Here is a 103,364-nt window from a genome sequence, read left to right as displayed (position 1 = left end):
ATCCTATTGGGTATAAGCAGGGCAGCGAAAGAAGGAGAATGGAGGGAAATAACGGAAAAAGGAACAGGAAGAAACAACGAGAAACAATGAAGAATAACAATAGGACACACATGAGGAAAACCAGGAAGATAGGAGAAACAAAAGTAAATGACATGCTCAAAAGTAAAGCATTAACTTAGTTTCAAGTTTTTGTTTTTTTTAAATAGAAAGATTGGGTGAATATTGTAAATTTAGCCAAATATTGCTTTGATGGGAAGAGCCATACTCAAAATGAGTAAAGTAACACTGGTTGGGGAAATTGTGAGCAACAGACCAAAAACAGAATGAAAAAAAAGTGAATGAACAGTGGCTCTTTAGAGAAGCTCATGCTCCTGAAACCCTGATCTTATGTTCCCACAATGCACAGGATGCATAACTTTATTCGACCCTCATGCCTTTCTAAAGCCAACTCTAGAGTTACAAAGTTATAACATAATTCAAAAGTATATATGATACTTTATACAACTGTTTTCACAGGCTCAGCAGTACTGTGAATAGTGAGTAAACTGATCCTCGTGTACATTTGGTGGAGTGTCCTTTAATTGTTGACATATGGTGACCCACAGGAGGCCATCAGTGTAAATGTGGTATCCAACATCTACACACCCTCCTGATCTGAGCCCGCTAACTTACATTCATTATTAATAAATCATCTTACGATCTTAAAAAGGAAAACAACCGCTGCTACAGAATAACCTCCTTCTGTTTTACATAAAAGGCAACAACAATAAGAACTGATAACAAAGAGGAATATTCCAGCAATTTATTTCACCAGGAGAACAACACCATGGACACAACAACACACAATTTTGATGTATCAATGTCCAGTATAACTCTTCTTCTTCTTCACACTTCTTGAGATTGAGGTAGATTTCAGGTACACCATCATCTTTCATCCGATGATGATTTCCTTGTGCTTTCTCTTGTTTTGTGACTGGAGCTAGGCTCGTATTTGCTCACTTGTGTGTCTTCTTCTTCCTAAAAATGAACCACAGTTAATCGTCACTTTTTTAAAAACATTTCGTCACATGACTTTAAAGCACTGGTTATCTGATGAAAACACAAACAGAAATAATAAATGAGTTTATGAATCAAATGTGAAGAAAGGATTAAAACAGACCTTCAACGCAGCTTGCAGCAGGTCCTGTGAGGGCAGCAAACAGGCAGCTTCACCCAGGAAAGTGATGGGGATCTGAAGGACATCGGTCCAGTCTCCCACAGTCAGCATAAGCACCAGTAAGGCTCCCAGCCGCATCACTACAGTGTGCAGCACGGACTCTGAACCAGCGTTACGATTCTGATCCTCTATGCAACAGTACAAAAAAATTACAATGTAAAAAAGTAACTGTTGAATGACATGATACCTGCTTTTTTCCTGAGACGTGGGAATTGTTTTTGATTGATCATTTCAAACCTTTATTTAATGTGTTGTTAGTGTATTATAATTATAAAAGGGGGCCTTGTTTCATTTTCTATTTCATTGTTCCTCTGTTAAGGTGGGGGTGGGCAAACTTTAAGATTTGTTTTAATCAGTGGTGAGGTGATCCTGAGCTACACTAAAGTCCTATTAAAATATGTGTTATTTAATTTGACTTGAATGGCTCGCATCCCTTTTGCCATTTTTCCCTTTGTAGGTGTAAACAAACTAACTTCCATTCTGTGCTTTAATACATTTATCTGATCTAATCTAAAACTGTTTCTTTCTACAAAAAGGTTTTTAAAACGCAGCACTTCAACCCTCACCTTGAATATAGACCAACAACATGGTGTAGCAGAGTGTCAGTGGAGTCCAGAACTTCAGAGCATCCTTCTGGGACAGGAAGTGGTCATACACTGTAGCGGTGGAGGCCACAGTGGCCAGAGCGAAGAACAAAACGACCACTCTTTGCAGTGTAGTCAGGATGGTGTGTCCAGAGGTCAGCAGGCTGATGCATTTCCCACAGTACCGCTCTGTGCTGTGTAGAGGGTACAGTCTGGCCACATGAAGCCACAGACTGTGGCTGACACCTGCCAGTGCCCAACTGAGAACAGCTGCCAGGAACAAGCTGAGAGAGCTGTGTGGGGCCCCCTGATGGAGAAAGGCCATAGTGCAGGAGAGGCCACAGCCCAGGGAGAACTGACTCTGGATCAGGAGCATGTCCAGGTCTCTGACATTGGCATCCTGAGTTCAGGTGGATGCAGGAGGGTGGGTGAGATGATTTGATAGAAATTAGGAATAATAGGAAATGTGGATGTGAAACAAGCCTCAATCAGTGTGTTTTTAGCTTTTACTGTGTTTGAAGAGCTCACCCGTCCTGCTGATGCCCAAGCTGAGACAGATCTGAGAGAAAACTCCAGAACCACCAGGGAGGAGACCCTCGAGCCCACCAGGGGCAGGAGGACTGCCAGAGACCAGAACTGGAGAGCTGATCTCCAGTCCCAGCTCAGATTATTACCAGGTGAGGGTGAGCTTTGTGTGCTCTCAGTTTCAGAATCACTGTTAGAGAAGAAATGGAGATAACAAATACTGCTGCAATGGGAATCTCTATCATTTTTCTTAACTTAGGATGCATGATACTCACCTGCATGTTTGAACAAAGTAGTAAACTCTCATCAAATTGCAGACCACTGATATTGCACACGCACCAACAAGGCCTTTGTTAAAAGTACAAACACAAGTGAACTAGTACAAAAAGTCAGTAAAGAAACTTGACACAGAAGTATAGACAATATTAAACTCACCTTGAAAAAGGCTATCCATTGGGTTTGAATAAAAAGGTGTCCATTCAGACGTTCCCAGGATCCACGGTAATAGGAGAAACATTTTTATGTTGTTCTTTTTTCAAGAAGGGAACACAAAAAAAGGCCACTAACACTTGCTCATACCACTAATGGTCCAAGAACATGATTAGAAACTACAAGTGCTGAATCCCTGCGAGCCAAACCTTTTCTTTGACTTTATTTCTCCTGATCAGGTCTGAGTGTCCTTCATGTTTAAGTTTCAAAGGTCAGAGGTGATTTGGGTGAGTTTGCCTGCTCAATCATTTCCTGATGAAAGCGATTGAAAGTACACTCAGACAGATGATTACACTGAGGGGAGCAATCAGAACTTATCACAAGTCCCACTTTGCCAACAGTGGTTCTTAGATATCAGGTATTTCAAAGATGCAGCAAATGGGGCGCAGATGGCCTCGTGGTTGGGTTTCTTCCCAAGTGCCGAGGCTGTAGTCCTTCAAGTGGGCAGTCCAACCTGCGCCTTCTCTCCCGATTTTCCTACTTTATCCAATGTCATATCTTAATAAAGGCAAAAAGCCCTTAAAAAGATCTTCAAAAAAAGATGCAGCACTTCAATCTAATACAATTCAAAAACACATTTATTTACAGGTCATACAAAAATGTCTTTCATATTCTCATTTAGTGCTGTTCAAAGGCTCGATCTGTTCAAATGCTGTACATAAAAACATCACATTAAATCGTATTCTGTGCTTAAGGTACCAGTAGTTCATGTGTTAGTTATTAAAGGCATTTTCATCAGAAGTCTTAGTTTTACACCTAGCAGATAAGGCACGTAGAATAATGCATTTAACTTAAAATGATAAAATATCAGCAGACAAACAGACCCAGCATGATATACAGAGATGATTCTTTCAGGTTATCTGCAGTCCATTGATACCAGACTGTGAGACGTGGCTTGTGTGTTTGAGGTACTAAGGCAATATCAGATAGCTTATTAACAACTTCAAAGGCTTGAGTACTCCATAGGAACCCCTGAAAATGTTTGTAGTCTCTGCAGCAAGTGTTGATCTTCCTCAAGTACTTCAACGCTCATCAGTCTGACCCTCTTCAGACAGAAATAAGCTGATCCACTTGATTGGCAGAGAAGACAGTAAATACCACCCTTGTTTTTGTAAAGTAAATATGAAGCTAGAGCCAGCAGCTGCCAGCCTAACATAAAGACTGTAAACATCAAGAAGTACCTAGCCTGACTCTGTTGTATCAAATTCCACTTCAAGGTCTTCCCAGTGTTACGTGTCATATCTTGTTTAATCTGTACAAAATAGGTCACAATGACAATTTGCCATTTCCTATCGAGTAGACTGCCACGATAAGCAACCAGCTGAGACTCCAGGATGTTAGCATTATAGCCAAAAAACAGTCTCGGTCATTTAAAAAAAAAAAAACATGAATGAACCTTTTTAACACATAAGATTTAACCTTTTGGATAGCAACTGTAAATACGCTTTTGAAAGATGATACATTTTGACAGAATCAAGATAACAACTTCCTTGTTTCCAGTCCTATTGCTAAGCTTACAACTCTATTAGGTCTACCTTCATTTAAGAAATGAAAGTCGCATTAATATTTTCATTTAACTCTCGGTAAGAAAGCAAATATGAGCATTAACCCAAATGCAACTTTTGCTTTCAATTCAGTGTTTCATTAATTGATGGACCACTTCAATATCTCTGAGTCCAGCCAGTCATACACCAGTGGTTTAGGGTAGTTCAGCTCCTTCACTGGCTCTGGTTGTCCTTCACTGTCTGTTGTCTCATCATGTCCCAGAACAGCATGCTAAGGACGGTGTGTGGGGCCAAGCGCAGGAAGACCGGGCCCATGCCTTTATATAACCCCAGCAGGCCCTCAGCTTGGCACACCTTCAGCATACAGTCGGAAAATCCATGATACAGACGCCCCTGAAAAGTAAGCAGAAAAACATGAAGCTAAAATACCTCATCCTGCAAGAGTCTTTTGTGGCATTACTCAGTGCAAGAGCACATTTTAGAGGATATTTAGACTCACCCTATGAGACTCATCTAGTGGCTGGTTGTAAAGACGTGTACTTATAACATCAAATGGTGTCATTGTGATTGCCACTGCAACCCCACTAACCATGGCAGCTAACAACGCTGTGAGCCAGCTGTTTGGACTAAACCACTGATAGGATAGACAGAAACAGATAATGAACTGAGGCTCGACCACATTGCTGAAACTGTTTTCATACATGTGCTGTAAAAAAAATGTCAGCTGTTTAGCACGTCTACCTGGGAATGTGCCACCCAGTTCTTTGCCGAGGTGAAGGTTGCCAGTTGAGCAGCTGATCCCACCATGACACGAGGCACGGCCCCGTTCACACCCCTCCAAAGGCCAATCACTCCTTCTCTTCTATAGATGGTAGCAAAGGCATCAGACGCCCCCTGAAAAGGAAGAAGACAATGGCATTGGTGTCGGACACATTAGATCAGTGGTTCTCAAACTTTTTAGACTTCGTACCACCTCCGAAAATACCATTATGTTAAAATACACTGTAGGCCTATTTCAACACACATTTCATGCAGGAGGCAAATTAATTCATAAAAAGAATATTATTTATTATTGACTGCTGGCAGCCACACTGTAGGCCTACTAAGGGCTAGTGCTAGAACTTGCACACACAAAAGTGCAGAACAATAAAAATGACAACTTTATACCAACAACCTGTTTAGAAATATTTAGTCTCCAGTGTTTCCCACACAAACAAGATACCTGGGCCCAAGTATATATCCGACCTGTTCTCATTTAATTTTCCATTTATTCATAAAATTGCTGCGTGCCTGAGAGAGCGAGAGCACATGAGAGTGCAGGCGTGCGCTCCGCAGGCTCGGTGCAAACAGCGGCGCTTTATTATAAGTCTCTGCGTTCAACATAACAAAACTGCCTTTTTAAAAAAAATCCCTCTTGACTCCTATGGAGTGTTAAGACATCAAAAGAGAGCAGAATCACATCAGCTTCAGAGCTACAGAGAGAGAGAGATAGAGGGAGGGGGAGCGATAAGGTCCGCTGTCCGTACACGCATCAAAACTGAAGCTTCTCCTGGCTCTGTTTTAAAAATGTTAATGTACAGCTGCTTGCTGCGGATTGTGTGCTGAACTCCAATAAATAACAGAATATCTGTTAATGTAGGTCTACAGCTGCTTGCTGTTGATTCAGTACTGAACTATAACGGAATATCGAGTGGAACTTTTCAAAATGTGAGGTGTACTCCTGTTGTTGTTCATGTCTGTGCGCGAGCATAAATTGAGATTAAAGAGATTAAGATTAAAGTTGTTTGTTGCAAAAAGTAGATTAATTTAGAGGGGAAAACACATTTGATATAAATACAACTCAATAGATACAAGACAAATAAGATAAGAGTACGACAAAAAAAAATTGACGTTTTATGCTGAACGGGTTTCTTTTTTATATTGTGGAGATTTCTTTGCGTACCACCACAGGGAGCCCACGTACCACCGGTGGTACGCGTACCATAGTTTGAGAACCACTGTATTAGATAATAGTAACTAGTGACACTGTGGACATTTATCATGTAGAAGTAGACATTAACAGTGATGTGTTTCCTCTTTTAAAGAATTTATTTATAGGTAAAAGCCTGATTTATGCATACAACTTTGAGTGAAACCATAACAAAGTGGCCTGTTTATAGACATTTAGGTGGTGTGTCTCAATGTGTATTGACTTGTATATACTCTGTAATTCTCCATTTTTTTATTGTAAATCTCTACAATTTGATAAGTAATATTAAACTAAATCAATTTAATATTTTAACACAGTTTCCATCAGTAGTGAATTCTCACCAGGTACATTTATTTGAGTTTACTATGTTAAAGTTGTACTGCTCAGTATTTTAATTATTTCCACTTTTTCATTGCATTTGAGAGAAAGTCATTTATTGATTTGTACTTTTACATTATTGTTTCTGTTTGCAAATAAAAGACACTGCACAAACAGGTGTTTTTAATACCTGTGACCTGTTGTCAGATGAAGGTTGGATGAAGCTATGCTGTGAATGACGTGCCCAAACTGTGTATGTTGATTATAAGAACAATAGGATGTTCTGCTTTACAGGTTTAAGAAAAGCCAAAGAAAGGTGAGGCAGCTTTCAATCAAGCACAGTTAATACACACACTTAAAGTCCTGAGTGTTGCCGCCCAAGCTTAAGCAATGACTTTTTATACCTTTTCATACTTTTAGGGTCATTTACACTGAGCTGACATTTGGTTTAGAGGTCAGCATGTGTGATAATACCAATGTGGATGGACTACAGGAGAAGATTTTCAATATAAAGTATATGATAGCTATTGATAATATGATGTCACATCATCATTATTAAACTGCCAGAGAGTATAATAAGTAGGTAGAGCTTGCATCCTTACCATTAACATTCTGCTTATACTTAATGTATCAATAATATTAACAAACATAACACTTTGTAGGGTTCACCTTTTAGAACCAGGTCTTTAAATTTGAATCCTTAATGTAAATTTCTCTGCCAATACTTACATTTTGAATGAACACATATCCCTTCTATTGAATGTTTACACTGTGGTATTCTTTCAGTGAATCATCTGAATACATACATGAAATAAAACAGATGAATGTATTCATGTGTCTTATTTGAATCATCTTACCAGATGGTTATGCTGGTGGCCTACAGCTATGGCTTCCACACTCTGAGCCTGCAGATGGGTCTTCACCTATGAACAAAACATGGAACACAAATGTATCTTACACCAAAAAAATCAGGATTGACACTCGTATATGGGTCACAAATCACATAAGTCACATGACACATACTCTGTCAGGAACTTCTTTGACTCATTTCCTATGTGATTCATTTGAACTGGGTAAGGCCCAGTTGATGTAACAGTTGCACAATACATCGCATACGCACAATCCAGATGCCTGTCTTGAGGCGTCAATAAATAAACCTTTTCCCACCTTCACTCTCTGCCAGCAGCACAAAGCGAGGAGCCACAGGACACACTGTATATATTTTAGGCAGCAGGGTGGAGGTGTGAGCAACGTGCAGGGTATATTTAGTGACCTCCTGTAGATCTACACAAGTATGTCGAACAATATTGTCTTTCCATGAGAGGCAAGAGATCAGATGATTTGACACATATTGACTGACAGCCAAGAGGAATAAACAACATGACTCCTCCTGTGGTGCATTAGAGAGGACACTCAGAGGTCAGTCATATACAGTGTAGTAAAATAAGAGACAGTGAAATGTGACTGGTGTTAATATCAAAACACAATAATAAACTTTATGACATGCACATTCATCTTTTGAAAACGATGTATCACTAATCCATCTGGACAGGATAGGGTTAATCAGTGTATGATCATATTGTTTATCTTGTACTCTTTTATATTAGATGTAATTAATTAGGTGTGAACGCACATAAACCTGTTTCTGCTGTACACACCCATGTAATGTAACTTTGACTCACGCCTTCCTGCTCGATAAAACCAGACGGAGGAAACTTTAGCCTCCTTTGAAACTGAGCTGCTGTGTTTTCCATGTCACTGTTTGTGTTCAGGCCAAGTGCTGATGGCTTTAAATGTCCAGTTTTCATGTAGGCTTCTCAATGTGCTTTCGTCGTTTTCTCCACACCATTAAAATCGCGACAGACTTCAGAATGGAGTCAGTTCTTTTAAATCCTCATTGTTATTAGATCATAGATTTCCTTTATTTCAAGTCTATCTTTCAGAAATACCCCACATGATTTCATGTGTCCCTATGTTTATGCTGCCTTTGAATTTGTTTTCTGTACTGGAGCTTAATTAAATAAAGTAAGCATGATCCATTTTCATCGTGTTTTAGGGCAAAAAGTCCTCTTTGTGTTTCTACAGTGGTACAGTAGGGAATTAACACAAAATGATGGTATGTTTTTAATAAAAAAAAGACCATAACTGCAGGAAACCATAACCTGATTAAATGAACTCAGTTAATGTGAGCTTTGGTTGAGCTTAAAAATGAATTCTAAACAGAATGTGATTCTACACCCCATCCTTTAATTGGAAATGTCAGGACTGGATCTCTTCATGACCTGCATAGAGAGTATCTGTTTTAAAGAGCTGACACACCGTTTGAGAATGTCGGCCCCACCAGGTAAATTGTCCGATTGTCCGATTTCTGATCCTGGATATGTCAGCTGACCTAAAGAAGCAAACAACACCCTGCTGGAACCTTTTGAATAATGTATGTGATGTTTCTACATTTGTTTTCTTGTCTTTTAGCTCTTGTCAATCGCCACTAATTCACTTATTTGGTTTCCTTAACACGTCTGTGTCCTGTTGAGTGTAACTTCATATGAACTGTCTAAATGGTACATGCGGATTCAAATGTCCTGTAACTGTATGACCTTTGGGGCTCACACACACACACACACACACACACACACACACACACACACACACACACACACACACACACACACACACACACACACACACACACACACACACACACACACACACACACACACACACACACACACACACACACACACACACACACACACACACACACACACACACACACACACACACACACACACACACACACACACACACACACACACACACACACACACACACACACACACACACACACACACACACACACACACACACACACACACACACACACACACACACACACACACACACACACACACACACACACACACACACACACACACACACACACACACACACACACACACACACACACACACACACACACACACACACACACACACACACACACACACACACACACACACACACACACACACACACACACACACACACACACACACACACACACAAATACAAAGAGTGACACAATGGCTGACATCTCATTCTACATTTCAGAGACATATTACTACTTAAGCATAAACTTGATGCATTCTGTAGTTATGACAATACATATTGTAGTTTGAACTGCAGTTTCTTTGAACAAACTAAATCTTTGTTAAACACAGCAGGCTTGTGGCCACATGTAGGATTAACCTACATATGGCCTGTAACACCTACTGATCTCTAGTCTCTTTAAAACCTATTGAGGTGAGCTATAACGAAACAATGTTTACAGCCTGGAAACCCTACAAGTTACAATACAAATTGTTATTTTATTAAACGTCACCTTTTTCCTTGTTAATGACTGTATATTTTTGCATCTAAAAAACATTTCAATTCATCAGTCTGAGCTGATAAAAACCATGCTGCAGATGATCTACTCCAAACTCCCATGCATGCGTTATGTGATGAGAGTGTGCAACTAGAAAATACTTTATAATACGGGGTCACAAGCAACAACAACAACAAAAAATACATCTCAGCCATTTGAGGATGACATCTACTTAAATCAAGAACAGAGATGTGTAGAACAGAAACTGAACTTACCAGGTAGGCAGGAGAGGCGATGAATGCACCCAGAGCCCCAGCTGCTGCCCCTGACAGTAGACTCCCCCCGTGGAACGAGGTGAGTCCCAGAGCTTCACAGTAGGAATAGGAGCCCAGCCTCACTCCGTTCATCACACCCTGGTACATCAGCCCCACTGAGAGTCCCTTCTGCAGGCCTCGCAGGCCATCTGTGCGGCCCACCACCCAAAGGGCCTGCAGGACTCCTCTGTAGTGTCTCTGGTAGGACCCCCGAGCAAGCAGCTCTCCCTGAAGCTGCAGGCGGGTCTTCACAACCTCCAGAGGGTTGGTGAACACACAGGCAGCGCAGCAGGCGACAGCACCTAGGGCGAAGTCCAGAGGAGGCCAGACAGCCGTAGGGGGCGGCGAGGGGCCGAAGACACCACGGGGGACGGCAGACACAGTGGATGCCATCCTGTGGGAAGGTTGGGCTCCAAAAACAGACTCTTCTGGTGAAGTCTTCAGCAGCGAGCACTGGTCATCCCTGAGAGGTGTTCTACAGTGTTTTCTCTAAGTCCTTGAGATGAATCTTCTGGGTGTGTTAGGAAACAGGGATAGTGTGTTGTACTTGGTACTGAAGTCAGAAACAAATAAGCTTAGGTGATGATAACTAATTTAATATCTGTTTCTCAGGAGCTATTGCAGCCCAGTTTGCCCTTTTGGTGTCTGTCAGAGGCTTTTTGTTAGCTTCCTTTACTGCATGTCTGCTCAGGAAAGGCACCATCTACAAGAGAAGTATCATGACATGTTTCAATTTACTTTTTTACTTTTATTTTAAGGTGCAAATGTACACATAGACTCTGATCTGCTAACAGGACACTGAGGACAGATAGTCAATCAGGAAAAAGACTGAAATGACTCATGCTGGAATGGAAACCTTCAGGTTTGAGCTCCTCACATGACAGGAGTTTTAAGAAAATGTCAAAAAAAAAACGTTCCCTGACTCTACACTCGCAGAAATGTTACAGTATGTGCAGCAGTACACCTGCAGACGCAAGAGGGGAAAAAAACTCGCTGCATTTAAAACTAAATCAAATGTTATATGGTGCAAAAACATCAAACACACACACAGATCACCTGACATGAACAAGTCCCACTCAACTTCATTCAGATTCATTCAAACATATTTACAACTGAATAAACAAACACGGAACAAGTTCAGGAGACAAAAAAAAAAACCCTCATACAAAATTTATCTCTCCGGCCTTATAAAATAATTCTGTAATTTGGTTGCTTCATTCAAAACTCACAGTGTTGAGTGGTCCTCCTGTGCAGCTCCATTCTTCCTCTCTCCCATCACTGTAAACATGTGTCCTCAGCACATTCATTGTACAAGTCTCGTCCCCCTGTCTCATGGCACAGCCAATGGGTTTCATACCTGTCTGCCACATCACCACATCCCCTAATGAGCACCAATCGCAAGATTCTGCTCAAAACGGCCCCTGCTCCTGTCCAATAGGAGCTCTCTGGGTAAAAGGTTATAGTTGGTCAAAGAGGGGGTGGAGTCTCTACAGGACAGGAGGGTTAAGGATCAAAACCGACTGAGTCAGGGAGTGAAACAAGGTCAATCCGTCCAACATACTGTAGTAAGGATAATCTCAGAAGCAAAACAAATAAACAAACCTAGCCCCTGTTTTATTTTTGCACCATGTCATCTATGTTTTCCTCACAGGAACGATTGTTTCAAAGACGCTTCAAGCATTAGGCCTGTAATGTAGTATGTAGTGGATCCGTTTAAAATCAAGAAATGCAAAAAAAAAAAAATTCTTGGGAAATCTGTTATTATAGTCTGAAAAAAATGATGCTTCTTAAAAGTGAGAGGATTTATGTGTCTCTGACGCAGTTTCTTATTTAGTACGCCGAGAATCCACACGAGGGCGCTCCTGCACAACTTCCTCTTATCTAACTCTCAGTGCATCTAGATGAAAAATCTGATTCTTTTTCTTGGAAACACCAAAGTCCATCCAACCACAGATTTTGTTCCTCAGCAAATGAAGATGATGTCAAGTTGTTGCCACTGAGTTGTCAATTAGTCTTAACAGAATTCTTATGGAAGGGGAAACTTTGTAAAATGATCAAACTTGTAATACATAAGGCACCAAATCCTTAAATGTAACCACTTTTTAACTTTCTAACTATTTTATATTAATAACAATGGATTTGAGTAATTACCATTAACATGAAAAACTAATGTTGGTATTTAGACTATTGATTGATTTTTCCTCTTGGAATTTGTCAGGTCATGACAAGCTAAATACCTTTACAAGTTTAATTACTAATAATGAATTCTTATTGGACTCATGTAGGATGGATAATGGATACAGGAAAGATAATTAATGACTTCCAAAAAGTAATTTATAGTATTAATGTATTGTCAGAATAATGACAAAATTGAGTTCTGAATGGAAAAATGTGATCAGATACACTTAAATGTCACCAGGGGGAAATTTGCCTTGGGCCAAAAAACAGAGAAAACCCACCACTGTGCAGCCTGTATAATATTATGTAGGTTTTTATGTAGATTATTGTTATTACTGAGCCAGCCTGACATTAAAGTTAGGAACATTGGCAGACCAGTTCAGATTAATGTTCATAAATATGCCACGATAAGTCTATGAATAGATCTGCTTAATCGCAGTTTTTGATCATTAGAGGATCGTGGGCTCTCACTTCTCTGGGTTTGAATATGAAGTTGTTGGTTTTGTTTGCCTTGTTGCAAAAAAATTGTATTCAATTAATCATTTTGAATTTTTCCCAAGATGGATAATAGACGATGTGATCGCTCTATTTTAGATTAAACTATGCAATATGTTATTTTGACAAGAAAACAGTCAAATTAGTTGTCTTTGTTAAATCTTTAAAGGGGTTTGCACAGTGGTGCAGTAGTTAGCGCTAAAGGTTCCTGGTTTGAATCCCTGTCAGACGGGGCCTTTCTGTGTGGAGTTTGCGTGTTCTCCCCCTGCATGCTTGGGTTATCTCCGGGTACTCCAGCTCACTTAGACAGACTACAGACATGGTCGTTAGGTTGATTTGTGAAAAAATAAATGTGAAAATAAAACATGAATTTTAATAACTTTGGAGAAGATCGAATGATATGATCAAAAGCCCCAGTTAGTGTGTGAAACAAACACACACATATATACAAGGATGACAGAGGGGACATGGAGGCCTTTATTGTTCAAACCATGTTTATAGTACAGTGCCACATCCCTCACCCACCATGGCCCCTGACCTACATAAGTCGACAACTTTTAACCACCACCGTGCACACATAACATACACTCACACACACACACTCACAGTCGTCAATGTAAACATTGCAGGCTTAAAGAGTGATACAAAAAGCAAGGTAGTCTTCAACTGCTCCTGTTTCTAGGCCCTGTTCTTCACGGGTTCCTCTCTCAAAAGTTCAGAGGAGGCTGACACAGAAAAACAGAAATGTTCTTGTTTGGTCGATCACCTTTTGCAGAACAATAAAGAATTGTCCTGTTCTTTTTAACCACTGCACTCACGAAAACACACACAAAAACACACACACACACACACACACACACAGTCAGGATTCTCATTCAATCAAACATTTTTATCAAAGTGTAGTTAAAGTGTTTTATTTCGAAAGCTTGCAGTAGGCTGAAGAGAGAATAGTGAATTTCTGAAGTGGAACATCTAACAATGATTATGTTCTTTTCCCATAATCCTCTGTATAGGAAAAAGGCCTTGTGTGTCAAATCCCTTGTGTGGTCACAGGGTGGAGCATCTGTCTCCCCCATTCTGCCTGGAGCTGCATTACCTTTTGGCGCGTACAAAGTACAAGGCGTTGGTTTTAGGGTAATACTTCACATTCTGTTTTTTGTCCATGAGTCCCCCAAAAATGATGAGCTCTCCGCGGCCCTGTACCACAGTGTGAAGGCTGGTCTCTGGTGGCCCTGTGACTGCAGCAGGAGTCCCGTTTCCATAAACTCTCCAAGACACCACCCTTGCAGATTTGGCCCGGGACACATCCAGCACATACATCTGCATGGGTTTGCAGTTAAGGGACTGGTACAGAGGTTTCCCAACGTTTAGGCTCTGAGGCGGGTGATGGCCAAGACGCCTTGCAATAGGTGGGATAGCATGTCCATCAGCTCCTGCAGCCTGCGGAGGACTGGAGGATGATGAAGGAGGGGTTCCAGGAGGTCCTGCTCCTCCACCACCACTGCTGCTTCCTCCTCCAGGGGAAGCCCCCTGTGTCTGAAAGGAAGATGATGAAGATGGTAATGATAATGATGATTTGTTTTTTACTGCCTCCAGACCTCGTCGTAAGGCAGCAGGGGATACCGCTCCTGGAGGAGTGCAAGGAGAGCCTGAAGGAGGAGTGTGCAGGCCGTTAGTGCTGGGTACCTCTGGTTGGTGAGCAGCAGTAGGAGGGGACTCCCAGCCATAGTCTGTGGAGGCAGGCGGTTGAGGGCGGGAGGGAGGAGACGCAGCCTGAGCCGGACTGGTCCTTGGTGAAGGGGAGGAGCCGTTTAATAATGGGGGAAGTGGAGGAAGAGGAGGGCTGTCTGGGCCTTGTAGAGGAGACTGCTGTTGTGATGAAGATGGACTTCCATCTCTTGCATTTCCTCTGGCTGAGGGTCGAGGTCTCAACGTGCCCCACCGACCATTTACGCACGGAGCCTCTTCAACGGCTCCCAAGACAACACCAGCAGCTCCACTCCGAACTGGAGAATGAGAGCGCAAGGAAGGCGGTTCAGGGCCCAGAGGGGCAGGTGTGGCACTTATGGGGGAGGGCCTCGAGTTAAGACTTGGGCTGAGAGGTGCGCGACCAGATGGAGCCTGTGAGAAAACCACCACACAGTGGCCCACCTTGAGGTAAAATAACAAGATGAGGGGAAAAAGACACATAATTAATGAAAAGTGATGAGGATCCAATGACATAATGTTATATCTGGAATCCTGTCACGTCTTTTAAATCAAATAACTGGTGCACAAACATATCAATTTAAGATTTTATTTTTGATTTCCAGCCAATGAGCACAATCAGCAGAGTGATTCAAATGACAGCAAAGTGCAGGACCTTTGACCGTCTTCAGTAGAAAGTACTCTGTCGACACCTCTCACATCTAAAGACATGTCAGCAACTCACAGAAAAAGATTTTGCAAAGACTTGGGATCTTGCAGGGCAACTAACTGCAAGACTATAACTAAATTCCTTCAGAGATTATTTCCCATAATGCAACTATAACTTTTGAGCAGAAATACATTCAGGTTATTTGGGGAGGAACTTCAAAGCTGGATTTGGGATAAAAATATAACTATCCAACCTTGATTTACAACACTATTTACAACTATAACAGTTTTGGTTTTGTAATGGAGGACAGATAGTTAGAGTTTTATGTAATAACTTGATCATACGTGCCAAGTATTTTTTGCAAAAATTAAATTCTTAAGTTTTTCCCAACAATTTTTATCTTTCATTTTTTAGTTTAATAAGTCTTTGAAACATATAAGATCTAAGAGCACCCTATAACTTCATGAATGTCTTTCTAGTATTTCACTTAATCAGACTCCTACTAGCAGTAATTATTGAGTTTCATTCTTTTAAAAAAAATCTTTGTTTATTAAAATGTCATTTCTTTTTTTTTGGCATTCTTGTCCCTTTATCTGTTATTGTTTTTTTGGGTCAATTTGCCTTGTTGATTACTTCTTGTTGTTGAAGTAGCTGGGCCGGCAAATTTACTTCTAGGCAAAGGTATAAAAAAAGCATCATGATGTGTTCAAATGTAATGTCAAGAAAAATGTAGACATTGAATAAATATAGTTGATTGGAGGAGAAATGTGTTTGTTTTTTCTAGCAATTCTAAATGGATATACCAGATCTGTTTAACATGTATCATTGTCTCGTCTTTCCATCAAATAATAGGAAAGTATTGATAGTGGTATGGATAAAGACTTGGATCGTTGAGGAGTCTTGATAATGGAATCAATATCATTAAAAATTAATCATCTCCATCTCTAAAAAACGAATTTACAGATAACACACAGACGTGCACAATTAGACAGACAGCTAAGACAAACACTTACTCGACAAGCCGGGTGACACCACAGCTCCGGGGCCCCATGGTCCTCGTTTTCCACCTGCAGCTGCTGCCACCTCCACGGAGGTGTTTCCATGTGGAGGAGCCAGGCATCTTTAAGAAGCTTTAACGCACAAGACATCAGGGTAAGTCGACTATCACTTGTAGTAACATGAAACATTTGCTGGATTACACACACCTCCATACAGATGTGAAAAATGAACAACAACAAAGAACTTACTGCATTAGGGCCACCACAACCTCCCAAGATGAGCAAAGTCTGATCATCAATCACAATCTAAAGGAAAAACATGAAAAACATGATTTAATTTGAGATAAAACTATTTCTGATCTGTCTGAAATTCATAAAGATGCCAAGTACCTGGAAATGGACAGCTTTGTTAAAGAGTCACAATACATGCAACACTACTGACATGACTTCTTATCGTCAGACTTATTCAGACTAGGTAATAAAAAGTATTACATTTTTTATTATCTCTTTTTACAGGTTGTACATCAAAAGGCAGAATCTGTAATGGGGGGGCTGGATTTTCAGCATGGGAAGTAGAGCTGGGTGATGTCCACAAACTCACAATTCAATTCGATTTCAATTCTTTGGGTATTCGATTTGATATTGATCAATATGCTTCAATATCGATTTAATAATATATAGAGATGACAGGAATACCCAGATAACTCATCACAGTACCTTCTGATATTTGTTAAATAATTATGTGTGCATTTTTTGTATGGGTTTAGAACAAACTGATCGTTGCATTATTCTTTAATAAACAAAGAATAAAACATTAAAGTACAATGTAATCTGAAGTGCACATTTGTGCCTGAACTTAATTTGCAGCAAAATCATAATAAACATAAGAGTGCTGTTGGCATGGACAATAACTATACGTAAAGTGCACAATTATGCCTGACCTGAAAAAAGAAAAAAAATCAATCTCAGGATTTCCCTGAATCGATATTGAATTTGGAAAATAATAATTGAAATGCATTGATGAACTGATATTTTTAACCAGCCCTGATGGGAAGTGTTCATGTTTCTGTTAGAAGAGCATTTGTAGTTCAAGGTGTAATGACTAATCACATATCAGCAGACTTTGGTGTGAGCAGGAAAAAAAACAAAAAGGAAGGGTATCTACGCTAATGACGTACTGGCTCCTATTGGCAGCATTGTGATTATGATTTATTCGTCTCTTCAAACAAATGTCTACATTTAAGTGTAGTTAACAATCCATTATAGATCAAACATTTAAACTTGAGCCATGAATCTGCTCGACTCTGTGTGGATAACATTAGCATTTAGATTCTCCGACTACCTGAAACGCATCAGAAATTATCAATCCCACCTCTGACCTCTATTAAAATTGTTTCCTTCTTTGGGACAGACCTTAAAAAGCTTGACTTGTTACTTCTCACAGATATATATGATGATGATTTAATTTCTGAATTCCCATTAATTGCAGGTAAATCAAATGTAAATCTGTTCCTTTTCTGAGCGCACACCGCTGAAATGAGCCTGAGTGACTCTGCTGTATAAGTAATACTCTACCGTGGGACTGACACTCAACAGATAAACAGACGCCTATCAGAGAATGTTTCAGTTTATTGTGAGAAAATTATTTTTTTCCCCAGCTTGTATACTAAAGCTCTCTTACTTGAGATTGGCCTCCACGCGGGTGTGGTGATGGGCCTGATATAGATGGTTTGGACCAAGACCACTGCTCCAGATCCAGAACCCAGACTTCATTACTCCTGTTAAGAACCATCAGAGGGGACAACAACATGTTGGGATGTGACTGCAAATATCCTACAACAAGATTTAATGATCAAACTTAAAAAGTTACACAAATATGTCATAACATCCATGTTGATGAGGAAGTGTTGGTTGTGGACTCTATTACTTTTGTTTAACCAATGTGTTGCAGATTTGTATGATGAGATGTGTCAAGGTCTTCTCCCAGCTTGTCACATATGTTTAAGACATCAAGTTTATTTTCTTCTGTTTCACATGGGTAATTTTAGTGAATGTGCAGTAATGTATTTACCTTAATCACCTGACACCCAAGTTACATTTTTACTGTCTAAGTGCACCAACCTATTCTGAAACTAAATGCCCTGATATCTTTGTTGTATTTAAAAAAAAAAGGGTTTTATTTTTTTCTGCCTTAGTCTAGATAGAACAGCGGACAGAGCAGGAAATCAGTTGACATGCAGAAGAAACCACAGGTCAGACTCTTACCCAGACCGCCTGTCTGGAGGACCACAGCCTCTGCACATGGGGTGCCTTGTACTAGTCCATCAGCACCCTAACCACTAGGTCATCAATGTCCATTCTTTGTTGTATTTTTCATGAGCAAGTAATACATTTTACTTAAATATATGCACCTCAGTTGGATTACGTGGATTTTAATAAATGTAATATGAACTTACATTTGACGTGCTCCTAGTGATCCCCCAAACACCACCATGGTGTTTCCAATGACAGAGGAGGAGTGACCAGCCATAGGAGGAGGCCCATGTGTTGTTACGATACAATTCCACCTGAGACAACAGAAGACATTTTTTTTTTTTACAAAAAGGGATAAATAGATTTTAAAGGGTAAAATTACACACGTTTCAAGATGTCATGAAATACATCCTTTGGCTTCTGGTAATTTAGTGCCTCTCACCAGTTTTTTGAAGGTGAGTAAGTGTGGATTTCATCGAAAAACCTTTCTGGTTGGTGCAGTGGATATGGGCTGGGGCGAGTCCATCCCCCAAAAAGCACTAACAGGTCTTTGTGCATCACTAGAGTCGCTCCAGCTTTAGGAGATGGATAAGAGCCTGTAAAAGAGAAGAGCGCATGTGACTCAGGTTAAGCTTAATAAGCTAATGAATAAATCAACACTCTCTAAACATACAGAAAAACACATTTTAGTAAAGAAATAAATGTTTTTGATAGATCACTTTGAAGCTGACTCCCACTGATGTGAAAAAGGCTCAACAGAACAGAAAATCATTGCTCACAGTAAGACTATACAACACATTAAAGGTGGTGGTGACAGTAAAGAGAGCAGCGTATTAAACTGGATCACTAACATCCTGAAATACACCTGGAAGTGATCGGAATAATTCTGCAGCTCCTTTATTGACAGGTGAAATTTGTTTTTCGCTCTTGTCTTGTTTTCAGTGGTTTTCAAGGAGTGAAAGAACCAGAAAATCATCTTCACAGCTTAACATTTTTTTCGGACCAGGATCCAAAAAGATGCATCAAAAAAAACAAAAACAGAAAAACAGACTCAGTGTGCAAACTAAAGGCCTGAACTCTCCTCACACACACGTGACAAATAGACCTGCTACAATTTTCAATCTGTGGACTATTTAAATAAAAATAACATTTTAATACCAACTATTCTGGTAGACCATTTATCAGTTCAGACACTTCAACCCAAAAAACAAGATCTATCATAAGGTCTTTGTAGTCTTTCATTGTCAAATATATTTTTGAATAATTGATACTAAAAATTACCATTAGCTGCAGTCATTAAAAAAACATAAAACATGAAAATAAAATGTGTGATACAGACTCTTCACACAAGGGATAAACATTGAGTTCTCCGTGTTAATCCTTAGCATGCAAGGTCATGTGGGAAGAATAACATAAAAAGTTTTAAGCAATAAAATGCAGGTCCCCTTGTTAAACCAAATCACTACTACGGCCTTTCAACAGTGCTACAAGTCTTGAATACTTTGAACTCAGCTGCTGCTGCTGAGCATCTGACTACCATATTCACTACTGTAGTTCACCCTCCCACAGTTACATAAGGCTCATGTGGAGTGACTTTTTTTTTATACCAGAGCTCCATATCACAAAGAAAGATCTGATTCCTGTTTCCTGTGTGCCTTTACTGACGGTCGCTGAACCCTACCTGAGGCTAAGGGTCGGATCCACTCCTTGCTGTTGAGGTCAAGTCTCCACAAATCATTGAAGGCAGCGTTGCAGCTACTCTGAGTGCAACCCCCGAACACATACATGGACTGGTTTGAGTCATAATAACATGCACCTGCAACCGGAAAAATCAACAATTAACCACAACAGATTTTCTGATCAAGAATGGTATTAAAATCAGTGCATAATGTTTAAAGCGAAAGACAACTCTAAATGTTGGGTCATAGGTCTCAATAGTACAGTTGCATTAAGATTATGTCATTATCTAAATAACCATTTTGCAAAAAGGCAAAGATTTCTCCAAAACTGTGACCCACGAAAAGGAATACATCTGTTACATTTTAATTAATTTCCAAATCAACATTTAAAAAAAAGGTACATTTTTCTGTTCCAAATGTAAAGCTTCACATGCCAGAAGCCGTTCTATGGAATGCACACTGGACTCACATTCTTAACAACATCTAAAACTGCATTTAGATAATATCATGTCGAATACATAACACAACATTACATGTTTTGTAAACTCAAGACATGTTATGCAATTCATTTTGTCATAATTGAAGCCGAATATACTGACTGTGTGAGAAGCGCTGAGTGATGGGGGTTCCTGGATATGGGTATGTTCGGCTTTCCCACTGGATATTTCCCTCCTGAACAGCTCTCAAGAAACCGTGGTAGCACTGATAAGCAACACCTAGTTCCAATAGAGTACAAGTAAATGACCAGAACACAAAACTTCAATCAATTCCTTTAAATTAGCATAACTTAAGTACCCCTCAATCTCATTACATTGCTCTACTTAAAGCATTCTTCACACTGACATGAGTCCATCTTAGATCAAGTTTTTATACTGCATGATGTAAAAGACAATTGAAAATTTGAGCCATACCTTTAATTAAGCGATACCATTGCTTACAAACTAGAGCAGCAGTCTTGTGCTCCTGGTAAGGTGAGAGAAAGGACAGAATATATTCAAGAACTTCCTCTGGCAACTCCACCATTGTTCTCCCTTCGCCATTTGTACAACTGTCCATGTTCCCTTCTTCATGACAGGACCCCATCTTTGACTCTACTTCGTCTGAAATCCCAGCAGGCTCTGCACTGTCCTCCTCTGTATCCATGGCAACAAAGCATCCATCTTCATTGTCAGGGGAGCGGGACATAATTGTCTGTAGGGACATAGATGAAGAAGATATGCTAATAAAGAATAATCTGATGTTTATGATGTCCAGGAGCATGTTGACCAATAACTATGATTCACTACAATGAAGCTAATGATTTCTAATACACTTCATCCATTTTACACTTGCTCTATATTTCCTTGAGTGATCTGTGCAACTCGAAACAAGCGTGACGCCTTTAAACAGAACCAGAGCAAAACTTGTCCCATGAAATAACAAAAACAATGACACTGCAAAATACAATCGTAGCTGCAGGTACCGCTCTCCAGTTTTAAATTGTAACATGCATTGTTCTGTCTTTAGACGTAGCAGTCGGCCCCTCCATGCACCATCACAGGCTACACCTCACAGGCTGTGAGCTACATCTCTGGACATCACATAGTACATGAAATGCCGGATTGCTAATGCTAACTAAACCGAAAGCTAACTACCCGGGACACCACAAATAAGACAGTTGTAGTTTTGTCTTACGGCTTGTGCTATAAACCACTATTTCACCGACAATCTGGCGTTTAAAAGCTGCATGTTTCTAAATGTAATGTTTGCACTTTCGAGAATATTTAGGCTAGTACCGGCTAGCGCTAACTAAGTGTTCACAAGCGTTCTTGCTACCGCTAGCTAACATCAATAGATATTTAGCTAGCGGGACATTACGGGTGATTATGCGCTGCTTGACGAATAAATAAACCCCAGGCTTCTTATGTGTCTAAATGACACGGCATCATCCGTGGACAACAGTGCCAGCTACATCCCATTACTAGCTAGCTGACATCTTCATCTGTCCACTGCTTGATAATCTCTGCTAGCGTTAGCTTGAGGCTACATGCAGTGATTAAACAGCTGCTACACTTCCACACACACGTTGTCAGCGACCATATTAAACACTTGCGATGTTTGTAATACCGTTGTTTTTGGACGTGGTCTTTACAGGCTCTGAGTTTGTATATTTCCTCTCCTTCCCCCCCGGTATCAGCTCCGGAGGTTTCTCTGCAGGCTCCATTCAGTCGCCATCTTCCGCTCTGTGAATACCGCACTCCGCAGCGCAGCGACGCTGTAGCAGCCGCGGACTGTCGCTGGTACCAGGGTGGGTCCTCTGTACCAAACACTGCCCCCCCCCCCCCAGCTGATGATGTGGGGAGGATTTAACTGATGTAAATATGTTTGATTTGATTTTAACTTCTATTTTTATTTTTAATAATTATATTCCCGTCCCCTGTTTTCTGGAGCTGCTGTAATGCACAAATTTCCCCCACGGGGGATCAATAAAGTTTATCTTTATCTTTATCTTTATCTTTATCTTTATCTTAATCTCTTTTGACTGGATCTTTTGACTGATTCACTAAGCCTAACAGGCTTGACACATCTTGGTTTGGTGATGTAGGCTGACAGCCCCCTGTAAATCTTATGGAAACACAATTTTCTGTAAAAGGTGGACAACTTAACACTTCCATGCAGCCTAATCTGAAATAATCATGTTGTGGTTGTGGAATTTGTTATTTTTATTTTTTACGTTTTTATTTATTTACATATATTTTATTCGTCCTGCTTTGTTCCTGCATTTCATTTAACTTAATTATAATTTTTGTTTGTCAGGTCTGTTTTTTTTTGTTGTCTTGCATTGATAATGTTACCCTTGTTGGGTATGGTTCTATATCATTTGTTGTCTGGTATTGTACTGTTGTAAAAAATTTGAAAACAATAAAAATGTTGGTCATAAAAAAAATAAAATTAAAACACACACACACACACTATTTATTATTAGTGCATTTTTTTATGATTTTATTCAAAAGTTTTTATTTCAAACATGTTAAGAAAGTCAAATGAAAAAAATCAAAAATATAGAAACAATCAGTAGGCCTAATGACAAACAATACAAAACGTGCACACATTATTTTTCAAATACTTTTGTCAATTCAGTTGTCCTAAAAGAAGTGTGATGAAGAATAAACATATGAAATCCCACCCCTTGTTAATAAGCGATCATCCGGTCAGCTTTCCTGTTTATTCAGGCTAGGCCTATATGATTTGTACAATAATATATGAATTTTCTTGTATACATGTTTTTACCACTATTACTAATTATGTTTGTCCTAAAATATTATTTTTAGATATAGATATAGATCGTATAGTCAAAACACCAGATAGCTCAAATTTACGTGTGTGATTATCATATAACACACAATGATGATAATACTTAAACAATTATGAATCTACATATGTTTGTATGTAGACTACCGACATACCCATAAACAAATATAAATTTAAATATGAATACATTGCTATTAACAGAAAAAAAGAATATGCACTAAAAAAAGGATCAAAGAAAAGACAACATAGAGAGAAAATCTAAACAACAAAAAGTAAAAAGTGATCCCTTTCAATATTATTATCAAAGCCAAAGCCTTCTTCTACCCTATACCCTGAGAAAATGTTGTCTATATAACTATTTTGACACTAGTTCTTGTTTGGACATTGCTTTATCTCAACATATAAACTGTTTGATATTTTCGCACATACTGAAATACAGAAACATTTCATGGTTGTACGTTCCCTAAAAATTCTTAACTGGAATTTTCCTCTTAACTTATTGAAGTTCTTGATCACTGGATACTTTCTGAATAGTAGAATATTATTTTTTGCTTTAACATATTTTGCGCTGTTTGAAATTCAACAAGATCATTGAATTTTAATAATTTGGCCCCCTGAAATTTAATTTAACAAACTTTTGTGTGTTTATTCAAGTTACCAAATAACATTATTTTTGTTTTTTTCAAATGTTATTATGATAAATCCTTTCTGTCAAACCACAATTTCTCCATCAGTAATTGCTTAAACTCTCTCCAGTTCGGAAAATGTTTGTGTCTTCAGCAAACAATGCCTCTTTTCAATATACATATAGACTACTTAACATGGCATTGATGTAAAGCAGGGGTGGGCAACTGGTGGCCCGGGGGCCACATGCGATCCCCATCAACCCTCAATGTGGCCCTCAGTTCAATTTTGACATATCAATTAATTGGAATCATGAAGAAAACATGGCTAAATTTGCCATGAAATCATGAAAACCAGAAGTATGTCCATAATAATATTTGATCACTAGTTGAGATAAATTTGAGACATAATTGATTTCAATCGTTTTTGGAAACTACAATTTGGCCCCCTGGCAGTGAGAATTAAATGAATGTGGCCCTTGCTGTGACCAAAGTTGCCCATCCCTGATGTAAAGAATAAACAATTCAGGGCTCAACACTGACCTCTGGGGGACGCCACAAGCAACACTCAAAAATGATAGAAACCAAGCAAACTTCACGAAGTTGTTGTTGCCTGTTGTTGCTATTCATTTATTTATTCGTATAGCCCAGATGTGCCACACCGTTCCAGTTTATGTCAAAGTTGTTGTTTTTGTAAACAGAGGCTAGAAGGATTTGATCCCGTATTTTATAGACACTTTCCACTCTTTCCCTTTCTCAATTGTATTTTTGTTTCCAGTCCAGTTACTGACATAAAACAAATTTCAATGTTTTTTTCTCCGTCGGTTTGGTGGAGTTAATTGGTCTCGCTTGTACTTGGCAAAACGACGTGTTATGTACAAATTAACCTTATACAGTCTGCTGTTCAGTCATTACTTCCTGTTGTCTGAAACTTGACGCTAACCTGAGCTAACGTCAACGTGACGTCATTTCCTTTGCTGCTTTAACCCAAGGAAACCAAACAGTTAAACGAGAAACAGCCAAAGTGTGAAACTGTGGCTACTACATCATTTTAGACTAACCCAATAATTGTGCAGTGTTTTGAGGTTAGTGGCATTTGGACGAGACCAATTGGTAAAATGATAGGGACGTGTCGCTAAATTTAAAGTAGCAGCCTGGGGGGATTGCCCTCAAAAGTGTAGCTTTAAGCTAGCGAGCTAACACGCGGCCAGGACAGCGTTTAACATCGTTTTTCATTCAGTCTACATTTTGTCTGCATAAAGACGAGAGATTTAGATTTCTTCGGGACCGTGTGAAGGCCCCACCACCATAAGCCTCTGTGTGGATGGGGAAATAGCTAGTTAGTGTAGCCGAAGAGGTTACCAGCTAGCAGTCCTATTCAACATGGAGGATGAAGAGGTTGCAGAAAGCTGGGAAGAGGCAGCGGACAGCGGGGTGAGAAACACTAATGTTGTTCTAATATTGTGCTAAACGATGTTGTTAACTGAATAACATTTGACAGACAGCCAACCTAAAAGCAGATTCTGATACATAGTGGTATTTACCGGTGCTTGACTATATCTAAACTATGAATTTCAGCTTGTTATCTGGTCAGAGTAAGTAGCCGGGCTTCCTGGCCTCAGTGTAAAACCGCACCGAGCCTGGCTTCAAATCTTTTTTTCATTAGCACACAGGTTCAGCATGTGCCTGGGAAGCCCGAGTTACATCCACAGAGGCAACCTTATTTTCTCAAAGTCGGCTATTTACTATAAAACTCCATTGTTTAGATCCGCCCATTGCGGAAATGACAGGCTGCACTGTGGGGAATACTTACAATACAATAACAGCACACCAAGTTCATGCATTTTGAAAAAGAATAACAGGAGAATAGGCAAATAGAGCTAGCTTTAAGATTGAACAAGTCTGGTGTGGTTGCCCGCTTGTGGCAAACTGTAAGATGACCTGTTTGCATAAGAGGCAGTGCAACTACTGTCAACATACTTTAATAGTCTAACCCTTTAAATCCAACTTATGTAACATATCGCACATGTGTGGCTATGCATAATGTCATAATTGAAATAAATAACATTTTATGGTTGAGTTGCATTTCTTTACCCTCTCATTCTGAGTAAGAGAAAGTTCAAATCCAATATCTTGATACTGTGGTTATTCCTATAGCAAAGTCACTATCTTGAAATGCTATGCTTTGCTGTATAAGTGAATGACATGGATAATGGACCCATTGGACTGTAATACAAATGTGATAAATATGTTTGTTTTCCCTCAGGAAATTGAGAGGAGACTTGAGGCAAAGTTGAAAATAAATCAGGAGGCCAAGTAAGCAAAGAGAAAATGTATCATTACTATTGAATTCATGGTAAGAATTCATACAAGAATTTCCAGTGATTTAATTATTCTCATTGTTTATTCTGGAACAGGAAATCTAGCTTGGGTTCAGCTGGCTCACCTGTTCGAACTGCTATTGTAATCCAGGATGACTCTTTGCCTGCAGCCCCTCCACCACAAATCAGAATTTTGAAACGCCCCTCAAACAACGGTCTTGCAGGAAACTCCGCATCCTCAAATCGTCCCTCTCAGCAGATGAAATCTTTGGCCCAACGCGAGGCAGAGTATGCAGAAGCCCGGAGAAGGATTTTGGGTAGTGCTTCTTCGGATGAGACGCCTCAGGACAATCCAAGTCAGGACAGGTACAACATAACAGACTGGAAGATCATTATTGAATTTACAAAGCCTCTGAAAGGAGGGTAACCCCGTTCTATTTCACCCTTCATAACTGCCAAAACAAGAGCAACTTGGCTAACTGTGAGAACATGAGGCAAAGTTAGTCGTATCAACAACTGTGAGAGGGGAGTGAGAGCACTCTCTTACTCACCGACGCTTTAATTAGTATTAGCCGACACCGAGCGAATAGCTCTTGTTAGCACACAATCAGTTAGCTCAAGCGAGAGCACTAGGGCTAACTGTGTGAATGTGAGGTTAACTAGTCATCATACTACAGCATAAGGAAAGCAAGAGCACTCCCTTCACCAACAACTTAATTACAATTAGCTGGCACTGAGTGAAAACACTTTCGTTAGCGCACCACTAGTTAGCTCCAGCAAAAGCACTATGCAAACTGTGTATAGAGTATTCACAGCAATATATTCAGCGAAAACTTCTTTGCTGAATACTTTGTTTGTGTTATTACAATTTGTCGTACCAATAATGCTGAAGGCTGAAGGCGAGTCCACAGCTCCCCCTCGGAAAGGGCGCTCTTGTGGCAGTCTTTGGAGGGCAAACCGTCTGCAGCTCCAGCTACTGGCGCCAACTTTTAAGTTATTTGATGCTGCTCGGTCAACTCGATGATACTACAGCTGTGACCTGCGTTAGCAAGAAGATGATTGGGAATGAGTGCTCAGATATCACTGGTAGTTAAACCTGTCTGGGGGGGGGGGTCATCAGAGGTCACACATGTTTTTGTTGATATGGATACTTGACGTGCACGTGGGTGAGATGGAGATATCCAGGGAGAAGAACTACCTATTGCTCTGGCAGTCAGAAAGGGTGAAATAGAACTGAGGAGAAACAACGTTAAAGTGGAAAATAATAATGTTATTTATTCTCATTTTTCCAATAATCCTTAGGCCAGCTCGCATGAGTGCTCAACAACCATCTGAACCAGTTCGTCCAAACAATCATGTGATCCGCCAGCCCACCGGGCCAGATGGCACCTCAGGCTTCCGACTCGGCAGATAAACAGGAGCTACCTTAAGCGAGAAATCCACTGTCTCCCTGAGAAGACATAGAAGGGAATGTGTGTGGTATGAAGAGAAGAGTGGCAGTGACACAAATGTTGAACAGACATTAGAAACATGAAGACGTAGCATGAACTGAAGAACTTCTCGAAACCCTCTCTCTACTCTGCTTACTGACATGGTCTTTGCCTTTCACCCAGTCTTTTTCCTGTTGTGGAACTTTACAAGGGGCTGGCAGAGATCAGCCAAAAGATCTGAAACCCCAGCTGTTCCACAATGTGAACAGGCTTTGGCCTCACATCCCTACACACTGTGATACTTTGATGTACCATGAGGTGCCCTATGATTTTTAGTATGATTGGCCAGCCAGGTGCCGGGGCGTCAGGTGTCTGTCTCTTCTACGAGACTAAGGAGAGTTTGTGAACCTGCGGGATTTCCGCAGACACAGCAAACTTGATGAGTGAGCCATTCCATGGCTAGAGCGAGGATCAGGGCTGGGTGTCCAGCAGGCCACAGTTTGTCATGTTCAGTGGAAACTAAGTGCTTGACAGTGCAGAGAGTTACTGTATGTTCACCCGCTTCAGTGCAAAGTGTTAGGGGGTCAAACTGATCCAACCCTTGAGGAGAATTGCACTGTGCTTCAAAGTGTGTTTTAATACTGTGGAGGCACAGACCAGCTAGTTCCGCTCATAGCAAATGCCTGGTGGGCACACAGCCTTTGGCCAAAGAATACAGAAAGCAAGGAGAGAATGTCACAAAATCTAAGTTTATTCAAGCAATAATAATGAATTTACTCCCTGGATTATTTTATATGCATCGCCTAAATACTTGTGCTGTTTCAAATTAGTTTTAGTTTTAAAGTTTACATTGTTTTCATATTTGTGATTTATTTTTTTTCTGTATTTGAGTCAGAAGATCAGTAGTGAACCAGACATTAGATCATGTAGCCTGCATAGCTTTTGGTAGTGTTATATGAAATTTTATCAAATTGAAAAGAGTACAACCTATTCAGGAATTGAAAATCTAAAGTTGTCGGTCAAGTTTGTCCCTGTGTGTTTTTGATCTGAATAGCTAAGAAGAAACTTCTCGTAGAGCCAGCTGCACTGCATAAGGCTAAAAAAAAGACTGAGCTGTTATTTTGGATGCGATGCAGTTGCTTTGTGAATAGTGCTATTAAAAATATGATATTGAGTATCTCAAAAATAAACCTCAGATTCCCAACATGGAGGATGATTTAGCCACAAGATAACTACTTCATTTTGTTGGGGGTGGGGGATAAGTCAGGAGAATTTGTGGCAGTACAACAATGATAGAACTGATTAACACTCACATCTATATCCACTTAAGAAGGAAGCCAAATTCTTCTGCCTGGATTTAGTGAATGTGATGTTTTCAAATAAAATGATTTTACACCATTAGTTTATCTGCCACCAGATGTGAAAGTAAATGTTTGCAAAACACAAAGTCATTGATCTCATAAAATACTGATGGGGTAACCATGCAGACATGTTCACAGTAAATGAACCTTTACAACTTCTGAACCTTTTAACACTTGAATGCCTTAAATTACAAATGATCCACAGTTTCATATGTGCACTTTCAAATGTTTAGTGCTCATTAATCTTGTAAAAGGTTTTTAACTCCATAAAATAAATATCACGTCATGGAGGCATTGTTTGTATCTGCGATTAGCAAAGGTTTTAGGGTGATAAGAATCAACGGTCATGTATGGTGCAATTGTGCTTTTCTTACAAAGGAGCTCCATGAGACTGTGTTTGATCACAAATATGTCCAAATAAAGATCCAGCATCAGTTTACTATCGCTTGTAGAACTCAGTGAATTAAATGATGTATAACAGTAAATTAAACAATTCTCTTCTACACAGCAACCAAGTAATCATTGTGGCTCAAATGTCTTCATTTCTATCACTAATTCCAACCTCACTCAACCAATGTCTGGCAGTTGAAGTTACCTTTTATTGTTGTTTCATGACATAACTGTAAGTTGTCTATTTCCGCCAAAAAACAACATCAATATTTCTGGATTTCTAAGATAGTACATTGCAGCATTCAAGATTTTTGGCCTTAATACACTGTTCACAGGGATCAGGTTCAACTCTTGAAATAAAAGAGATTTGTAATCATTTTAAATTGATAATTGTAATCAAATAGCCATTCAGTGATCTATCAAGTTTTGTTTCAGTCATTCACACTAATCTGTCCAGTTTTGCTGTCAGTGTTATATTGAAACTTGAAGAAGTCAAATGACATTTGAATACCCTTTAATAAACACACTTCAAAAAGAGAACTGGGTGTTTGTTTGGTGTCCTTAAAATGTGCTTTGTCATCAGAAAATTAGATGAATTCAAATATATATTATGATGGAAATATAATGATTACAGCATATATGAAAACATTTCAACTCTGGTTTGTTTTAAAATAGACGTGAAAATGAACATCTGTGCTCAACATCTGTTAATTACTTACAGTAGTTTGGTGGTTGGATTATATTCATTCAACCATTGCACCGTTGACTTTGTGACAGTGTCTTTAAAAAAACTGCACATTGGTGTGCCATAGCCTACTTAAATTACATGACAAATCACCACTTTTCAATGATCGTGTTTTCTGAATTTACAGATTTAGGCCTGTAGAAAGTATGGAGATAGAATTGTCTCAAAAAGATTTATACATGATGTTATAAATGATATTTATAAATATGCATACATTTATAAATATACAAATACAAATATACAAATATAAAAATGTGACATACAAATAAATAAACTAATTTGTATAAATAAACGTGCATTTGTAAATATATTTTCGAGATTTGAAAATGAATATGCCTGACTGTGTGTGGATTCTGCATTTGTGGATCGCTTTGGGCTTTTCTCTCGATGACATGTCTCCTTCAATAACAACATTGAGAACATATGTGTCTTGTGTCATACTGTGTAGCAGGATATTTTGTGTAAAGATTTGTTTCAAGAAGGCAAATACATTTATATTTTTCACTGGAGTGAAACTAAAATGAATATTGGTAGCAAATTAGAAGTACTCCACTAAAAGTACAAGGCCTTGTTTCTAAATTTTACATAAGGATAGTGCAGCCATTTTGGCACTTAAATAATACTTAAAGTATTAAAAAATAAAACTTATGGCAGCACATAGGCCATGCTAGAAGCTGCTATTGCACCTAGTACCATCAGGTACTATAGTACTTTTTTTGTATTTCACTATATTCTGCCTGGTGTGTCACAATTGCTTTTCAGAGTGATCTACACTGGTGCTGCCACGGCACCCTCCAATGTACTCTGGTGTGGACTAAGGCACCTCAGGTATTACCAAGCTGCTACCATGGGACCTAAGTGATAAAATTATTTGTTGAACCATGGTGATATCTGGGGTACTGCAGTTAGGTAATGTTGTATGTACCACAGTAACATGCTATGGTATGTACCATGGTATACCATATTATTGTGTAAGGTACTATGGTATGTTACGTGGTATACCATAATAATATGGGAGTTACTATGGTATGTACCATGGTAATATGTAAGGTACTATAGTAATATATCATGGTACGTACCATGGTATGTGCTATGGTATGTACTATAGTAGTGGTTCTCAACTGGTGGGTTGGGACCCAAAAGTGGGTCGCATAGCTAATTTCTGTGGGTCATGAACATTTGACTGGGGGGAAAAAAGTGTCAAAAAGTCTATGAAGCGCTCTTAAAACATGTTGGTTTTGTTCCATCCCTTTGTACTGTCACAAGTTTCGTACCATCTGAGGTCCAAACTACACTATTTTTCATTCAACATTCGTAAAAATATCAGAAATTTTGGTCACTATTTTCATGAAGGAGTTGGTGGTGGGTCCTTAGGCTAGACCGGTTGAGAACCACTGTACTATAGTACCATAGTACCTAACATATTACCATGGTCCATACATAGTAACTCCCATATTACTATGAATAGAATAGAATAGAATAGAATAGAATTACTTTATTAATATGAAAGATTAAATGTAAATGTGCAAAAACAGAGTAGTAAATGGACAGTATTGACATAAGTTAAAGTGCATGAGTGTAGACATATTATAAGCAGAAACTATACAATATAACAGCGAGTAGACAGACAAATGAAGTGAACATGAGTGCAGGGATAATTTGTAAATTTAACATGTGCAGAATAGATTACAGTATGGAGAGACAGATATTATCATTATGACAGTTCTCTGCTCGTATGAGGTGAGCTGTTGTACAGAGTTATGGCCTTCGGTAACGTAAATTGTATCTGTCCTTGTGACAGCAGAGTTGTATCAGTCTGTTAGAGAAGCTGCTCCGCTGTTTGTCCAGTAGGGTGTGCAGAGGATGATCAGGATTATCCATAATGGATAACAGTTTGTTCAGAGTCTAACATGGTATACCACGTTACATACCATAGGCTACCTCACATAATATTATGGTACATATGTAGTACCATGGTATGTACAATGTACTATGGTATATACCATGGTATACATACACTGGCATGTACATGTACTATGGTTTACCATGGTAAACTTTATTATGGGGGTCGGCAGGGCGTTTCAAAATGTCTCAAAATATCTACTGTTCACCTTTTTTCCAACATAAAACAGATATAGCAGTATGATATAACGATATAGCAGTATGGACACAACTATGTGTGACTCAATCTGCTGTCGAGAATTCATTTCCTTTCCCATTTAATCACACAACAACTGTCCCTGAAGTCATTGAGGTGTAAGTGACGTACAGTACAGGCCTACGCTTGTGACGCTTGGACCATCCGGACCATACGCGGCGCTGTTCATATTGTGAACCGCAGCTTTTCGGGAATCTCATCGTCGGGTTCAATTCAACTCCAGCCGAGGTGTCTAAAGACGGAAGTTGTTTTGATAGTTCAGTAAAAGTTGACAAAATGGCAGAAGACAACAGTTATGAGTCAATGCTCTGCGTGAAGCCCGAGGTCCATGTCTACCGGATCCCACCGCGAGCGTCTAACCGTGGATATCGGTAAGATGACATCAGCAAGGAGAAACGATAGTAACCGACCAGTCTCACTTTCTGCGAGACAAGTGTAGCTCACCAAGCTAAGTTAACGAAATACAAACAATATCGGACAGCCACTTGATAAAGTGGATATTTACTTTTCTCTGTTTCGGGTGGTTGCAGCCCACAGGCAGATATCCTGGCGATAGTTTACTCACACATGAGTTAGCGGAGACTAATGCGAGTGGCTGCACTGCAAAACACGCCATTGTAACTTTATCTGCTCACAGAAATGGGACATTATGTACCAACTTTGTCCACAAACATTTAACATTTACCTGCAGTAAATACACCTGTTGCCTATAGAAAGTGGTTAAAGCACGAAAAAAGTCTTACAACGCTGACAAGCCTGGAAAAGTTTAAAATAGTTCTTGTGTCCACTAATGGACGAGAGAGGTCAGAGTCAGTGGAGTGGCCTATGCTCAATGATTCATTCTTGAAGTGAATTGACTACTTTTAAGTGTTTAATGTGTATAGTATAGTATATATATATATATATATATGTATAATATAGTGTTTAACGTGTTCAATGTGTTTTGTGCTGGCCTTGTAGAATACAATTGTATTTATCAGATGAGTTACAATACAGTCTTGAGAAGTGACATAAGAAGTTCACTCTTGATTCTTGAAAACACTGAACAGTAGGCTAGTTGAAAAAAAAAAAGCCAGTGTAAGCTTTCACTAGAGCTTTAACTTATTGCACAGTTTCATTGTATTGCAACTCTGCTGACTGAATTTTGCTCAGAATTTATGGAGAACAGAAAACTTGGATTGAAAAAAACCCAGACAAAGATACTCTGTGGATGAGACAAGATTTTTTTCTTGTAATATTATTTTATGAATATATTTGTTTTTTTTGGTGAATTTAATATATGTATTTCTTTTAACATAAACATTTTATTTCAGTGTTTTCTATACATATTATAAGTAGGTCTTGTTAAAAAAAAAAAAAAGATACCTCCTCAGTTGTGCTCCTTAAACTCAAACATTTTCCCCTGTTCAATAGTTTATCTTAATGGAAATGTACATTAGTATATCCCTCTAAAGGTAAATTTGCTGTTTGTGATACTGGAATTTAATGCATGAATTTGAGTCTACCTTACGTATGTGGGACTGCCTCTTTTGGGATTATGTTTTTTATTCTAATGCTCAAGGTGAATTCTCTGAAATGTTAAGATCCCAGTGGTAACTTTAAAGGGTCCACATGCGTGCTATTGTATTTACATTTCGAAACAATCTAGTCTACTTTTTAAGTATTAAGAGGAGCTGATAGATATGTCAAAGTGATTCACAATATAGAATCTCCAAAGTTGTTTTTGGCTGTCCTTTAAAGGATTCTTCTTCAAAGTGCAGGAGAACAAAAGAGATAAATGTTAACATCAGTTTCACATTGTGGTCTTCCTGAAATTTTTTATTTCACTTCCTCATGCTGTGGAAAGTGACAGCTGCCAGTGTAAAAACAGCGACCTTATTCAGTGAATGATGAGTAGACGAAACCCCTCTCTCCTAATCACATGTGTGTTTCCTGTTTTTCTAGCGCCGCTGACTGGAAGCTGGACGAGCCTGCCTGGAGTGGGAGGATGAAAATCACTGCAAAAGGCAAAATGGCCTTCATTAAGTTAGAGGACAAAAACACAGGTAACACAAAAACAACTTACTGATTTGAGTGCAGGAGTTCCTTTTAACATGAATCCCTGTTTGCAAAAAAAAAAATCCAGTATCACAAAAGTGTGATCGAAGCGTCGGTCTCCTTGCCGCCTATCTTTGTCCTTTTCAACCAATGGATTTACTTGATATAAAAAACGATGCTTAAACTGTTTGTTGTTAATTTGTTCTGTGCAGGAGAGTTGTTTGCCAAAGCTCAGGTGGAACAGTACCCAGGCAGTGTTGTTGAAGCTGTCACAGACTCAAGCCGATATTTTGTGATCCGGATAGAAGACGACAATGGTAAGTCCCTTTCATCAGACGCTAATTTCAGCTATTAAACTTTTTTTTTTTCTGAAGACACATTGGTGCCTTCTATACTGTAGCCAGCTTATTTTCTAAATGTTTTACATGTTCCTATAACAAGAGAATAAGTCTCTGTTTTCCCATAACTTGACATCAATGTGACTCAGGACTCGGTATGGCCTTGTATTCAGCTCCTGTGATAATTAGCCAGATTATTAAATCATCACCCAATGCTGTTTTTACCACTCTTTATGTCAGAGGGAATGCTGTAAGTTAAAAAAAAAAAAAGGATAAATACGCCACATTGCTAGCAGCTGTATAGAGCATTCATTTGGTCCATACATTTTTTATTGTTTAAAGGTGATGTGTAAGGTTTCCTAATGTGTTTTGTCTTTAATAATTCATCTGATTAAGGACGCCATGCTTTCATCGGTCTGGGTTTTGCTGATCGCGGAGACTCATTTGACTTCAACGTAGCTTTACAAGACCATTTTAAGTAAGTGTGCTTCTCTGAATAAGACATTTTGAACATCTTGCCTCTGTTTAAGCATATAATGTGTGATGTTTATATGTGCTGGTACACTTGCATGAATATGTTTGCATGTGATATTTTGAAGCACATTCATGCTCTGAAGACAATGGTGAACCTTTTTGTCAATCATTTATAGAGTTTATTTATTTTCTTGGCCAAGGCATTAAACTTTTAATGTTGCTCATAGTGTTGTGTAGCATTATGAATATACTTACCTATAAAATGTGTTTAAGTTGATGCTTTCTATTTCTAAAGGTGGGTGAAGCAAGAAGGTGAGCTGGCAAAACTGGAAGCTACTCAGAGCGAAGCACCTAAGCTGGACCTTAGCTTCAAGGAGGGACAGACCATCAAGATCAGCATTGGGGTGAGTAATCATCCCCAACATCACAAAAGCACACATGTAACAAAAGGTACTCAAAGGATGAAGAAATAACGGAGAATCTAATTTCTGACTTGAGACTGACATGACTGTGTCTATTACAGAATGTCAAGAAGAGGGATGCAGGAGGTGCCAAAGCACGGCCCATGGCTGGGGGTCTGCTGCCACCTCCACCAGGCGCAAAGGCAGGAGGGGTCTTACCACTTCCTGTTGTACAACAAACAGTCCCAGCTGCACAGACGAACCCTGGTGATCACTTTGCTGTTGCATAACATTGTTTTTTAAACTTCTTTCACATGATTGAATCAGAATTCATGTTGTATTAAACCCTATTTCTCCAAATCCAGACCCTCTTTTAGACTTCGGGTCCCCCGTCCCTGTAGCCCAGCCCAGCTCGGACTTATGGGGGGATTTCACATCTGCTGGTTCCAAGTAAGTAATTCAGAAGTTGTCTGAAGCGTTTTCATCTTTTTAGTTCTTCACCTTATCATGTCCATCTGTCACACAAGTGTTCATGATCAAATTTTACCTACTGACTTCATCATCATCATCATCATCATCGTCATCATCATCCCTCTCCTCCTCCACAGCTCCAGTAATGACGCATCGAAATCAGGATGGGTGCAGTTTAGTTGAGTTATGGGGAAGCATGCACACACTCAGGTTGCATACATTCCACGGACAGGACGATTTGGGGTGAGAAAAAACAAGTGAGAGGAATTGTTAGCAAACTTGACTGGCTAATTCACTGCACCGATTCTGAAAGAGACTGTTCATATACAACAACAGCCGGTTGACCAACAAACTCAGTAAAATGTTCCTATTTTTACAATCATATTGTATTTCGAGACTCTGCTATGCAACCATTTTTTTTTTTTTTTCCAATCCATTTCTCCTCGTCTTTACAACATCATGCACACATTCTTGGTTATCGTTTTAACACCAGCAACACTCATCTCAATATTGTTTTTACCATTTGGGAAAATAAAAGGTTTACCTATTGAAGTATCCATGTTTTATTTAGCTGTAGCCCAGTATGTGTTTTTTTCCCCCCCTTGTATTTTAGTCATTCTTTTAGGAGATTTTTCAAATTCAGATTGAGATTTGATTAGCTTTATTTAAAACCTCTTACGCCTTCATTAAAATATAGCCAGACTTTTTTTAATCTTTATGTTTTGAAAAAAAAAGTCCTATTTGTCATTTTGTCAACATTTTACAACTTGAACATGTTTCTGTTCATGTGTCTTTTTGTGTAGACTCTATGTTTGTCTCTGCCTTGTGTATTGTTACTTTTTTTTTAATGTGTCTTTTACCAAATTGAAACTTCATGAATCTTTGATGCTGATATAAACTGAGTATTTGATCAAGTGCCTTCCTGGAAAAGAACGATCTAAATTGTATAAATGTTTTTCTTCTTGTAAATAAAACAATATATTTCACTGGCTCTTGTTTTATTTATGCGTAACATAGTCTTATTTCTTTTTAAAAAAAATAGGGGATTCACTCATCCTGCTGTATCTACACAAATCTATTGCCATCTAAAACTTATTTGAAATCCAAGCCAGATAATGTCTCCCAGTTATTTTACTGTTTGATGATAATGTAAAAGTATTGAAAATAAAAGATTCCTCAACAAACATTTACATCATGTTATGTGACCTTGTGTCCTAGAATAATAATAATAATGATAACCAGGCTTTAAAAAGCGCGTATGTGTCTTATGATGAGGTAGTGATCTCATTGTTACAAATATACGCTATACAAATAAAATATAGTGTACAAATATACGCTATACAAATAAAAGTTGATTGATAAAAAAAAGTTGATTGTAGTATTAATATCTAATATTGATTTGAGGGCACAAAGTCACATGACACCAAAGTAAGTTAGCTTTCAAGATACTGTCAGAGTTTTGTCCTCATGAAACTGTAATTTATTGATGATCTCTTAGTTAGCTTCGGTTGATTAAAGGTGAGAATACCTCGCTGGCACCAGGGTGAATTCCTGTCGATCCAACTTGAAAACAAATTGACTGAGGTCCTGCAGCGGCTGATCGTGTGCGCCCACACGCACAGTGACATCAGGCCGGAGCTGCTGCGGCTGAAGTCCCTCCCCGGAAAAAGCATGGAGGAGATTTCAGGGTGAAGCATCTCTGTCTGCAAGCAGCTACTGTTATGTTTACAATACCTGCTGTAGATGGTGATTATCTCTGCCGCTGTGATCGTAAAGACCGCTCAGAAGAATGGAGGACTGGCGGGCAAATCCTCCTCAGACTGATCTGTCGAGGTGAGACTACAAATGTTACAGGGAAGTGGAAGTTTCACTGCGTATAACCACAATGTGAATACCGACATTATCTGAAGCCTTTTACCTCCTTGCTGTTTATATATCGCGTATGTGTCGGTGGTTATCAGTCTATGTTGCTTTAAAACACAGTCTTTATTGATCATCAGTTAAATTGGCTCTGATGCTGAACACTTAAATGTGCAACCCCCTCCTTCCTCCTCCTACACCTCCTTCTCCCTCTTCGGTCCAACTACTGACTGATTTGAAAACTCGGGCGTGACCTTATGGATGCACTTTTACAGATGAAGTTGAAGATAATCTAGGGGATTCATTTGGGAAACACACAATAGTGGTATGTTTATTTTGAGCTGGGTCCTGAGGTAAAGAAAAGACAGCAGCTCTTGGATGGAGATCATTTTATTTTGATGGCTGCATCACTGACTGGATACAGAAAAGCAGTCAAAAGTCAAGAATATAGGACAACTCTGTTGTAGTTTGGCAGTGCAGATGATAGATAAACAGGTTAGTAAGCATTTTCATCGGAAATAAAGCTCACATCTACTGAAGTCAGTAGTGGTCAACAAGCCAGTAGGGGGCGCCATAGATGTTAAAATTCAAAATTGAGGAAAAAAATACCTTTGTCTATGCAAGACTGCTGTCAAGTGAGCCCGGCAGTTATGCAAGCAGGACAAACTTTATTGTAATTTTTGCTGCTTGATGGACACCCCTCGTTTTCACAGTATCTCTTTAGTTAATCATTTACAACTGTTTCATGTGGGGATTTGTCATGATATGTGTAGTGAATCTTGTGAGCCTGGCTTCATTTGATTTAAATTAGGCCCACTCTCTTATATTTTAAATCTCTTCAAGCCAAACCCTTTTATTCTCGCGAGTTTGTGGTTAAATAATTGTATTGATATTTGTGGCTCTTGACATAGTGTTAAGATCTGGCCAGAGGCGATTCTAGAGTCTTTTGGGGCCCAAGGCAAAATTAATTGGGGGGTGTTCCAACCAGGGTTCGGCAGGGAAATGAGAGTGAATGCTGTCAGATGGGGCACCCTTAGGGCGCGTTCACACTGGCAATCTGTACTGTGCCGTACTCAAGCACGATTGGCCCCCCGCTGCCCCATTCCCCCGCTGGCCGGCATGGCCCGCGGTCACAGGACTAACCGTGCCTAAGCACAATTACCTCTTGTACATAATGTCGTAATACAACACATACATGATTTATGTTATATGTTTATGTTAAAACATTTAAAAAAAGGGACGCACAGTTGTGTGTGCGTCTGCACATCGGAGAACAACACAGAGCACGTCAGCTACTTTACTGACTTTGCAGCTTATTTTAAGTCATTTGAATCAGATACAGGCAGCCATAAATAAATTAAAAATAAAAGAGACGCGCAGCCGAGTCACATCAGAGGTCATGACAGCAACTTTGTGGCATATTTTAGTCAGATACAGCCATGAAACTCTGGTTTTCTCCATAGTGAAGGCTGTCAGCGTTGTGTACCCGCATGCTTGTGCTCGTGCATGAAGTGTTACCGTGCTGAAGCACACCTCTCCGAAGTGTGCCAAAGCCAAGGAAGTGCCTGAGCATGGTATGGAGCGGTCACTGGTCAAACTAACTGGACTTTAGGGTTGAAGCGTGCTTTGGCAGGGTACAGACTGCCAGTGACAGTGTGACCGCGCCCTTAGGGAGGTTTCCTGTTGTCATTGCAAAATTTTCACATTATGTGTCGCTGATTTAGTTTAAATTTTGTCAGCCCTCTGGGGCCCCCTACTTGTCAAGCAGTTACCTGCCTTGCCTGTTGACAAGCAGCGCCTCTGGATTCAGGTTCAAGGCAAGAATTTGACAAAGTTGTGATCTAGTTGTGATTGTGAAGATTAATGGCTGTAGTGAATGCAGTAAGTCATTGGGGGTTCTCACTCGTTCAGAACAACAGTGATGTGTGTGTTAAAGCCGGACTGCAAGGCTGCTGTTGACACAAAGACCCTCTGTCTGTAACTATGACGATCCAAACACCAAGTAGTGTGATGCTGACCGTCCCATAAAGCTATGTTATAGCTACATTCACATGTCTGGTCCTTAATATTTAATGGTCTGGATGCTTTCAAAACACAATTTCAAAGGCAATCTGTAAACGACTAGTGCAATTGTAAAGAAGGGGTGTTTAAAGTCTTCAGGTGTTTGGTAATAATAATAATATGATAATTCTGCATGAAAAAAAGGTTTTCATGTTGTTTTAATCGTAGATGTGATGTGACCGGGGATAGTTGCAACAAACAGGAATTTTGCAGTAGTTAGATGAACAGTTTCTATACATTTTAAATTAAAGGGCCGTGGACCAGGGCCAGGTAACTCTCATGGAACAAGAAAGAGTTAACTCAATTTTAACTCACATTTTGAGAAAGGTCACAACCTCGAACACATGAACACAAACTATAGGCTACCTTATTAGAACTTATAATGCCGGGAGACCCCTCAAGACGGTGCTTGGATGAGAGACAAAGTGCAGAATCGTACTTTTTCTGTTCTTATTTGTGCACGTGCAAATATTAAAGCATAAAGGTAGACTTTCTTAATGCATTTTAAAATAATTCCAATCCAACCATAAGAAGCACCTTAACCCTTTCAAATAACTTCAGTGTCATTTGATGCAAGTTTAAATTAATTTAGCTAACACTAACTGCAAATTTAATATAATTTAAATCTTGCTTTAAATTTGATTTTCAAAATACTCTCCTTGGTACATTAGGGGGGAATAGGTTTTACAAGTTCTTGTTCTTTGTTTGGTGGGCTTATAAAACTTTTATTCTGCTTCTTTTTGTTGGGCAGTTGAATAGCAATGATCTGAGAGGGTTTTGAGTTCTAGCAGTGAGAGTGGAGTAGCGTTACTGGAGGTGTGGGGGGTGCATCTTAAACCTGCTAATCCTGCGTCCTCAAATCTCTGCCTCCCTGCACCAGAGGAGGAGGAGGAGGAGGAGGCGACGGGACGGGTCGGACTCCCCTGCAATTCAACTTTGTCGGCCGCACAAGCAACACACGACTAACTCCTCCAGGGTCTGACCTTGTCTGTGTTTATCGCTGAAGAAAATAAAAAGACGAAATTGCAGCGTGTGGACGCGTCGCGTTTTTCTCGGAGTTAATCCTATTCGCTGGAGGGTTTTAAATATCCACTGTCGCCGCGATGAGCGCTGAAAACTCAGACACCGACACCAACAAACTAGAATCTGTGATACAGGTGAGGCACCCCACATCCTCTCTTTATCTGTAGGCCTACACTGTTAGTTTATGGAATTAAAGCTGCTGGTTTTGTGGGTTGTTGTAGGCTACCATCAGTTTAGCATTGCTTTGACAACACTTGGTCCTGTTGTACTTTTCAAACACATCATCATCATTTAAGTGTTTGAAACCCCCTGTAACCATTTGGCTATATGCTACTTTGTGTTTGGCTGGGGCAGCCCTTATTTGTCTTCTTTTTTTTTTTTTAAATGCAGCTGAGCTTAATAACTAAATATTTGTGATTTATTTCCCAGAGGCTGGAGGAGAGCGTTTTGTCTGAGGAGAAGAGGCTGACGGTCCGAGGTCCTTCACCAGATGCCCCCCCTACATGTCTGCCAGCACGAGTACGAGAGATAGTCACAAAGAACCTGAACGACAACGGCAAGTTTCTTTGCTCTCCCGTCATATAACATAGCCTATTATGTTTTGACCCTGTTCCTTGCCTAATAGTTGTCCATATGCAATCTTTCTCTCAGCAGCTGGAGCCATGTCCTCGGTCATGTCCATCCAGGAGGAGAACCGGGTGCTGCAGGGAGAGCTGTCGAGGCTGGAGGACCTGCTGGCACACAGCCGAGCGGACCGAGATGAGCTCGCCATCAAGTATGGCGCAATTAGTGAACGGGTAAGTAGGTAAAGACACCGGGACAACACACAGCAACAGCTGATTGTGATGTAGGGAACATGAGGCAGTTGCAACTGGATATAAATAAAAGAGAGATAAATATGACTGTGAATGCCATTAAATACCATAGTTTGTCAAAATTCTGATACTTTGTATATAAAGTAAAGGTGCAGGACTTTCCAATTCATCAAGGTTATACACACCAAAAGGGGATCTTGAGGTTTCCCCATTTCAGTATTTTCTCTGTCGTCTTTGTCTGAGATTTGTATGTCTCCCAGGTGATGGGGGCAGGAATGAACTGAAGTGGAATGTTGCCATGGCGTTTGTCACCCTTGGTGACTGTAAACAGGGGCTTCAGTGGTGACAAAGAGGAGGTGTAGTGGTGGGCAGGGATCGCATCTGATTTTTTTTGATAGAACTTTACTAAAGAAAAACACACAGATCTGAATACGAGAACAAAAAAACAACCCTGACGAAGTAATGTTGTCCTTCAAATACGTAAGACCCTTTAGAAACTCACAAATAACATAAAATATTTAAGAGTTTTATGATGAATGCGTTTTGTCCTCGTAATACCTAGTTTGTCAGAACAGTGTTTGAAGCCAAAATAAATTCTCTGCTGGAAGTATGTGATTGAAAAGATTTAAGAAAACAAACTTCAAAAAGTGTTAATACGAAAACAATTCATGATTATTTCTTACATTTTAACTTTTTGATTACTGCAACTCTGCCACTTTAAAGTTATGAAAACATATACTTAACGAAAACATTGAACATTTACAACATTTTCTAGCACCTAATTTAAATGTATTTAAAATCACAAGTTTAGTGTTTTGATTTTTGACATATAATCACAAAGTATTGACCTTTTTTTGCAATAAATGCCTTGTTTCTTTAAGTACGACTTCCTCAAAAGAGATTTATAATCACAACAAGTTGAACAGAAGAAACTGAGTCAGGGGGTTCAAGGCTCGAGCACATAAAATACAATGACTAAATTAAATGAGCAACTTTAAAGGTGCACTATGCAGATTTGGTATTGCATTTTGAAAGTTGGAGAAGTTAAACAATTGTATGCTATATTTTCTAAACTGAATACACAAACTTTACTCAAAGAAATAAATGTGCTTAAAAGTTTCCAGGAGAGTTACGATTTCTCTGTTGCGGGCCCACCACCATAGATTCTCACGTATCATTTTATCTTCAAACAGTGTTCCAGGGACCACATTTTCCTCTGAGGACAGTTTGTGTTTAGAGTTATGAACATGAACCACAGAATCTGTACATTTCTCCAACTTTCACATTTCTCTACCAAAACTCCATAGTGCACCTTTAAATACTGTTGTTTCACACATTAGTTGCATACAGTAAGTAAAGCCCTAAACTTGCATCAAATGACTCTATTTGAGTGGGTTTCTGCTAACAGACAGGTGTTTTGCTAACAGGGCTTTCCAAGGTCAAGAATCAAACTTTCCTACTTAAATACCAATTTTATTTGTGGTTAGTATCCGTGAAAATCTCTTACGAGTGACTGTACTTTTCCCTGTCCATCTGTGACAAATGTTTGTGTAAAATGAAACACCGACCCCCTGCTTGTACTTTTAATTAAATCCACAGCTGGAGCAGGCACTATGTTTTGAGACCGGAGACGAAGACAATGATTCGCCTGACTCTCGCAGCTTGGCGCAGCAGAACGTGGATTTACGGCGGCGGCTGGACGAGGAGCAGGCGGCCTACAAGCGTAAACTCACTGCGTACCAGGAGGGTCAGCAGAGGCAGGCGCAGCTCGTTCAGAAGTTGCAGGCCAAGGTTTGATTGTTTTATTCTGTCTTTACTTGGAAGTACTGCCGTCTAGGTGTTCCAGGTCTCTCACAGTCTTGCTGCTACTTCAGGTGCTTCAGTACAAAAAGAGGTGTGGAGATCTGGAGCAGATGCTGCAGGTGAAGTCATCGGAGCTGGAGAAACACAGGCCGACAGTGAGTAGTATTGATGTAGATTTTTATCAGTATTAATATTCCATATATAACACTTTAATATCACAACTTCATCCAGAGTGAAACATCAAATGGAAGCAATCAAGATGAATCATGCAGCAACCTGGAGGACGCTTTAATCCATCTGGAAGAAGAACAACAGAGGTAACTAACAACACAAGAAATGTCACATGTGTTCTGGTGTGCAGAGGTCACCTCAGGATTAGGACACTGCCTTGTGTTTGCCATAATATTATCTTCTATTCTCTCATTGTGTTTTTAGAAGTAGCAGTCTCTCTGCAGTGAATGCCATGCTGAGGGAGCAGCTGGAGCAGGCCGGTTTGGCCAATGAAGCTCTTAGCCAGGACATACGCAGACTCACTGCTGATTGGACCAGAGCCAGGGAGGAATTGGAACAAAAGGAGTCTGACTGGAGGAGAGAAGAGGAGGTGGGAATGGATGCTTATGAAGGAGAAAAATACTTTTAATAAAGAAAATGTATTTGAATTTGCTTATCTCTCTCTTTGGCTTCCTTCTCAGTCCTTCCACAGTTATTTTAGCCGCGAGCACAGCAGGCTGCTTACACTGTGGCGGCAGGTGGTCGGATTTCGGAGGCATATCTGTGAACTAAAGAGCGCTACTGAAAGGTCAATAAAGTATTTATTTGAACAGTTTTTTGCCATTTCTGTTAACCAGTTAGAAATATACTTACATTAGTACATTGTTTTTGATTTTGTCTTCTGTCAATTTCCCCTTCGACCTCAGGGACTTGTCAGATATGCGTAACGAGCTGTCTCGGGCGTCACACTCTGCTCAAGTGTACTGTGCGGATGTGTCTGCCGCGCTTCTCAGCCAGGAGGGGGGAGCCGCTCTGGCCCTGGAGCGGGAGAAGGCACTGCGCGTTCAGCTGGAAGAGCAGCTGAGAGAACGCGTGTCAGAGATGATCAATCTTCAGACCAGAACAGACTCCGAGAGGGTTGAGCTTAACGTCAGGTCAGAGGCTGTGTTTCACTAGTTTTTAATTATTTAAACAACAGATGTATGAAGGCCTTTTTTAACAACTCTTTCTGTGTCTACCTGTCAGGTTGTCAGATTCTGTGCGAGAGGGGGAGAAACTAAAGGGCCAAATTGAAGACAGAGACCAAGAAATTGTGGCGCTGATGAGGAGGCTCGAGGTGATTTTGCATTAATGTTAAAATTGAAAGCACATCATTACTATTAATCTACAGTACCCAGCTGTTAAATGTAACCTTTAGGCCTTTTTGAAAATAAAATCATATAATCTGAAGATGAATTAGCTTTTGACAGAGAGCCAAAGACAGAGCAGGGAACTCAAAGTATTAAGAAGAAGACAAATTTGGGTTTATCCATAAGATAAGAAAAATAAAACAATAAAACTTATTCTTTGAGGTTCTATTGTTTTTGTTCTCAGGTGTAATCCTTTTCCTCTGTGTTGTTTTCCTTCAGGAGCAGAAAGGTAATGATGAGACTGAGATGCAGGTGCTTAGAGCTCACACAGAGACGCTGTGTGACACCCTGCGAGACATTGCTCAGGTAAAAAAAAAACTACACACATACATTCAGTTTTATATCTTTAAGACAGGACAGGAGTGTCTCAATTGTATTTTCCTGTAACAGGCGGTTTTCTCAGACGGAGAGTCGTCATCTGAAGCAGACCAAGACAACTCCAGTTCTGCGCTGCTAGCTTTGATCCGTGGCTCCTCCCCCTGCCGCTCTCCCTCTCCTCGCAGGTCTGCCTCCCCGTCTCGGCCCTCATCCTCGATGGCTCCTATCTCTGACGCCGGGCTGTCTGCACTGCGCTCTGCAGTCACAAATAAGACAATCCAGCTGCAGGTGACATGTCATTTATTATACCCTCTACTCTATTCAGTTCTTATCTGTAATTGTTTCTAGAGCCTTTAGAAAATGGAAACATTTTAACATAATGCAGATTTCGTGGAACAATCGTTTTTTTACTTACACTTAAAAAGCAATGATATCGACGTATGGAGACTTTAAATGTAATTTTTGTATGAATGATTGGTTGTGCTCAGCCCTACCATTGGTGAAACCCACAGTCCTGCAGGGTGCTGGCTGAGGGTTACACAGACACCAAGAAATAACCAAAATACAGAAAATTAGCAGTGTCTGCCGAATAAGACAATGCTTGATTCCAGTGTGATGTGTGATGATTGAGAGGGATTATTATTGTCAATTCAGTGTCTGCTAGTAAAATCTTATCCATCAAACCTTAAATGGACTCCTTTTTGTTTTTCCAGGATGTTCGAGGGCGTCTGCTCTCCACTCAGTCTTCGGCACAACAGTTGCGAAAGCAGCTTTCCGAGACAGAATCTGCTAAAAGGGACGCAGAACAGCGAAACCAAGCTCTGCAGAGAGAGAGGGATGCTGCTCAGAGAGAGAGGGAGACCACACAGAGAGAAAAGGAGCGTCTGAAGCAGGAGAGAGACACCCTTGCAAGGTTCACACAAAGTTATTGACCCTTTACAGTCTGGTTCAAATCCCTGAATAATGTAGTGAATATAACTAAGACTTTACCCTATTCTCGTCCACACAATGTGAACATAACAGTGAGAAGGCGGCCTTGGAGAAGACCGTGCAGGCTGCGCAGAGCAGCGGTCATGGCCTGCAGATGGACTGTGAGAAGCTTCAGCTGACTGTGGCGTGCACACAGCGAGAGCGAGACAACGAGAGGGAGGAGAAGGAGACGGCCATTCAGGAGAGAGACCGGGCTAAGGCAGAGACTCAGAGGATGTAAGTAATTTAATTGATCGTGATTAAGTGAACGTGATGTGGACGCTAATCCACACAGACACACCGTGCACATGACCTTCTTAACGGACATGGCCCCGGACATCAGTGAACAGATCTCATGTAAACCATTTATCCAGAGCACCGTAAAAGAGATGACACCCCCACACGATGACATCTTTTTTTCTTTTGTCAGACAAATCAGCTGACTTCATTTTTTTGTCGGAGGGATGAAAAATGTTGACTTTTTAGGCCTCTGTAGTCACTTGTCAATATAGAAACGCCTAATTAAGTACTGAAGGAATAAAGGGAAATAGTAAAAACAGAAAAGTAGAAAAATCTCTCAGCTGCAGTGCCTCTGTATCTTTATATACCCAACAGATTTAAAGACTTTAACATACACTCAGTTTCACCTCATCAGGACCCTTTAAAGACTCAAATCGGGCTCTCCACAGTTTCCTGCACACAGCAATGATCGATTCTATTTTTTGTAACTGTACAAGTGAATCGTTTTGCTACAGAAAGAAGCAGTGGGATCAGAGCGAGAGTCGAGCCTCTGCTCAACGTGGAGAGCTGTCTGCAGTGAAGGAGACTCACCAGCAGGGGGAGGTGGAGAGGCAGCTGCTGGAGGGAGAGCGAGCCCAACTCTCTGATGCTCTTGCTCGGGTAGGAAAGATTGTCTTTGGCTTGTTGAACTTTTCTCTGTGTCCTGATCTATGTGTGTGTCTTACATTTGTATGCCTCTTATTTTTCTAACCAGGCTGAAAGCAGTAAAGCAGAGCTCTCCCTGCTGCTCAACAAGCTGCAGTCTGAGGATGCAGCTCTAAGAGACTCTCTGGCCAAGATGGGAAGCCTGAATGAAGGCCTAGTCCAGGACAAAGCTGACCTCAACACCTACATCTTCCAGGTAAAATCTTTCAGGAATGTACTGGACCTCTTAAATGGTTCAAAAGAACTAGTCCATGTGACCTGACCCAGAACATTCAACAACATTCTACTTTTAAAGTATTTCTTACCTTTCCCAAACAGTCAAACTCAAAGTGGAGCAAAAGTCGTCTACGTATTGTAGCCCCACTGGCTGCATAACACCACATTCTCTATCTTGCTTTAGCTTGTCAGTTAGTCATGACACAATAAATGGTATAATTAGAGCAAAGACGGCAGACATTTGGAAAGCTTCTCCTCAGAGACATCCATGATGTTGCATCAGACACTAGAGGGTAAAAAATAGTTTTTGTGTGTTTTGAATGAAAACATAACGCTAAAACAGTTTAAAACTAAGAAACTTAAAAATAAAAAGTCAATGCAGCCACCCCATTCATGTTTAACACAGAATTAGCACAATGAAATGCTATATAGTATATCATTTACGCAAGATTGGTAGATATTTGAAAACAACTATTTTATATTAGAATACAGTAGGAATGTGTGAAATGTGCAATAAATAGATAATACATATAAATAGATACCAAATAAATGAAAACAATATCAGTTAAATCTGAAAGTTAGGGTGAAAATAGGTATATGAAATAAAATACATAATAGTTCATTATACTGTATCCATTACTGATCTATATTGTCCTTATTAATGTGACTCTTGAAATGATCTCTAAGCTGGAGGAAGACAAGGCCCTCCTGCAGATCCAGAGACGGGAGGCCGAGCAGGAGAAGTTGACCATCAGAGACGAGCTGGTCCGATTGGAGCAGGAACGGCTGGAGCTGGACTCGACCCGCATCTGTCTGCACAACTCACTGCAGGACTCTGAGCAAAGCAGGACCGGGATTGAAGAAGAGCTGCTGACTCTCAGGACGGACAGACTGAAGCTGCAGGAGCAAGTCTCACAGGTAAAGTGCAAATTATAAAACATCATAAATGGATTGTTAAGTAGATATAACAAAGCTTAAATCAAGGCTGTTGGTGAGTCACATTGCAGGCATATAAACAAATAAACAGAAAAGTCAAATATTCAATTACAAGATATTTCCTGGAATCATCACACAAGAAGCAGTTTTTTAGTTTACAGGGGGTCTCCACTTCTTCGTACAATTGTTAATGTCCCTCTTTTTTTTTTGGCTTTTGACGACAGCTTTGTGCTGAGGTGACGGCTCTGGGAGCAGAGTTAAGTTTTTCCAGAGGAGAGAGTCAGCGTAGTGAGGTGGCCTTAGAAGAAGCAGGCCGGAGTCGAGCAGATCTGGCCCGGGACAAAGCTGGACTGGTGGTCCAGCTGACGGCGTCAGAGAGAGAAAACACTGTGCTGTCAGAGGAACTAGGAGCTTTCAGGTGTGTGTTGTTGCTTGGTAGTGACACTAACAGTTTCCTGTGAGTTACTGAGTGTAACTTGCATTTCTGCCCCTGCAGGTCTGAGCGGGAATCACTGGAAACTAGTCTGTTTGAGTTGCAGCAGCAGCTCGTTCAGGTGGATTCTCGTAGAGAACAGCTGGAGGCAGAGAACCAAAACCTTCGAGTCCGCTGTGAGACTTCAGCAGGTAAGTAAAAAAAAGAGGCAGTTGGGGGTGCTGGTTTCACTCAGTTGGTAGAGCAGACGGCCCATTTACAGAGCCCAAAGTCCTTGTTGCACTGGTTGCAGATTCTACTACTCAAGTTGTTTGGTGCCTGTCATCCCTCACTCTCTCCCCCCACATTTCCTGCCACTCTAAAGCTATCATATCCAAATAAAGAAGAATAAAGCAAAAAGTTAAAAAAATATATCTTAAAAAAAGGCAGTTTGTAAAAGAAAAATGTAAAAAACTAGAGAAAAGATTTGTTTAGAGATATATAAGAATAAAGCAGAAGATGAGATGGAAACTAAGCTGAATGTCTTTGGTGTAATGGCAAAGACATTAACATGATGGAGCACAAACTGTGAAATGTTTCATCAATGTTTCTTTCTTTCTTGAATGGGATTTGCAGCCGAACTGCGGCGACTTCGTTCAGATGAAGAAAATCTCTTGGCCCAGACTGAGAGGGAGAAACAGGCTATTACCCAGACTCTAAACGCTGCACTGCAGGAGGCCCAGCAGGCTTTACGCAAGACCGTCTCCGAACATCAGGAGGAGATGGAGAGGCTGGTCTCAGAAAAGGTCATTAGTCTCAATGATTCCTTTTTCTTTTCACAGATAATGCTGTTGATGCTGTTGATGTGTTAATCCATGTTTTTGCTCTTTGCTACTCTATCTCTAGGAGGTCATGCAGAGCAGCCTGCTGATGGAGCATGAGGGCACTGTGAGGAAGCTTAGGCAGGAGGCAGAGGATCAGCTGCGCAGAGCACATAGAGAAACAGAGGAGCTGCAGGATGACCTGAGGAGCCTCCAGCACGACAGAGATCAGAGTCTGCTGCAGGCTGAAACTGAGAAACAACAGGTCGGGTCTGGGTTTAAGCCTCTGGGAAGGGTTTGGTATAAAATCACCAATTAAGGTGATCACAATGTTAGGGGAGAAACAGTTCATTTTATTGTAAAAGAGGATCCAGTTATTATTCAACCTGACTTTGCAAACCATGAGAACCATATGATGGTAACCTATTCAATGAAATACAGTCCAGAGACAGTGTAGCTCAGCTCTGTTACATCTGTTGTCATTTCTTCCTCTTTGTAAACCAAACCATTTGTCTCTTCACAGGCCCTCTCTCTGAAGGAGGCAGAGAAAGCAGTGTTGTGTGACAGGTTGTCGTCCCTGCAGGCTGAGCTGTCAGCTGCAGCTTTGGAAGCCGAGCAGATGTCGAGAGAAGCAGCACATTACAAAGAGCAGGAGCAGGTGATGGGACTTCCTGTCCGACTTGATCTTCTGCTGCTAGAATATCTTCTATTTTATCTGGCCATGGGGAAGATTTACTAAATGGGTGTTTTGTTTTTTTGTGTTTTGCACAGTTCAAATTTGATACACTGACCAGTGAGCTGCAGGAGCTTCGCTGTCAGCTGGAGGACGCAGCCTCTCTTCATGAGAGGGACGTTCAGAGCCTACAGGAGACCTGCACTGGTCTTCAGTCTCGGGCTGATAATGCTTTAAAGGAGGTAAATGATGATGTGCAAATCAGAGAGCACAAACCTCCATTAATATTTCTATATTAGTTATTTTTACAAAAGAAAAAATGTGTTAAAATCAAGAATAACATCGAAATGTATATATCATGGAATTGACCTGCTTTGTTGTTTAATTATAGTATATGCATATGTGTGTATATGCAAATATTTCTGCAGGAGGAAAATCTCCTGCAAAATGTGTGTTTTTGTACAAATGCTTGAGGGACAATTGCTTAAATAGGTTGAACTGTCTGTCAGGATGTAAGCATTGAAGGGAATGCAAATGTCATTTGAAGTGAGAGTCGATAAAGGACATTTTAGGTGGTGATTTAGACCAAACACAGCCATGTCTTAAAGAACACAGGGATGCTGCATTGGTGAGTGTTATACTCATTAGACATCAAATACATTTAAGGATGTCCAGTTTGAATAAAACAGTGAATGTGTTTAACGGGTCACCTGACACCAAAACACAGTAATCCAGCGCCTTGGTCGATGACATCACAGCAAATCGTTGAGCCAGTTTAAGTTTTTTGCAGGTGTGGTAGATGATTCCAAAGGAGAGGGGCCTGATAACTGAAGGCTCTACATCCCATAGTACATTTAGAGCCTGCAGGTACCACGAGCAGGCCTGCAATACTGGGAGCGTAATGTTCTCCAAGGATAATACGGCACTATTAGCTCTGTAAGATAACATGGTGCCTGACCATTAAGAGCTTTGTAAGTGAGAAGAAGGATTTAAAATTTTATTCTAGATCTTAAAGGCCAGTGCAGAGAAGCCAATACAGGAGTAATATGGTCTTTTTTCCTAAAGAGGAATTGGTCCAAGTACTGAACCTTGTGGCACTCCATGGCTAACTTTGGTGTGTGAGGAATTATCATTAATATGTACAAACTGAGATTGATCTGATAAAATCAAGGATTTAAATCAACTTAAAGCAGTCCCTGTAATTCCAAGTAATTGTTCTAGTGTCTGTAATAGGATGTGAAGGTCAATCGTGTCAAAATCCGCACTAAGATCTAACAGGACAAGCACAGAGAGAAGGCTAGAAGTAGATCATTTGTAACTTTAACTAGTGCAGTCTGTCAATGTTGTCATATGTTTATAATTTTATTGTTAAAAAAGCTCATGAAATCCTTACTGCTGAGGGCTAAAGGAATACATGGCTCAATAGAGCAGAGACTCTCTGTCAGCCTGGCTACAGTGCTGAAAAGGTCTAGGATTGTTTTTTATTTTCTTCTATTAGAGAGGAGTAGTAGGCAACTCGAGTGTGCCATAGAGCCTTCATATATTCATTATGACTATCTTGCCAAAATAACAGGATTTGGTGGAGCGCCACATTCGTCCACATTTCTGGGTTTCTGAGTGGTACAATGGAGCTAGTCTCTGCTGTTTGATAACCTTCTGTTTTAGTAGGGCAATCGAATCAAGAGTAACTCAGCAAATCCACAGCACTGTCAGACTAGCTGAAATAGCTTCCTTAAATTCAGCTACAGCACTTCTACAAAGCACATTTTTATTAAGCAGAGTTAATTCTGGTAAGAAAAAGTCAAACATTTTTGGGAAAACTGTTAAGTTATTGATTTCAATGCCATAAGCATTATTACTTCCTTAACAGCAAAAAGACCTAACCACTTTGCAAAAAATATGTTGAGTTGTTCTGTGAACAATCAAATAGAAAACAGACCTTGCTGTTGGGCGTATTGAGATAATTCATAACATTTGTTTTTTGTTTGTTTACATCACCTTGTACCACCCATGATTCGCCCCCTCCAGCTGGACCAATGCAGAGCTTCTCTCTCTGCTAACGAGGAAAGTCGAGACCAGTTGAGGCGGGAGGTGTTGGACATTGAGCGACATCTTAACCAGAGTCAGGAAGAAGCTGAAAAGTACAGAAGAGAGGGGACGGACCTGCGACGCAGCCTCGATGACGTCACCAAAGAGAGAGATGCTTTCAGCCAATCAAATAGCCAGCTGAGAGAAAGTCTGAGAGGTGCAGAATCAGAGAGGATCAGGTATAATAATCATTGGATAAAGTTTAAGTCTGTTTAAAGAAATGCCATCATATGTCTTCCTAGTTTCTGAGTTTGTGTTTTTTTAGCCTTAAAAGGCAATGTGAGGAGAAGGAGCAGAGGCTCGCTGTGCTGGAGGAGAATTTCTCATCTGCTCAGAAGGAGGCGATGGAGCTGCGGGGCTGTCTGAGAGAAGTTGAAAGGTCACGACTGGAAGCTCGGAGAGAACTCCAGGAGCTCCGCAGACAGGTCAGAAATGCTGGCAGCCCTCCATCACACCTTTGTGATGTTTCCAAAGAAGCTTTAAGCCCAGACTGAGCTTTAAGTAGTTTTCGGTTTTTTCCTCACAGAGTCATTTTGTGGTATGTTTCTTGGCTCTAGCTGAAGGTTCTGGACGGAGAGAAGGAGCAGAAAGGGATGGAGGTGGCAGAGCTACAGGCTCGCCTGACGCTGGAGGAGCAGAGAGAGGAGGAGAGAGGGAAAGACATTATCAATCTAAAACAGAAGTTAACTGAAGCTGAAACAGCTCGAGACTCCCTCAAAAGAGAAGTAAGCATTGATGGGGGTGTAAAGAAATTATCAGGCTCATAGGTTTTATGTGTACTTTCTGTCGTGACTTTTTTTTCTTTTTTTCCCCTCTGTAGCTCTCTATGACAGTGAAGCGGCTAGAGGAGTCTGAGTCAGGCTGGCGTGGGTGTGAGAGAGAACTGAGCGCTCAGCTGCAGGAGACTCGTGGCTGTGAGAAAAAGCTGCAGGATGAGATTAAGAACCTGACCCTACGCGCTCAGGTGGCTCAGGACTCTGCAGCCCAGTCCAGCCTGCAACTGAGTGAGGCTCAGGGTCGCCTGGCTGCCACGGAGGCTGAACTGACCCGAGCCGAGGCCGGGAGGAGGGACCTGGAGTTTCGGCTAAGCAGCATTCAGTCGGCTCTGACACGGACGCTGGGCATCGGAGCAGGTGGGAGAGGAGGCCGGGGGAGGAGCCCAGGAGCGAGCTCTGCATCACCAGCCACTATTTCTCGCCACCACAGCATCTCACCCCTGCGCTCATCACTGTCGCCCCCTAAAGGTAATGAAGATGTATGGAGCTTTACCTTCTGCAAAAAAGGACCCCACAGTATAGTATAACTGAAGATCAGAAATATATGAATGTATGAAAATTCTGAAATAAAGGGCAAAATAAATGTCTTGTTATAAGCAATAGTAGATGTACACAATAAACAATTGGTACAAACTTCATTAAAAACAATTTACATGTGAACAAAACTTACTTGAAATGACTTCTGATGTAATTATTGCAGTTTAGGTACACAGTATAAGGTATAAAAGTTTACTGCATTTGTTTAGTGAATATAATGTGAGTTCATTTAAATGTATCCCTCCTCTCCTCCATTAGATCCTCCAACATAAAAAAAATAATCCAAACATTTGTACAAGTTGCTCATTACTCTTTCTTTTTTATTTTGACAGAATTAAGATTGAGCACCTCTGACATCACTTTAGGCTCAGGGGCCGTGTCACCTGAGAGAGGGGACACACCGCTGCCTCTCCCCCAGCCAGAGCTTGACCCTGACACCCTCCGAGGTGACCTCAGAGACTTCCTGCAGGAGCTGCGTGAGGCACAGAGAGAGAGGGTAAGCACACAGTAAATGTTCATTTTATTCCATAGATACCTTTTTGTTTCGTGTGTTTCAAAACTTTTTGCTTTTGCTGGTCATGAAGGATGATGTGCGAAGGCAGCTGGGGGTCCTGCAGAGAGAGCTGGAGGAGCTGGCAGAGGAACGAGACTCTGCTCAGGGTCGTCTTTCTCAGCTTCAAAACGCCTTACAGGAAAATCAAGAAGGTGCAGATTTTGGTTCAGTGTCGTTTCATAAGTAAAATGATCCTTACCAAAAGATAAACTAATAGCACTCTTTAATGTTTGTGACTTCAGGGAAGCGTGGGCTGGATGAACGTCTGACCACCACTCAGATTTTGCTCCAGCAGCAGGAGGAGGCGGTGAGGAGAGGAGACAGAGAGAGGAGGACTCTCATGGACAGGGTTAAGGATTTAGAGCGAGCGCTTCAGACCGCTGAGACGGATAAAAAACACACACAGGTACACACACACATTGTTTGTGCTTGTGTGCACTGATATGCACACCATGTATTTGGGTTGTGACTTTCACAGAGGGCCATGATCACCATATGGCAGCATTCAATGACAGAGCAATATCTAGCCGTGAGCTGTTAGGGAATGCAATAACAACAGATGCCACACACTCTGCGTTAGATCTCCTGTAGTGCCCCATGTCAGCTCTCCATATGTTTTATTGTTTAATAATAATTCACCCTCTGGACAACAGGATACGCTTTGACAAAAAGGAAGGTGGTTTTGAAATCATGACACGTGAAGTTTGGGCTTTGATGCAGTTGTGGATCATTTGTGTGGGTCTGCATGCCTCTACAGTCTTCAGAATCTAAAACTGAGATCTCCTTTACACAACAAACAACTCTGTTTTCTAAATCTTTTTATTTCTGTCATCCCTTCATCTCTGCAGGAGCAGTTAAATAAGCAGCGTGCTGCAGAGCTGCGTCTGGAGGCGGAGAGGAAACGTCTTCGGGAGGCGCTGGAGGCATCTGAAGCCCGGGCGACCAGGGTGGAGCTGGGGAGGCGCAGTCTGGAGGGGGAGCTGCAGAGACTTAAACTGAGTCTGGGAGACCGGGAGGCGGAGGGCCAGGCCTCCCAGGAGCGCTGTGACTCTCTGCTGAAAAAGGTACAGCAAGACACAGACGTAGTCTATTTCACAGCAGTAAGCTTTTTTATTATATTGTTGCACTGAAATTTTAAGTTTTGGGAGTAAATCAACTAGTTTGATTGGTTAATTTGTTAATCTCTTCATATATCAAATGTCTTATAATTTAATGGCCTAGTATGGGGGAAAGGAGACATTATAAATAGTAAACATATCTTTAATTTATCCAGATTAATTCATAGACCTAGGTAAAGGGAACAAAGGGTTACACTTAAACCTCAAAAGTGAAATGTAAGGGTTTTTGTGAATTCTAAAGACTTGGTTGTATTTCCAAGAGCAAAACAAAAGTCATAACCTTCTGAGTAATAAATAGATACCCTTTCCTCTTTATTGGTTTGCTTATTGGATTACAAATTAGTTTGATTTGGATTAACTTCAGGTGGCAGAAGGAGAGGCCCGTGTGTCCCTGATGCAGAGAGAGGTGGAGAGGCTGAGCCAGGCTCTGCTCAAAGCTCAGGAAGGTGAAAATTCTCTCAAAGAGAAGACGTCCTCCGTCAAAAAGAGCCTCCAGGAGGCAACGGCTGCTCACAGCAGTACACAGAGTCGTCTGGGTGCTATGCAGAAGACGCTGAATGTGGCTGAACAGGACAAAAGGCTATTACAGGTGAGAGAAAGAGAGACTGGAGGGAAAAACTGCTGGGACTGAATGTGCATGTTAACTAGACAGTCAGGTAATGATTGCTCTTTACCAAAAAGGAAAAAATAGATGAAGCCCGGACATCATCAGCGGAGGGGAAAAGGAACATTTCTGTCCTCACTGAGCGTGTGCAAAGCTTGCAAAGTGAATTAAGCCAGAGTGAGCTGAGACGAGAGGAACTGGAGGCAGAGCTCAACAACAATCAAGAGGTGAGGGACACAAACACTTTCAGCTGAACCTGTACTGTGACCTCAAATGCAATTGTCATTAAATGTTTTTTTCTCGAGTGCCTTTCAAAATGTTGTTTTTTTTCTCCCCACATTAGGCTCTGCGTCAGCGCTCGGCCAGTCTAGCGGAGGCTCAGCGCAGCGCTCAGGCAGCTCAGACAGAGAGGGCCACTGTTGAGGAGCGACTGCGTGGGCTGCAACGAGCTGTCGCCATGCTGGAGACTGAAAAGAAAGATGCTGAGAGACAGGCTGTGAGGCTGGAAAAAGACAAGAATGCTCTGAGGAATACACTGGATAAGGTCAGCATTGTGTCTTGTGACCACAATATAGACCACACTCATCCAGACATTTCTTCACAGAGACATTTGTGAATGAAACATTTTGAATGTTACATGGACACATGTTGTACCTGCAAAACTTAGTGATAAAGAATTGTGGGCTTTCTCACTTTTCATTTGAGCTTGCCACTAGTTTTCATTTGAACAGTTTCACATGACACATAAAGGGGACGTTTCAATGGAAAACCTCAAGTAAACCTTGGTCAATTTGCTTTGAATCACCAGCCAGCTTATAGCCTGGATGACATTCATTGAAACCTACACTCTCAAATAGAGGCCAAGATACTTTCCTAGACCTACATTTGGAAAATCCCTCTCCCATGTTGGATGGGTTAAAACTGAAACGACAGCTCTTATTAATTGCCATCAGTGTTAGTGATAATGGAACACTAGGAACATAGTAATGAGCCTTTTATGTGAATATCGAATGTATCCATACAAAACAAAAATGACTTCTTAAAAAAACTAATACTCTTCAGCCACGATGAGTCTCTACTGTTGCTCAGTGGTGTATTAGCAAAAGGCTCTAACATCTGCATGTTAGAATCATCACAACAACAACGCTTAAATGATGTTTAACAGGTTTAATGTTCACAATTTTCAACATTTTAACATACTGTGTTAGCATGCTAGGATTTGCATTCCAACCGTTCAGCAGAAGATTTAACTTTGTCTTTTCAGAGGTTGTTGCAATGTTTCAATCCAGGCCAAATTGGTGCGCAGAATGACACACCAACATTACCATCCATTGAGTTGAGCTGCAGGCATAGATAAAACATGTTCACCTGCTAATAGTGTTTACAGATACTATATTCCCTTTGTGAAACACCAAAAAATCCTCACTTTAAGGAAAGTTTGTCTTCATCCATGAATTGAACGGTTTATTTTTTCTCTGAATTGAAGTGTCTCGTGATGTCAGTATATGGTTTGACAATTAAACATGTCTCACATTTGTTCACATTTTCACGAATGCATCATTCTTTAGGTTGAGCGTCAGAAGCTGAAGACTGAGGAGGGCAGCATGCGGCTGTCCGCAGAGAAAAACCGCCTGGATCGCTCGCTTAACACCACGGAGCAGGAGCTACAGGAAGCTCAGCAACAGATACTGATGCTGCAGGTGGGATGCAACGCCTGATCCAACCTTTACACTCGCACTTATCAGGAAACACATCAGCCTTCTTTGTAAAAACCTTTTCATGCAAAATAAAGACAACAGCCTTAGAAGCTTCCTCAAGCTGCTGTTAGCAAACTGAATGTGGCAACACAGAATTTGTTTCATGGCAGCTTCACATCTCACATGAAGACAGTCTGAAGTCCATCATGTTTCACTGATACACAGAGCCAAAACACTGGCTTTAACGGACCTTTGAATTAATGACAGTTAGACTTTATAGTATATAAGTATATAAGTTGTCTGTACAGTTGTTGTGTCATGCAGAGTTTTGTAGGGCTTCAACATTTTCTTTTGTTAATGTCACAGGAGGAGGCCAGTTGTTCCTTATTGTTCTATTAGAGAGTTTGAGCTCATTTATTACTTACCAGAAAATCAGACAAGACTTTGATATCGTACATCACAACTTGTTAAAAGTCAGCAGTCAAGAGTTATCATAGATAACACCATACAAGCAGAGATAAAAACCAAACCCCTAAAATATTTCTTAGAATCGTTCATTTCATAACTCTGATAAACAAACCACAGACACTCTGTAAACAAGGAAATAAATAAAGCTACAGTGAGTCTCGTCACAATTCAGTAAAAGTAATTCAACTTGTTTATTTCATGCGTTTTGGACCACCCACTCTTCATTTCTATGTGTTTAGAAAAGCAGAAGCGGGGCGCCAGTATCCTAGTGGTTAGTACACGTGCGCCCCATGAACGAGGGCTAGAATCCCGGGTTCAAATCTGACCTGTGGCTCCTTTCCCGCATGACGTACCCCACTCTCTCTCTCTCTCCCGATTTCAGACTCTATCCACTGTTGTGTCTCCTGTCTCTCTGATAAAAGCATAAAAAAACTTTAAAAAAAAAAAGGAAAGCAGAAGTGTTTGTCATCTTAAACTGGACCTCACAACTGCTTGAGCATTTGCTACGATGGTTTAGGATTGCGCATATGGAATTCACTCCTCAAGCAACAACCTATGAGCATGCTGGAGGCTTGTCTTCCAGAGGCCGTCAACCATTTGTCAGAGGAACTTTGTCAGACCCATAAAACTCACAGCTGTTCGTTGTCTCATTCATGTCAACAACAACAACAGCTTTGTGATGTTTGCTTGTCCGTAAATGTTGTGACAAACTACCTGTTGGTTAGCTGTTTGTGTGGGAGGAATGAAATGTCTTTTTTTGTGTGTTACATCTTACTTGAGTCTTTGATTGGTGTTGATATTTCAGACCTGAAAACAACACAGCAAACCAGCTCAACTTTCTGTCTTTCGATACTCAGGCATACTTCTTATACAGTATATGTTATAAGTTATAAGTACAGCATCTCATCACATGAACATGATCCAACCTTTACAGTATCTGCTCAAAGTGTTTACAAAAGCATTCAAAGAAATAAAAATATGTTTAACCATCTTTTTAATGTGGAGGATCAGCCACAAACCTGCTTCATTCAGGACACCACACAGCCTCCAACATGGCTGTTTGGAACTGATCCAAACCAAGTCTCTTCAGCTTTTGGTGTTTGGACTGAGTTTCTATCCTTTTCCTTTTTGTAAACATGTCAAACTTCCATCTGTGCGTGTGTGTGTGTGTATGTGTGTGTTGAGCAGACTCAGCTGGCTGAGATGGAGCAGTCGCACAGTCTGTGTGAGAGTTTGGCGAGGCAGCGTGACGAGGCCCAGCACGAGACGGAGAGACTGAGGAGCAGCTACAGGGACGTGGAGCGAACGCTGGGTACCAGGGAGCGAGCTCACAGACACAGAGTCAAAGGCCTGGAGGAGCAGGTACACAGCAAATGTTCTTGTGAAGGTTCAACTAAACTTCTCCGCTACAATGTATGAGCTGGTTTTGGTTGTGATTTAATATTAGGAATATCTAAATGTTTTTTGAACACAATAATCTAGCACTTTCTAAATCCTAAGACTTTGTTTATGATAGAAAAGTAATTTATGTTTATGGATTATTATTATTATTATTATTATGGATAATGCTAATAGATAAAACTTTATGAAAGTTCTTACCTAGTCATTTGGTTTTACATTGTTAGTCATCCTGATTGATTTAGCTTCGTTATTTTGTGATCTTTTTTTGCTTTAGACGTCTCTAGTATAAAAGTATGCATCAGTATGACAGTATCAGATTTGTATTTGGCTACAATTGTACCAAACCATTTTAATCCCCACTCCTTTCTACCTTCAGTGTTATTCCATGTTTAAAACTCTACTTTGGTCTCCCTCTGTGTGAGTCTAGGTGTCCACCCTGAAGGAGCAGCTGCAACAAGAGATGAAACGGAAAGCTTCTCTTCCATCCTCCTTGATGTCACCGGGAAACTGAGAAGCTACTTAAAACCAGAAGCACCAGCACTCAATGAGTATCTAATCCAGGGAATATCCACTTCTTGTGAATGTCTTAAAGCAATATGTAGTTGTAGAGACATTCCTAAAAGTGTTCACACTTTTACTCTGCTGTTTTAAATGTGCTTTGTTGCTCTGAAACCCAACTGTTATTTCGATGGTGTTTTATGGACGTTTTGTGGGATTAAGAAGACTTCACTTGGCACACCCATGACAAGGCGAGGGAGCTGAGATTGATGTGATCCAGCAACTGTGGTGAAAATGCCAGAAGTCGGCTGATTTCTGGCAGGCAGCTGTGCTTGATCCTTGCTCTCAACATCGTCCCAGACTTCCTGCTCTTACCCGAGAAGAAACCCAAATCACTGCAGGATTCCCCTGCGGACAGAATCTGGATTCAGCACAGCAAAGAAAATCTGCCAAGTAGAGCATTTTGGCCTTGTTTCCCCTACATATAATGCTAACATTCGAGGACACTAAGAAGGAAAGTGAAGGTCTTCCCTTTGTGGAAATACCAGGGAACACTTCACTACACAAATGAAGGAAGTGCACTGAAGATTTTACAGATGATTTGAAGAATTAGCACTGCAGTATGACGATACAGAAATGGTATGTTTTTAAAAAGTTCATAGTTTTATTAGGTGTATATACTTTGTACTTATCTTATATACTGACAGGCTGATGATGTTGAACAGCAACATGACTTGTATGGACAACACACATGGAAGCCAGATGCAGGAGAATAAACTCACTGTGTGCACTATAACTCAAGTCTTTCATAAATACTTTTAACCACAGAGCTTCAGAAATATGTTACAGCAAAGAAATCCACAATGAACAGGTGTAGTAAAAAAAAAGTTTATTTTTTTTTCTCAGTCTTTATAGTGACAGTTTTACGAAGCAGTAGTACGGCGGTTGTGTGTGGGATGCCTTTTCAAAGCACTGGAGTATATTCCTATAAAATTGCTAGTTGATTGCGAAGCACAGATCCAGGTAGCAGTAGTACAAAAACTGAGGTCACTCGCCACCTGTTCCTTTACAAATCTTGGGATCTTACTGGCTACTGGTATTCAAAAGGTTTGTCTGATGTCAGTGCACCATCAACAAGTCCATCATAATGACAATGACTTGTTTTACAACACAACTACAGTAACATATCAAACTCAAAGCATGAGAATAATGCGGTGCAATAAGCCAAAAAATTCAAAAAAGATGTTTATGTGCATCTGTTGTAGCACCAGTGTGACGATTTAATAGCACCAGTGATTATACAATCATCATTGTTCTTTGGATTATATTTAGCCATACACACAGGATCTACTGGGCAGACGTAGGCCTACAAGAGAGAAGACAATGATTAAAAAAAAAGGACAAAAGTACAAATGCAAAAGTGCTTTTGGCACAGGACTGATGCAGGAAGAGTAAAGGCAAAGTAAGGAGGGTGAAGGAGGGGGAAAAAGTGAGAGGGGGTGGATGAGTAGAAGGGAAGCGGCAGTATCTGGGCAGGTCATGTCCCTGATCTCTGAAGTCAATCAGCAGCCTCCACAGCTCTTCCCGCAGCTTCCTCCCAGTGATGCACACTGACCGCTGGAAGCTGCCACGCCGCACCGAGAGAACTGGTCACGACACAGGTCCGCTAAACACAAGGAGGGTGTGGTGGGGTGGGGTTGGGGGGGGGGGGGTTGAAATAAGGCACAATACAAAAGAGAACAAAAACATCAAAGGCACATTAAACTGAACCTACCTCGGAGCAGCTCTTCATGAGCGCACACAGTCCTCACGCAGACCTCCTTGTTGATGACGTAAACCCGACGCAAACTAAACGAAAAACACATTTAGAGGCCATAAGTGAGATTGAAACACAGAGGTGCCAAAGGACAAGTTCCCCCCAAAAAAGGGAAGTCAATATCATGTCTATCTTTCTACTTAAAGAATAAGTCTCTCTTAATTTTCTGTTTTTTCCTCAAAGTGTGAAAAAAATATTCATAACCAACAACGTATTGTCTGTGTTGCCAATTTTAGTCAATCCCATTTCCATGTCCAGCTGCTGATAATACTTGGTTGCACCTCAGTGTATTTATTCCCAGCGAAAGAAACAGTTCCCATCAAACATGGATTAATCCCTGTAGGACTGAGGTGTGCTAACAATACAACTTCACTATGTGTTTTAGGAAGTAGCTTAGCGTTAAAAAATAGACAACTCTGTGAGCTGAGGTTTAATTTCCTCTTCCAGGTTCATCTTGTCACACACTTGTTCTGGCAGAAAGTGGAACATTCTGAATCCGTTCTATTCTGAGTATTAAAAAACTGGACGGTAGTTTGCATTTTGTGAAAATGGTACGTTTGAGTTACGATCATAATGCCAAACATCTGCACATTGCATCATACTGCATCATTTCAGGTCATGCAGTGCGTACCTGTAGAAGCAGAGGCTGTTCAGACACTGCTTGCATGGCTTGTGAACAGAGTAGAGTCTGGTGCAGGGATACTGTTCCTCTCGGCAGTCTGGGAATCAAACACACAGCAAAATATAAAATACACTAAAGACCAGATCAACTGCCCCGCTGTCTTTAGAAGTTCTTACCTAGAGGGCCAGGCTCAGTGGGCTCCGTCTCCGACTCTGAAATCCATGTGAAAATAATTACAAATAAGCTCTAAACAACATATAAACCACTCTTAAATATCATTACTCAGAATAGAGTACTATTCAGCTAAAATACCTGATTTTTCTGGACGCACCACTGGCTCCAGTCGAACCTGCTGCTGGTAGGTTCCAGGAAGAGATTCGGCATTTTCAGAATCTGGAACAAGAGAGAGAGAGGAGTCACATTCATGAGAAAAAAAACCATTTCAGATATAGAATTAATATCAAGGACTATTTCCACGAACATGACAATGCTTTACCTGGGAAATAATCCGGCCCATAGTCCTCTGTGATGTCATAAAAAGATCAAGAGAGATAAAAAATGTGATGAGGTCATCATTGTTAAAGCAATTATTGCAAACACACAGACACACACACACACACACACACACACACACACAAAGCCTTACTTTATATAAAATGAACCACCTGCATGATAAAAATGAACTAATAAGCTGTTTGCAGCCATTATACATGATATCACGTAAAAGACGTTTACAAGTAATAACATGCAGAGTGGTGTTATTACCTCTGTGATTACAACCTCTTTGCAGGTGGTAAATAATTGAAATAGGAGAGAGAACTTCTCGAGGCTATACAGCAGAGGAACTTAGAGAAATCAGATACAGATGTGGGACAGCGCTGTTTTAAACTGATGTTAATCTTCAAAAAGTCAAGGCCAATATTCAACCAAATGAACTCACCCAAAAAAGGAAACTGTTCCTGGTACTGGGCCTGGGCGAGCAGCAGAACTGTTGACATTTCAGACAACAACAAAGTGATAAATAAATGTGTTGACCAATAAAATGCAGAAGAAGAAAGTCTGTAATTAAAGTACAATATGCACAGAAAACAAACACATTTTAACCAACTAGTAATTTCTTTAGGTGATTTCGTAAATATGATTTTTTTACTCCTTGTTTTGTAATATATTTTATATTTCATTTTGTTTGAGTTTTAAACATTGCCCCACCATGTTTTCTTAAGAATATCAAAACAGTGAGATGTGACAAACATGAGTTTTATAGTGAGACAATGAAATGACAGATACTTCCTCTCAAAAATGAAATGCTGAATTAATCATTTAAATCATTCCACCTTTAATCAATTCAATACATTTAGGAGTAGTTCTGCCATGGTCAACATTGCATGGAAGTGTAAAGTGGTAACTTCATGCAACACAATCAAATTAAAACACAATGAACAACATGGAACCTCTCTTTTATTCATCATTTGTTCTTGGGGTCTGGAAAACGTCCTTTCATGCAATAGACTGATAAGTCATGTGACTAATAATAGATCACCAAAGATTATATACTACTTGTATACTACATGTGCAAAATAACCAATTATCCATTTTTTTCTTCTCAAATGTACTTAACATAAAAACATACATTTATCAGATAAGTATATAATAAGAGGGCCATGATCCTTTTTAAGTATTTCTTAAAGCCAAACTTTGTGACCATTGAGGCTAACAGTTGAAGCATCAAACTGTATTTATCTTGGGGCGGCAGTAGCTCAGTCTGTAAGGACTTTGGTTGGTAACTGGAGGGTCGCCGGTTCCAAAAAATTCAGACATGAGGGTTTTAGCATGACGTGACTAAATGCAGCGGACCAGGTAATCTTTTATTTACTTTATATTTAGACAGGTTTATACAAATAATGTAATGTCAATAAAATAATCCCAATAACAGTTGACCTACATTCTCCTGAAACGCACTGTTAGCTCGAATACAATGATGGATCTCTCCTGACTGCACTTTTTTTGGGGGAATCATTTGGGATAGTGAAAGGACACAGCATCTTGTTCATTTTAGGAATAGTAACTTTAAGACATTATAAGGTGGAATTTTTGCTTAATATGATGTAAATGCCACAGAGAAATTCAATATTTGGAACCAGGTTTTTTAGGAACTTGGTGGGTTTACCTGGCATGCAGATTAGTAGGAGGACTCTCATGGTCACTATTGGGAGGTAGACAGACTGGAAACTGGAAGGGGGCAAAGAGAGCATCAACAGTTAAAACAGAGCAACATGAAAAAAAAAGTTTAGTGCTGGATGTTCCTTTGGTCTTCTGAACTCTCTTCTCCTCTCTTTCCCCCTGCCCTCTGTCACCTCTCAAACCCCCCACTGCTCTCTCATCTCTCCCCCTCCCCCTCATCCTCCTGCTGGCCCCACAACAGCCATGGCAAGAAGAAGAAAAGGGGGGGCTTTCTGACAGCAAGAATGTGGCATGTCTGTCTTCCTAAGAACTCTGTTTTCCTACTTTTCCTTGCAGCAGCAGCAGCAGACAGTCTTGCGGCTGCATTCCAGGAAAAGAAACAGAGGACCCCTGAACCCCACCCCTCTCTATGAGTTTGCTCCGTCCCTCCCTCCCTCTCTCTCTGTCTGTCTCCACATCCTTCATTTCCCCTCTGTCGCCTGCATTGGTCATTTCCTTGAACCCCCACCCACTCCTCTCTCCTCCTTGTTCCCCTTTTTCTTTCTTCTGCACTCCACGGAGCAAAAGAGCCTCGCGGGTTGACTGAAAACGACATGTGGACAGAAACTATGAACACTGACAGCATCAAGACATCACTGACTGGTACAACAGGACACTTCTTTCTCTAACTCATGAAGACACAACTGAAGTGTTCCATACAGTAAAATCCATGACATTTGCTTCCTGTTACACTGACTTAACTACTTTTCTTCTTAGTGGAAAGTATGAACGCTCCTCCTCCACTGCAGCTCCATTGTAGGCAGCTTCATACACACAACATGGAGCATTGAATTTGGCCTAATTTTACAACCCTCACTGTGAAGCTCTTCAGTGTGGGAAAAATGTTTACGGTACAAGATTGTGTGCTTCTAAATCTAGTGGACTAAGGCATTGTTACACATTCATCAACAGTGGACCTCTGAGTCAAAATGGGAATTTGTTAAAGTGTTGGAAAAGCTCTAAATCATGCTAAAATCATGTCATGACCTCTATGATGAATTTTCATAACGTTTGCCAAGAGGGATCATGTGTGTTTGTTGTGTGTGCGTGTGGACTAAGGTATTGTTACACCTTTACCAAAAGTGGACCTCTAAGTCAACAGCGGACCTCAAAAGTGTCCCCTGTTGACAAGACCTATTCAGACTGCCTGTTCAAATCACGCTATTTACGCCCCTGAGACGTCAGTCCTTCGATATGAATGTCACAGAGGCATTGGGTCCGTACACTTACTGGAAACGTCTATAGGTGGGAAAGGTGTGTGAAAGCCTATTCTGTTGGAATTTTAGCAATTCAAATGTATGTTAATTTTTGACAGCATGTGTGTGTGTGTGTGTGTGTGTGTGTGTGTGTGTGTGTGTGTGTGTGTGTGTGTCTCTGTTTGCGTGTGTGTGTTTGAGTCACTGCATCCCATTTCTGTAAGGCTGTACTGGACACAAAACATGTGATTGAAGCAATGTTTGCACAAGCTATACACATACTTGTGTATCAATAAATCAGTAGATGATGAGTGTGTAAGCTTGTGTATCAGCACAACACTCAAACACACACACACACACACACACACACACACACACACACATTCTTCCACTGCATCACAGTGGTTATCAGAAACCATATGTTTTCACAGCACACATCTGGGAGAGATTAGCCCCCCTCTCCCCAATTGAGTCCTTTCCTTCCCAGCTAGAGACCCCCTCTCCCCACAACCACCCACACACAAAAACACACATACACAAACTCATTTGTAGGAGTTTCTGAGGACAGCAACAAGAGATGCATTGCTGTCATCTATTTTCTGCCTTTTGTTTTCATGCAACTGTGACGAGTAAATAAATAACAATTCAAAACCATCTTTCCATGTGCCCTCATCGACCCCCTTGCTCTGCAAGCGAAGACTGCGCGCGCGCGCGCGCGCGCGTGTGTGTGTGTGTGTGTGTGTGTGTGTGTGTGTGTGTGTGTGTGTGTGTGTGTGTGTGTGTGTGTGTGTGGTTTTCCCTCTTGGCACCCTCTCTCCATTGTAGTGTCATTACTGCAGACTGAGCTCTGAAGTCCCTCCTCCTTCTCCTCTCCAGTGAAAACACTACACCACATGTCAGCTCTAAACAGCCATTAGCATAAAAGCAAATTGTCCACAATTATTCGGTCTACATTCAGCAGAATGATAAAACTCTTGGGGTGGTTTAAAGATTAAGACAAAGGGGGCAACTCTGCATGCAAACAGTGCACAGTCACCTCACATCTTTAGATTTTTTCCCCCCCTCCCACAGTCACCAGCACACATTGTTAAGTCTTCTTCACTTTCTGAGCAAACGCATGCATAAAAAGCAGATTCAGCTAAAGCACTTAAAACCCCGTCACGACACTTTTTTCTTACCTTACTTTGATTCAGTCTGCTCCGACTTTCCTCAGCTCTCATGCGTCCTCTGAGTGGTGCAGGACCTCACAGCGCCACATTGTACCAGCCCACATCTGTAGTCTCCTCCCCGCCCGGTCCCAGCCTCCTCCAGCCCCCGGTCGCAGCACCGGGGGACAGCTGCAAGAACAACGACTAACCCGTTCACAGTCACAGTCCTTAGGCCCTCTATATCACACCAAAGCATCAATGAACTTACCGATTATTGATGGTGGGTGGGTGCTGGACTGGATACCGAATCACGTCGATCAGCTTTGCTTGGTAACCAAACAGTGGAGATGTGACAATGAATATAAAGTTAGCCTAGTGCCTGAAACAGTAATGGGTCTTCTCTGATCATTCTGGTTGTTTATATAAATAAAAGCAAACTTGGAAATAATTTATCACTGTAAAAGTTTGAAGAACAGTCATTCAAACACTATGGCCTCTCCTATCATAACTTCTCTAATATTTAGCTACATCATGTCATGCACATCTGCAGCAAATTACACAAGTAGGCCTATGTAGCCTACAATAAACTGTTTATTTTAAAGTCATTGCTAACCATTGTTTACTTTTCTATTTCACGTATTTCATTACAAGGTTTTGTTTTGTGTTGATGACTTGTAATGTGTTCAATCTTACCAGCAAAATCATTTTTATAAAGTATGTTCTCTTGTTCAAGGTGTTTAATTTTAACTCCTAATAACACCAACTAAATAAATATTCTAGTTATAAAACACTAAGGTACATTGTTAAACAAAAGGAACCATTATTTTCTTTAAATGACCAAAATCAGTGTATGAGCGGTTATTGTTATTCTAAATACCATAGCATATATTTATGAATGTCGAAATTTGGTTTATTTGTGTTAAAGTCTTTAGACTCAAACAATGTCACAATGAAAACAGCAGCGCAGATCATCAAATCAAATGACCTCTCTCAAGTCCAGTCATGTAGTTATAGAGGACAGATGTTGTCAGATTAGCAAATTCCAGAAATCACACAACAACAATCAACACATCTGTTGTTAACCAGTAACTGTAGATGGATTTTCTTTTAAAATTAAAAACAAATCACAATTCGATTAGATACTATAGGAGTTACAGAAACAATGCCTTTGTGTAAAAGAACCCAGAGACACAGTGATGAAACCTGATGGCTGAGCTCACTGGGAGCTGAGGCTCTGCACCACAGTGTCATCTAGAGGACACTTGAAGGTGCACTATGTAGTTTTAGTAGAGAAATTTGAAAGTTGGAGAAGTGTACAAATTCTGTGGTATATGCCCATAACTCTACACACAAACTGTCCTCAGAGGAAAATGAGGTCCCTGTAACACTGTTTGAAGAGAAAATGATAGGTGAAACCGTAGCTCTCCTGGTAGCATTTAAGCTCTAAAAAGTGTTCCAGGGACCCATTTTTTCATTTGAATAAAGTTTGTGTATTCAGTTCAGAAAATAGCATAACATTTTTCACTTCTCCAACTTTCAAATTTCACCACCAAAACTCACACACCTGAAGTTATCGACTATAAATGTGATTTAAAGCAGGTGTATATCTTAAGCAGCACTGAGGGACAGCAAATAATAACCAATGAAGACAGTTGTAAGCATTATGACTATTTATTTTTGCATTCAAACAGTCTGTTGTTGGCTTGATGAAAAATCTGAGGAAAAATATAAACTTTATGTCCAAGAACTGGCGGCTACTTTGAAAAGTAACAAAAGTAACACACATGAAAACACCTTGTTTTTACTTGCATATGCAGCATCAAGTCTCCCTATTGCACAAACAGACACACAGTGGAGTTGGAGATAAATACCTCTCTTATGGTAAATGTCAGACTCAGACACACACACTCTCCTGCATTCATACTTTATAATGTGCGTTTGTATAACACCAAGTCCCCCAACCACGCACACACACACACACACATTAATACGTGTGTGGTGGTGGTGGTGGTCTAAGGTGTACTGGTCAATTAGACCATCATAAGCAATGTTTCATCAATATATAATTTGTCATGGATGGAAAAGTTGTAGAAGTGGACGACAGGGATTCAGATGGCAGCGACCTTCTTCTCCTTGTACGTGGCCATCATTTTCTTGATCTCTGCTATCGCTTTGCCTGGGTTCAGACCCTGAGAGATAGACAAGAAAAAGATCTGTTAGAATCGTTGTGAGAAATCTTCATGCACAAGAATGAAGATACAGACGCGTTGGTTGTGTGGCTGCAGTTGTATGCCAAAATGTTACCTTGGGGCAAGTCTTGGTGCAGTTCATTATAGTGTGGCAGCGGTAGAGGGAGAAAGGATCCTGTAGCTTGGACAGACGCTCTTCTGTAAACTCATCTCTTGAGTCAATCATCCAGCGGTATGCCTGAGAGGAAACACAAAGTAGCTCATTGACTTTGTATGCAGATTTACTCAGTGATTGCTAAAAGTTGAAGTGCTCTAACTAACACACACCTGCATCAGCACAGCAGGCCCGAGATATTTGTCTCCATTCCACCAGTAGCTGGGGCAGCTTGTGCTGCAGCAGGCGCACAGGATGCATTCATACAGCCCATCCTACACATGAGATAAGCAAAAAAGGAGACTTATTTCATGTTCACTTAGTGCTTTTAAAACTTCAGTGTATTACCAAAATAAAAGCTGTGGTGTACCAGTTTTTGTCTGTCCTCCACAGTCTGCAGGTACTGCTCCTTTCCTTCCCTGGACTCATCCTTCTTCTTCAAGTAGGGTTCAATAGACTTGTACTGTGCGTAGAAGTTACTCATGTCCTGTAACATACAGTCGTACAATCAAGGATCCAGTTGGCATACAAGCATAAGAATGCAACTTGATTAAAGGGTACTTGGTTCAAAAATAGCCAAAGATGAAGTGGAAAGTTGTGTGATGTGTTGACCTGATATCATAATGTTAGGTCATAGCTCACATTTGGCAGGTAAATTGAATGTGTGATTTTATCTTTGACACTTTGCATCAAAACAGGATGAAATTGTTAGATCAATCTTAACAGCCCCCATTAACACGTGTACAGTATTTGTTCTGACACACTAAATTGTTGTTATTAATGTTATCTGCTGGAGGCAGGCTTGTTCAGGGTGTGATGGGTATATACTCACAGGTACAAGGTCTTTGACCACATACATGTGTGGCAGAGGGTAAATCTTCGTTGGCTTGCTAATGTTGGTGTCGATCTTGTTGAGACAGGCGAGTGTGTTTCCTCCATTAATGTTCATTGCACAGGATCCACAGATACCTACAAACAAAAAAAATACAAGTTTTGGATGGAATTACTAAAACAAGGTAAAGAAAGTTATTTTGTTTGGAAAACACACACAAAAAGAGTAACAGAGTCCTTATTTTGTTATGTCTTGAGCAGCATTATAAGTCTTTGTGTGTTTCGTATGCTAGGCATATCTACAAAGCAAACTTCACAACTGAGTCATTTGAAACTTTTCAGGTTGGATTTAATCTTTACCACCACTCATTTCACAGAATCATGATTTTCCTCATTTCATTATTATTTTATCATCTTAAGGTTAATGCATTTTTTTTTTTTAATTAGTGTGGATTCAAATCAATGAATAACGACTTTCCTGGTATCACACTCTGGCCTCCGTGTTACTGACCTTCTCTGCAAGAGCGGCGAAAGGTCAGAGTGGAGTCCATTTCATTTTTTATTTTGATCAGGGCATCAAGAACCATCGGGCCGCAACTGTGAAATAAATTGAGCAAGCGGGACAAGAATGTGAAGACATGAAGTTTAAAAGGAGACATATCTGATCAACTTGTGCAAAGGTAATCCTGACAGGTGTTGTAACAGGATTTTGAATATAAATATTAAAATGTCATCTTTGATATAAATGAATTGTACTGAGCATTAACTTCACCAGTTCAAGTGAACATGATCCACTTACAGCAATGCAATTAAAGTAGCGATATTCTCTGTGTACATTATATAAAAAAATCGGCAGGGATTTGAGGGAATTTTAATGTTCCGCTTGAAAAGTCCTCTTCGCTGCACTTCTTCCAGCTACAATCGAATTTCAATTAACAATGCCCACAGATAATCAATGTGTCTGGCTGAATGCAAGATAAAGTTCTCTTTTCATAAAACAAGTGACCATGAACTGCAAGATGACTCAAAATAGAAAACCACAGATTCAGCTTCAGCTCAATCATGGTGTTTTTAATATCAGCGCATAATTCAAACACATAATTCATACCATCAATATTTATACAGTAAGAACTCTGATTATTGAACTGCACCACATGCTGGGCCTCCTCGTGGATGAGGGGAAAACTGTGACACCTACGTGTTGAGGTCAATCTCGTAGGTCTGCATTCGGGGTTTGTCCCCTGCCGTGTCTGGGTCCCATCTGTACACCTGGAACTTCTTTATTCTCGGTTCCACTGCAGGAGCTGCTGCTGTTTGGACATACCGCACCCCCTGACAGCAGAGAAATGGGAAGACATTTCTTTATCACTCTGACAACATACTGTTTTCATTACACACAGTGTTAGGAAGAAGAAAGCAGGGTAAACTCAAATAAGAAAACATCCTTTCACTTTGAATCAATCATTTATACGAGCAGCCTCCCTTAATACTCTTGAGATTAAATAGAATCTATTTCTGATTATCATTACGTTATTGATCATTCAAACAACATGAATCACTGTAAAACTGCAGAGCTTTTTAAAAGTTCTATTAGTTCTTCAAACAAAAGAGTTATGCCTTCTTAAAAAAAAAAGCAAAACATCATTCATCGCCTCATGTAAACCCCTGTGAAACACCGCAGTGATGGCATTACTTTTTTTTTTACACACGATCAGGTTGTTCATTCAACATTTTGCCTGGCCTGGTTTGTTTTTAGCTTGAATGCCATGAACGCTCTCTTGTGCATTGCTATAAGGTAATGTATGTTTACATGTTTCTTTAACCTCCTTCGGCATCTGGATATGTACACATTCGCTGTTTGACAATGCATGGTTAAGTTAAGTGAGTTTGACTGAAGTTCACATCTAGAGCTAAGCTATTTACTAGCCAGGAGCGGAACTACGTAACAAGGACTTCAGATCACCAGCCCTCCACCACGGGCAGCGACTGATAGAAACTGTACTTAACATAAAGGTTAATGACGCAGGTTTGATTATTCTGACTGTCAACGTACCGTCAGTCCAGCGGGGGAGCGGAAAGCCAAAACACCACAGCGACTCAAGGACGTCAGGCCAGCTACCGACATTTTGGAGTTTCTCTGACCTCCAGTGCCTGCTATCCCAGCAGCCACCACACTCACTGCGTCACTGATCTGTTTGGGAGGGGGGGCGAATGTTTTAATGAACGACGTCTGCCGGCTGTGGAAAACGCACAACAAAGAATGGTGTTACTCTCTATTTCTGCTACCTCTGCAGTAATATTTAGCTCCAATGAGTGAATGTGTGTATCTGACATCGTGTTACTGCTGGTATAATGGCTTTTTTTTAATGTCAGCCGACTCGAGCGGAGCGGAAGCCCGGTGCACACAGATTGTCCGGGTTTCTAAATCGAACGAACCCCCCCATGTGCCTGTGTCAGTCGTGGTACGGCGTGTGGATTTGTACTCTCATAACATCGAGTTTCTTCTGGTGTGAGGTCGCTTAATGCAGTATTTCGTCGTTTTTTCCTAGAGACTGAAGGAGCAGCCATGGTTTTTCTGTCGCTGTCTTGTTGGATCAGAAGCCGTGGACCCGACAGATACTGGAAAGTCCAAGAAGTTCTCAAACATGCTCGGGTAAATAGCCACGACTAGTTCCTGCAAAGGAAGGGGCTAAATGTTGATGATCATTTTGTAGGGTGTGTGATCGTGCAGCTAACATCATCTAGGGCATTTGTTTTGTTAACCCTGGAGATGACATCTTAACCCGTCATACTCTTAATATTAACAGCAAGCAGTGGTGGTCATTGTGTTGAAGTCATCCTTCCTGTTGGTTCCTCCTTACAGCACTTCAGAGGCAGAAAGAACAGATGCTACAGTCTGGCTGTGCGGGCGGTGAGAAGAGCTTTAGTGTACGCAACCAAATCTCGTAAGCTTAAGAAACGGAACATGAGAACGGTAAGACATAAAAATCTCACTATTAACTGATATGACAAACATGTGTGGTACACAGGATTGAACTACATGCTTCAAATGGCATTGACAGTGTGGATGATTGAGGATCATTTGACCCTCTTGGGATAATAAACTTGTTTTACTGATAAAGGATTTTTTTTTTGACAGCCATGTAAACTACCACGTAATCAAACTGATCAATAAGATTTATTTTGATTTGTTTAATGATAATCAATCATATGGACAGTATGAGACACTTTTAGGGAGCACTGGCTTCATATGAATAAATAACTAATGCAACAAAAAAAACTATCAAAGATTACAATATTGCGAGATTATTGAATGGACACTTCAGGGGAAAAATGCTTTAATTTTAGCATTTAAGCTTGAAGTTGTATTCTTTTTGTCTAATTATTTTATATTTTACTGTGATTTTTTTTGGGATTATTTTCACATCGTTTGAATCCCAGGATGGTTTAAATGACATTATTGAGGAAGGATTTATTCACTATTGATTAACGGCTCCCTAATCTTGTCCAGACAAATGTTCTATGTCAATTGAACAGACACAAACAGTAGCTCTTTTTAAGGGGTTACAGATAATACAGGTTAGACATCAAAGCTTCAATTTGTGTTGAAGCTTACTTCAATGAAGTGGTCCTTCAAACCCTTATTGCAGAAAGCTGGAATATTTTATTTATAAACTCTGTATGGTGGGGGAGTGGATTTCATGGTGAAATGGCAATCAGTTTCATTAATTACATTTGTTGTGTGTTTTTATCACTTTAGCTTTGGATCACACGAATTGCAGCAGCATCACGAGAGCATGGCATGAAGTATCCAGCCCTTATGCACAACCTCACCAAGGTTAGTTTTGTTGAACACATTGAGACTCTCTATGTTTACCGTGCTGTCTCTTCACTCTGTGTAAAACACTTTCTTTTTTTTCTTCCTCAATACAGAGCAGCGTTCAGCTCAACCGGCGTGTTATCTGTGATCTCGCTGTGACAGAACCTCGCTCGTTCCTCTCACTCGCAAAGCTGGCAAGAGCTCGGCAACAGGAAGGCTTCCGTGCAGCATTGGGTGATGGAAAAGAGCCTAGTGGTGTTTTATCCCGTGTTGTTCTGCTGCAGTAAAGGACTTTATACAGTTGCATTGTTCTCAAATGTTACCTTGGTTGAGAGCAGTGGTCTTGGATCATAAAAATGTTTGCAAACAGTCTGAGAGTTGCTGCTTCATTTAAGTAAATCTCAATCTTAATTGGCAATTCACTTCTTATGACCCTTATTGCGAAAGAGAGTTTTTTTCTTTGTGGTTTGGTAAATGAAATACCAACAGAGCACTGTCCTTGAAGCTGAAATGGATGTACTGTGTTGCTCAAGGGCACTCCAGCAGGCCTCTTCCTTCATCCCTGACCTTGAAGAATACTTTCTAGACTTACCACTCTGCACCCATGCCACAGTTTGACACATTTATTCGACTTTCCCTACTATTAAGAAAATGGATATCATTACATGCTGTTGTATTTTTTTCAGGTGAAAACCACTTCAAGTAAATATTAAAAATGCCCATCATAAGAGTAAATTAAAGGAAGTTAAAAATGGCAGTTTTACTTGCAAAATACAACTCATCTTATCCCCTCATTCCCCACAATGCTGTGATAGATGATGTGATGGTATCAGTTCCCATCAACAACTATCCTTTGCTTTAAACATGCCAACTTCGTGAAGTTGAATGTGTTGGATTGTGACTTTTTTTTTGAATGGAAATGTCTGGAAGAAGCTAAACCCTAGTTATCATGTATTGACTCTTCTCTCTGTGTAAATATATGTGACACTTTCTTTCCTCTACATGTTAATTTCAATAAACATTTTGATATATATTTCGTCATCCTGTCTTTTCTAATCTCATTGATAGGAATGTGATTTGCAGAGGTATTTCATTCTACACTACACATCTGTAGGTTTCATATTGATTGTCCCTAAAATGCTATTAAAAAAAAACCTAGAAAATGATAAACGAATGACACAGCAATGTCAATGAGATATGACTTACAGAACCTGAAAGAGTCTGATGCAATCCAATGACAAGAGTGTCCCTTCATATGAATCGTAAGTACTATATGACCCTCTGCGCCTACCGTATTCATTTTGGGTGGGATTACTTGGATGACCTCTGTTGAAGCGAGCTGCTGGGATAGCCAATGGTAGCCATGAGTACTAGCTACCAGCCAATCAGCGTTGTTGTTTTTCAGCTTCTCTGTTACGCACGCGCAGAGTATTGCGGCGTGACACGCGTGTGGAGGAAGTGAAGTGACAGTTCAGTAGCTGCTGCTGCCTCCTGCCATTCACAGAACCGGCGAAATTGTGTTTTATTCATTCTTTTTTTAGAATGTCGTGGCTGTTCGGCCTGAACAAGGGGCAGCCTGAAGTGCCTCCCGGTCTCCCGGTTCAGCCTCCACCACCACCACCGCCTGCCGGAGGTTCTAGCGGCGGCGGAGATAAAGCCAAGGACAAATGGAGCAACTTCGATCCCACCGGGCTGGAGCGGGCTGCTCAGGCGGCCAAGGATCTTGACAAGTCCCGTAAGTGTGTGAGAGGGCAGACATTCACACACCGCAGTGGAGGTTTACCCCGGTTTATGTCCTGACAAGTTAGATAAAGATACCAGCTCCTCCCTGATTCATAGTGGTGGTCGCCTCAGTGATGCAGCAGCTTATTAGATTATTAGATAATGAGCCACAAACTACCAAGCCAGCAGATGCACATGTATATCTTATTCTATCTTTATGAACTTAACGACTGATCAAATAGACAATGCTGTCCTGCTCTCAGCTTCATTCAGACGTAAGGACACGGTTCAAAGGTCATTTCAGGTTGCAACATCCACTTGCCTGAAAAGGTTAACCCATTTTTCTTGGTTTTTTTTCTAGAGTCAAATAATAAAAACGACTAGAAACAGAATTGTACAGTGAGAGGTGATGATATCTGTCATATTTGTTTTACAGAAAAACATAATAAACTGATATCTAAAATTCAATTTTTGAAGCAGTCAAACTTCTGTGTGTGATCCCCTCACATCAATCCAGGACATGCCAAAGAAGCTCTGGACTTGGCTCGGATGCAGGAGCAGTCCACTCAGATGGAGCATCAGAGCAAAATGAAGGTAACAGATTCAGCTTCTACTGTGTTTTGATCTGCTTCAGACAACATTTCATTTGTACCTATTTAAATTGATTACAAATATGTTAAAGTGATACTATGAGATGGTGGAGACATAATTCACTCTTTTTTTTTAATTCAGGGTTGTTTTTTTTTATCACTTTTGCATTTTTATTACTTGTGCATTTTATTGCTCTGATTTTTGTTTTTGCTTCAAACATTAATATGTAATGTAAGCAATAAGAGTTTATCACATCTCTATCTCTTCATTAAAAAAGACACTTCTTGAGTTCACAAGATGTAAAGCTTTCGTAGTGTTGTTGAGATTTTTTTACCAGTGTATTTGTAAACCTGAGATTAACAAAGCAGGCTGACGTATTTGTAGTTGGTCAAAAATAAATGTCAATTGTGGATATAATGTTTATTTCAATGTCCACATGGTATCTCTCCAGTAGCGGCTTCATGTAGCTCAATTGATTTAAACTCCTGTGACTTATGAGGGATTTTTTTTTTTTTTTTGCACAAACAATAATAAAAATGTCTTCTTCTTATTCAACAGGAGTATGAAGCCGCATTAGAACAGATCAAAGGCGACCAAGTCCGAATCCAGGGAGAGGAGAGGAGAAAAACTCTGAATGAGGAGACCAAGCAACATCAAGCGGTGGGTATCGAAATGCTTTTTCTCTTCCTATGTGTTTCTAAAGTGGAGAACAATCACATGTGCGTTACAGAGTGTACTAGATTGAATTGAGTTTTAGGTTAACAGTTTTGTCTCATTACAGAGAGCTCAGTATCAAGACAAGCTGGCCAGGCAGAGATATGAGGACCAACTAAGGCAACAGGTGAAGTAATCTCTTATAAAATTAAGTCTAAAATGCTTTAAAATGAGACTTGGTGTCTAAATAACGACAGTTGTGTTTTCAACAGCAAGCCCTGAATGAGGATAACCTCCGCAAACAGGAGGAGTCTGTACATAAACAGGAGGCCATGAGGAAAGGTGAGACTCAAATCAATGTAACATTGACGACAGGATCGCCTACGGAAGACTTTTTTTTCTGATGTTCTTTTTTACATCCTTGATGTTAACAGCAACAATAGAGCACGAGATGGAGCTGAGGCACAAGAACGAGCTGCTACGCATAGAGGCGGAGTCTAAAGCACGAGCTCGCGTGGAGAGAGAAAACGCTGATATCATTCGCGAGCAGATTCGGCTGAAGGCTGCAGAGCACAGGCAGACTGTGTTGGAGTCCATAAAGTAAGACACGCTAAGGTTTCTGACTACAGCATGTATGGTGGTGTCCTAAAAAGTTTTTTTGTTAAAAACAAATAACATAGCAGTATGTAACACAGGAATGGTCAGTTTTGTATATTTGCTAACTGGAGAATCAGTTGCATCTTGTAAACAGCTAAGGGGCGCGCCTACAGTGAACTGGTGTTTGCTTTTAGGACTGCAGGCGCTGTGTTTGGAGAAGGATTCAGAGCCTTTGTTTCAGACTGGGACAAAGTCACAGCCACGGTGAGACATCTGTTTTTATCCTCTATTGTATTGTTAAGGTGCGCTAAAAAAGATAATCAGAGCCCGGCAAGGAGACGTGTGTTCCCTCGAGGAAATGAGTAAGGTACAATAAGCTCGAGGAGTAATTTCCCAACATGACCATGTCCTGTCCAGTGAGTTCAAGGTATTGCCCTCAGGCCCCCAATTTATAGCGCCCCTCCCCCAAAATCAAACTGCTATTCAAAGTCTTCTATTCTTTCTGCCATCTGGCTGTTCAACCTTGACAGTAGTCACTTGGAATGATGATTTGTTCTCTTGCTTGTTAAATTGTTTTCTCTTTGAGTGTTCTCACCTTATCCTTACTGTAAGCAGTACCTGAATGTTGATAGTGTAACTGTTGTGCCACTTCTTTAGGTCGCTGGTCTTACCCTTTTAGCTGTGGGAGTTTATACAGCCCGAAACGCAACAGGGGTGGCGGGACGTTACATCGAGGCAAGGCTTGGGAAGCCGTCATTGGTGCGGGAAACATCTCGTTTCACTGTGGGGGAGGCAATCAAGCATCCAGTCAAGGTAGCCAAGCACCAATTCAACCCTCTCTCTCCATTTGGGTATCTGCAGATCCTAAAAATGCTAATCGTACCTTTTTGGTCCCTCCTTTGAATCACGCAGACGGTTAAACGGCTAAAGAGCAAACCTCAAGATGCCCTTGAGGGAGTCGTGCTCAGCGTAAGAGAAGATCTTGAAGCAAATGCATGTTAGATATGTAATTTGTAAAAAAAAAAAAAAAAAATGTCTCACCTTGATATAAATGCATGTTTTACATCTTTTAGCCTTCCCTGGAAGAGCGTGTGCGTGATGTCGCCATAGCAACGAGAAACACAAGGCAAAACAATGGCCTGTACAGGAACATCCTCATGTATGGCCCCCCAGGAACAGGCAAAACTCTCTTTGCGAAGGTAAACCTTCAGACTAAAATGAAGTACATGACTCAACACATGAAAAAATACAGTGTCCTAAATGTGAGTTATTTCCTTTGACACCGAGAAGAAGCTGGCCATGCATTCTGGGATGGACTATGCAATTATGACCGGCGGTGATGTGGCACCCATGGGCCGTGATGGTGTTACAGCCATGCACAAAGTGTTTGACTGGGCTAACACAAGTCGACGCGGGTAGGTTGCTTGATGTTTTAGAACATGAGGATGCTGATTTGACCAATACACCAACAGCAGTACAGTCCTCTCAGCCAATTTAAGTCATTGTTTTGTTTTTTTCCTGTTACAGACTTCTTCTTTTTGTTGATGAGGCTGATGCATTCCTTCGCAAGAGATCTACTGTAAGTCCATGTACATTTTATTTTTGGGAAGTCTTAGAAGTTTTTTTTTTGTTAAATTCTTCATCCTATTCAACTTTTTAAAATGACATAATCCTCCCTCCTTTATTTGTAGGAGAAGATCAGTGAAGACCTCAGAGCTACTTTGAATGCATTCTTATATCGCACTGGAGAGCAGAGCAACAAGTAAATCATCATTTATTTTTGTAAATAATGAGGGTCTAAAACCTTACATGTGTATTACTTCTCACTTAATTTCCCATTATTTATGATAAGCCGTTTTCTCTTCAGCATGTCTCACACCTGCCTGATCCCTTGTTTGATTTCAGGTTCATGATGGTGTTGGCCAGCAATCAACCAGAGCAGTTTGATTGGGCCATAAACGATCGTATCGATGAAATTGTGAATTTCGCTCTGCCGGGACCCGACGAGAGGGAGAGGCTGGTGCGGTTGTACTTTGACAAATATGTGCTGGGACCCGCCACTGGAGGGAGGCAGTGAGTACAATCCTCACAGCTGTTAAACAAGGCATGAAGCCAAGCCACTGCTGACTAGGGTTGCATACTGAAACAAGGAATTGAGTTTGGTCCATGAATAAATTGTTTGTGATTTTAGGGGATGTATTATAGTGATTCAGTGGCTGAAAGCCTGTACCAGGATCAGGATGAAATTCAGACACTTTTGAGATTAAGGAAGCCCAACATATAGTCAGTCAGTTAATTGCACCCATGCAAGCAAAACTGTGTCCCATTGTCTTTGTTTCTCTGTCAAATATATGACAGAAAATAAAAATATATGTGTGTGTGACTTTGTGCAGGAGGATGAAGCTGGCTCAGTTTGACTATGGTCAAAAGTGCACTGAGATAGCGAAGCGGGCAGAAGGCATGTCAGGGCGAGAGATATCTAAGCTTGGTGTGGCCTGGCAGGTACGTTCCCAGTAGTCATTGTTAACCCGGATCAGTGTTCATTTCAAAATGTTAACTTTAATTTCTTTAATATTTTGAATGAGTAAACCTAAGTGTGTTGGACTATGTTCTCTTGTAGGCAGCAGCATATTCATCTGAAGATGGTGTCCTGACGGAGGCTATGATTGACGCTCGAGTTGATGATGCTGTCAAGCAGCACCTTCAGAAGATGGACTGGCTGCATGGGGAGGAGGAGGCTCAGGGTAAGACCCTTACAACTCCCCAAGCTGGGGCAGAAACCAGTGGAGGTAAGATGGGCTTTACTCTGCCCCTCAGTGAGGCACCTCAGGCTGAGGAGGTGATTGCCCCAATCCTTGAGATTGATACAAAAGAAGAAGGTGCAAGTATACCACCTCCTTCTTCAGACAACAACCTATCAGCAGAAGGCAAGAGTGAACAGGACTGTGAAGATGCTTTCAAAGCAGAAGCTGCTGCATCAACAACAGCAGAAGAGAGTTTGACCAAGCCTACAGTTTCCACTGACAGTGAGGGCAAAGTTGAAAAGAAAGACAAAACTGGATCTTCACCAAATGATGGAACTCCAGTTTGATTGGTAGATTGTTCAGTGGTAGAAAAAATAGTTTACTGTCCATTCAACTTGTCCACAGGTCATGACTTAAAAAGCCTGTACAACTGTCTGTAACAGATGAAGAAAAAGTCAACTGGTTGGAAGAGATAATCAGTTAACTTTTCAATACAAAACTGAAGCCTGAGGCTCTAACATTCTAATATATAATGTATGGATCATAAAGATGTATGTGAAACCAGACTGTAATAACAGTATGTAAGTGTTGTGCACAGTGGAGTGTCCATTGGAATGATTAAATGGATGTTTTTTATATGAACTTTACTCCTGTTTTTTTTTTTTTACATTACAGGAAACAATCTGTATTATATTATAAGACCAGTAGCTTGGATAAGAGTTTTAGAAACTTAATCAAGAAACAGTTAAAATCTCTATCAGAGAGCTGCTGCATTGTAACTATCAATGGTGTGACATCTATTAGATGTATCCTAAAAGACATTCTTATGTACTGCTAAGAGACATCAGACCTTGCATTGACCTTTGATGTAGAGCATGATTAATATTTATATATGGTCCTTAGATTGGAGGGATTTATAATGCTGTACATAATGGCAGAGAGGCGCTTGGATTGAATGAGGCAGCAATAAGCTATCAGTATTAACGTGGTATCTACATTTTAAGGTAATGGCCTAGGACATGAGGAAGCTTCTTCTACGGGGCAAAGTCAAGGGTACGCTATTCTTAAATATAAGCCAATCTATAAAACTCCTGTCAGACAATACTGGATGTCTACATGTACTTGTTCAGTATCACATCACGTTTTAGACCAGGCTTTCCCCACGTTGGGGTTCCGACTCAACGTGGGGTTGCATTGGAATTTAAATGGGGTCGCCGGAAATGTTGCGAGCCGATGAAGATTAGGAAATGATACATTTTTCAGCCTTATATGCCTTTACTAGAGAGACAGGAAAGTGAATGGTGTGTTGTCTTTAATTCTAGTGGGGTATCCCACTGAACTTTTTTTTAACACTTTGTTAAACACTCAAAGTTTACAAAAGTAGTATTTATACAGACATTGAGTGAAGGCCTATCATAGATACATTTATCTTCGTTAGATTACAGCCCTTTGAATTGTGTCAATAATTTACAAATTACGTAAATACGAATGTGGCTAAAAGACAAAACATAAAGAGGTTTATCCTACTCTTGATATGATGGTGCATCTCTAAAATGTTTTCTCCAAATTACCGCAGCGGGCTTTACCTTTGGGTTGGCCTATATGTTATGTAACGATACCTGCGATATCCCTCCGCGTCAGCAATACATCGTCTGAACATCTCTTGAAGACTCAGAGTGAGTGACAATAGCAACGTCCTTAAATGACAGGCACAAGTTGAAACTGTCCCCGCAGAATCAAATGATATACAATCAATAACAAACAAACGAAGGCCTTAAGGTTTAGAAATGTTTTCCCGGACAGTACAAGATGGTTTAAGAGTCTCCTGGTAGCTGAGCTTGGTCCCCCATGTGGCCACCCCTCGAAAAGGAAGAGCCCCCCTCATAACACAATACAGACTCACAATCTAGTATTAAATTCTGTTACTGAAACAAATAAATCTATTATATTTTATGTTGTGGTTTTTAATGATGTGTGCTATTATTTGGCATGATACTTATATATGTTTTTTAAAGCGATCATCTTTGTCTATTTTTCACCTGGGTTTAATGTTCCCCTCTGACAAAACAACTTGACCCAGTTTGGCCCCCTCAGTAAAAGTGGTCTAGAACCACCACTGATTAAGAGACATCTGGTGCCCTGAAGTTGAACAAGACTGCTTTTCAAGTTCACATTAAATCTCATAAGAAACAAACATTAAGTAGCAAAAAGCAAATAAAGACCAATGACATTTTCTTCAAGAGGATTCTTTTTTTTTTAGTTGATTCATATGTACATACAGAAATATCAGGCACTCTGAGCTGAGCTTGCAGTTCGCAAATAATTACAATGCTTCAATTGTTGGAACATTTACAAAAAAACAAAAAAACCTATGCCCTGAAAATAGCATATCCAAGTTTAAATATGCATCAACATATTATTTTGAAAACACAAAGGAGAGCCTCAAAGAGGTCTAGGTTTGGTTATTCATTATTAGCCCACCCACTTGAACTTAATTCTAACTAAGCTACATCACATCGTCGCATCAAAAGAAAAAAAAAGAAAAAAAACATTCAGTTGAATTAATTGTACTCTCGGTCATACCAAATAAACACGTTTACACTTTCACAGATCAGGAATACCAATCTGACTTATATTCTTAAATCAAAAGTAATTTCATGTCACCTGAAGAAAAAGAGTCAGCATTAATATGCTGCAATTAACAAAATCTGAACATCTTGTAAAAAAGGTGTTGAACTAGGTGTGTGGGTGTTAAAGCTCTCCCTGAGGAGACACGGTTGAGGGTTTAATTGGACTGACATGGAGAGAGGACCTTGGCCTGACCTTGAGCCAGAGAAATAAAGGCAGAGCGAGAGCACAGGTTCATCCTATGCATAGAGAAAGAAAAACATCATCACCAATATGTCTGACACCAGCCATTTGTTAGGTCCTGACCCAAAGCTCTGAGTTTGTGTGTTTGTGTGTCTCTATGTGGGCACACAACATTTTGTACTGGATTCTGAAGTGTTTGTATTTATATACTATTGTTTGATTGCTTGTGATCTGGGTCTGTGTTTATTGCAAATGTCTATTTTATATCAGTAGAAACAGACAGTGTGAAGAAAAGGCCTGTTGCTCTTCTCCTCAAACTCTTGTAGGAGCTCGTCGATTTCATTCTCCATGTCGTCGGTGTGCTGGATCTGCAGGGGCAGAGAAAGAAGCATGTTTAAAACCTCCTGCAGCCTATTGGCACCAATGAACAAAAGTAATTCTTGGTACATTGTTTATGAGTCTATTGCATAGGTTGGCTGCATTTTCACGAGGTGAGCCCTGAGCATCCTCATATATGTTATTCTATATAGGAGATTGTGTAAACTTTAAGGCCATTCATTCAAAATAAAGAAGTACATGGATTAACATATTTTTTTCCAATGTTGATCCACAATGTTCCAAAAGACATAAATGACTGTTTGTTGCCCTATGGCCATCAGTGTGTCTGCATAATTGCATTAAAGAACCCTGGTAGGAAACACTCACACATTGACACAGCTCACAGATAAGGAAGGCGCCCAGCGTGGCTTCCTCGTGGTTATCCTGAATGTCTACATTGATGACGTGCACAGGCTGCAAAGTCTCCTGCTCTCTTGAATTCAGATCTAGGATGCAACAACAGAAAAAAAAAAAAGAGTGCAACCCACAATCAAAACTGTGTGTAGTGTCAAAGCAGTGTTCTTGCTAAAATGCTTTACCAACTACATGCCTTCATTAAATCTTTTTGTATGAATAGTCTTACCCTCCAGTACTTGGTCATAGACTCTCTCTTCACAGGTGATGACCAGGTCAAACTTATCCTTGCAGTTTTGGAATCGCTCTGGCTTTGATTTGATGCGTTTGTTGCGGTCCAGCATGTGCAGGATGCCGTTCTGTGTGTATCTTATGAGTGGGGAGGTCAAGGAACACAGTAGAAGCAAGCAAAACAGTTCCAAGTAGAAAAACAACACTCTAATCACACTTTCCAGACACCAGATTTTAGATCTCAATCAACTGAGCACTACGAATGTGAGCAGCCAGTCGGTGAGACTGTATGAGGCACAGATCTGCTAAAGTGAGACTGTATACTTTGATAGCGCCTTGATGTGCACATTTGAATGGTGTCACTAAGTCTGTGTATTAGATAAACTGTAGCACCCTCTAGTGGTGTCAGAAAGGCCAAGCATTCAATAGTGGGCTGCTGAAAGAGAAAAGGTTTAAAAATTAATTTTATCAACAAGCCGTAAGGCAAAATTTAGGACACAGGCAGGTACATTTTTTGGTGCTTATTACAGATTAGAATAAGTGTTTACATACTGCCCAATACTTCTTCCTATCCACAGCACATCTTACAATGTCATGCATTTATTTTTAAGTAACAAAAGAAACACTGCCGAGAATTGTCTACAATAAGGGTCTCTGTACAGTTGCAAGGATTTTAAAGAAGCCCAGAAGCAATATTTAAAAAAATAGTCATAATTTGTAGTTCATGGACAAATTGACTTGTAAGCCAACCAGAGGTTGAAAAATGAATACCCGCAATCCAGTGTAATCTTTAGCAATTTCCCAATTTCAAGTAAAGCACATTGCTCCTACTTTTCAATCTGGATTTTCAATTGAGAGGCCTAATTAACTAGATCATCAAGATGAAATATCTGAGGCACAGTTAACCATTTAGCCTCGACTTTAAACTATACTCATCCTCCTGAAGGAAAGTGAAATACACTTGAACAATGAACTAAATTAACTCTATAGGTTTAACATGATGTTTAGTGGGGAAATGGATTATTTGTACTACACAAAAATAGCTAAAAAAAGAAGGAAAAAAAGGATATTAGTTCAAACTTTTTGAGAGCAAAAATGCATAATTGTAATGAGATCACGTCAGAATATCCTGTACATTTAAAAATAAATCCTGTGTTACTTACTTTTGCATTCTTCCCCCTCCACATCTGTTATTATCTATGTTAATCTTAAGCAAACATGCATCCATACATTTTATTCACATCCATTTTCCAGTGATAAGTCATTTTCAGTTGTTCTCAAGATCTCTATATACTTCTCTTGCTATCTGGATATAATGCTGGTTTTACTGTGATAAGTTAATTTCAGATGATATCTCAAGATCTCAACAAATTAACTCCCTGTCACAGGAAAACCAGTATTATGTGGAGATGATGACATATATCAACATCTCAGAAAAATAATAATCAGGAAATAACCAGTTACCATGAGAAAACAGTTACATTAAATATATGGATGCATGGCTGCCGAGGACTTTGATTTGCAATGCGTCAAATGTTACATAATATTTACTCTAAGGTGGCCAGTACACAAATCCTCACTGACAAGGTACACCACCAGCTTGTTAAAACGATCTGCTGTAGCCAAAACGGCATTAATCTAATTAAATATACATTGAAAGAATTGTATTTCCTGAAACATGATTAAGTATTTCATTCTTTTTTTGTTTAAACTCTGTCTGGGAAGACTGTACTTGATGTACTATTTTTTTTATTTACTTTTTGGTAAATGCTCGTATTGCCTATACGTTTTCTACATGTGACCACTGTTATTCTTTGCTGATGCAATTCCCCACCGTTGTTTTTTTTCAACTGTTTTTGAGGTTTCACTTATAATGTGCCAGCTATTCAGTTAACAATTACAGTAAAACAAAAACAAGCGAGCCAGAAGTAGTGGTAAACCATTCAACACAAACTGTCTCCTGCACACTTGTGCTCCTAAAGCTTCAAAACTTACATTGCAATGACTTGAAAAGATGCATGTTGCAAAGACATGAAAACTGCACTAAAAAGGGAACAACAGTGGTAACACGAAGAACCTCAAAAATACAGACACTCAAAAATATAAACTAGATTTTTAGGAGTGTGTACAGTTTTAATTTTAATTGAAAAAACTCAGCAAAAATGTAACACTTTGATATTCACCAAAGGCACTTACTGCTCCAATGCTGCTGGGTTACAACCTGTTCGTCTGTCCCTGTGTTGTATGGGTTTAAAAAAAAAGCACGTATCAGTAATACATTTTATATACCTGCCTTTGCTTTACCTTTCTTCGCTCTTGCTCTCCCATTTGCTGTGCAATTCACACTTCCATGAACTCCCACAAGGATTAATGTCTAAACAAAATATGTCGCTGTGAGCCATGCTTACTAATCTGGCTGCAAGTACATTGTAAATGCATGTATGTGTGTGGTAGAGAGGGTGAGAAGGGGATACAGTTCCTTGTCCTTGCGGACCAAATCGTTGTACATCTGTACATAAGTCGTTTTGAAGTCATACACATTTGGCTTATCCGGGGCAGGACCGGGTAGCTTCACATGAGACCCTGTCCCAAATGATCGTACATCAAATCCACGTTTACTGCAAAGATGAAAACACAAGACAGCAAATTAAATATTTTCTATCAACATCTCTAGAGCCAAAAAACAAACAATGCAAGAAACAAAACATTAATGTCTTCACAGTGCATTACTGTGATAGGACCATTTACAGGTTGTCTCCTCCAGTGCTGTGTCTGAGTCAGGGGAACTTCGTTTCACTAATCTTTTGTTTCTCAATCTTGAGAAATTGGATAGAGTATATTATTTTAATAATTTGGTTACCTAATAGGTACATTTAAAAAAAAAAAAAAGGCAGTAATGCAGTTATCCTCCTCTAGTAGGCTACTTGTTAAATAAAAAAAAAGGGGGGGGAGGGACACCGCTTTCAAATGACAAAAGAAATACGAAATAAAACCGAGTGTAAACAGTCTATGAATACAGTATTTGGTTTACAAAGCATAAAAAATAATAATCTTGAAGACATTTCCTCCATGGCAGTGTTAACCAGCTGCAGTTGCTCCTTTCCGGAATATTCCCTACAAGGGGGCGCTCTTGTCATCATGAAGGAGGAAAAACTACCTCACAACTTCAGCTGGTGTTTTTAAATCCCTAATCTGTTAGAATCCTGAATCTATGAGAGCGTTTTGGGCAGACACTGGCCTTAACCCAGGTTAAAAAAAAAATGTCCACTATAACCCTGCAGGGAGACAAGACGAGCGAGTCCTTTGTTAATGCACCCGAGGCCCGACGGATTGTGTCTCCGTGTCAGCATGGCCGGTTTAGAAAACGGCTCGACACCGCACACATTTCGGTTCCTTCATGGTCCTTTGAATGTTTTTGTTTTCATCCCGGTGGTTCATCATCTTTACCTGAGGATATTGTGCGCTTCCATACTGCGGTTCTGGTTGCTCGAGCACACGACCGCCACACGCAGCGGGTGGCTCGGCATTTCGACTCCGGCTGAAACTAAACGATAAGCTGTCAGAAACTAATAGAAGTACTAAGTACCTGCGACAAAAAAACAATCAGAACACACCCCTATGTCACACTAAATAACCACAGCGTTCAAGAACAACGACTACGCTATGAGCTTGTCTTCTTTGGAAGCAGGAAGTTAAAATGGCGGAGCTCCGTTAAATAAGCTTTAACTAGCGATGTCATTTATGGGCGGAGCTTCCCACTTGACAAGGCGAGAAAATGTGGCTACGTAGACGTGACGTCAGAAACAACAACTTTTTCTTATGTTATCTTGCATGAAAGCTATATTCAACAAAACAAAGTGCAACTGGAACACTAATATTTCAAGGTAGGAGCACACATGTGAATCAAATGTGCCGTCATGATCTGTAGGATACTATTTTATCATTTAAGAAAGTAGGCTTTATGCTACATTTTCTTTTATTAAGGCCCAAGAGCACATTTGTTAACCTCTTATTTAATGAGTTAGAGTTGAGCGTCCATGCTAAACCATAATGACGTAAAGTTAATCAACGCTGTCAGAGATTTTACCTTTTCTGTTTAGCCATTCTAATTAAAATATTGTGATGTAATTTGCCATTTTGACAATGTTGCAAATCAATAAGGAAATGTTTGTACGTCTCAAGCCCTAATAAGACAAAACTGCTCTGTATGATTATCTAATCACTTTCAGAAAACAACCTAATAATAAAACAATATTTGCACGCTCTTTAACCATGCAGAAACATATTAAGTAAAAGAATGTGAATATTTGAATATATAGGCCCCATTATTTTTTTGTGTGATTGATCATCATCAGAGAGTTAACCAGAGCAAGTGTTTATTCAACATTCAAATCCCTGTCTGTAGTGAATTCTTCACTCTCTCACACACAAAATGAAAACTAGGGACTGCTGTAATGTATCACAATTGACCTCGTGGTACTTTATTAGGCTAACTCACAGCATGATATGAAGGCATTCTAACTCGAGATGTTTAGCATTTAGAGATTGTACACCAGATTGCATTGCCCTTCACAAAATGGTATCAACACATATATTGTATACAGACCTGAAAGAAAAACTACATTTTAGAATTGTTTTGTAGAGTAGAAAAAAATTCATTCAGAAAAGTTTTATTTTCCCAGCAGCAAAAACGGGACCGGTCTCGATGTTTAACAGGCTTCACAATGTGGCAAAGACCGCTGTTTCGGATGTTCAAATTGTATTGCTCTATAAATGCTGTCAGTATTTAGGTTGACAGACTCAATCACAGGCCAACTCAAACAAAAACACAACACTGTAATCTACTGTATATTAGTAAATGTAGGTTATCAGTACTTTGGATTCAGAGCATCCTCGCAAAGGTTGGCAAGGCATGTTTTTTTTGCAGAGTCACAGTTGATTGTGCTTAAATTCAGTTATAATGGATCTGTAAATCAAATTATGAGGTTATTTAAAACTTATTGTTGCTGACCATGAGTGACTATGATTGCAAGATTAGATATGGTCATCATGGATGTTAATTGTAGATTATTTATTTTTTCAGTACATTTTGAATGCAGTAAAACCTCAGTGGTGCGAATGAGTGCGGTACGAGTATGTATGCTGTGTTGTGGGGCTCATGATGTTTTCTGTGATGTATGCCACTAGCAAGCAAATGATGACCAGCATCACACAAATAGCTCCCCCAACTGTTGTCATGGCGATCACAATGTCCTGCATCCCAGAAGGTGGTAGGGTGAACTCTACACAGTCCCGTTGCTGGTCTGCTATCAAAACTGGATCAGAGTGGGCCAGGGAGCGCAAGCAGATGCGGTAGGGGATGTTCTCGTGCAGCTCGGTCAGGAGGAAGTCCCTGCAGCCAGATCCAAGATGGACACCAGCACACTCAAACTGGGTATAGCTTCCATTCCACCAGCAGCTTAGTTCATAGCCTCCACGTTTGTGCCGACGTCCACTGAAAACAGAACTTAACCTCAGAGTTCCTTCTCTTGTTAAATCGGTTCCAAGATTCTCACCGCTTTTTGGACCAGCAGCAGTCTCTTTTGTCTTTATATCCTGGCCAGTAATTGTGGATTCTGACCCATGGGTCCACTGTAACAGTACACTGCCATTGATAAGAATATTTGCCACCAGATTCCCAAGAGACACCACTGTCCTGCAGTCTGCCTTACGACACTTGTACCCAGACAATGTGTTTCTAAAACACAACTGCCCCCCAATGCCTCCCTCGATCACTCGGTAGGCACACAAAGGTGACTCTCCTTCCTCGGGGATCTGGCTTGGTCGCCTGCCAGACCTCTTAGATATCACAGTAGTAACATTGCCTCTGCTGGTGTTGAAAGAAAAGCTATTCACCTGGCTTGTTAACTCTTTAAGTTTTGGTGATGGCCTACTTTTGTGGCTGTGATTGCTATAGTTGGAGCCGATAAAAGTCTGTTTTAGCCAGTTTGGGGGCGTCCCCAATTGAATCCTGCCTCTCACCTCTGATGGGGATGATGTTGATAGTGATTTTGAAGATGCTAAGCTGCTGCGATGAGATCTGCTGGAGCCAGCTGTCTGGTGAAATGTGCAGAGCAGGAGTGCCGATATGGCGAGCAGGAATTGTCGGGGTTTCATCTCAATCCCTCTCATCGAATTATTCTCTCTCGAAGTGGATCAGATGAGCGATGGTACATGGTGATCTGATGCCTGCCATGAGCTCTGCCCTACTTTGCACACAGGCGAAATCCAAGTGCAGCCGGAAAGCGCATCCATAGGCGAAAGGGGCGGATGTGCATCTGCGACAGAGGAAAAAAAAAACAGAATATCATCCAGTAAGAAAGAGATCCGAGGATGACCTTGCAGAGGATACGCTCACAGGATGATGTGAAAAAAGCCTCGACTGTGAGATTAGTCACCCCGGTGCGGATTCTGACTCGCAGACGTTTCTGAAAATCACTTACTTTTTTTTTTGTGGAGGGACAGAGAGGACCCAGCTATCGTGCCATCAGATTTCGCTTTCTTCTTCCTGTCTGGCTTGACGTAAAGGCTTTGATTCCTGCTGTGTGAGAGTGCACATGGAGAAGCGCGCGCCAAAGAGTGCATGGGAGCGTGGGTGCGTGCACAAAATATTTGTAGTCATCATCAGTCGGTTTGTGAGTCATCATCCCACACAGAGCGTCAGGTGTCCGTCAATAAAGAAGTCAGCATCCAGAGTCCTGGCAACACTGAGTTTTACCGACCTGAGTCCGGAGTCCAGACTTTTTCTTTTAACTGGCGAGGTCCAAATGGAGGGGTGCTGACAGGTGCTGACAGGTGCTGACAGGTGCTCACTTAATCAGGGATGGCATGACGTTTACACGCTGGACCTTAACATCCTTTAGTGAGAGGAACAAAGTAGGCATACACATAGTTTTTTTAATAAGTCTGATTTCAACTAAATAAATGTTAAATAACTAGGCCTAATTCTGCTTCCCACAAAGCCTAAGGGAAAAAAAAGTAACTTCAACCTGAAAAAATAGGCTATATATAGGCTAATACAATAGTAGCAGCTAGACCCTTGTGTCTTTCAACAAAAGTTGAAATAAACAAAATAATTTATTGTCTTTCTATTGATTCATAAAAAAATAAACAAAATATTAAAAAAAAATAAAACAGCTTGATTTGTTTCTTTAAGATAAGATAAGATATACTTTATTCATCCCAGCAGGGAAATGTAGGTGTTCCAGCAGCCAGCATACATACAAACACACAACACAACAGATATATACATACATATCTCACCATACAAAAAACATGAGCCCACAATACAGTTTGATATTTGATATATGCAACTCAGGCTAAAGTTTAAAAGTTTAAATGTCTTCTGTCCTTACTTAAAGGGGAGTCTAAAGTGCAATTGCAGTAGGTAAAAAAGTATTTTTAAATCTGTCCTTTTTGCAGCTTAGCTGCTGTAGCCTCCCACTAAAAACACTCTTTTGTTCACACACGAGATTGTGTAAGGGATGCATGTTATTGTCCATAATGTTCAACAGTTTCTGTATCATCCTTCTCCCCATCACCACCTCCAGGGGCTCCACAGCAGTCCCCAGCACAGAGCCAGCCCTCCTAATCAGCTTGTTAAGCTTTTTAGAGTCACAAGCCCTGATGCTGCTGCCCCAACAGACGGCTGCAAAGAAAATGGCACTTGCCACAACAGTCTGATAAAACATGGATAACATTTTGCTACACACATTAAAAGACCTAAGCTTCCTCAAGAAGTAGAGTCTGCTCTGACCCTTCTTGTAGACGGCCTCTGTGTGGTGCTTCCAGTCCAGTTTATTGTTCATGTGCACCCCCAAGTATTTATAGCACTCCACCACCTGCACATCCTCCCCAAGGATAGAGATGGTGCTTAGCTCAGGCCTGTCCCTCCTAAAGTCCACCACCATTTCCTTGGTCTTTGTTACATTTAACACCAGGTGGTTCTTCCCACTCCATGCAACAAAGTTATCCACCAGCATCCTGTATTCTGTCTCCTCTCCACCACTGATACACCCCACTACTGCAGTATCGTCTGAGAACTTCTGTAAGTGACAAGCCTCAGAGATGATGGCGTCCTCAACCCCCACCCTTGGGCAGTATGCAAACTGCAATGGGTCCAGGTAGTTTGTCACCTGTGGTCTCAGGTGGGCCAAGACCAGCCTCTCAAGTACCTTCATGATGTGCGATGTTAGGGCAACTGGTCTGTAGTCATTGAGGGCAGAGGGAGAGGGTTTCTTGGGGACCGGAACAAGGCAGGATGTTTTCCACAGCACTGGCACCCTCCCCTGGCTGAGGCCGAGGTTGAAAAGATGCTGTAGAATGCCACATAGCTGACCTGCGCAGGCTTTCAAAACCCTGGGGCTGATGCCTTCTGGACCTGCTGCCTTGTTCTGGCCGAGTCTCTCGAGCTGCATTCTCACCTGGCTACTGGAGACAGACAGACAGGCCAGAGAAGTGTGGGGTAGGGGTGAGGCACGGTGGGGGTCAGAGCATGTCGGGGGGGCAGTGGGTGCCGTCCAGGTAACTTGCGGGGAGGGGGGGGCTTTGTGAGGGGGGAGGATGTAGGGTCTGTGTGGCTATCAGGGGCCGGGGAGGTAGCCAAAGGCCTCGTATGAACCTATTGAAGAACACGTTCAGCTCATTGGCCCTTTCCTGACTACCTTCTGCCTGATTTCCTTTCACCTTGAAGCCGGTTATGGTTTATGCAGTAGGCATAGTTATGTTTTGGATTGCCACATAGCCATACCAAATATTTGCAAGAATATTTAACACTGTTCATTAAGTAATTTTTTACAATAAGTATCTCACTTTATTGTCTACTTTACTTTTGTTTTACTAAAAAAAAAAAAAAAAAAACGTGATCTGCTCACGTTGCTCCAGTTCTCTCTCCCTCAACACACACCTCATCTTTCCATACGCACACTCCAGCCTGCCCCACCTCTCTCTGTTTCTGCCTCACTGTGTGTCTGTTCTGTTCATTATCAGCAGCTTGTTTCATTCTATCACCTTAAAACACAACTTAACTCCTAAACAATGGGTTACGCTGACATTTGACAAGACAGGTCTAAAAAAAAAACCATCATATTTACAGGAGGCCCGTAAAAAGGATGCTTTCAATACAGTGTATGTTTCTGTCACAGTGAAGAGTGAAGAGGAGTTGGAGGGGCAGAGTGAGTGAAGTTATTGATTGATTGTGTCGTCTATCAAAAATAAATGAATAGGCCTATTGACAGTTAGTAGACCTGGTTGTGGCGCCCAGGTTAAGTGTGGGAAATGTTGGATGTTCTACCATATATTTCTCATATGGCAGACAGTCTGCTGTGGAAAAAAATAAATTTGCACAAACATGAGGCCCCCTTACATGGAAAATGAGGCCCTATAGGCAGTTCTTTTCAAAGTGGGGTTCTTGACCCCCCTAGCACCCCTGCGGGCCCAAATAGTTGAATTTGGGATGGCACATTGGGTGGCAAATCAGTTTTCAATGAGCTCCTAGTTCACCCCTGGCCACCTCCTTGATCCGCATGCTTACCTTGTGCTGCTCACCTGCAGGTTTTCTTCATACACACATCTCCATGTGAGATCAGAACTGTTTGCAGGCCGGCCTTTGCTTATGGCATCTATTTTTACTTATGTTATGTATATAGAATTCAAAGGCTCATTTATAAAATTATGAAATAATATAGATTTTCTGTATTTGTCAAATACACTAGTTGTTTTCATAATTCAGTTGAAAGAGCGTGTATATTAATGATTAGAATTAATTCTGAATGAAATGTATTAAAATATTTTCAATACCTGTTTGCTAATACAAAATATGGTATGTAAATGTCTAATTTTGGTGGTTAAAAAGATGAGTTTAGTTTAGTTTAGTTCAGTTAATTTGTTTTTTTGTTTCGTGGACCTTTAGTTAACTTTACAGTGAAGGAGCCGCTTTAAGCCTTTGTGGTTAATTTCCAGCTGTAGTCCCCGGCCAGCTGTCAGTTGGCAACCTAAAATACATTATTGTTTGTTTGTTTTAGTGCTTTTAAGTTCATAGACTTTATGAACTTATGATGGATAAGTCATTGGTTATTGGATCTAATATCTTTTTTTAATTTACCCTTTATTATTTTCCCTTGCAGGAAAAGATAGTTAAATACAAAATATCTGTAGATTGTTGGATATATAAACGGTATGATATGTGTGTAGAAATAGTAATCACACGAAATTGAGAAGATTTCTCAGATTTTCTCCACCACAGTGCCATTATATTTTACAAGACAGAAAGTCGTTGCTGTTTATTTGACAGAGCTTGTTTTTATTACTGTGTTGTTGAGAAGTAGAGAAGGGTCCAATGAAAGCAAAACCCGACTCCACATTTACTTCAGTTATTGTTTATTTTGCAAAACCCCTTTTTTGATTTGGGTTGATTCATTTGTCTGTTTCTCATGGTTGTTAAATGATTGAAAATCTCACATATAAAAAGCTTTTGTTTAGCAAAATGGTTAAAAAAATACAATCAAAAAGCATCGTATAGTTCTCTAGGCACATTTAATTGAACAATGCTTATGTGTGATTATTCACAGCAATAGCATCCATGTCCCAAGAGAATAACTTGGCAAACCAGTAAACAATTAGTACCAAGGGAGAGAGGATGCATTGCTGACAAAGAGGAGAAAAAAATGCTGCATCAGTGAGATTAGTTTAGCTCCTTCTGTCCCTTTGAGGTCTGGAGATAATTGGTCATATCTGTGTAATCAGCAGTTAACAATATCTCTGATGGTCGGATACTTAGTTCAGCTTCTGAAAATTAAATAAGCAGATTGCTTGTGCTTTTCAACGTGCCCTTTAGATAAACAGAGTTAATAAATCGTATTGTGATTATTGGAATATGAACATGCTGAAAAGAACACAACAATTAACAGTGACAAACACCCGTTGGTATGATCGGCCACGTCAGCAGACAGCATTGCGTTTTAAGTTTGTTGGTGTTGCGGAAAGAAAACAAGGAAAATGCCTGCCTCTGCATTTAGTCATGAACATATTGGATTAAATTGACTATGAGCCTGGTCAGCAAAGATGAATCCTTCTGTGTGACAATGTGTGTTCCCATATAAAACATCCTGAAGGCCATCAGCAGCTGTAGTGGATAATGTGATACGTTGATGTCTTTCTCCAGCACACATGCTGGTCAGAAAGGTAAAGCAAACTATGTTGCCATGCAGTAAATGATGCAATGTCAGAGGACCTCACTGTAGAAGCTTTTTTGTTTGGGCTATTGGTCTTTTCTGGCATCCTTGGAAACATCCTGGTTATCCATGTGGTGAGATTGAATAAATATATATATATATATGTATTTGTTAATTTAACTGAATTTTTCCTCTAATGTTCTCAGTCTGTTTTGCTTAATATCTCAGGTGCTTCAGTCAGCTGTTGAAAGTCCTTCTGGGAGACTTCCTCCCTCTGACACTATTTTGGTGCATCTCTCTCTGGCCAACCTGCTAACCTCACTTTTCCGCACTGTGCCCATCTTTGTGTCTGACCTGGGCCTGAATGTGTCCCTGTCCCCGGGCTGGTGCCGTGTCTTCATGCTGCTGTGGGTATGGTGGCGAGCTGTGGGCTGTTGGGTGACTCTGGCTCTAAGCGTCTTCCATTGCACCACCCTGAGGCGACAGCAGGTGGCCTTTGGACCTTTGGTACTGCAGAGGGAGAGGAGGCGGGTATGGATCGTTCTAGCACTGGTGTGGGGGGCAAACCTGGCCTTCTCAATTCCAGCTCTGGTATACAGCACTCACGTTCATGGCAACGCCACTGTGGAGCTGATGGTGATCAGTTGCACCACCAGGCCTCTGCTGGGCTGTGTGTGGGAGTTTCCCACCATCCAGCAGGGCTCAGCCTTTGCCTCCACCTCACTGGCTTTTAATGAAGTGTTGCCACTGGTGCTAATGGTTTGTACCAACCTGGCTACACTTCATGCTCTCGCAAAACACATCCGAGCTGTAACCGCTGGTGCAGAGGCAGGGGGAACGCATGGTGAGCTGGACAAACATGTGGCCACTGAACGCAAAGCAGCTCATGTCATCATGTCTCTAGTGTCGCTCTTCGTGGTCTGCTGGGTGCTGCAGGTTGCTGCGGTGACTTACTACAACCACGATGGGGGACACCACGCTGAAGGGCTGCTGACTGTGGCCCACTTCTCTGCATCGCTATTCGTAGGATTCAGTCCCATGGTGGTGGCCCTCGGTCACAGCAAGCTGAGGAGGAGAATCATGAGTATGATACTGGGCTGGTCTAAAGTTCTTAATTGTCACAGTGAGTTGTCTGATAAGGGGGGCACATCCTCAAAGACTAAAGGAAATCAAACCATTTTTATTGTTCAAAAAGAGCAAAAGGTCATAAAAGTGAAGGAAAAGGTCAAATCAATAAAGTGAGTGCAATGATATCAGACTAACAAACATATTCTAATATTTATACTTAAATGTGCAGAGATGCATCATCAATTTAAATCCAGTGATTATGTGATCTCTGTTTCTTCTGAACTGTTAAGTATTAATGTTCTTATTTAAGATATTCTTTTACACATGCAACTTAAACTTACACTTGTGTTGGTAGGTCAGCTATCATTACTGCAAAAGATGATTGCATTGATTTTACCCAATTCAATCCACTGCTTCTTTTTTCTATGGGGGTGAAATGTATTCAAATGACGCTTTGAGTTTCTCATCTCATTTTTATGGATTGATTGTTCTATACAGTCAAGCTCATTTGTAAATGTCACTATCATGTACAATTTCTCAGAAAGTTGTGAGCCCAAAACAAAACTTTACAATGACTCACACCAAGTCCAGTCACTTTTGAGCTGAAGACAAAACTCTACAAAAAAAGAAACGAAAATCTAAAAAAAAAAAAAAAAAAACTTAGGTAAATCTAAAAATCCCCAGAAATTTGGTAACAATAAAATAGTTCTCTCTCTGTCACAAGTTACCATTTTATTGGTTATCTTTAAACTGTTTTTTTCCCCATGGTTTTGAAAGTTTTTGTAGATTTGACCAATCGTGTTTTCTTTGGATCAGTTGTTGGGAAATTTAAAATAAAAGCATTGTCTACATAAATCATTTAAATAATTGGTTCATAAAAACAATTAAACATCAATTACTTTAAAAAAAAAAAAAATATATATATATATATTTAATGCTGGAAGGTCTGTGAGAGCTGCACCTTCAGAGTTTCAATAGAGTGTACTGTCACCGAGGGACTCAGTCAGAGGGCGAGTGCAGACTTGATGAAAGAACGTAGACGACGATGGCCGACTGCCAGAACAATAGGGGACATGGCAATGAAAATAATGTTGGCAAATCGAGCAACGACCAGAAGAAACTCAGCTGAGGAGCCACGGTTGTAGTTGAAATAGTTGACAGAGATAATGCTGGTTCCCCAGGATAAAATAAAAAGCATGATGAGAGCAAGAATCACCTGGGGAATGCACACACAAAGCAAAGAATTAGGGAGGATATGAACTCTGATCCAAAACTGAGATTTTGTGAAACTGTTGTAAGCTATGTTCTTCAGTTCCATAAATCCTCAGGTCTACTGTAAATCATACTTTATGATTCATCATTCCACTTCTTATTTAAAGGACACACTTGTTAGATCTGAAAATATCCTTTTCTCCTCACCTTGGCTGCTCGTCTCTCAGCTGGCACTCGCTTAATGACAAAGACACCTTCCACTGAACTCCTCATCCTCCCATGACTATGGAGTGTGTAAAGGGAGCCAAGGTTGGTGAAGGTCATTAGGATAATGGGAATTGTTTCATGGATAATCATAGATGTGGTGGCATAGAGAAGGCCACTGTTGGTGGAGGGAAAGTTCCACACACAGCCCAGCAGGGGGCGTGTTGTGCTACTTACCAACATCAGGGTCTGATGAGAGAACAAGAAGACGAGATGAGTAAAGTGAGGGGACTAGGGAGAGCTGGCACAAACATTTTGTCAGAGATTTAGGCTACTAAAATCATTTTTTAAATTAAAATAAAAAAACATACATCTTTTTGAGTTGACAGAGGCGTGATTTTTAATCTGTTTAAATAAGTTAAAACTTCCGATATCTTACAGAAGATGAAGTACAATACACCTGGATACTGCATGAATTTAGGATTCTACTTCCCCATTTGAGGGAAGTATTGATGGTGTAATAGACCTGGTTTTAACTCCTTGTGTACAATCAATATAACATGTTATTGCCAACTATCAGAGCTAGGATTCTGTGTATGTTTTACAAAAATACTTCAAAACACCTGTTGTGTTCCTTATATGTGTGAAATTAAATTCAAAATGGGATTCATGATATATTCTTTATGTTCTTTAACATCACTTCAAATGTTGTAAATTTACATTATTATTTCATAGTCTGTACTAAATGACCTCATAACCCTTATGTAACATTCTCAATACAATTAAAGCTAATGCAAACTCTTGTTAAAAGGTTCTCACCTCTGTGCTGTTCTCGTTGCCATTAGTGGAAAAGATACAAGCAGGAATAGAGTAAAACAGGTTGAGAAGCCAGATGAGGCCCAAACTCAGTAGTATGATCTTAGGAGGGCCACGGGACACATGGAGGGTCCCATTAGAGGGAGCAACACGCTTTAATGTCTGGAGATGGAAAGCACTGAGAAAGAGTGTTGACCACACATTGACGGATCGCAGCCATACCCAGACACCCATAAGGAACTGACACCATTCTTTGGATGAGTACAGCTGTAAAGACAGACCAGTGCATGTCACAAACTTGGGATTTGAATTAAATTCTGGACTCAGCTATTTACTGAAGATATAAAGGAGTCTATTTCACCAGCCACACAGACATCTAATGCATCGCTTGTCTACTTAACCTTTCAGATACTGTCATTTTGTTATAGAAAACACTAATGGACAAACCTTTCCAATCAAAAATCTAGCCAACATAACTTTCAAACTAACAAAAGGACCACAAACATCTGACCTTAAAAATGACATACCTTGATTCCCATGTCTGAGATGACTAGCAGTGTGTTCCTCATCACAGAAACCAGCAGGTTAGACAATGCCATGTTTATGATGATGATGTCCGAGTTACGTCCACCTCCACGGTCCATTATTACACTCTTGCCAATCACTGCAACCACTGTGGCATTACCCATAATGCCCATTATCACCAGGATGATGTAAAAAGCTGTTTGTGCAGGAGACACATCGGCACGAAGTCCCATCCCCACAAGCTCCGTGTCTCCATTCTCCTCCATGTTTAGTCCAATCATATTTCTCAATACTTATGTCTCTGAAGAAGTTTAATATCTGATATGTAGTCTTAAGGCATTCTCAATCTTCAGTTTACTCAGCTGGGCATGATTAATTTTTGTCCTCCAGCATTCAAGTGGACTCAACTGTCTTATCCCTCACTCAGATCAACACACTGCTTTCTGAGCTAATCAAAGAAGGTGATCTGACAAAAGAAACTGACAGCAGAGGCATCTTTATGTTTTGATCTGGTCACATATCCCTGTCAGGCACAAAGCTAAAAAGCTGCTCTAAGTTGTGAGCCTGGGGGGCTCGAGCTGCTTGTTAATGATACACAAGAGATTAATCAGTTTCCCTGAATGAAATTTGCTTCCTCTGCAACATCCCTATGCCATAACCCTTGGGGAATTGAAGTATTTTTTCATGTTCTTCTTGTTGTGGTTTCAGCAACTTTTTAATGAAAGCACATTCATCTTTTGTTTTTGCCACTACTGTAGGTCAGAGGTGCACTCCAATAAACCCTGAAACCCTAATACTGTTGAATAATTATTTGATGTGTTTTCTTTTCCTGCACAACATAGGAGTACAATAACCATCATAAATATATAATTGATAAAAAATAACACAATGAAAAATTAATAAAACCTGTAAAGACACCTGTGTTCTTGACATCACCATCTGAGGATCCTGTGACCAATTTCAACTCAAAAATACGAAACATCATTGACAACATTTTATTGGTGAAAGCTTAAATCTTAGAAAAAACAAAAAGCGCCCTGGAGACATGGAGTGGTTGTTCAGCAGCTTAAGAGATAATGTTGCCAGGCTGAACGACTGTGGAGATAATCAAAGCTTCAGGTTCACAATGACATCTACAAGAACAAATGGAATGCATACAACAAAGAACTTAAACAGGCCGGACAGTCACATCTTTCTTAAATCATGAATGAAAATATCAACAATAGTAAAGTCCTTTTCTCCACTGTTGACAGATTTATTAATCCAACCCCATATGCAACAGTTATTGACAACTACAGGCCCATCTCTACCTTACCAATCCTCAAAAATACTATTATTCTTAATTCTATAATTATCTTGCATCAAGCAACCTTCTAGAGACCTATCAGCCATGTTTTCGGTCTCTCCATAGCACTGACACAGCACTGAATGAAGTTGTTTAATGATCTCCATGGAAACACTTACTCCAATAAATGATCTGTTCTTGTGCCGTTGACAGACTCTGCTTAGAGTGTGTGTGTGTGTGTGCATATCCTTTCTTTGAGGTGCCGAGAGGTTGTCATCATATCCTGCTAGATCTAGGCCCGGGGCCATTGATCCACCCAGAATATAAAAAGCCATCTTCCTGTGCCACTCTTACTCTCTCTCCCTCAGCCAGACCGAAGCAAGCACAGTTGTTGATTTAGTTCTTTATGTCACTAACTCTTCAACACCTCACACCAAATAAATGCTTTAACACACACAGATTAAACACCTCATAACTTTTGCCACTGATCATTTATTTACCTAATTTTGTAGTAAATAATTCATTTTTTGGGATAACCTACTGTAATGATGGCACCAGGACATCCTTTACTATATTTCCTTCTTGAATGTATCAACTCAAAAGAAGCGCTGGTCAAATCATACATTTTGTGAAGTTGATAACGGAATATTGCTAAGGCTCATAATTCAAATCAACATCAAACCATACAAATATTTGTAGAGAGGATGAGAAGTTTAACATGGTGTAATGATCAACATCTGTGTGTGTGTGTGTGTGTGTGTGTGTGTGTGTGTGTGTGTGTGTGTGTGTGCGTGCGTGCGTGCGTTTGCGAGTATGCATGGCCATCTGCTTGTAATTGAATGGTTCTTGCTGCCCCTTGTGCCCTGGGGTGTCATGGTTCAAGTTACCTTCAGGAGACATGTTTTCCATGGACTACTTAGGCTGAATCTCTATCATTTAAAGAATATTAGCTTTTTTAATGCATGTAGATTATTACGAGTGAATGTGTGTGTGTGTGTGTGTGTGTGTGTGTGTGTGTGTGTGTGTGTGTGTGTGTGTGTGTGTGTGTGTGTGTGTGTATGTGTGTGTGTTTGTGTGTGTGGAACTACCAGATACTTGCATGAATAAATCCACAGATGTTGTTTTTGTTTTAACTTGGGCTGATATAACATACTATTAAGTAAATAAATAAGGATATTGTTTTATTCTTCATATGCTGTACATTTTGTTATTTTGTCTCTGTTGTAATCAGTTTTTTTCTGATCTGGGCAAGTAGAAAACATACTTCCCAGATGTTTTTCTTTAAAAAACAACAACACTTTTTTTCAAAATGTATCAAAACCATATGAATGAATGTCAGCCACATGAAAGAGCATCTGAATGCCTTATACACAACACCATTAAGAACCTCTTGAGCAAAAAAAAAAAAAAAAATCTAAAGAAAGCATATGAATTCATATGTTCTAAAGTTATTCAGACTAGCCTTTTTTTTTCTACAGGTGAGTGACCCAAGAAGTGATCTTCAACATGAAAATTCCTGTGACATTCCTGTGAAGAGTTCATGGCCTGAGTGTAAAAGGCTTGGACCTTAGATCTTCTGATCCCTCCTCAGATCTGCTCATGACCCAGATGGGGGAAGAACACGGCAGGGGTTGAATGCGTCGGTCGGGGTCCATGTAGAGTCCACCTGGGCCCCTTACTTTGATGTTTTGGTCAGCTGAGAATAAGTTTCTTTCACTTCAAGTAAGACTTGCTGCAACTTTGGTTTCTTGATTTTTCACATTTCTTTATATTGCTTATATATGTAGATGTGTATCTTTATACAAGCACAGTTGTTTTTATCTATTTCAACACCTGCAATAAAAAGGGCTTTGATGTTATGGTTCAAGAAGTAATAACCTCAAAAGACTTACACGGTTGTCTGTCCTAAGTAATGAGTTAGGTGTTTGAGTTCATCCTGGTTCAGTTCACAGGTGTCTTAAGAGATAACTAAAGGTTTGTCAGAAAAAGTTCATCACCTATGCTGATTCACATTTAAATACAAAGTATTATTGGTGAAGGTTTCAAAAGACTAGGAATAGCATTTCCTGGTTTATGCTCTCCGCAGGTGCCTGCGGACACAGAAAGAAACTATGCTGCATTAACAGCAGCAGTAGAAGACGTTCCTTTATGTTTCTGTTTGTATCGTGTCTGAGACTCATGGGAGAGTTCAATCCTCCACATTCCAATCGTCAACAATCACAAACTTGGCCCCATTAATTTCTAAAGGCAGATTGTGAGCTCAGCTTTAATGCAATGCAGCCATCTGGTTGTTCCTTCCTTCCCTTTTTTGATGAACAAAGCCTATTATAATCGGACGTCGGACACAATGGATAGAATAAGTAGCAACCATTACTGTCTGCATGTAGGGCACTAAGCCTGGTCACTAGCAGATTTTCTTAACAACAATATAACAAGGGCTGGCAGACCTGCTTTTTGATCACCTAAAGAGATGATGCATCCCATGGAAAAGAAAAGTATAACTGTCTAAAAGGCAGAGGCGTGTCCAAAGGGGTGGCTAGAGGTGGCATGGCCCACACTTGAAATCTGATTGGCCACCCCTGATGCCACCCCAAAAATCCTAAACTGAGATTAGCTATTTGGTCTGTCAGAGGCTGAGAATATGTTAAAACCAATTGTTAAGGCTTTCATGCAAAAAGGCTTCTTGTA

The 103,364-nt window shown here is 40.4% G+C and overlaps 14 protein-coding genes across 18 annotated transcripts; 6 read left to right on the top strand and 8 right to left on the bottom strand.

Annotated features, from left to right (window-relative positions):
- Positions 1-788: 788 nt before the first annotated feature.
- On the bottom strand, positions 789-3,308 carry LOC132977900 (transmembrane protein 82-like). The gene is made up of 5 exons (XM_061042819.1): positions 2,601-3,308; positions 2,329-2,515; positions 1,783-2,200; positions 1,160-1,344; positions 789-1,017 (listed from the first exon to the last, which is right to left on the bottom strand). The coding sequence occupies exons 1-5, from the start codon at positions 2,630-2,632 to the stop codon at positions 925-927; spliced, it is 915 nt and encodes a 304-aa protein (XP_060898802.1). The 5' UTR covers positions 2,633-3,308; the 3' UTR covers positions 789-924.
- A 1,098-nt stretch (positions 3,309-4,406) lies between these two features.
- slc25a34 (solute carrier family 25 member 34) lies at positions 4,407-11,659 on the bottom strand. The gene is made up of 6 exons (XM_061042818.1): positions 11,517-11,659; positions 10,249-10,990; positions 7,464-7,529; positions 5,061-5,213; positions 4,819-4,953; positions 4,407-4,712 (listed from the first exon to the last, which is right to left on the bottom strand). Exons 2-6 carry the CDS (start codon positions 10,678-10,680, stop codon positions 4,533-4,535), a joined length of 966 nt encoding a protein of 321 aa, XP_060898801.1. The 5' UTR covers positions 10,681-10,990; positions 11,517-11,659; the 3' UTR covers positions 4,407-4,532.
- A 1,755-nt stretch (positions 11,660-13,414) lies between these two features.
- fbxo42 (F-box protein 42) lies at positions 13,415-22,527 on the bottom strand. 2 transcript variants are annotated; one of them, XM_061042812.1, is made up of 11 exons: positions 22,353-22,527; positions 21,158-21,437; positions 20,846-20,962; positions 20,249-20,383; positions 19,010-19,163; positions 18,771-18,881; positions 17,996-18,092; positions 16,564-16,620; positions 16,330-16,446; positions 14,647-15,111; positions 13,415-14,496 (listed from the first exon to the last, which is right to left on the bottom strand). In XM_061042812.1, exons 2-11 carry the CDS (start codon positions 21,429-21,431, stop codon positions 14,053-14,055), a joined length of 1,971 nt encoding a protein of 656 aa, XP_060898795.1. In that variant the 5' UTR covers positions 21,432-21,437; positions 22,353-22,527; the 3' UTR covers positions 13,415-14,052. The 2 variants fall into 2 exon arrangements, with proteins under 2 accessions (XP_060898795.1, XP_060898794.1); XM_061042811.1 differs by having other exon boundaries at positions 13,415-15,111.
- Positions 22,528-25,119: 2,592 nt separating this feature from the next.
- LOC132977892 (SUZ domain-containing protein 1-like) lies at positions 25,120-30,202 on the top strand. The gene is made up of 4 exons (XM_061042810.1): positions 25,120-25,594; positions 26,427-26,476; positions 26,578-26,847; positions 27,784-30,202. The coding sequence occupies exons 1-4, from the start codon at positions 25,544-25,546 to the stop codon at positions 27,893-27,895; spliced, it is 483 nt and encodes a 160-aa protein (XP_060898793.1). The 5' UTR covers positions 25,120-25,543; the 3' UTR covers positions 27,896-30,202.
- A 2,569-nt stretch (positions 30,203-32,771) lies between these two features.
- Positions 32,772-37,272, top strand: necap2 (NECAP endocytosis associated 2). Its single transcript, XM_061042809.1, has 8 exons — positions 32,772-32,936; positions 34,510-34,610; positions 34,815-34,919; positions 35,337-35,418; positions 35,710-35,818; positions 35,938-36,082; positions 36,181-36,265; positions 36,424-37,272. The coding sequence occupies exons 1-8, from the start codon at positions 32,842-32,844 to the stop codon at positions 36,467-36,469; spliced, it is 768 nt and encodes a 255-aa protein (XP_060898792.1). The 5' UTR covers positions 32,772-32,841; the 3' UTR covers positions 36,470-37,272.
- A 668-nt stretch (positions 37,273-37,940) lies between these two features.
- On the top strand, positions 37,941-61,074 carry LOC132977889 (rootletin-like). Of its 3 annotated transcripts, none has more exons than XM_061042806.1 (37): positions 37,941-38,119; positions 41,660-41,786; positions 41,885-42,027; positions 43,645-43,836; positions 43,920-44,003; positions 44,080-44,165; positions 44,284-44,449; positions 44,541-44,647; positions 44,766-44,993; positions 45,085-45,175; positions 45,468-45,554; positions 45,639-45,854; positions 46,280-46,479; positions 46,590-46,772; positions 47,291-47,435; positions 47,530-47,676; positions 48,384-48,614; positions 48,857-49,050; positions 49,129-49,256; positions 49,681-49,850; positions 49,951-50,130; positions 50,389-50,523; positions 50,637-50,780; positions 52,567-52,805; positions 52,892-53,051; positions 53,184-53,351; positions 53,447-53,870; positions 54,272-54,435; positions 54,524-54,644; positions 54,735-54,898; positions 55,341-55,556; positions 55,975-56,199; positions 56,292-56,441; positions 56,558-56,758; positions 57,783-57,914; positions 59,568-59,741; positions 60,208-61,074. In XM_061042806.1, the coding sequence occupies exons 3-37, from the start codon at positions 41,893-41,895 to the stop codon at positions 60,289-60,291; spliced, it is 5,871 nt and encodes a 1,956-aa protein (XP_060898789.1). In that variant the 5' UTR covers positions 37,941-38,119; positions 41,660-41,786; positions 41,885-41,892; the 3' UTR covers positions 60,292-61,074. The 3 variants fall into 3 exon arrangements, with proteins under 3 accessions (XP_060898789.1, XP_060898788.1, XP_060898787.1); XM_061042805.1 differs by lacking the exon at positions 37,941-38,119 and adding an exon at positions 41,134-41,364; XM_061042804.1 differs by lacking the exon at positions 37,941-38,119 and adding an exon at positions 41,134-41,364 and having other exon boundaries at positions 41,882-42,027.
- Positions 61,075-61,150: 76 nt separating this feature from the next.
- mfap2 (microfibril associated protein 2) lies at positions 61,151-67,429 on the bottom strand. 2 transcript variants are annotated; one of them, XM_061042807.1, is made up of 9 exons: positions 67,311-67,429; positions 64,884-64,945; positions 63,657-63,704; positions 63,213-63,239; positions 63,029-63,109; positions 62,893-62,928; positions 62,726-62,813; positions 62,053-62,126; positions 61,151-61,944 (listed from the first exon to the last, which is right to left on the bottom strand). In XM_061042807.1, exons 2-9 carry the CDS (start codon positions 64,912-64,914, stop codon positions 61,841-61,843), a joined length of 489 nt encoding a protein of 162 aa, XP_060898790.1. In that variant the 5' UTR covers positions 64,915-64,945; positions 67,311-67,429; the 3' UTR covers positions 61,151-61,840. The 2 variants fall into 2 exon arrangements, with proteins under 2 accessions (XP_060898790.1, XP_060898791.1); XM_061042808.1 differs by having other exon boundaries at positions 67,316-67,389.
- Positions 67,430-68,927: 1,498 nt separating this feature from the next.
- sdhb (succinate dehydrogenase complex, subunit B, iron sulfur (Ip)) lies at positions 68,928-72,659 on the bottom strand. Its single transcript, XM_061042803.1, has 8 exons — positions 72,508-72,659; positions 71,653-71,786; positions 70,966-71,051; positions 70,456-70,592; positions 69,994-70,110; positions 69,797-69,898; positions 69,585-69,707; positions 68,928-69,469 (listed from the first exon to the last, which is right to left on the bottom strand). The coding sequence occupies exons 1-8, from the start codon at positions 72,577-72,579 to the stop codon at positions 69,389-69,391; spliced, it is 852 nt and encodes a 283-aa protein (XP_060898786.1). The 5' UTR covers positions 72,580-72,659; the 3' UTR covers positions 68,928-69,388.
- A 252-nt stretch (positions 72,660-72,911) lies between these two features.
- Positions 72,912-75,307, top strand: mrpl20 (mitochondrial ribosomal protein L20). The gene is made up of 4 exons (XM_061042800.1): positions 72,912-73,107; positions 73,318-73,428; positions 74,215-74,292; positions 74,388-75,307. Exons 1-4 carry the CDS (start codon positions 73,021-73,023, stop codon positions 74,559-74,561), a joined length of 450 nt encoding a protein of 149 aa, XP_060898783.1. The 5' UTR covers positions 72,912-73,020; the 3' UTR covers positions 74,562-75,307.
- A 396-nt stretch (positions 75,308-75,703) lies between these two features.
- On the top strand, positions 75,704-81,224 carry atad3 (ATPase family AAA domain containing 3). Its single transcript, XM_061042802.1, has 16 exons — positions 75,704-76,009; positions 76,514-76,590; positions 77,146-77,247; positions 77,369-77,428; positions 77,514-77,583; positions 77,676-77,841; positions 78,033-78,102; positions 78,496-78,651; positions 78,751-78,807; positions 78,912-79,037; positions 79,129-79,253; positions 79,366-79,417; positions 79,530-79,600; positions 79,744-79,911; positions 80,232-80,340; positions 80,459-81,224. The coding sequence occupies exons 1-16, from the start codon at positions 75,817-75,819 to the stop codon at positions 80,927-80,929; spliced, it is 2,073 nt and encodes a 690-aa protein (XP_060898785.1). The 5' UTR covers positions 75,704-75,816; the 3' UTR covers positions 80,930-81,224.
- Positions 81,225-82,812: 1,588 nt separating this feature from the next.
- Positions 82,813-88,085, bottom strand: ssu72 (SSU72 homolog, RNA polymerase II CTD phosphatase). The gene is made up of 5 exons (XM_061042799.1): positions 87,804-88,085; positions 86,831-86,974; positions 84,355-84,494; positions 84,099-84,217; positions 82,813-83,761 (listed from the first exon to the last, which is right to left on the bottom strand). Exons 1-5 carry the CDS (start codon positions 87,881-87,883, stop codon positions 83,660-83,662), a joined length of 585 nt encoding a protein of 194 aa, XP_060898782.1. The 5' UTR covers positions 87,884-88,085; the 3' UTR covers positions 82,813-83,659.
- A 723-nt stretch (positions 88,086-88,808) lies between these two features.
- Positions 88,809-91,074, bottom strand: fndc10 (fibronectin type III domain containing 10). The gene has a single exon (XM_061042798.1). The coding sequence runs from the start codon at positions 90,525-90,527 to the stop codon at positions 89,463-89,465; it is 1,065 nt and encodes a 354-aa protein (XP_060898781.1). The 5' UTR covers positions 90,528-91,074; the 3' UTR covers positions 88,809-89,462.
- A 4,512-nt stretch (positions 91,075-95,586) lies between these two features.
- On the top strand, positions 95,587-98,413 carry LOC132977882 (olfactory receptor class A-like protein 4). The gene is made up of 2 exons (XM_061042795.1): positions 95,587-95,700; positions 95,795-98,413. The coding sequence occupies exons 1-2, from the start codon at positions 95,614-95,616 to the stop codon at positions 96,806-96,808; spliced, it is 1,101 nt and encodes a 366-aa protein (XP_060898778.1). The 5' UTR covers positions 95,587-95,613; the 3' UTR covers positions 96,809-98,413.
- LOC132977883 (olfactory receptor class A-like protein 4) lies at positions 97,638-100,154 on the bottom strand. The gene is made up of 4 exons (XM_061042797.1): positions 99,394-100,154; positions 98,870-99,133; positions 98,054-98,299; positions 97,638-97,850 (listed from the first exon to the last, which is right to left on the bottom strand). The coding sequence occupies exons 1-4, from the start codon at positions 99,670-99,672 to the stop codon at positions 97,638-97,640; spliced, it is 1,002 nt and encodes a 333-aa protein (XP_060898780.1). The 5' UTR covers positions 99,673-100,154.
- Between the last annotated feature and the right edge of the window lie 3,210 nt (positions 100,155-103,364).

Source organism: Labrus mixtus, chromosome 7 (genome assembly GCF_963584025.1).
Source record: "Labrus mixtus chromosome 7, fLabMix1.1, whole genome shotgun sequence".
Classification (NCBI taxonomy): Eukaryota; Metazoa; Chordata; class Actinopteri; order Labriformes; family Labridae; genus Labrus; species Labrus mixtus.
Note: the sequence above shows the minus strand (reverse complement) of the source record. Positions and strands in the feature narration are given on the sequence as shown.

Coding starts and splice junctions, on each gene's coding strand:
- LOC132977900 (XM_061042819.1), bottom strand. CDS start 2,632: ATGAGAGTTTACTACTTTGTTCAAACATGCAG. Junction 2,516..2,600: donor TACTTTGTTCAAACATGCAG/GTGAGTATCATG, acceptor CTTCTCTAACAG/TGATTCTGAAACTGAGAGCA. Junction 1,345..1,782: donor GTTGTTGGTCTATATTCAAG/GTGAGGGTTGAA, acceptor ACTGTTGCATAG/AGGATCAGAATCGTAACGCT.
- slc25a34 (XM_061042818.1), bottom strand. CDS start 10,680: ATGGCATCCACTGTGTCTGCCGTCCCCCGTGGTGTCTTCGGCCCCTCG. Junction 7,530..10,248: donor TCGCCTCTCCTGCCTACCTG/GTAAGTTCAGTT, acceptor TTTTGTTCATAG/GTGAAGACCCATCTGCAGGC. Junction 5,214..7,463: donor GCCACCAGCATAACCATCTG/GTAAGATGATTC, acceptor CTTCCTTTTCAG/GGGGCGTCTGATGCCTTTGC.
- fbxo42 (XM_061042811.1), bottom strand. CDS start 21,431: ATGTCCCGCTCCCCTGACAATGAAGATGGATGCTTTGTTGCCATGGAT. Junction 16,621..17,995: donor CGCGTGGAGGCCAATCTCAA/GTAAGAGAGCTT, acceptor TTTTTCCTTTAG/ATTGTGATTGATGATCAGAC. Junction 16,447..16,563: donor GTTGTGGTGGCCCTAATGCA/GTAAGTTCTTTG, acceptor TGTGCGTTAAAG/CTTCTTAAAGATGCCTGGCT.
- LOC132977892 (XM_061042810.1), top strand. CDS start 25,544: ATGGAGGATGAAGAGGTTGCAGAAAGCTGGGAAGAGGCAGCGGACAGC. Junction 25,595..26,426: donor AAGAGGCAGCGGACAGCGGG/GTGAGAAACACT, acceptor GTTTTCCCTCAG/GAAATTGAGAGGAGACTTGA. Junction 26,477..26,577: donor AAAATAAATCAGGAGGCCAA/GTAAGCAAAGAG, acceptor ATTCTGGAACAG/GAAATCTAGCTTGGGTTCAG.
- necap2 (XM_061042809.1), top strand. CDS start 32,842: ATGGCAGAAGACAACAGTTATGAGTCAATGCTCTGCGTGAAGCCCGAG. Junction 34,920..35,336: donor CCGGATAGAAGACGACAATG/GTAAGTCCCTTT, acceptor CATCTGATTAAG/GACGCCATGCTTTCATCGGT. Junction 36,083..36,180: donor AGCTGCACAGACGAACCCTG/GTGATCACTTTG, acceptor CTCCAAATCCAG/ACCCTCTTTTAGACTTCGGG.
- LOC132977889 (XM_061042804.1), top strand. CDS start 41,311: ATGAGCGCTGAAAACTCAGACACCGACACCAACAAACTAGAATCTGTG. Junction 45,855..46,279: donor ATAAGACAATCCAGCTGCAG/GTGACATGTCAT, acceptor TTGTTTTTCCAG/GATGTTCGAGGGCGTCTGCT. Junction 53,052..53,183: donor TCCAGGAGCTCCGCAGACAG/GTCAGAAATGCT, acceptor TCTTGGCTCTAG/CTGAAGGTTCTGGACGGAGA.
- mfap2 (XM_061042807.1), bottom strand. CDS start 64,914: ATGAGAGTCCTCCTACTAATCTGCATGCCAG. Junction 62,814..62,892: donor CACTGAGCCTGGCCCTCTAG/GTAAGAACTTCT, acceptor TTTGATTCCCAG/ACTGCCGAGAGGAACAGTAT. Junction 61,945..62,052: donor TCATGAAGAGCTGCTCCGAG/GTAGGTTCAGTT, acceptor CCTTGTGTTTAG/CGGACCTGTGTCGTGACCAG.
- sdhb (XM_061042803.1), bottom strand. CDS start 72,579: ATGTCGGTAGCTGGCCTGACGTCCTTGAGTCGCTGTGGTGTTTTGGCT. Junction 71,787..72,507: donor GCTCCCCCGCTGGACTGACG/GTACGTTGACAG, acceptor CTCTGCTGTCAG/GGGGTGCGGTATGTCCAAAC. Junction 69,708..69,796: donor GGCCTGCTGTGCTGATGCAG/GTGTGTGTTAGT, acceptor GTTTCCTCTCAG/GCATACCGCTGGATGATTGA.
- mrpl20 (XM_061042800.1), top strand. CDS start 73,021: ATGGTTTTTCTGTCGCTGTCTTGTTGGATCAGAAGCCGTGGACCCGAC. Junction 73,108..73,317: donor AAGTTCTCAAACATGCTCGG/GTAAATAGCCAC, acceptor TCCTCCTTACAG/CACTTCAGAGGCAGAAAGAA. Junction 73,429..74,214: donor AGAAACGGAACATGAGAACG/GTAAGACATAAA, acceptor TTATCACTTTAG/CTTTGGATCACACGAATTGC.
- atad3 (XM_061042802.1), top strand. CDS start 75,817: ATGTCGTGGCTGTTCGGCCTGAACAAGGGGCAGCCTGAAGTGCCTCCC. Junction 77,842..78,032: donor ACTGTGTTGGAGTCCATAAA/GTAAGACACGCT, acceptor GTTTGCTTTTAG/GACTGCAGGCGCTGTGTTTG. Junction 80,341..80,458: donor AGCTTGGTGTGGCCTGGCAG/GTACGTTCCCAG, acceptor GTTCTCTTGTAG/GCAGCAGCATATTCATCTGA.
- ssu72 (XM_061042799.1), bottom strand. CDS start 87,883: ATGCCGAGCCACCCGCTGCGTGTGGCGGTCGTGTGCTCGAGCAACCAG. Junction 86,975..87,803: donor GAAGCGCACAATATCCTCAG/GTAAAGATGATG, acceptor TCATCTTTGCAG/TAAACGTGGATTTGATGTAC. Junction 84,495..86,830: donor GTCCGCAAGGACAAGGAACT/GTATCCCCTTCT, acceptor CCCACTCATAAG/ATACACACAGAACGGCATCC.
- fndc10 (XM_061042798.1), bottom strand. CDS start 90,527: ATGAGAGGGATTGAGATGAAACCCCGACAATTCCTGCTCGCCATATCG.
- LOC132977882 (XM_061042795.1), top strand. CDS start 95,614: ATGTCAGAGGACCTCACTGTAGAAGCTTTTTTGTTTGGGCTATTGGTC. Junction 95,701..95,794: donor ACATCCTGGTTATCCATGTG/GTGAGATTGAAT, acceptor TTAATATCTCAG/GTGCTTCAGTCAGCTGTTGA.
- LOC132977883 (XM_061042797.1), bottom strand. CDS start 99,672: ATGATTGGACTAAACATGGAGGAGAATGGAGACACGGAGCTTGTGGGG. Junction 99,134..99,393: donor TCTCAGACATGGGAATCAAG/GTATGTCATTTT, acceptor CTGTCTTTACAG/CTGTACTCATCCAAAGAATG. Junction 98,300..98,869: donor GCAACGAGAACAGCACAGAG/GTGAGAACCTTT, acceptor TTCTCTCATCAG/ACCCTGATGTTGGTAAGTAG.